The 144,179-nt window shown below is 39.0% G+C and overlaps 1 protein-coding gene across 1 annotated transcript; it reads left to right on the top strand.

Moving 5' to 3' along the window:
• The first annotated feature begins 32,776 nt into the window (after nt 1-32,776).
• Nucleotides 32,777-133,259, top strand: LOC122790676 (zinc finger protein 23-like). Its single transcript, XM_044058199.1, has 6 exons — nt 32,777-33,148; nt 57,993-58,088; nt 82,426-82,767; nt 95,206-95,332; nt 101,619-101,756; nt 130,699-133,259. Exons 1-6 carry the CDS (start codon nt 32,942-32,944, stop codon nt 132,936-132,938), a joined length of 3,150 nt encoding a protein of 1,049 aa, XP_043914134.1. The 5' UTR covers nt 32,777-32,941; the 3' UTR covers nt 132,939-133,259.
• The last annotated feature ends 10,920 nt before the right edge of the window (nt 133,260-144,179 follow it).

Here is a 144,179-nt window from a genome sequence, read left to right as displayed (position 1 = left end):
TTGTACTGAGCACTGTTTATCACATGAAGAATGTGGAGAAGTTCTAGGTCTGGAGGTGAAGTCGTTTCTTAGGAACACTGCATACCTGCACTTGGCCAAAGCCTTTCATACCATTCCACATTTCAAAATTATAGATAAGTTAATCAAATTAAATTTAAACTCTTATGTCATACATTTGGTATCCCAATGGCTCACCAACAGAACCCAATAGACAGAACCCAGTCTGTCGGTGTTGCAAGCAGCACAGTCTCATCTAAAAGACGGGTTATCAAGCAGTATCCCACAGAGATCGGTCCTGGGATAAATCCTCTTTGGTATATACTGATCTCTGATGTTAAAGTAGACAATGGTGGTCTGTGGCTATCAAAGTTTGTTGATGACTACTAACTCAAAGCAGTTATAACGATTACAGATGACCTATGTATTCTCCAGGTGGGGGTTAACTCATGTTAAAAAAAGTAGTATTTCAACCACAGCCTCAAAATAAATTCCAAAAAAATGCAACATTGTGTCTTTTAGCAAACTTGGGCACTCTTGTTCCTATCTCCAGGTGCAACTAACACTAGGTAAGACTGCAATCCAAATTGTAGCTTGCTACAGATCCCCCAGCATACCCCAAGATTCTCACTACACCTTTCTAAACATACTGGAGAATATTAAGATACAACCTAACACCCTAATACTCAACTACCCTGCCATTAACTGGGAAACCTACTCGGGTACCAACACCTTTTCCCAACTGTTCTTGGAATTCATAAATTCCAATGCTCTGGATCAGCTAATCCATTGCCCCACCAAGGGCTCCAATATCCTAGACCTGGTCATTACCAACATGGGAAATAGATGCTCCAAACCAGTGGTCACCTCCTCATTGGTCAGGTCTGACCATAAGCAAATCACCCGTGACATCCACATCCCACCCCCACCGCCCAGTAAGGAAACCTCAATAAAAAACGTCTCCAAAGCCAACTTCATGCTACTTAAGACAGAAGTGACAAACTTCATGACACCCATGCAGACGGGAGCTGAAAGTTTGACTGCTGAATCCTACACTAAGGCACTGTAAGAGCACATCCACTCATGCATGAATCATGCCATCCCAAATAGAACCAAGACGCTCACCTCCAAAAAAAGGAAGCCAATCTGGTGGTCCCCTGCCTTAAACAAACTATACAACAGAAGGAAGAAACTGTTGCAGAAAAGAGGAAAATCCCAGGATGCAAAAAACTCCCTTACCAGCTTCAGTAAGAAGCTGAGATCCCTCATAAAATACTCCAAATCTAGTTACAAAAATAAAATTGCCAAAGATTCCAAAGACAACCACAAGGCATTCTATAGTTATGTCAAGAATCTAAATGGCAATGCTCAAATCTGCTCTGAGCTACAACAGAATGGCATTAAATATACTGATCCCAAGGATATTGCCAATATCCTGGCAGATCAATTTAGTGCCAACTTCACCACCCCTCTCACCCCCTAAAGGGCCCATCTCAATACCAAAAGATTCCCAAATTCAGGTAACTGCGGCCACACAGGTAGAAACTGCACTCTGCAAAGCTAAGAATACAACATCCATAGGACCAGATGACATCCCGGACTGTGTACTACATGAACTGCAAAATGAACTGGCACCTCACCTAGCCTCACCTTAGGCTTCATGCCCACTGAGTGGCGCACAGCTACAGTTATCCCACTCCACAAGCGGGGATCCACCTTGGATCCCGGGAACTACTGTCCCATCAGTCTGACAAGCCTGATCTGCAAGGGCATGGAACGCATTATCATGGAACTTATAAACAAAGACATTGGCAACCTTCAAACACTGGACCCCAGCAAGTTGGGGTTCGTGAAGGCCCGATCTTGTCTCTTGAACCTGATTGACTTCTTTGAATCAGTCTCCAGAGCTGTGAACGAGGGTAAAGCGGTCCACACAGCCTATCTGGACCTTGCCAAGGCCTTCTACACCATCCCCTACTCTGGAATCATAGATAAACTTAATAAGCTGGGCATAAATCCCTATGTCACTCAATGGGTTGCCAACTGGCTTACTGACAGAACCCAGACTGTAAAAGTAGCCAACTCCAAATCCAGCTCCAGACAAGTGACAAGTGGAGTACCTCAGGGTTCAGTCCTGGGACTGGTCTTGTTTGGCAACTACTTCTTTGAAGTACAGGCCAACACTAAGGGACTCTGGCTAACAAAGTTCGCAGATGACTGCAAACTGGAATCCATTATTGAATCCCCAAATTATGTGGATATTCTACAAAAGGGCCTTACAGAAACAGATGGTTGGTGCCAGAGCCATGGGCTCAAGCTTAATGCCAAGAAATGTATAGTTATCCCCTTTGGGAAAAACCATGTACCCATGAATTACCACATAGGTGGCAGTACACTAAACACCAAAAGTGTGATGAGAGACTTAGGGACACAGGTGGACAGTGGTCTCACCTTTGATAACCACATCACCACAACAGTCAGGAAATCCCTCTATGTAGCACACCACATCACTAAAGGCTTTTTATCCAGAAAAAAGGAGGTCATTGTCTCACTGCACTCATTCCTCATTAGACCTATTATAGAGTACAACACCCCATTTGGTATGTACCTCACAAGACATCTGCAACAGCTGGAAAGGCCACAGAAATACCTCACTAAAAGAATCACAGGCCTAAAGCAGATGCCCTATGCTGACCGTCTAAAAAAACTCCAGCTATACTCTGTGGCATATCGTCTACTCAGAGGCAATCTCTGCTTAACATACAAGGCTATGTCAAACCCTGAGCTGTTGGATATGCTTCATTTAAAGAAATCCCAATCCCTCAGAGCCACACGCTCCAGGGATCTAAACCTTGTCATCACAATGAACAAAACATGCTGGAGGGATAGGTTCCTGACCCAGAGACTCCCCATACTGTGGAATAGACTGCCTATACATGTCAAGCAGAGCATCTCCTTGGCCCTCTTCAAAAGGAACCTTGACGATTGGATGGGAGATAGGAAATTCACCCCGGGGATCACATCAGTCGCCCTGCTAGACAGGTATCCAGGGAAGTAAATATTGTGGGAAGAAATATCCAGGGAATTGTTATGGCTAGGCTTGTATAGGTCTTTGGGCCAATAGCCTAGTACCAACCTATGAACATATGGAACACCCCTTAAAAATCAACTTGGTCATTAAGAACTCAGGCACTTTCCTTTATAATGAACTAGTCTTTGGCTCCCATGTGACCAGTTTTGTTAGAAAATAATTTTATGTAGTCAGATTAATCATAATTATGCAACGCAGGCAGACTTTGTCCTAGTAAGGAAAGGGTATTGGCATAACATCAGTGATTGCAATGGTTGACACAATCAGTTTCAAGCAGTGGTCAAAGAAGGCTGAAAGGTTAACAGTGACTGAGGCTGAAGACCTGGACGTTGACTGGAGGGAAAGCACAAGAGTTTAAGTATATACCCAGAATACCCAGAATACCCAGAATACCCAGGGCTCTAGCACCTCAGGAATAAGAGGAAATATGTGTAGTTGAAGAAGAGTGGTGATACTTCAAAACAGCATGTGTGATGACTATCGAACAGATATGTGGCTGATCCAGATATGCAAGTAAGGTACATAAGAAAAGCTATTAGGGGAATGCAGAAGTCCAAGAAGTCATCAAAAGAAAGAAGCGTGGAAAAAAGGGAGATAGAAAAGATGGTCCAGGCCAAGAAGGAATATCAGCTGGCTAGGAAAGAGGCTACAAGTGCAGTAGCAATAGCAAAGAACAAGTCATCAGTGTCACTGTACCAGCTTCTGGAAAGGGAGTCAGCAGATGGCACAAAGAGCCTCTATCAGGTTACAAGAAAAGACAGAAATATAAAAAAGGTAGCCATCACGCACCTTTCATAAGTGATGCCAGTGATAACCTACTCACCGATCTGGAGAACATCAAAGACAGATGGAAGGAGTACTTCCAGCAGCTTTTGAATTAATTAAAACCCTTTAGAAAATGTACTATCTGAGGCACAGCCAACAATAAAAGATGAAGAGGAGCCTACCCTAGATGAAGTAAGAATTGCACTAAGGAAACTGAAGTCAGGGAAAGCAGCAGGCTAAGATGAGGTCAATACAGATATGATCAAGATGTTGTGCAAATAAGGGGAGAATTGGCTCTTCAGGGTACTCAGTTTTATGGACAGAAAGACATATCCCAGATGACTGGAGAATAAGCATTCTGGTACCAGTATACTAAAATAAATGGAACATTCACAACTGTGGCCAGAATAGAGATCTCAAACTCCTGTCACACTGTATGCATGAAACTTCTGGAGTGGGTGACTGATCAGTGAATATGCAGAGTAGTAGAGAGTAAGACAGGAGATGAGCAGCTCGGATTCAGATCAGGACGCTGCACAACTATCTCAATGTTTGCAGGGAGACAGATAGTGAAGAAGAAGCTAGAGATGAGGAAATAGTCCACCTTGGCATTCCTAGACCTGGGAGAAAGCTTATAACAAGGTCCCAGACTTAATTTGGTCAGTCCTGTGATGGTTCACTGTCCCAGAAACATCGGTAGAATTAGTGCAGATTATGTACAAGGACTCAGTGACACAAGTAAAATAGTGTTCGAACACATGGAGGGGTTCCCAGTGGGAGATGGTATGTGCCATGTTTCAGCTCTGAACCCACTACTGTTGATGTCACATTTACAACCACATTAGAGGAGACAGATCAACAAAGCTGCAGTATGTAAGCAGTGTGCCATTACTGGCAGACTCTGAATAAGAACTTAAGCAAATGATAGGGAAATGCATTGCAAAGCTGAAAGCAAGCATGATGAAACTGAATACAGATAACACAGTTGTAGTGGCAACAAATGGGAAAAATCAGTAGAAGCTATGAAGTGAAGCAGAATTTAAGCACCCCGTAACAACACTGTTCAGTCTTAGCCTCCATACAGGCTTTGTACCAAGAAAATCGAGAACAGTTACAGTCAATTCCCTGCATAAGGGAGGACCTTCCACAGACCCAGCCAGTTACAGACTTCTAAGTCTGACCAGCCTCATATGCAAAGTCATGGAAAGACTTGTATAATGTTGTTGAGTGAAGGACCAAAAGGTTCCCAGATGAAGCAGAGTACATCTGAAGAGGTTATTTCACAGAAACATTTTTTTGGAACTTTTTGTAGATTATTCGTAGGAAACCAAGAGTAAAGAACACTCTCAGTCCAGAAGAAAATGATTTAAGGGAAGACCTGCTTGATTTAATACAGATAGATATATTAAGATAGATGGAAATAGTTTATAGAAAATAAATAAAGCCCAAAATGTTAGATTGGTAAAATAGATAAACACAGTTATCAGGACTATTAAATGAAATTCACATGATGTAGCATAAATAAAGGGAGTATATTAGAGCGCAGCCAAACGAATAACAGATAGCGTTACCGCAAAAATGTAGACTAACAAAGGAAAGGAAGGGAGCAAGTAAACTGCCGCCATGGAAGCGCTGAATGGGGAAAACTATAACGCAATTAACACACGAAGTATCATTGGGGAACAGATCGTCAAAAATACTTAGAAAGACAGACATGATAAAAGCAACACACAGTACTAGGCTTACTTGGTGAGCTGACTTATGGAGTGTTGTTGTTTGTCTTTCAGCTTTTCCCGGTAAGGGGTCGCCACAGCGGAACTCCAGTCCGCTAATGATTGGCAGTAGATTTTTTATGAAACGCTGAGGTGCCAGCTCGACGCCCAACCTTCAACGAAGGCACGCCCATTTACGCACGCATGTCTTTCGAACGCTAAAAACAGGAAATGTCATGTATACATAGAAACTGCTAACGTATATGAAAAACAATGGAAATTGCTTACGTTTCAGAAAAACACACACATGAGCACACTCACACAAGCACACACAGACTTTTGCTTGCTACCTAAATCTTCAATATGAGTTTTCAGTCCTGCTAGGATTTCAACTATAGGAAACAATAGTGAAATACTATGCAAACTTGCATGCAAACATCTTGGGTTATGCAGAAAGACAAGCTTTGGATAATTAACAAATGCAGCTACAGAAAATCCTATTACCACGGATCCACTTTGCAATACAGTTACAGAAACAGTGACATTTTCACATTTTCATTTGATCAAATTAAAAACACAAACACACACGCAAACAGATGCAGAGAAAGCCTTCTGCTTAGGCACTGCTAAAATCATAAGTATGAAAGAAAAATGTGCTCTTTTTTGGGATTCAGAGCCAAGGTCTCCGGCATTCTGTGCTAGCATTACTGATGTTGGGCCAACAAGGGCCTCTGGAGAGACAGGTGCTGAGTTTTCCCTTAAGAGCTTTTTCTGATGGACTAAGAAACACAGCATGGTAATTAAGGTCAAATTATAAACACATCCCCTTAATAGGTTCATAGGTAGGTACTAGGCTATTGTCCCTAGGGCCTATATAAGCCTAGCCAAAAAGGTACCCTGGCTTTCACCACCCAAGAAAATTATTTTCCTGTGCCCCTGTACAGCAGAACCACAGAAGTGATCCCCAGGGTGAATTTCCTATCTCCCATCCAATCATCAAGATTTTTCTTGAAGAGTGCTAATGAGGAGCTTTGTTTGATATAGATAGGTAGTTTGTTCCAGAGTATGGGAAGTCTCTGGGACAGGAATCTATCCCTCCAGCATGTTCTGTTTATTGTGGTGACAAGGTTTAGGTCCCTAGAGCATGTAACTCAGAGGGATTGAGATTTCTTTAAGTGGAGCATGTCCAATAGCTCTGGGTTTGACATAGCTTTGTATGTTAGGCAGAGATCGCCTCTGAGTAGGCGATATGCGACAGGTCTATATTAGAACATCGAAGTTTCAAAACTTCGAATATTCTAATATTGACCCCTATTCAGCGAAAGCTGAAAACATCGAACATACAGAACAGCAAATTTTTTTCCGTAGGAAACAATTTCCTGTTCCAAAACACATACATACAACACAAGCACACCAAACAAACAGCAATCCACACACATACACCTAAAATCTTACACCTAACCCTACACTAAACTATACACACACCACTAACTATCCACTTACCTTAACCCAAACCCTAACCCTAAGGTCTGTCACTATCACTCACTCACCTCACCCACGCCCTAACCCTAACTCACCTAACCCGCCCTAACCCTCATGTCTAGACAATCGCACACATACCTAACCTGCACCCTAACCCTAACTAACCTAACCCGCACTCAATCGCACACTTACCTGAACCCGACCCGTAACTTTCCACCACAGTGCTGAAAATACTGAAGCAACAGAAATGGACAACCAAATTCTTTCCCTAGGAAAAAATTCGGTTTTCTGATGTTTCGATATTTTCAGCTTTCACTGAATAGGGGTCGATATTAGAACATTCTAAGTTTTGAAACTTCGATGTTCTAATATAGACCCATATGCGATGAAGTAAAGCTGGAGTTTTTTGAGATGATCTGCATAGGGCATCTGTTTGAGGCCGGCAATCCTCTTTGTGAGGTATTTCTGTGGCCTTTCCAGTTGTTGTAGATGTCTTGTGAGGTACATACCAAAAGGGGGTTGTACTCTATAATGGGTCTAATGAGTGATGAGTAGAGAGGAACAATGACCTCTTTTTTCCTGGATAAGAAACCTTTTGTGATGAGGTGTGCCACATAGAAAAATTTTCTGACTACTGTGATGTGACTACTGTGGCGATGTGATTATCAAAGGAGAGACTACTGTCCACTTGTGTCAGTGTTAAGTAGACTACCGCCTATGTGGTAGCTCATGGATACAGAGTTTTTACCAAAGGGGATGACAATGCACTTTTTGGCATTAAGCCTGAGGCCATGGCTTTGACACCAGGCATCTGTCTCAGTGAGGCCCTTTTGTAGGATGTCCACATCTTTAAGAGTTTCAATTATGGTTCCTAGTCTGCAGTCATCTGCGAACTTTATTAGCCAAAGATCTTCTGTGTTAGCCTGTACATCAGAGAAGTAGATACCAAACAGGAGAGGACCCAGGACTGAACCCTGTGGTACTCCACTTGTCACTGGTCTGAAGTCAGACTTGGAGTCTGCTACTTTCACAGTGTGGGTTCTGTCAGTGAGCCAGTTGGCAACCCATCTTGTGACATAGGGATTTATACCTAGTTTAGTGAGTTAATCTATAATTCCAGAGTAGGGGATGGTGTTGAAAGCCTAGGGGAGAACTAGACAGGCTGTGTGAACCACCTTACCCCCATCTAAGGCTTTGGTGACTGCTTCAAAAAATCTATCAGGTTTAAGAGACATGATCTGCCTTTTACAAACCCGAACTGGGTGGGGTCCAGAGTTTGGAGATTTCCAATGTTTTTGTTTATGTTCCATCATGCAGACCAGGCTCATCAGGCTAATGGGGCGGTAGTTCTCTGGGCCTGTGGTAGCTCCCCCTTTGTGGAGTGGGATAACCATCACTGTGCACCATTCAGTGGGCACAAAGCCTGAGGTGAGGCTATGATTGAACATGGTAGTTAGGTGGGGTGCCAGTTCATTCTCTAGTTCATGTAGAATGCAGCCTGGGATGTGCTGTGTTCTTGGCTTTGGAGAGTGTGTTTTTTACCTGTGCAGCTGTGATTACAGGAACTTTGCATTTTTCCGATATAGAGATGGGCCCTTTAGGGGTGAGAGGGGGGTAAAGTTAGCACTGAACCTATCTGCCAGGATGTTGGAATTATCAGTTGGTTCTGTATATTTAGTGCCATTGTGCTGTAACTCAGAGCAGATCTGAGTGTTGGCATTGAGATTCCTGACATAGCTATAGAATGCTTTATGGCTGTCTTTACAATCAGTGGCGATTTTGTTTTCATAACTAGCTTTGGAGGATTTTATGAGGGATCTCAGCTTCTTACTGAGGCTGACCAGGGAGTTCCTCCAGTCATGGCATTTTACTCTTTCTTGCAACAGTTTCTTTCTTCTGTTGTAGAGTTTGTTTATGACAGGGGACCCCCAAATTGGCTTTCTTTTTTTGCAGGACAGCATCTTAGTTCTGTTATGGATAGCACAATCCATGCACTCGTGTAAGTGCTTATGAAGTGCATTTGTGTGGGATTCAGCAGTCATACCTCTTTTGTCCGTCTGCATGGGTGTCATGAAGTTTGCCACTTCTGTCTTAAGAAGTGTGAAGTTGGCTTTGGAGACATGTTTTACGGTGGTTTCCCTGATGGGGGGTGGGGGCGGGATGTGGATGTCTAGGGTGGTTAGCTTGTGGTTGGATTTGACCAACAAGGAGTGGACCTCTGGTGTGGAACACTGGTCACCCATGTTGGTAATGACCAGGTCTACGATATTGCTGCCCCTGTTGGGGGTGTGGATAAGTTGATCCAAGGCATTGGAATTTATGAATTCCAGAAAATGTTGAGAAAAAGAGTTGGTACATGAGTAGTTTTCCCAGTTAATGGTGGGGTAGTTGAAATCACCTATTATTAGGGTGTTGAGTTGTACCCTAATATTTTCCAGTGTATCAAGAAATGAGGAGTGGGAATTTTGGGGCATGGTGGGGGATCTGTAGCAAGCTACAGTTTGGAAAGCAGTCTTGCCCAGAGTTAGTTGCACTTGGATAATCCATAAAAGTAGTAAGGACAATTTAATTTCTGTGATGCCCCCAAAAATATGGCAGCACTTAGAAAGACATAAAACCCATCCACATATACAATCAACTGTTGAAAAGTTACTGTTTTAAAAGACAATGGAGTCAAGTGACAAAACAGTATTGTATTGATAATTATTCAGCATCAGGACAACCTTTGTTTCAGCTCCTAAGCCCATGTGTTATCACGAAATTGATGCCTCTTCTGTAGGGTGGGGCACAAGACTTTGGTCAAAGGTAAGTGGCTGTCTTGTAGCTTGCAGAATTTGGGATTTGGTAAACCATCTGGCATCTTTTGCACATCATCATGAGGTAGTTATGGTTTGTCGGATCCTTGCATTAGAGTAGCCAGTTGCACAAAATAATGAGGGAGTGAATGCTTGTTAGCATGATTAGCACATTGTTAGTGGAGTTTTCTATCTTTTTGTTGCTTGGTAGCTGTTCAGCATCAGCTGCGGACCTTGATTTTTGGGTGAGCAGGTAGGAATTATATAACTAGTAATTCTATCAAAGATGCTTACACACACATACATACACAACTACAGACATTTGTTAGAATCATTAATTCATCTGCTGCATGCCACTGGAATGTAGAAGAAACTGGAGTACCTGGTGAAAACCCATGCATAGGAAGATATGCAAGCTCACACAGAAGGCTCCATAGCTGAGACGCTAACTGGAAAATAAAACGGTGTAAGGCAACAATGCTAACTGTAGTGTCACAATAAAAACGTTTAAGGACAACAAGAGCAGCTGAGAAGTCTCCTGTCAAGCTCATGTCTTTTAGATCTATACATTGCAGCTTACATTGCTTGATTTAACTGTTCTGACAGGAGCTTATATTGCTTGATTTAACTGTTCTGACACAAACTCATACTGAGTAGGACTGATTTTTTCATAAAAATGTCAATAAATATAAAGCATGTTACCTATTAAGTGCTGAACATTTTCAGCAGTCAGCCACCAGATTGTTCTGCTGTTTTCATCTGTTTTTGCTCTTTGTATTTAAAAGCCTATGTCTCATACTTTGTAGGAAATATTACTGTCATAATTATCTATAAAACTTCATTGTACTGAAAACTCTTACTCAATGATAAAAGAGCACTTTTGTCTTGAATTTTAATGAAGAAATAAAGTTAATGCCTTTTTATTATGCCTCTACATATACAAAAAACAAAATCAATCACTTTTATACAAAAACACATACCATAGGATTCACCAAAATCCTCACCTACAACAGATATGTCAATTTATGGGATGGTGAGAAAATTTAGAGACAACTTTGACTACAATGAGAAAGATCTCATAATCAACTCATTGGCATATCATTGAACTGTACTCCTGAACTGACGGCAGTAGTGCTTTACCTGGCATTTCATTGACAAAGGCACCCGACACACACACACACACACACACACACACACACACACACACACACACACACACACACACACACACACACACACACACACACCATGACATCTTGACTCTTGACTCTATACTTAACCCCCAAGGCAGACTCACAAACATACACATTCATCAAGTTTCATACCCCTACATACACATACACACACTAACACACGCTCACCCTGACATCTTCAATGAACCGACCTGAACCACAACTGCTTCCATAGAAGTGAATGGATGACCACCATCTTGAGATGGCATTCACATTTTCCTCCTACTGTGGGGGTTTACACAACTGAGTGATTCAATTGCACAGCATAGTAAATTAGGAGTTGCTTGTATTTCTGAGGGAGGCACATAGCTGATTATCATAGCCACTTGTCCAGATTGCCACATTAGCATGCAGCTTGGCCAACAACTGATGGTCTTACTACTGGGAAACTTTAGGGGTAGGCAATATAGCAATCAGAAAGGCTTACTGCAAACAGCAAAATGGTTCTCTTAAGGCTTTCCATGTATGTACACCCTTTCTGAATCCCAGGGATATCTTTAAGTCTGAAATCACACCAGCATTACATATTTATGTTCCCAATAGCATTTGTTTATTTTACTCAGAAGAGAACTGAGGGCTACATATTTGTTTTCAGCTAAATGTTGTGGAGGTTGCACTCTGTTAATTTACAAAGGTCAGTCTGACATGATTTCCAGTCTAACTTCAAATTACAATATCTCTCCACTATATCAAGATATTCTTATGAAATTTTAAGGACAGGACATGTTGATAATTCTACTTTCATTTTATTTGAACAGCCTAACTGTTTCCAGGCAAAGTACAGAGTAGAATTTGAAAAACAGGCATGCCCCTCAGAGTATGCAAAATGTGCAAATTTTGCTATAACATAAACATAACAGAAAATATTACTTATAGGTTCATAGGTAGGTACTAGGCTATCTGCCCGAAGGCATTTATAAGCCTAGCCAGAATGTGTTGGCTTTTGCCACCCCCTAAAATTAGTTCCATGTGCCTCTGTCCAGCAGAGCCATTGAAGTGATCCCCGGGGTAAACTTTCTGTTTCCCATCCACTCGTCAAGGTTTCTCTTAAAGAGGGTTAGCGAGGAGATCTGCCTAATGAAGATTGGAATCTTGTTCCAGAGCATGGGAAGTCTCTGTGACAATGGTTTTCTTTAGGTGGTACATGTCTATTAATTCTGGTTTGGACATGGCTTTGTATGTCAGGCAGAGATCACCTCTGAGTAGGCGATATGCAACTGAGTACAGCTGGAGTTTCTTCAGTTGAGCTGCATAGGGCATCTGCTTGAGGAGAGTGATCCTCTTGGTGAGGTACTTCTGTGGTCTTTCCAGTTGTTGCAGGTGTCTTGTAAGTTACATACCAAATGGGGCATTGTACTCTATGATGGGTCTGATGAGTGATGCGTAGAAGGGTCCAATGACCTCTTTCGATCTGGATGTAAACCCTTTTGTGATTAAGTGGGCCACATAGAAGGATTTTCTAACCACTTTGGCAATGTGATTATCAAAGGAGAGGTTACTATCTACTTGGGTCCCCAGATCCCTTATTACATCTTCCATATTTAGGGGGCTACCACCTATGTGGTAGTTTGTGGGTACTTTGTTTTTTCCAAAGGGGATGACTATGCACTTTTTGGCATTTAGCTTGAGGCCATGATTTTGACACCAGGTATCTGTCTCAGTAAGACCCTTTTGGAGGATGTCTGTGTCAGCCGGAGAGTCAATTATAGCTCCTAGTTTGCAGTTGTCTGCAAACTTGGTCAGCCATAGTCCTCCTGTGCTTGCCTGTACCTCTGAGAAGTATATGCCAAACAGGAGGGGTCCTAGGACTGAGCCCTGGGGAATGCCACTTGTAACTGGTTTAGAGTCAGACCTAGCTCCTGCAACTCTTACCATGTGGGTTCTGTCCATGAGCCAGTTGGCAACCCATCTCATGATGTAGGGGTTTATGTTCAGGCTGGTGAGCTTGTCTATAATACCTGAGTGGGGAATGGTGTCAAAGGCCTTTGTAAGGTCTAGGTAGACTGTGGGGACCACCTTTCCCTTGTCTATAGCCTTGGTAACTGTCTCAAAGAAGTCCACCAGGTTTAGGAGGCATGATCTGCCCTTAACAAAACTGTACTGGGTAGGGTCCAGTGTTTGGAGATTCCCAATGTCTCTGTTAATGAGATCCATGATGATGTGCTCCATAGCTTTGCAGACCAAGCTAGTCAGGCTTATAAGGCAATAGTTCCCGGGGTCCGTTGTGGCTCCACCTTTGTGGAGCAGAATAACCATTTCTGGGCTCCACTCTGTGGGCACATAACCTGTGGGGAGGCTAAGTTTAAACATTGTGTTTAGGTGAGGGGTTAGTTTTTCTTTGAGCTCATGTAGGACGCAGCCTGGGACACCATCCGGTCCCATTGATGCTGTGTTTTTGGCTTTGGAGAGGGCTGGTTTAACCTGAGTGTCTGTGATTTCAGGGACACTACATTCTTCTGGTATAGTTATGGGCCCTTTTGGGGGTAAGAGGGGGGTGAAGTTTGCACTGAACCTGTCTGCCAGGATATTGGCTATATCAGTCGGTTCAGTGTATTTTGTTCCATTCTGCACTAATTCTGAGCAGATCTGAGAATTGCCGTGGTTATCTTTGGAGTCCATGGCAATTTTTCTTTCGAAGTTAGCCTTGGATGATTTTATGAGGGAATGTAGTTTCTTGCTGATACTGATCAGGGATGTCTTCCCATCTTGGGATTTTACTCTTTTCTGTACTAGTTTCCTCCTTCTATTGTATAGCTTGTTTATGGCAGGGGTCCACCAGACTGGTTTCCTTTTCTTGGAGGAGTGAGTCTTGGTTTTGTCTGGGATAACACAATCCATGCATTCTTGCAGGTGCCCATAGAGTGCATTAGTAAAGGATTTTGCAGCTTGGACAGTGTTATCCTTTAGCATGGGGGCTTTGAAACTTCCCACCTTGGTCTTAAGTAATGTGAAGTTTGCTTTTGAAAAGTTTTTCACAGTGGTTTCTTTGACCGGGGGTGGTGGCAGAATGTGGATATCCAGAGTGATTAGGTTATGGTCAGATCTAACCAGCGAGGGGTTGACCTCCAGTGTGGAACACCAGTCGCCCATGTTGGTGATGACCAGGTCCAGTATGTTGTCACCTCTGGTGGGGTTGTTGACCAGTTGATCCAGGGTGTTTGAGTTTATAAATTCTAGGAAATGTTGGGCAAGGGAGTTTGTACTTGAGTAGTTCTCCCAGTTAATATTTGGGTAATTGAAATCCCCCAATGTTAGGGTGTTTGGTAGGTCCTTTATGTTTCCCAGTGTTTCCAGGAATGTGGAGTGGGGGTCCTGGGACATGGTGGGTGATCTGTAGCAAGCTATAATTTGAATAGCAGTTTTGCCCATTGTTAGTTGCACGTGGATGATCTCTGAAGCATCGTGCTGTGCCACTAACCTGGAGATGTGGGTATCCTTGATTAATATGGATACTCCCCCGCCTTTTGTATTTCGGTCTGGGTTTTGTGGCCGAAATGTATGGTATGAGTTGTAGCCTGGTAGTGCTGGGGTGCTCTCTGGACCCTTAAACCAGGTTTCTGTTACTGCACATATATTGATTTTCTCCATACTGAGGAGTGCCTCAAGTGCATGCATTTTGAGGTTTAGACTTCTAACATTGAGTAGCATTACCCTCAGTTTTTTGTTACTTGTGCTATTTACGGTGGTGGGTTTGTCTTTTGAGCCTTGCCTAAAAAAGGCACTATGGGGATGGCAAAAGCCTTGGCCAGTATTCGAAAGCCTAAGGGTATCAGGTGCATGCTGTCTCTAGCGAAGCAGCTTGGCTTGTCGAACATGTCATCCCAGGTTAACAGACACTGGATCCCCTTTGAATGACACCAGAAACTTAGCCAATTGTTGAAATTGATAATTTTTTCTCTATACCGTGGTATCATTCTTGGTGAGGGCAGGATGCTACTCAGGGTCAGGGTCATACCGGCCTAGGCTATGTGATCAGAGAGCTCCTCCATGTCTTTTTTCATGTAGTCCAGGGAGGTACAGCTCAGGTCATTCACACCAACATGGACAATGACAGAGGTATTTGTACTTATTCTGGAGTGACCTGAGTGCTTGTGTTATGTGGTGGATCCTGGCACCTGACAAGCAGCTGACAGTAACCTTCTCCTTGTTCAGCCTAGTGAGTGGGACGTCAGTGTGCCTAACTATAGATTGGGTATGTTATTTTGCCTTAAGGGCTGTGATTGCGTGGCACACTGGTTTTGTGAAGTATGTGTTTCATGGTTTGTGTTGAGGGGTAGAGGTTGCTTGGATGTTTGCTTTGGAGGTCTCTGTTGCTTTTGCATATTTTTATTTAGAGCCTCCGGGTATGTTTTCATGTATTTATATGTGTTTTTTGCCGGTGCTGGTTTCATAGGTCTATGTGAGACTGGTGGTGTGATGCAAGTAATTCCCTTCTCCTCTTGACTGCCTGGTCCAGTCTTGGGTTGAGAGAGTTTGGCTATATAAGAGCCAGTTTGGCTATATAATTGCATCTCTCACATCTATTAGTGTTTGGTGGAAGGAGGAGAGGGTTGTCTATGTACATGAGGCAATTGTAACATTGCCTCAAAATGCCCAGATTCACCAGTTGGACCAGAGAGTACACCTGAAACTGCCCTTTGGAGATGCCTGGATAGGTACAGTGAACTATTTACTGATTGGCTGGTAAGGTCGAATAGACAGCCTTGTCCTTCTCTACTGTATAGGGGGAGGTCTAGTGCTAAGGTTTATTAGTGCTTGCTATGAGTTTTGAGCAAGTGCTGGGATGAGAAGTGAATGGTTTGAGTGCTTAAGTTGAAGGTGTGTCTAGTTCCAAAGGAAAATTTCAAGAGTAGACTTTGTGGAGCTGGGAATAGTTATACCCTAGCTAACCGGCTCTGCCCGGCCTGCAAAACCACGCAAATGTGGGTTTTATAGCAGGAAAATGAAAGAGATAGAAATTAGCCCAAAATAGCCAATAAACTATGTATATCTGGGCTGAAACCACTCCTCCAGGGACAGATAGGCTACTCAAAGCTCCCTCTCTCACAGTGAACAGAGAAATTTCCTTCTATCCAAGTAAGGTATGGGCAAACACAGAAACTTGTAACACAACCCTGAATTCAGCACTAACCTGAAAACTGGACTATACTAGCTTAGAAAGGCAGGAAAACACGTATATTGTTTTGTTTTTTTTTTGTTTTTTTCAGAAAATAAAGCAGATACAATAAAAAAACACTTTGAATGCACAGAAATGGCTATCACACTTCAGTGTGTAGCCTACGACAGTTAAACGGGTAATTTAAACACAAAAACGACTTTGTTAAAGGGCAGGCAGTAAAATAAGTACAATATGTAGCTGAAACAAGCTTTTTAAATCACAGAAACTCTAGAAAATTGTCATTTTAGGCGGAATTAGCTAAAGGCAGCAAGAAAATGCAGAAAAATGAATATTGTTTGGAAAACTGACATAGTGGGTGTATCAATTTTAGTTAATTTTGCTTGCCCTTTTTTTTCTAGGTAGGTACCTCTGTCTAACTGTCAACAGTGACACAGAAGTGATAGTAAAACCTATATCTCCCCATCCACTCATCAATCAACCTCTGAAGAGAGAGAGTCAATGAGACTGCCTAACCAACCTGGACTGATTTTATTCCATAGTGAAGGTTATGAATCTGTCCCTCCAGCATGTCCTATTTATTTCAGTGCTGAGGTTCAAGCATATGGCATGTTTGAGCCCTTGATCCTCTTGGTGAGGGGTGACTCTTTTGGGGTTTCCAGTTGCTGCAGGTGTTTTGGTAAGGTACATCCCAAAGGGGCATTGTACTGATTATGGGCCTGATGAGGGATGAGTAAAGAGGCCTATAAAAATTTTTTTTTTTCTAACCACTTTGTACGTGGTTGTGAGAGATTTGCTATCAACTTGGGTCCCCAGGTCCCTAATGACTTAATATACCAGTCAAGAGGTCTGAGGACTGAGCCTTCGCCACTTGTAACTGGTTTGGAGTCTGACATGGCTCCAGCAATTCTAACCATGTGGGTTCTAAAACAAGAGAGGTCCCAGGACCCTTGTGGGTGGGACGCCACTTGTAACTGGTTTTGGAGTCTGACATGGCTCAGCAATTCTAACCATGTGGGTTCTGTCATCCGGTGTCTCCCCAATATCCATATTTATGAGGTCCATGATGATCCTTTCCACCTTTCCATAGCTAGCTAGTCAGGCTTATGGGGCAATATAGGGGAATAGTTTCCAGAGCACCGTTGAGCTGGAGAGGGACCACTGTTGCTGCCTTGCAGTCCCGCCAGATATCCTGGTACATAGTAGGTAGTTGAACATTAGTTTTATGTTTTTATGTAGCTCTTAGCTCTCTTCTGGTAGTAGCTCTGGGCCTGTTCCGCCTGACCGCCTGGTCCCATTGTTGCTTTGATGCTGTGTTTTTGTGCTGCTGGCTTGAGTGTGGGCAGCACTCTGCTGGGATAGATATTTGCCCTTTTGGTGGTGGTTGGGATTTTTGTGGGAGGGGGGACCGCTGCTCCTGTCAGCTAGCTAGGTGGTTGGCAATGATGTCTGTGTTTTTTTTTTTTTTTTTTTTGGACTCTGAGCATATCATTGAATTCAATTCATACCTAAAAATAACCAAAAAAAGCCCTTATGTGATTTTCTTTTCTGTGCAATTCTTTTTTGAAGCTGGCCTTGGATGATTTATGAGTTGATGAGTTTTTTTTTTTTTGCTAATACGAGATGCCTTCCTTTCCTTTTTTTGGCTCTTTTATTATTTAGCTAGTAGCTCCTCTATTGTATAGTTTTGTTTATGGCTGGGTCCCACCAGACAGTCGTCTCCCTTTGGAGGATTGGGTCTTGGGATGGTCTGGGCCGTATTTTTCACAGGCCCGGGGGCTTTGAAGGATTCCACCTCGGTTTTGAGGAGTGTGAAGAAAGTACAAAATATACATTCTTCATGAAATGAATGCCAGAACCAAAGCATTTGAATGGCTATATAAGACTGCTGGTGGCATCCAGCAATTAAGGGCCATTTCTCTTTAACCAAATTAAGTATTATAGTATTTTTAAGAATAATATATCATGACTATCAGATTCAAAATGCACTTAGCTACTCATTCCAGACATATGTACAGCTTTATCTTCTTGTAACACAGTTTACTTCAGATGAGACTAATCTGGGAGAGTCACAAAAGCAGTTACAAAAAACTTCTGAATTCAGGAGAAATAAATATGATTTTTGCATTTGATTTATTGATGACTCAGTAAAGAGGTATTTTGGGTAATTATTCTGCTCAGCATACAGAACAGACGTTTGTCCCAGCACCAACATAACAATAGAGCATAATGCAAAATGTCAGAAAGTAGCGGAAATGCACATGAACTAAAACCACTGAAGTCTGCCTCTGAAATGCTATATCTCTGTCCAACTTTGAGAATTCATTATGAAACTTTCAGGTAGGAGAAATGGAGTAATGTGCTACAAAACAGACCTAAATCTGCAAATATAACCTCAAAGATTCTACTGCAACACATCTCTGAATTTGTCCCACAAGTTTAGCTGCGTAAAAGCACAAGAACGTAGCCACAGCATGTTATGACTTAAAAATATTTTTTTCATGAAACAAAATTATTATTATTATTATATAGTGACAACTCCGTAAGGAATTATTTTTGTTACTGCTGTACTATGTATACTGAACAGAGCACCACAGCATCCAAAATAAACAAAACAAGTATAATGTAAAATGTCAAAAAGTAGCAGTAAAGGCATACAGATTAAAGCAATGTATGAATTAAAGCCACTGTGCCCTATCTTTGAAAGCCTGTATCTATCTGCCCATTTAAGATTTCATTATAAAACACACGTGATAACAGAAGGAGTTCAGCTACATATTTTTTCTCTGCAACTTGAATCTTTTGAGTAATGTAGGCAGACTATTAAAATAGACTTTACCTAAATTCAGTCTTGTTAAAACAGATCTTATATAAGTATAGTTCTCACTTTGCATACGCTTGATAATGCAACCATTTTAAAGCAGGACTACATCTTCATTTTATAGTTTACATTTTGCATGCAGCTTTAGTAAAATGCAGTTTTAGTCTTCTCAGTCTCAGTCTCAGTCTCATTCTCAGTCTCAGTCTCAGTCTCAGTCTCAGTCTCATTCTCATTCTCAGTCTCATTCTCAGTCTCATTCTCATTCTCAGTCTCAGTCTCATTCTCAGTCTCAGTCTCATTCTCAGTCTCATTCTCATTCTCAGTCTCAGTCTCAGTCTCAGTCTCATTCTCATTTTCAGTCTCATTCTTCTTTTTCTTCTTCTTCTTTCGGCTGTTCCCGTTAGGGGTCGCCACAGTGGATCATCTGTTTCCATTTCTTCCTGTCCTCTGCATCTTGCTCTATTACACCAACCACCTGCATGTCCTCTCTCACCATATCCATAAACCTTATCTTAGGCCTTCCTCTTTTCCTGTTACCTGGTAGCTTCATCCTTAGCACCTTTTTCCCAGTATACTCTGCATCCCTCCTCAGCACATGTCCAAACCAATGCAATCTCGCCTCTCTGGCTTTGTCTCCAAACCTTCCAACCTGGGCTGACCCTCTAATATACTTATTCCTAATCTTGTCCATCCTCGTCACACCCAGTGCAAATCTTAACATCTTCAACTCTGCCATGTCAAGCTTGGACTCCTGCCTTTTTGTCAATGCCACTGTCTCCAACCCATATAACATAGCTGGTCTCACTACCCTCTTGTAGACCTTCCCTTTCACTCTTACTGGTACTCGTCCATCACAAATCACTCCTGACACTCTTCTCCACACACTCCACCCTGCCTGTACTCCCTTCTTCACCTCTCTTCCACACTCACCGTTACTCTGAACTGTTAATCTCAAGTATTTAAACTCATCCACCTTTGCCACCTCTACTCCCTGCATCCTCACCATTCCTCTATCCTCCCTCTCATTCACACACACATATTCTGCCTTAGTCCTGCTGACCTTCATTCCTCTTCTCTCTAGAGCATATCTCCACCTCTCCAGGGTCTCCTCCACCTGTTCCATACTCTCACTACAAATCACAATGTCATCTGCAAACATCATAGTCCACGGGGACTCCTGTCTGATCTCGTTTGTCAACCAGTCTATCACCATTGCAAATAAGAAAGGGCTCAGAGCTGATCCTTGATGTAATCCCACTTCCACCTTAAATGCATCCGTCGCTCCAACCGCAGACCTCACCGCTGTCACACTACCCTCGTACATATCCTGTACCACTCTTACATACTTCTGTGACACTTCCGACTTCCTCATACAGTACCACAACTCCTCTCTAGACACCCTGTTATATGCTTTCCCTAAGTCCACAAAGACACAATGCAACTCCTTCTGAACTTCTCTGTACTTCTCCATCAACACTCTCAAAACAAGCATTGCATCTGTAGTGCTCTTTCCCGGCATGAAACCATACTGCTGACCACTAATCATCACGTCCCTTCTTAACCTAGCTTCCACTACTCTTTTCCATAACTTCATGTTGTGACTGATTAATTTAATCCCTCTGTAGTTACTACAGCTCTGCAGATCACCCTTATTCTTAAAAATTGGTACCAAAACACTTTTTCTCCATTCCTCAGACACCCTCTCACTTTCCAAGATTTCATTAAACAATCTAGTTAAAAACTCCACTGCCATGTCACCTAAACACCTCCATGCTTCCACAGGTATGTCATCTGGACCAACAGCCTTTCCATTCTTCATCCTCTTCATAGCTATCCTTACTTCCTTCTTGCTAATCCACTGCACTTCATGATTCACTATCCGCACATCATCCAACCTTCTCTCCCTCTCATTCTCTTCATTCATCAGCCCTTCAAAGTACTCTTTCCATCTGCTCAACATACTCTCCTCACTTGTGAGTATGTTTCCCTCATTATCCTTTATCACCCTTACCTGCTGCACATCTTTCCTAGATCGGTCCCTCTGTCTAGCCAGTCGGTACAGGTCCTTTTCACCCTCCTTAGTGTCCAACCTCTCATACAATTCTTCATGCTTCTTATCCTAAGCCTTCACCACCTCTCTCTTTGCCATGCACCTCATCTCCTTATACTCTTGTCTACTTTCTTCATCTCTTTGACAATCCCACTTCTTCTTTGCCAACCTCTTTCTCTGTATACTCTCCTGTACTTCTTCATTCCACCACCAGGTCTCCTTGTCCTCCTTCCTCTTTCCAGATGTCACACCAAGCACCTTTCTAGCCATCTGTCTTACTAGCTCTGCTGTAGTTACCCAGCTATTCGGTAACTCTTCACTGCCACCCAGTGCCCGTCTTAACTCTTCCCTGAACTCCACCTCACAATTACCCTTTTTCAATTTCCACCATTTGATGCTTGGTGCTGCCCTCACACTCGTCCTCCTCTTCTTGATCACTAATGTCATCCTACAAACCACCATTCTATGCTGCCTAACTACACTTTCCCCTGCCACCACTTTATAGTCTCCAATCTCCTTCAGACTGGCCCTTCTACATAAGATATAATCCACCTGTGTGCATCTTCCTCCACTCTTGTATATCACCCTATGTTCCTCCCTCTTGTTAAAATATGTATTCACCACAGCCATGTCCATCCTTTTTGCAAAATCCACTACCATCTGACCTTCTGCATTCCTTTGTTTAACACCATACCTTCCCATCACTTCCTCATCCCCTCTGTTCCCTTCACCAACATGCCCATTGAAATCTGCTCCAATCACCAGTCTCTCACCCTTGGGTACAGTCATCACCACTTCATCCAACTCACTCCAGAATTTTTCTTTCTCATCCATTGCACACCCAACTTGTGGAGCATATGCACTAACAACATTCATCATTACACCATCAGTTTCCAGCTTCATAAACATCACTCTATCCGACACTCTTTTCACCTCCAAAACACTCTTAGTAAAGTGTACAAATAAGATATGTTCAATGAATAACCTTCAGGCCAAAACAGTAATAAGGATAGATATACAAAGCATTCAGTTTCGCAAAAAAACATTTTGTTGTGTGCCAAAATGACCTTACAGAAATAAAAGCAAACAACTACAAATCTGGCCATCTGAACATGTTTTGGTATTAAAATGTATTTTATTTTTCACAAAGTCTGAGGCTCAAGACTAAAACAGAATTCAAGTTAGAAAGACAACATCTAAAACGTGTAAACTTTCAAGTCAGAATACAACATGTACAGAATACAAAGTACATAGTTCAGTTTGGTTCAGTTAATCAGGTCAGTAAAACACTCTCAGTCGAGATAGCTCAGGTATATATATGACTTAATCTATGCTGCTGTCTATATTACATACTTTGTAATTAAAAAATATTTGCCAACATTCTTATTTTGCAGTTCATTGTATTCCTTGTATTAATAACATTCTACTAATCAGCTACAAAAAGTTCCTGAGTGACTTCTATGCTAAAAGCACATTATAATTTATGCAGTAAAATTTGAGACCTTTATAATCGACCAAATACATTTATCAATTGGCACCTGAAGAAGTCATCAAAATATTAAAACGCAGTTAAAGTAATTCCTAGATCCCCATAACAACCTTGTAGTAAATAAACAATCAAAAATAGTTCCCCTACACATGCTTGAGGTGAAATTACTCGAGCATCGGTAGCCTGCAGAAAAAAGACAAATGGAATAACACTGAGTGCTTTTTCCCATAAGAAATCATTGCTGGCATGTTTTCTAATTATGTTCCAGAAATTATTCACTTCTCCCTTTTTCGAGTTGGTGTGACCATGAAGTTGGTATAAACACACACGCGCGCACACACACACACACACACACACACACACACACACACACACACACACACACACACACACATAGTGGGTGGGGGGGAGGCTTGCCTCGCTGCAAAAAATATGTGAAAAGGAGATTTTTACCCGTTTGGATTTTGGGCATTTTTTTTTTTGTCCTTTTGTAAAGTCAGCTTTCAGGAACACAGTTTATTCATACAATGTCTCATACTGTTTGCACTGATAATTTCAATGTTTGTAACTTTCTTATATTTTTCTTTCTTGTATTTTGTAACTGAATAGCATGCATATTCTTGCTTATGTTTACACTCATTTCCAGACTGTGGCTGCAAAGGGTCAATAGGCCGGCCCACTATTTGATAAACAAATACTAAATAACTAGCTAGCTACAGTGGATATAAAAAGTTTACACACCCCTGTTAAAATGCCAGGTTTTTGTGATATAAAAAAATGAGACCACAATAAATAATTTCAAAACTTTTCCCACCTTTAATGTGACCTATAGCGTGTACAATTCAATTGAAAAACAAACAATGTTCATCAATTTTGGAGGGATGTCCAGTTCTTTGCAACGTCACTGTTGTCCCATATTTTCTCCACTTTTTGATGGCTGTCTTCACTGTGTTCCATGGTATATCCAATGCTGCAGAAATGTTTTTGTACCCTTCTCCTGTCTCATACCGTTCAACGATGAGATCCCTTTGGTTTGTAAGCTCTCTGCGAACCATGGCTTTTGCTGCAGCAGGCAACTGAGTAAATCTCAGGAAAATTCTACTAGGACAGCTGAACATTATTTGAGGCTAATCAGAGTCTCTTTAATTGATGGCAAGTGTGTACCCAAGAAGACTGAATGTTGTAATTAAATCAAAAGGTGCTTCAACAAAGTATTAGTTTAAAGGTGTGCACACAACAGAGTACTAGTTTAAGGGTGTGCACACTTATGCAACCAGCTTATTGTACATTTTTTATTTTTTATATTTTTTTCCCGTAACAGATTTGTTTGTTTTTCAATTGAATTGTACATGTATAGGTCACATTAAAGGTGGGAAAAGTTTTGAGATGATTTATTGTGGTCTCATTTTTTTATATCAGAAAAACTTGGCATTTTTAATAAGGGTATGTACATTTATTTTATTTATTTATTTATTTTATTTTACATTTGTTTACCGGGCTAGTCCAACTGGATACATGTCCATTTTCAGTGGAGGCCCGGGGAGAAAAGCTCCAGTTACACAGCATCATAGAGACATACAAAAACATTCAATAACATTTACATTTTACATTTATAGAATAGACATTTTAAAACAACATTTTGAACATTGAAAGGAAAAAGTTTGGCAATAACATTAATATGGCGTAATACCTCTGCGGTTACCAAAAATTAGAATAAGACAGAAAAAAATGGCTAATAGAGTTACAGATAAGAAGTAATACTCAGGGAGGAGAGTGCAAAGAATAAGGAGGAGGGTTAGTTATAAGGAATGGTTAGAAGTAGAGATTTATGGTAGAGAATAATATTTTGATTGGTGACAGGTAGTTAGAGAAAAAACAAATGGTTAGTCAGGCTTGTTACAAGAGCATAACCAGTGATTGGAGAGGAAAAGTTTTAGGTTAGTTTTAAATAGTGGGAGAGAGGTGAGGGTAGTGAGGTCATTTGGTAACTGATTCCATATTTTACAGACTGAGTTTGAGAATAACGAATCACCTGCTAACTTAGAGAAGGAAGTGTGTATCAACATTTTGTTGGCAGAGCGCAGATTCTTCAAATTATTATAAGGTCTTATAAGGGTAGAGAGAATTGGGGTGTTATTGGGTTGGTGTAGGGCTTTGTGGGCGATTATAAGTTGGTTAAATTGTAGTAGTAGTGGTAATTCAAGCCATCCTAGCTGTTTTAGATTCTGACAGTGGTGGGTCCTGTAAGGAGAGTTGGTAGCAAATCTAGCAATATTATTGTATGATCTAGTTAGATTGTTAAGATTATTTTTAGAAAGATTGGTATATATGGGGGAAGCATATAACAGGGTAGAGATTAAATGGGTTCTAGCTATTGTGGCTCTGGCTACTGGTGTCAGGAAAGGTTTAATGCGATAAAGGGATCCAAGTTTTTTGTTAGTAGATTTAATGGTAGAATTTATGTGAGTGTCAAACTTTAGTTGATTGTCAATAGTAATTCCAAGGAGTTTGGTGGTGGGGTCAGGTGAGATAACGGTGCCATCGTCAGATGTAAGTGTGAAATGGAGAGGGGGCGATAGATGAGATGGGTAAAGAGCAGTAGTTTGTTTTTTTTAGGGTTAAGGAGAAGACAGTGGTTAGAGAACCATTTTTCAATAGTAGAGAAGGCTTTCTGTGTGTGAGAATGAAGATCAGTTTGAGATGAGACAGAGCAAATGATAGTGGAGTCATCAGCATATTGGATACAGATAGACTGTGGAATGGAGAGATGAAGGTCATTTATAAAGATGGAAAACAATAGTGGACATAAAATAGAGCCTTGTGGGACACCTAGAGAGGTAGGAAGAAGGTCGGAAAGATGGTTTTGCCAGAGAACAGCTTGTTTTCAGTTATCCAGATAGGATGTGAACCAGTTCATGGCAGAATAGTTGAAGGAGAGGGACTCCAGTAGGTGGAGGAGAAGTTGATGATTAACCATGTCGAAGGCTTTAGATAGGTCTACAAAGAAAGCAGAGGATAAAGTATTATTGTTACGATTTTTGTTGATACAGTTAGTAAAGGATAGTAAGGCTGTGGTGGTACTATGAAATGGCCGAAAACCATGTTGACAGTTAGCTAGGAGCTGATGGTGGAGTAGGTGGGTTATAAGTTGTTTATGGATACATTTCTCCATGATTTTAGCAAGTGGGGAGAGTAGAGCAATGGGATGAAAGTTAGAGAAATCAGTAGAGTCGCCACCTTTATGAAGAGGAATAATATAGGAGATTTTCCGGATTGATGGGATTAAACCTTCTTTTAAGGTTCTGTTGATTAATATGGAGATTGGGTAGGCAATGGCTTTGGCTCCTATTTTGAGGTATTCGGCTGGTAGTTGGTCAGCTTAGGGGGTATTAGGTTTTAGTTTTTGAAGTAGAGAAGAGATATAGGAGGTGGGTATAGGTTCAAGGTGAAAAGGGGGAGGAGTATAGCTTGGACTGGGCAAGTTAGATATGTCTGGGTTTTGCTGATTTGCTAGTTTTAGTATAGTAGTAGTAAAGAAAGAATTGAAGGCATTAGCTGTTTGCATTGGACAGTCTGGGTTGGAGCCTAGTGGGTTAGGTGATTCCACTCTGCCTGGGGATAGTAGTGTGTTAATAGTAGACCAAAATGTATGTGGTTGATGAAGGGATGCTTGTTGTAGTTGTATATAAAAGTTCTTTTTGTCCTGTAGGATAGCTTTTTTTGTAATATTTCTTTGTTGTTTAAAGGTTTGGTGATCAGTTGTGTCCTTTGTGGACCGCCATTTAGCCCAAGATTTGTTTCTATTGAGGATTAGTTTCCTAGTGTGATTTGAGAGCCATGGAGCTGGTTTATTTTTCATTCTTATAGAACGGATTGAGGCATGTTGGTCTAGGATTGCTAGGAAGGTGATATTAAAGTAAATAACTGCTTCATCTATAGGGAGAGACTTAAGGGGAGACCAGTTACATTGTTTAAGTTCGATTAGAAACAGTTCATGGTCAAGGTGTTTTTTGCTGCGGATGGTTCTGACTGAAGAGGGGATATTTAAGCTTGTTTTATGTCTAATAATATATATGAGAGAGTGGTCACTAAGGTCATCTGAGAGGGTTCCTGTTGTATAGTTTTGTTGTGGACAATTTGTTAGAATCCAGTCTAAGATGTTTTTTTTTTATTGTTATGTTTGTTTGTTCTGGTTGGAGAGTTAATAGCTTGTGAAAAGCCGTGCAGGTTAATAAGGGAAGAAGGACTGGTGTTGTTACATAAATTCCAATCAATATTAAAGTCTCCTAGTAGAATTGTTTCTTGAGGGAGATTGGTAGAAAGCCAATTTAGGAGGTCCTCTAATATAGTTAGATTTTTACCTGGGGGTATACACACACACACACACACACACACACACACACACACACACACACACTCACACATATATGTGCAGACAAAAATAAATACATAAATAAATATATGCATACAATATTTAAAATCTGTCAGCAACTTTGGTCCATTCCTGATTTTTATGATAATAAGTTAATAATACAACATGGATTGTCCAGTCTTTAGTCAATGGCAGTAATAAAGATTGAAGTGCGAAAATTATGTGCCACAGTAGAACTTTTGATTGCAGTATCCCACCAACCACTCCTTGTCATGTTTTAAACCTAGTGTCTCTCTTGTTGCATTATGTTAATTTTACCATAAAATTCCTTCCCTCTCCACTTTCATTGGTTGTTGTCATTAATTATAAAAGTATCATTTTGTGAAGTCACTGTGTTTTAGCTATTTAAATACTTTTCCCTTCCCATTATCTTCCATAAGCAACTGGAACCATGGATCTGCACTTTCTAATTGCCTCTGTAGCCAGCTTGGTTGAAATGGCCATCCTGAGACAGTGTAGCAAGTGTCTCATATTTACTGGCTGGCATAGTGTGTGAGATATATAGTTATATAATCTTAAACCGGGAACTCAACACATATTTGGTTTTCCATTGCCAAAGTATAATATTGGCAAACACCGGTGCCACTGCTGCAGCCATTCCTACCTAATCCTGCATTAACGATATTAATCTCATTCAGTGATGCTGTACTGAAATAGGAACTATCATTCAAGTATTTCATCATTCTACTGGTGTAGTCATGGTGGCTTATACTTTTTCAGGAATATACATTCAGTGAAGATGAAGTGAGATATATGAAAATTACCAATCCTGTAATCCCTTCCTTTTTTGGAATCCTCAAAATTCATAAATCGTTGGGGGACCCACCAATGAGACCTATAGTGGTGGGAAGGGGGAATAAGACAGAATCCTTAGTGAAAATGTTAGACTTTCCCTTAAAGGGATTTTTCGAGGATAAAAATCACGTGTTAAAGGATTCCTGGCACCTATTAAAATGTATGGCGGAAAACGAGTTTAAAGAGAAAATAATTTTTTTGAGTATAAATGTCAAGGACCTATTTTTGAGTATACCACATGAGGAAGGAATGGAATACTTTCAAGAAGCTTTAAAGAAGTGAACTAGATTTTCACAAGATACAATCAATGTACTAGCTACCCTCATGGAACTAGTTTTGAAAATAATTTTGTATGGTTCCAGGGAGAATATTTCAAACAAATTCCAGGGGTAGCAATGGGTGCAGCAGTGGCAACGGTGTTTGCCAATATTATACTTTGGCAATGGGAAACCAAATATGTGTTGAGTCCCAGGTTTAGGAAAAGTATATATAGATACTATAGATTCCTGGACGACATTTTAATATTATGGGAAGGTGAGCTAGAAGAGACAGAAGAATTTTTAGAGTATATTAACGCTTCTACAGGATTTTTGAGCTTCACCAGTAAAATAGACAATGAAGCAGTCAACTATTTGGACATCCACCTGTATAAAAACAGAAGGGAAGGATGTTATGAATCCCGTATATACAGGAAGTCCACCTACTCAGATGGTTTCCTATACTTTAAAAGTGACCACCCCTTTTGGCAAAAAAGAAATGTGGTAAAGAGCCAAATGATTAGAATATCGAGATTAACTACAGATGATAACAGGTCCAGGGAACAACTGGAAGAATTAAAGGTCATGCTTAGAGTAAGGGGCTACCATATCAGTGTAACTGAAGGTCAAGAGAGCTATCTAGTAAGCAAAAGAAATGAGTGTTACCCTCCATTATTGAAAAACCCAGAGAGTTCGATAGCGGTGAACAAAACAGAATGTGAAACTACTTGTTGTGTGTTAACATTTGACCAGGATAGTGCAGAAGTACGCAAAATGGTGGGAAAGAATTGGAGCTTTATTTTTGGGGCATATGGATTAACAGAAAAATTGGGTAATAAACCAAAAATAGTGTTCAGAAGGGGATACAATATTAAGAATTTGTTGGAGAGGAAGGAGGATAAGGACAGGCTCCTATCGGAAGTATGAGGAAACGTAATGGATGTAGGGAGTGTAGGTGTTGGAGAGGAAGGAGGATAAGGACAGGATCCCTCTAGGAAGGATGAGGAAACGTAATGGATGTAGGGAGTGTAGGTGTTGGAGAGGAAGGAGGATAAGGACAGGATCACTATTGGAAGGATGAGGAAATGTAATGGATGTAGGGAGTGTAAGTGTTGGAGAGGAAGGAGGATAAGGACTGGATCCCTCTAGGAAGGATGAGGAAACATAATGGATGTAGGGAGTGTAGGTGTTGGAGAGGAAGGAGGATAAGGACAGGATCCCTATCAGAAGGATGAGGAAACGTAATGGATGTAGGGAGTGTAGGTGTTGGAGAGGAAGGAGGATAAGGACAGGATCCCTCTAGGAAGGATGAGGAAACGTAATGGATGTAGGGAGTGTAGGTGTTGGAGAGGAAGGAGGATAAGGACAGGATCACTATTGGAAGGATGAGGAAATGTAATGGATGTAGGGAGTGTAGGTGTTGGAGAGGAAGGAGGATAAGGACAGGATCCCTCTAGGAAGGATGAAGAAACATAATGGATGTAGGGAGTGTAGGTGTTGGAGAGGAAGGAGGATAAGGACAGGATCACTAACGGAAGGATGAGGAAATGTAATGGATGTAGGGAGTGTAGGTGTTGGAGAGGAAGGAGGATAAGGACAGGATCCCTCTAGGAAGGATGAGGAAATGTAATGGATGTAGGGAGTGTAGGTGTTGGAGAGGAAGGAGGATAAGGACAGGATCCCTCTAGGAAGGATGAGGAAACGTAATGGATGTAGGGAGTGTAGGTGTTGGAGAGGAAGGAGGATAAGGACAGGATCACTATCGGAAGGATGAGGAAATGTAATGGATGTAGGGAGTGTAGGTGTTGGAGAGGAAGGAGGATAAGGACAGGATTCCTATCAGAAGCATGAGGAAACGTAATGGATGTAGGGAGTGTAGGTACGTTTATGAAAGTAGGAACAAAGTTATAGAAGGCTACAAAAGAACAATCTCAGTAGTAGGAAATTACAATTGTAACATGAAAGGAGTAGTGTATGTAGCCCTGTGTCAGACATGCTGTGCATATTATGTAGCAAAAACGGAAAATAAATTAAATTAGAGACTATACCAGCAGGTATATGCAATAAAGAGACAGGATAAAACCAATGCCCTGTTCAGACACAGTGTAGGGTGTAAGGATTTCAAAAAGTTTCTCTTCTGTGTATTGGAAAAGGTGGGTAGGCAGGAGAGAGGGGGTAACTGGCCTTGTTTTTTGGAGTACAGGGAAACATATTGGCAGGTTCTTTTAAATACCACTGTATTCCCTGGAATTAATGACAGAATTTCTTTAAGTAGTTTGCTGCATTTAAAGGCAGAAGTGATTTGATAGAAATGAATTTATTCCTTTTTACAATTGAATGTATAAACAATACATACATATTTTTAAGGAATTATTTATGAAGTTATTAATTTTACAATAGACTGATTCCAACAAAATGTTTGTTTAAACTATGACTTGCAAAACAAGGAAGGTCTAGAAAAAATGGATTCTTAAATAATGAAGAAAGTATGTTTTTAAAAATGGGGGGAAGTGGGTAAGGTTATTGTAGCTGATGAAGTTCCATTTTTCTTGATTGTGAATAAAGGGAACGAAAGCGCTAATTACTTTACTCTGCCTGGTGTCTGGTTCTTTCAAGGAATAATAACCCTGTTTTATGTGGACTGTATATATATATATATATATATATATATATATATATATATATATATATATATACTGCGGTGGTGGTGCTGCAGTAGCGTTGTCACCTCACAGTAAGACTTTGTCCTGTTCGATTCTCAACTAGAGCGTCTTCTGTGTGGAGACATGCGTGAATGGGCGTACCTTCATTGAAGGTTGTGCTTCAGAGCTGGCAACTCAGCACGTAAAAATCTACTGCCAATCATTAGCAGACTGGAGTTCCGCTGTCGACCCTAACCGGAAAAAGCCGAAAGACACAACAACATATATATATATATATATATATATATATATATATATATATATATATATATATATATATATATATATATATATATATATATATATATATATATATATATATATTGATTACAAGATCACCCAAACACCAAGAAGAAGGAGAAAGTGAGAAAAATGTTACAGTCAGTTTGCTCTTTTGTTGAGTCTGGCCAGCATGAGAGGTCATCAGTGATCTTTTTAATTTGACATTCTGCGTCAATCAAGGCTGCAGTGACCAGAAGGCTAGATGATCTTTTTCAGACTTACAGATACTGGTCTTAGCTGTCTTACTCCATAACTCAGGTTTAGATGAAGTATCAGTAAGGCATTTATTTATTTATAACAGTACACTGGGATAGAAATGCACCATAAAACTTGGTAATTTAAGGCATGACGATATTTGTGTACGTGTAAGATAAGTGCAATCACAATGTTGTAAAGGTTCCACATGTGTTTTGTAGAAATGATACAGGAACACATCGTGCTGGAGGGATGAAGGTAGGATGACTTGGGTCACAGAAGGAAGAAAATATTTAAAATGTGCAATCAAAATGAATTAATATACAATACATTTCTATGGCTATAAAATTAAAAATCAAGCACACATGGATTTCTACAATAGCCACTGCGGACTACCACCGGTAACTTTCATCTGATTCCCATGTTCTTTGCAGTGACAATGTAGATAAGCAAAGTTACTAGACTATCCTCTCATCATATAACCTCCAGCTGACTATCTTATGCTTTTATGGTCCAGCTGTTCCGAACCTTAGTGTCCCTGGTACTATGCCCCCAAGGACTGGGAAAATGTCAGCACTACATAGGTTGAGAAGGTGTGGGGAAACATGGAGCAGAGCCTTAGTACTGTCATACATGTCGTTGTGCATATGAGGGATTGTTTGTAATTCTCTAACTGGATAGAAATGCTGACATCACATGCATCACCACACATATCGGTCAGCTCCAGCCCTACACCCTAATAGGAATGGCCATCCTTCCTGTGTTCACAGCATGGTCTGACAAGTCTTGGCACCTTACATAAGAGTCTGGGCTAGGATCATAGGATTTGGGTAATGAACAAAGCCCTGCTATTTAATCAGTTTGTATAATAGAGGATGTATATGCTATATAACAGTGAAAATGAAAAAGGCTTTCAGATATTAACACTTCATTGTCTCCCACAGAATCTGGTGAAAAAAGAAGACATGGTGAAAAAGAAATCTATCTATAATATATATTCAAGTTTCAGTGTGAAAACTTCAAGCATGTACTTTGATATGCAGCACTATTTATTTGAATGTCTCGTTAATGATATAAAGAAATGTGCTGGAGTGAAATATGTCTGCAAGATGCAGAATTATGGTACATTATAGCAGGTTTACAGTCATACAAAATGGCATTAAAGAAATAATATTTTATAATAGATTAAAATCACTTAACATTTACTTATCTGGGTACTATGGTTAGTTGTTCCGAATCATTTCAGCAGTACTATGATTAGGAATGTTTTGGGGTTAAACAGACTGCTTTCACATATTTCCCTAAAATATCAGCTGTAGTTAACTTTAGTGAAAATGTGTTACAAATTAATAGACTTTTTAAAGGTTGCATTCAGTGTTAGATAACACGTAAGCTCTGTTACAATGTTTGCTGTCCCTTTAAATGGAGGCGGTCACTTTCCCCACACAATGTACTTCCTGTGCTCTGACTGGCACTGAAAATATAATAGCTTACATTTCAAGTTGAGATTTGGATACAGCAGTTTATTTGTTAATTTTCTAAGTCTGCTTAAAATCCAGGTGATTGTGAACTGTGCATACCTGTTGTGCAAGATCTGTAATTAACAGAATCTGGTCCAAAACAACAAAATCTCCTGGCTTGAATGTGGAAAAATGAGCTTCTTGCCATAAAGTATACATATTACTGGCTGATAGATCTCAAAAATCCCAGAGAGTGAAATTGTATCACATGAGACAGGAAATAGGCTGCAGAGAAAAAGAAGAGATGCAGAATCTGTGTGTTACATATGGGAGAACAGAGCAGTGCTGTGGGGAGCACAGACGGACATTGGAGTTGTTCTGCCAGGAGGATGAGGCCTTTATCTGTGTCCTTTGTGTTCCTGGACATTCATGTCACAGTTTTATGTTTCTTAACAAAGCAATTGAGATGTATAAGGTAAGGACCAGTGCCTGATGACTAACATTATGTAAGGTATTCCCTGCATGGGATGTGATAGCATTTTTAAGTTTTAGCCAAAGAAGTGGATATTCCTTGATTAATTTTTGTTAATGGGTAGTATCTGCACATATGAAATTGACTGTTTTTGGGCCCGGATTGGGAGTGTAACAGCTGTGGCCCTTAACTTTTTTTAATACTACAAAGTCCAGTTTAATGGAGTAGGAATGCATATATTTACAGCACCAATATTGACATTTTAAGAATCATTTGCTCTCAAATGGGAGTTTTGATTTCCAGAGACAACCAAAACATTTCTTGCTAATGAGATATAGCCTATAAGCTGATTAATGTATAATTCATTTTTTTACTGATCTGATTTGTTACCAATATCACAAGCAAATGCATTACATGTTAACAATCAGAAAGACATCATGTATTGCAGGTTATGGATTACCACGCTATTCCACATATGGTAAGGAAAAATGCATTTGCTTCAGGAAAAAAAGATATGTTTCCATCACAGAAATGTGCTGGTACTTTTTAAGATAGTTTGAAAAGTTAAAGGGGTCATATTAGTGAAAGAAGCTTCATTTGGTAAAGATGTTCCAAGGCAGCATGAATTTCCAATAGGAAAGGAATTTCAGACAAATGTAATGTTGTTCACTGACAGCCTGAATGTGACTTTTGAACAAAAAAGGGTTCTGGATTTATGCTGCTTAGAACTACTAGCAGTACTAGGTGCAGACCTCTTTTCCAAGTAACAGATAGCTAAAGAAATTCTGCTCCAGAGCACAAAACAAACAGACTTGTGTAGTAGCACGTTCTCTGTGAATTGGAAGGTTCTATTTCTGTATACATTCTTTATCATTCCCTTGTCACAGAGCAGTATGAAAAATAAAGCTGAGTTTAAAAATAATTCTAATTACCTCCTTCCAGCACAGGCGGCATTGATTCTCCCTTGTGCTTCAAATGACAAAGGAGACACCTCTACTGTTGCCCCAGCATGTGAACACCTGACAGTACAGACGGTCCCTAGACAACTGCAGAGAAACCACTCTCAGACCAGCATCTTGGAAGGTGTGATGCTGTTACTCTTTGAGCACCTTTATTCTGATTATGTGTTAAAAATCATAAAGGAAGCTAAAAGATCAAGTACCCAGAAAATGTTGCTAAAATCTTTCCCCGATACCAAGAGTAGAACCAGCACACAGAGTAGTCAGTTGTGCCAGCGGTTCTCCAGTATCCGTTTGAGCTGTTCTCTTCTGTTTAGCTGCTGTAGTAACATCTCTGTCTCTTTCAGCCTGCATACACATAGATCTGCCAATGTCAGCCATATTTATTTAATTATTTGTCCTTGTTGACTGGAAAAAGTCCAACTGGGTAAAACCCGTTTTCAGCTGAGGCCTGGAGAGAAAATCTCCACATTTGAGTTACACGTGATGCACACTTATAATTAAAGGGTAAAACATCTTTACGTGAGCTTATTTGTATGATGTTTTAATATTTCTTATATGACTATAGCATTTTAGCACAAAAAACAAGAGAATTGAACATATATTGGCCAATTACTGAACAAAATAAAATACAATAATAGTTAATATATTTATAGGATTATGGCTGCAACTGGTGTGTTTTTGAGGTTAGTTATAATTTACAGACAAGTAGTAACGTAGCTTAAAGTTGATGAGGAGAGATATTAAAGAATTATGGAAATGAACAAGAGGATAAATGGACAGGAGGAATTGTAGTTAGTCGAAGGTGGAAAAGTAAGAGTTTAGGAAATTAGTGCAACATGAGGAGGAGCAATAAGGTAGAAAAGATTGGGAAGCAAAGTGGCTGTAAGATTTCGGGAAAAGTAATCTGAGTAAAGCTAGCCAGGTGAGCAGGAAGAACTGAGCTATCACTGGCTTGACTAAGGGCACATATAACAGAGAAGGAAAGGAGGTGCATTGCTGCAAACGTAATCCTTGCTTATCTGTTAGGTTGTGTTTAGCCCTGCACAGGGAGCTTTTGGTGAGTTTTCTTGATGGAATGAAGTTTGTGGTGATCAAATTTGAGGTTGTCATCTGTTATGACTGAGTAGTTTAGTTTGGCTTATGGTTTCTAGTTTTGTGTTATTACAACAACAACAACTTGAAATAATATGAAATGTGTGTTTGTTGTGAAGATGCTGTTTTGGAGTAAATAGCATACATGTATTTATTTATTTATTTTTTATTTTTTGCATTAAGCAGCAAGTTAGAATTTGTAGTCATATTTCACTATCAGTGAAATATTTTTGAGTGATTTCCTCTAATTGTGTTATGGATGTGAAGATAAAAGGTTGGATTGTCACTGTACTGTGGCTGTACTGTGTGCACTGTGTACTGAGTGGCAAGTGGTTGTAGTGGTATGAAGTTTATTTATGAAAATGTTAAATAGAAGGGGGACAAGTTCTGATCCTTTGGGAACACCAACAGAGATTGGTTGAAATGCTGAAAAATTTTGTTGCCATTTAATTGCCTGCTGATTGCATAAATAACTGCAAAACCAGGAGAGGGTGGAGTAAGTGAGACCTGGTGTTGCAAGTTCAGAAAGGAGCTTTTGGTGGGACACTGTGTATAAATGCTTTGGAATTGTCAAGGAAAAGTGAAGAAACAAGGTTGCCCTCATTTCTGTATTGGTTTACTGTGTTGATGAAGCTGAGGAGAGCAGTAGCAGAGCTGTGGTTGGGCCTGAAATCGTGCTGAGTGCTGGAGAGGAGGTTGTGTTTGGTTATATATTTCATACACTGAGTAACTACATTTCTTGAGGATTTTAGAGAGGGGTTATAGGACAGCAGTAGGTCTGTGGTTTAACTCTTGTTGAAGTACCTCCTTTGTAAAGGGTACAACAATGGATTTTTTTCCAGATGGAAGGGACTTGGTTTTCAGTTACTGACCGGTTGATACGAATGTACACAGGGACGGCTTGTGCTTTTGCAGCTATTTTGAAGAGCTCAGTGGGAAGGTTATCAGCAGCTGAGGTTGTTCTTTTAGTTTGGCTAGTAATTTTTTATGGTTGATGTTGGGACAAGCTTAAAACTAAAAGACAGTGTGTTGCTTTTGAGAATAGATGGAAGTTAGAGGGTGAAGTGAGGTGGTCATTCATTTGTGATAGAACTCACTGGATAAAATGAGTGTTGAACTGTGTGGAAATGGACTCTGTTGTTTGAAGTAAAAAGGCAGGATGTAGTGGTATGGCCAGAGTGTGACATTTTATTTATAGAAGACCAAAAATGCTTGGGGTTGTTTTGGTCTTTTGCTGGAGATTAATGTAATATGATTTCTTGTCATATTTAACAAGGATCTTGGTACTGTTTCTGAGATATCTAAAAACTTGGTAGTCCTGCTGTTATCTCTTTGCAGCATGAACTCTTTGGTCTCTTTTGTCAGCCATGGTGCTGCGTTAGTTTTTACCCTTCTTGTCCTAACTGGTGCTAAATCATTTAGTATTCTTAGGAAGGTGTAATTGGACTAACTGCTTCATCTAGGGGCATTACACTTAATACATTCCAGTTGTAGTGGGAAGGGGCTATAATAAATGTGTCCGTGAAATGTGGTTAAATTGAGTACTTGTTTATAGAGTATTTGCTTGGGTGAACAATGTTGTTGTCTTATTACACAGGTTGGGAGGTGGTCACTTATAGTATATGGTAAACAAGCTGAGGATTTTTATTATGCGGTTTGTTTGTCAATATCCAGTCCAGTGTGGACTACCATTAGTGCTTTTGTTGATTCTGGTGGTGGAGCATATTAGTTGGGTGAAGCCAAATATGTGACTAGAATCCTTGGGGTTGCTGCTGTTTATGGACTGCCACTCTGTGTTTTGGTCACCTAAGATGAAGGTTTCCTGGAAGATGCTGTCCGATGTCCAGTGTATGATATTTTCGGCTGTGGTAATGTTGTTGCTTGGTGGAATGTGTACTGCTGAGATACATATCGATATCTTTTGATTGATTTGAAGGTATGCAGTCAGAAGTCCAGCATTATTAAAGTCTGGGATATTTATATGGGCTGGAGATATTTCTAATTTGATTTTATAAATAATAATAGCAATACCACCAGCTCTTAAGTTTTCTGTCCATTCTGAGTATGTTGAAACCTGGGGGAATAATTTAATTGCCAGTTATTTCTTGTTTTATCCAGGTTTCAGTGGTGATTAGAATGTCTGGGCAGTACAAATCTAGACGTGCATGCATATCGTGAATTTTGTTGCAGGTACGTCTGCGTTTCATGTTGAAAAGTATGAGGTTAGATTCCTTACCAGATGAAAAACCTGTGTTGGGTAGTTGATGTTTGGGTCCGGGGTAAGAGTGAATATCTGTAGAACAGAGCATGTGTATGTACGTTTAAGAAGCATGTCCAGATGTAAGCACGTGCATATAAATAGTGAGCACGTGCAGGCAGAGAACAGCCAAAGTGTTAACATGTATAAGTGTGGTAGTCAGTCTGTTTATAGGTTTAAGTTTAAGTTACAAAGCCTCATTTCTGATGTGTTTGTGTGTAATAAAGCTACCTGAACTGAACCCATGAATGTTCTTTTGCTTTATCCTGACCAGACGAGCAACAATCTTCATTAAGTTTCAGGATGGGAGGTGGGTTGAGTAGCGGTATGGAACCATTTGTATGTGTGCCTGACTTTTAGTACTGCTGAATTACAGCAATTCCTACAGTGCACAAGGGGCCTCCCAGCAGAAAAGTGGCCCTGTGCTCGGAACTAAATTTTGCACTGAAAAACCTGACCATAGCACCACTTGAACTGCTGCAGCACTGCCTTTAACATTGTTGACATGGAAAAAATGTTTTGCACTCTTTATTGCACTACCTGTACCTCTCCTAGGAAGATCTCAAAACTCTGAGTCTTCGTGTGCAAAGAGCCATTTGTTTTGTTTGATTGCATTTGTTAACCATGGTAGTGTACTGATCAAAAATGACCCATTTCAATATCAGCTAGTCTCCCTTCATGTCATTTTAGAACTATTGGTGTTCTTTTTCAAGACAGAATACTTGAAGCAGCTATATTAATTTAACAGGGTTTTGTGGTCAAGCTGAAGTTTATAGCAACAATAAAAGTCTGTCAGCTGGGTCATAACAAAAGGCAGATTCAAATAAATGAGACCTAAAAGAGCACCTGATGCAGACCAAACTAATACCCTTCCTAAGCCACTGCAGTGGTAGAATCCAAAGATGCAGGGTCTGATGCTTAAATAACTGAATTATTTTAAGACTGACCGATGCAACTGCTAGCAACCCCAGAATAATTAATTCCTTCATGGAGAAGGGACCTATCAGGCTAGCCTTCTGTAAATGACCAACCTGCTGAGTTTTGCAACAGCTGCAACCATTCACTGTCAGTGGTGGGTAACCAAAGATAAAAATCATTAGAATAGTCAAAGCAAAAGTAGACCAAGGCATGCATGACAACACAAAGATCCTGAGGTGTTAAAAGGCGTGTACTTGTAGGGATGTTTCCCTAATGGCATAAAACTGTGTTTGGCACATGGTCCTGAAATGGCAGATTGTTGAAGATGGTTTCAAAAATTTTGTAGGTTTCCTGAAAAAAAAAAAAAAAAAAAAAAAATCGAGCTTATTGGTGCCATATGCATAACACTTTGAAGGTTGCATTCACAGTAGAGGCCATCTATCCATCTATCCATCCATCTATTTGATTTCATCTGATATGAACTACAACCTAGTGATTACAAATCAGCAAATTTAAATCATAAACCAAGTTATTAAAAAGTAATACAGTCGTCATAATACCTTCCTTAATAGATAATTAATTGTAAAATTAACCAGAAAAACAAAATTGGCCTAACTTCATAGACTGCATAGACAAATCCAGCTCCCAGGTCTTTCCTTTCTACTCGTACATTAATGTGCCTGAGAAAGATACCAACAACATCTGGTTGGGTACTACTACAATTTAGTAAAGTTGATTACTAGCCAGTAATTAACCGTCTTGGTAAATGTAGACGATGCTGACAGGTGGACTCTTGACAATTTGAGATTGTGTTTATTAGCATATGTAAAATAACCATTAGAATCCCTTGAGGACTGGAAAGATCTAAGAGATTCAAACCAAAGATTAAAATCCTAGGATACACTATAAAACTTTTTCTATATCTTTATACACATTAGTTATAGCATCTATTCATGAAAATACTATCTGATATAAAACATCCAGATCTTCATCAAAGACTGGGTGTTTTGTAATGAAGGGGATGTCCTTTGCCATAGCACCATCCAGTTTGTAAAATGGCTGTCTCTACATAAAAACTGAGACAGAATAGCACTGCACAATAGTAATGTCCTGCTTAGACGACTGCAGCGCTTTCCACTTTGGGCTAATAGTGACCTATTGCCCTTGCAGCATGTTCACAGCGCCGGTATGACCACTGTTTGTTTCATCATTTTGCTTCTTAGAGACTTACGTTGGCTGCCTGTAGCTGCACATTGCATCTTTTGTTGCTCGCTTTCCACGTCTTGCATGATGCAGGTCCTGTCGATTTTAAAAATAAAATTGTTGCATCCCTGTTCCCTGCTAGACAGCCTTGGTAATCTGGTGCAGGGCTCTTCACTAGTCCCAGAGGCATGGCTTGAATGATCAGACAGGGCTTCTTTGTCCTATCTTGCTACAATTCCAGGTCATGCTTGTGGAATAGAATCCATCTTTCATAAGTCCCTGAACTATTTCTCTTTAGGAGAACTAACTGTGAACCTGTCGGTGGAGTTTATACCAATTTTCACCTTCTTAATTTTTGAAGTTGAATGAGCCTTAGTGATTTGTATTTTATTCTGACCCAGAAAAGTATACTTTTTTAAGAATCGACCATTTCAGTGTAAATGTTTGGTGATTAGCATTCATCTTTAACCATGTAACATATTTGTGACATAGTGAAGGCTATGAAAGCTGGCCCTTTAAGAAAAGGGAGAAGAAGGCAAGGAAGGAGAGAGGAAACTGGGTGGTGCTAGTGGGAAGCAGTATACAAAATGGCGTCAGATTGCTGTAAAAGGTAGATAGTACTCTCCAGGGCTGGAAAGGAGCTGCAAGGTATTCCTTGCCCTGCTTTGGGAGACGTGTTACCAGTCCTATGGCTTTACAGAGGTGGATTCTGTGGACTTACTGTAAAAAATAAATTGTCTTGTATCCTGAGGTTTGGGAAATTGCTGTGTGATATGAAGGAATGGATTTTGCGACAACTTTTAAAAAAGTTAGAAGTCAGGGAGTATGGTAACCCTTGTAAACAAACCTGAGTTTTAAAAGACAACAAAGCTGGCCTTGTATTACGCACTGACACCAACGTTGCTAATATATACAAGCTGATCACTATTAATCAAATACACATTTACATGAACTACAGATAATTACTGCTCAAGTCTGTTTCATTGAAAGGAAGTATGCTGTATTTGAGAATTCAGTGGAAGGGGTGAATGTTGCTAGTATTTTTGTTAAATTGTAGGGTAGGGTTTTCAGGTTAAAGGAATTTTGAATTTTGGTTTGATTATTTAATTCAAATACAATTTATTCTTAATGTTAACATTCATTTGAAAATTATGACAAACACAATCACATTTATTATAATCAGCTGCTGTCAACTGCCCTGTAATCTACTCATAGGTGTAGCTAAATGATCACTGACCAGTGAAACGCAGTACAGCTAAATAAAGGGGTGGAAATGGGGTGGGGGTGGGGGTCCACTTCTCACTCCTCGTCAGATGTAATGTATTTCACTGGAGTCTGGTTGATTCTTTGTTAGTGCAACCACGTATAATATACTGTAGCTACAAGAGGCACAGATTTTCACTAAATACCCTTTAAACGTGTGAACTGATGGGGTCATCAGCACTTAGAAGTGTCACATCATAAATCTAATAAAGAAGGCATGCCACCATTTTCAAGTTACTATTAAAGATGCACGAGGATCTGTAACAGCAGTGAAAGGACAGGTCACTATTCACTGACTTACTGTATTCAAAATGTGTACCCAGAATTATCTCTATATGAAGTAAACACAGATATGCAGCAACAAAAATTATTTTGTATTGATACAACTGTAATAGCAGACTGCGGTGGTGGTGCTGTGGTAGCGTTGTCGCCTCACAGTAAGACGTCCTGTTCGATTCTCAGCTAGAGCGTCTTCTTTGTGGAGACATGCGTGAATGGGCGTACCTTCGTTGAAGGTTGTGCGTCAGAGCTGGCAACTCGGCACATAAAAAATCTACTGCCAATCATTAGCGGACCGGAGTTCCGCTGTGGCGACCCCTAAGCGGGAAAAAGCCGAAAGACACAACAACAACTGTAATAGCAGTGAAAGGGCAGTGCACTGTTAATTGACTAGCATAATTAAATGTATCCCTAGACTTACTGTAACTGAAACACATACCCAGAATTAGGTAAAAGTAAAAAAGCAGCAAACCAAAGACCAGGAAGGAACCGAACCACAAAACTTATAAGCTTTCGTTTGTTTAATAAAACACCACAAACTTCATCAGAATAAATACAAAAACTTGAAACCACCTTTTAAATACTTGTCATGTGCAAAGAATCATCCAATGATAAAATGCTTCAAATAAATTGTTTAAATAGCCATTATGATGTCATGAAAATTTAAAAATACACTACAAATTTTTTTAACATTGCATATGTATAAAAACATGAAAATGTGTGTGTGTGTGTGTGTGTGTGTATATATATATATGTATATATATATATATATATATATATATATATATATATATATATATATATATATATATACATATATATATATATATATATATAAAATAATAATCAATAATAACATACTACTACACAGTGTTTCATCAAATAAAGCCCATCTTGTGAACAGCTTGGCTCACTACATCAAAGCCTTTGTAATTGAAGAAAACATTTGATGTTAATAGTTTCATTTAGCCCTGGAGGGTAGTCTGCTCTTACAGCTATCTGCCATTTAATTTCCCTACATTCTAATAAGGCTCCAAAATTACCCACCTAAAGACCACAAAGTACTTTGTCTAAGACAAAATGTAAATTTCTTAAAATTGTTACATAATAAAACATGTTGTGCAAGTGCATTATTCCTGTCTTTGTTTCTCACTGCCAATGCATGTTCATAAATCCTTCTACTTAGTGACCCGATGGTCTTGCCAACATAAAAACTGATACAAAAATTACATATTGCGAGATAAATAATACCCACAGAATCACATGTAAACCTGTTCTTTGCCCAAATAACTTTCTTGAAATGTTTCAACTCAACAGAACCTGAATTGACTGTATATCTACATTGCCTGCAATCACCACAAGCAAAAGTCCCAACAGGGTCTTTGACCCCATTGTGTGATGTCTGAGAAGTACTTTCAAGTATACTTTTTATGTTACATACCTTTTTATAAGTAAATAAAGGTTCATTACCCAGGACTTTCACCAATTCAGAATGTCCAAGCAACACCTTCCAATTTTCCTTAATAACACACCTAATAATGTCCATTCCATCTGAAATGGGCAATGGGAAGGCCAGCTCAGACACCTTGTTGTTTTGATTCACCCTGCTTGATACACTGAAATTACCTCTCAAAATGGGGCTAGCTAAACTGTCTCTGAGAGTTATAACTTCAGCAACAATGTTATGTAACCAAAACAAATCATATCCCCTGGCTGTAAAAAATCCAGTTTGTTAACCTCACCATCAAAAACAGAATCTTTACTGGTCAAACAATTCAACCTTATAAGTTGTCCCTTGACAACCCCTCTTTTCATATGTTGGGGTGAAGACTGCCCTGTGCAGGTACTGATTGACAAAGGTAGATTTCCTGTGGATACTACTACTGAAACTAAAACTGTCACCAAATAGTTCAAAATGAATATCCAGAAAGTCTATTATTTTCCCAAACCCCACCAGGGTAAAGTTCAAAAAACTGGTTGAACAATTCAGATCTTGCAAGAATAACTGGAAACTGTCAAGGTTCCCTTGCCACAAAAAAAAATCATCAATGTAACACCTGTAAAATAAAATATCCTTAGCCAAAGGATGTGTCACAAGAAATTTCATCTCCCACATAGCCATAACTAGACTGGCAAAAGAAAGAGCCACTCTAGGACCCATGGCCACACCAGAGATTTGCTGAAAAATGCTAGTTCCAAACTTAAAAAAATTACTTTCCAAAATCATTTCCATCAAAACACACAAAGTGTTGATCTTGTCATTGTCAAAGTCAGTATGACCAGTCAAATATTCCCTGAATAAATCAATTCCAGCTTCTTAAGCTATACTTGTATAGAGGGAAGTGACATCAAGTGCTACAAAAAATATAGTTGACATATCAAAATTTTTCAAATTAAATTCACGTAACAACTCTAATAGATACCATGAATCTTTTAAATAAAATGGTGAACTTTGAACAATAGGGTTCAAAATTGTATCTAACTAAATAGAAATTGGTTCAGTCTTAGAGTATGCTGCTGACACTGTGGGTTTATGGGGGGGGGGGGCTTCTGCATTTGTGGACTTTAGGAATACCAAAGAGAACTGCTAACTTCGGATGTTCAACCTGTAAGAACATATATACTGAGTGTTCAGTATTACCTTGACAAAGCAAATCAAATATTAAAGTGTCAATAAGCTTGAAACGTAGTAAAACTTCATTTATATTGACCTGTTTGTAGTTTCTATGGTCACTCAAAAGTTGCAGCATAGCATTTTCATAGTCCACAGTACGCATAATGACTCGGGCCCCACCCTTATCTGCCTTCATTACTCTCGGATCCTTGTTAGTAGCCAAGTCAATTAATGTTTTCCTCTCTCCCTGAGTATGATTATCAGTACTATGAGACCATCTACTAATGTCCCTAAAATGCTGTTCACTTAGTCTACCAGAGGCTTGTAAGGAAGAGCATAAGGCAGGATTATAAGTACTTCTACATTTACATTGTTCTGTGGGTAAAACAGAAGTAGACAAACCATCAAAAATAAACTTCAAATGCAACTTTCTTAAGTATAACTTAAAATCCACAAATAAATTTACCTCATTCACTTTGTTGGAAGGAGTAAATGTAACGCCGTGTTGTAACACCTTATAGGTGTCGTCTGTTAAGTTAACATCAGACACATTTAAAATGTCTATACAAAAATGTAAGTTCTCTTTCTGTTGTTTCTGTTCCTGTTGTTCCCTTTCTTCCCTTGTTCCTTCTTGTGTGTGGCCTGAACTTCTTTCAAGCACCTCAGGGTACTCTGCCCCCTGATTTGTCCACTAAATAAAAGGTCCATTCATTGTGGACAAAGCAACACCAACATTGGGAGAATTATTAACAACATTCGTATTGCCAGCATCACACTGACTAGAAACAGAAATAGAAACAACTGCCTCTGTACGACCATTAGTACAATCAAATGCACCAGTTAGTTTCACAGTTTGTACTGATGTTAAACATTTAGGCAAAGGATAGGCAGCCTTGTCTTTATAGGCAGCCAAGTTCTCTTCAATTTTCTTTGTTTCCTGTTAATAATGGTAGCCCTCTGCCTATCTACTTTGATGGAAACACCTTCATATAAAGTAGAAAAGCACTGGAAACATTTGGACCCCCTAACTTTCATGTCCAAAGTTTCCATGTCAATTTTTAAGTTAGTAATATTACATTTATAATGGGCGACCAGCATTTTCATCAGGGTGACACCAGTACCATTAAAAAGTTCAGTCAATTGCTGGTACAAAGTGTCCCCTTGTTGAACACAGGAGATTTAAATAATCTTAAGTCATGAGGTACACAGCAGAGTCTTACACATTCTTCTAAATAAGCCACTTCTAATTGCAAAGAAATAATTTTTAAGGAAAGTTATTCTAAAGAAAATAAGTAATTTTTGCAAATGTCAAACTCATCTGAGCAGCTACTTTCAGTAGTGGCACTTACTTGTGTTTCATGACTGTCCAATTTGAAGGGGTTTACCAACTCACTAAAAACATGAGAAATCACATCTTTATGTGAAATTGTGCTAGCTAAAGTCCCAACAACACCATTAGGGTGAGAAACACCATTGCTGGATCCACTGAATGAAGAAACACCTGCATCTTTGTTTCCCGCAGCCAACTGACTGAGGGATTGTTGTACTGAAGTCAGCACGCTACTAGCAATACTGCTCTGTAGCTGAACTCCTCCTCCTTGGTTACCTTGACAACGAGAAAAGCCTTCACAGCTACCTGCAATAATGTTGTCCATAAAAGATTTGTTAGACACAAAGGATTTGTCTAACACTGAATGGGTGGTTAAGTTCAGTAAACAGTCCTGTGTAAGCCCACTTTATGCCATAGTGCTGCCCAACACCTCCAAAATCAACCAAAAATGGCTAAACAACTCCAAAGAACAAAGTAAAAGTAAAAAAGCAGTAAACCAAAGACCAGGAAGGAACCGGACCACAAAACTTATAAGCTTTTGTCCGTTTAATAAAACACCACGAACTTCATCAGAATAAATACAAAAACTTGAAACCACCCTTTAATACCCAGAATTGTCCCTATATGGGGAAAATACATATAATACCAAAATTGTTTTTATCGATTGATCTATAAGCTTCACCAAAAATACTAATTGAATTGAACCAGGTTCTGTAAAACAAGGTAAGGATGTTTCTGCTTTTCTCCAGTGTTTTGCAATCTAGATGCAGTATTCATAAACATTGTGCACCATGAAACAAGGCTTGTGATTTATAAACTGTTACACAAATGGAGTAAAACACAGTTTTACACCATTGTGTAGGCATTGTACTTCATGCATTGTTATATATGCAACTCCCCTTGTACAGCATTCTTAAAGGATAACCCATGAAAGTCCAACTGCATGCAACCCAATGGTAATGTGCCCGACAGTGCAGAGAGCTCCTCTCCTGTTGTTATTTTGGTCAGCAGACAGAAATTGCAACATTAGTTCTGTAAAAAGACTACCAGCAGTGGAATTTCCTGTCATGTGGGTGTCCTTGTTACTCCAACCCTTCATACCCCACACAATGATGTTGCAGCACTCCCAGCAGTGTACGTTAACAAGGCACCAGATCCCTCATTCCCATAATGTGGTTATAACCCAAGGTGTGCTCCATGCCATGCCTAATGAGTGCTTCACTTTTATGAATTGCTTTTAGGCATTATGGCAGACTACAGCACAACTGAGTAAATGTAGTTACCTTAGTAAAGTTTCTTATACCGTACTAAGCTGATGTTGTCAGTTGCTGTGTGTAGCTCAGTCATGCTACACATCATTTCCCCCAGTCTAGAGCATTGAAATGCATGGCCCACACTGATGCATCAGATGATCCGACATTGGCCCACACTAATGTATCAGGTGATCCTACATTGGCCCACACTGATGTATCAGGTGATCCTACATTGGCCCACACTGATGTATCAGGTGATCCTACATTGGCCCACACTGATGTATCAGGTGATCCTACATTGGCCCACACTGATGTATCAGGTGATCCTACATTGGCCCACACTGATGTATCAGGTGATCCTACATTGGCCCACACTGATGTATCAGGTGATCCTACATTGGCCTACACTGATGTATCAGGTGATCCTACATTGGCCTACACTGATGTATCAGGTGATCCTACATTGGCCCACACTGATGTATCAGGTGATCATACATGCTATTCAGAAATGCAGAGAAGTCTTGTTGAATGCCATAGTGGGTACCGTGATGAATGAATTGTGTTACACCACCAGGGGTAACATGATATGCAAGATGCAGGCATACATTTGTGTATTTTGTATGGGTATAGTTGGGCTTGAGTTAATATATTTTGAGCTGCGGGGACATTGGGAACACAACCCCTATGGCAGTGGCTGTAGGAGATTTGTCCCTTACAAAATTCCTTTCATTGTATTTTTTAAACACACCGTGTGCATGTTATTTCTTTCTGTTTTATCCTCTGAAATGTTCTTTTCACCGAATTGTTGTATACTCGGATATTTAAACCAGATTATGCACTGAAACAGTGAGCAACCTATTTTTTAAACATACTCTGGATTTTGTTTATGTATAACATTTTTTGTTTAAATCAGGTTTCTTGAAGTGGATGTAGTCATTCAACAAAGGCTCTGTATAGCTGTCTCATTACATTATATTACATTATTGTAATATTTTCAGTCATGATACATCTTTTGTCTTTTGCCAGTAATATAAATATTTGTCTTATAAATGGTAGAGCTATGTTGTGCTTCTGGTTGCTACACCTCCACTCATTCAGTATGCGTGCAGCATTACCTTAGTTAAACTTGCTTTCAGTATGTTTACTGCATTACATTAGTTAAACTTACATTATTGGGCATTTAACACTCATATCCAGGATCTATGAATTTGTTTAACCTCATCACTGATGGATTTTTGGCATTCAGTTACTGAAGTATATGAATGTATATGTCTTTCACACATTTGCAATACTTAAGTTTCAAAATAATAACCTCTTTCTTTTTCGATAATTATGCTTGGAAAGTTACGTAATAGGCACAAAGGATTTGCACTTACATTTTTCTCTTTGTCGTCATAGTATTGTTCATTTCTTCTAGAGCCGCTGGTTGGGATCATATTTTCTACAGATGGTTATTTTTTCTGAGTTTAGGAAGTTAATTGAAAACAATCTTAGGTGAATTGGAGTTAAGACTTCAATATCTCATTACACTGTATGTTTTCCAGGGTATTTCTTACCTGTATTTTATTCCACAACATCAGCACATATCGCCATAGGTTTTACTTTTGACAGGTAAAATGGCATTTACCCAGTGCTGGGAAAATTAAAAAAAAAAAATTCTCAAAATATGTAAACTAGTAGGTAACTAATTACCTTAGGAAGTTCTACTGTGTATTGTTTGACCTTTCAAGATTGATAAACTCGTAGATGATATGCTGAGTTAGAGTTCCTGCAGAAGTTTCATAACTTTGAGATACTCTCTGTGACTTGCTTAGAGTTGCGCAGTATGAGAATGGAGAACAAGGGAATCGAACTGAAGACTTAAGGATGAAGCTCTTCGGCAGCTCTTAAATGTAATCGTATGCTGTAAAAGAGACGTAGCATAAATGAAAATAATTAAATATATGCAATGCAATTAGCAGATATGTATTTACTCGCAATCACAGAGTACAACTGTTAAGAGAAAAAGTTTTAAAACATACTATTATTTGTCTCTTTCTCCCATCTAGCAAAATGAATATGCTATTTGCTGAAGTGTTGGTAAGAAAAGGTCATTGAACCGTGTTTATTAAAGATGGGCTTTACCTATGATAGATGTAGTTTGCTTATGAACTTGAATAACATCTGTTTTCTATACTTCTGAATAAGTTAATTTACTGAGGCAGGCTGTGGAAAATTCCAGCTACCACTGTTGAACTAAGTATGCTGTACCTTTTTGAACATTCTGTACTAACTGTGGTTTTGAGGTAAACATTCTACACTAGCTGTGGTTTTGAGGTAAAACATTCTTTTCTGAGGTAATTTGTGATCCTAGATGTTTTTCATAGCCAACTGTCAACTGTTAGAAATGTAACAAAAGCTATTTTGGCTGGTAACAGGAAAGTATAAAAGTTGATGTCAGTAAACAAGCTGATCAGATTGAGATCATGTTGGCCAACATGCTGCTGTAATCTGGTTAGCTGCAAATAAAGAAGTTTTTCATCACCTGAGGCAGATGTGACTCGCTTGAATTTTTTCTTCTGACATTTTGGTCCTTTGGACCGGAAACCTCTACGAAGATACGGATCAGAACGACAGAGAGACCGAAAAACCTGCGCAGGTGAGGGTTTCTTATCTTAAGATTCCCTCGACGGAAAGCCCTCCGACTGATTTGTCGTTGGAAAGAGGCCGGCCGCTCTCTGATCACTATCTGAGGGACGGTTTCCGAACCAAAAGGGAAAACGGAGTCTCATCTGGTTCAGGTAGGATGAAAACAATTTTCTTTTAATTTAATTTAACCTTGTCGACAGGGGTTTTATTTTTAGTTAAGGGTGGGTAGGAATAATTGTTAAGATTATTTTGTTAGGATTACCTGTTATTTTGTTAGGATCCCCGTTAAGATAGCCCCATTTTGTAATAAGCCCTGTAAAAATAATTTTGATGCAGTCCTAAAATATACAGTCCTAAAAGAAGAAATCTAGGAAAACATGGGTTCAAGTTGCTGCAAGTGTGAGAGTGATGCCTGTTTAAATGTTGATGCTAAGTATATGAAAAGTGTAAACAAAAATAATGTTACATTTTTGAAGAAGTGGAAGTTGAAATATGATTTTGATGGTACACTGAATAAGAATGCCTGTGCAAAATTGGTTAGAGATTTGAAAAGGGATGCAGGAACTAGAACTAAAAAGCAGAGACAATTGGGATTTCCCCAAGCACAAAAATGGTTAGAAGAAGCAAATAAACGAGCTATAAAAGAAAAACAGTGTCAGGAAAAAGAGAAAATAAATCAAAAGGGATCACTGGTGCCAAGTGGAAAAGTAGCTTTATTTTTAGATAAGGAGGATGAGCATACAGTTTGTGCGGTACAAAGGCAGGCAACCGGCCCACCATATGGTGAAATTGCTGCTGCCATACCGGGGGAACCTCCTCAATATCAGTCTGAAGATGTGGGATCTGTACAGCAGGGTGGGTTATTAGCTGCTCAAGGAAATGTTGTGACCCCTCCAATTTACCCACAAATTCCCGTAGTACCTAAAGTTGCTTTGCAACAGGTAGACCAACCTATGCAGTTAAGGTCAGGACCAGCAGGGCAAGGACGTTGGGCTATTAAACTTTCTTACCATTCAGAAGCTCTTCCCTTAATTTAAGTTGCAAACCCACAAGCAGGAGATGTTGGACAAGAACCAACTATTTTAGTTTATCGTCCCTGGGCTAGAGAGGATATAAAATGAGCTACAGATGGTATTCCTCATCCCAAGGTTAATTTTCAAAAGTTTTCTGAGGACATAGTTGGTATGCATTTAAGTTATCATCTAAATGGTTTAGAAGTAGTACAAGTAGTGCGACAAATCTTAGGTCCAGATTGGCACTTAGTTTGTGGTACTTGGACATGTAAGGCAGATGACGGCACTACATTAAAGCATAATTCTGGGGTGTTAGATACGCGAGTCACTGATCTGATAAAGAGAATTTCTGATAAGTGGCGACCAAGAGCAGATTGGACAGTAATAAATCAGTGCTTCCAAAATGATGATGAATCTGTAGATCATTATATTGTAAGACTGACAGAAGTGTTCAGTAACCATTGTGGAATGATGATTCCGCAGGATCAGACTAATGATAGTCCGTATGAACAGCAATTAAAAAATGCTTTCCTTAAAGGTTGTAAGGCTCCAATACATAGTTTTATAACTAAGCACATGGTAGATCACAGAACATGTAGACTGCAACCTTTGTTTGAATATGCACGGCATGCTGAGCGATATTTTAATCTGAAAAAGAAAAAAGAAAGTACAAGTGTTGGCAGTAGGGGATGATGGTGGTATATTCTTAGTACAGGACAAAGGGGACAAGGGCGCCGTGTTGGCCCGCAATGGGACACGTTAAATGAACCGGGTGGACATTCAGCCTATAGGGAAAGGTTAAAATGTGGAGAATGTTTTAAATGCGGTAGACGTGGGCACTTCACTGCCGACTGTGAAGAGTGGCAACATCCCCCACAGCTTACGAACAAGGGCTCCGCATGACTGTATGATAGTAAAGGAAGGCACCATCTTCATTATGGGGATAGTGAAGAGGCAGACACTCTCTACGATGAATGTCAGAACACTCTAATGGAAAGGCGGGATTGTGACTGTGAAGTCATAAACCTGGCAAATTTGGGTATTGCTATGCATCTAGATCAGAAACCCATGATAGAGTTTTTGGTTGAGGGACAAAAAGTGGAGTTTTTATGTGATTCAGGTGCATCACGTACACTTTTGGGTCCAGCAGTTCTGCCTCCGAACTGCGAAACAGATGAGTTTGTCCTTGTGAAAACGGCAAACGGGAAAATTTATAAGGGACCACTGTCTCATCCTCTGCTGTTCACAGATCCGCAAACAAACCAAACTGTTAGGTGTAGGGTAATTATATCAAAAGTTTGTCCAATTAATTTGCTGGGAAGAGATTTGATGCATGTGTTTGGAATAGCGGCAATTCCCACACCTAAAGGTATTGAGGCAAAAAGGTTAGCGGATGGCTTAGTAGTACAGGTAGTACAAGACTTGTTTTACTGGTATAGCCTAGACTTGATTTCAGACGGCCTGTGGAGGGTTGATACAGAGTTGATCAATCTAGCTCTAAGCAAATCTAGGAGCGGGTCACCGCAGGTTGCAGCGCACTTACATTGTACAATGTTCTATAAGGCCCTTGGTCCGGATAAAGAATTTGAAAAATAATTCTTTAAGCACAAGTGTGCAAGGATAATTTTGAATGATATGTTTTGGGATACGCAAGGTAATACAGTAGTAACCTGTACTTTGACTAAGGAAATTAGTTCTTTATATCGCTCAAGTTATAGACCGCATGTTTCAGTTACTAAAGCAGTGGGGACACATTGGGTAGAAGGTAAAAGATACACATACACCAGATTGCCACAGGGTTATTGTGAGAGTCCAACAATATTCGCACAAGAAATGGCTGCGAATTTAGCTCAGTTTGTTCCCCCAGAGGAAAGCCAGGTTCTGTTGTATGTAGATGATATTTAGCCAGGTTCTGTTGTATGTAGATGATATTTAGCCAGGTTCTGTTGTATGTAGATGATATTTTGTTGGCCTCACCCACGCAGGAAGGTTGTAAAAGGGATACCCTTGCCCTTCTTAGTTTTTTAGCTGAGCAAGGACATAAAGTAAATAAAGAGAAGTTACAGTTGTGGAAAGCACAAGTAAAGTACTTGGGTTATTTAATCTCGCAGGAAGGTAGACAATTGGAGAGCAAAAGAAAACAAGCAATTCTTGAAGCACCTATGCCTACGACTAAGCGGGAAATTATGTCGTTTTTAGGTGTGACTAATTTTTGTAGAAGTTGGATTCCTAATTATGCTGAAGAAGTAGGGCCATTGACTGCACTGATCTATGACACTCCCATGGCAGCTAAAAGTAATATACAGTGGACAGATAAGGCAATACAAGCATTTAATAGAATTAAGCAATTGATAGCAGGATCCTCTGTTTTGGGTTTTCCGAACTATTCTAAGCAGTTTGTACAAATGGTTGATTGTAAGGGAGGATATATGACTTCGGTTCTGGTACAAGTACATGGGGATAAACAGAGACCGATAGCTTTTTATTCCTCCAGATTAGATCTTGTTACAAGGGCATTGCCGCATTGTGTTCAAGCTGTAGTGGCAGCCACCATGGCAGTGCAAGCCTCAGCATCATTAGTTTTGTTTCACCCATTAAAATTACGAGTTCCACATTCAGTAGCTACTATACTTTTGCAAGATAAGATAACCTTTTTATCTCCTAGTTGACATTTGTTGTGTATGACAGTGCTGCTGACACAGCCACATATGACCATAGAAAGATGTACTACTCTTAACCCAGCGACACTTTTGCTGACTCCAGAAGAAGGTACTCCACACGTTTGTTTAGAGAGCATTCATGACAAAGTACTTCCCCGACCAGATTTAACGGATATTCCGTTGGTAGATTCTGATCTTGTTTTGTTTGTAGACGGATCAACAAAGAAGGACACTGTAGGAAGAACACTAGTAAGGTATGCTGTCACCACAGAAACTGAAGTTTTGGAAGCAAAAGGATTGTCAAACATTTATTCTGCACAAGCAGCTGAGTTAGTGGCTTTGACTCGAGCTTATACCTTAGGGGAGGGTAAAAAAGTGACAATTTATACAGATAGTCAATATGCTTTCTCCACTGTACATGTTTTCGCTCAACAATGGAAGAATAGAGGAATGGGTACTGCGACAGGCAAACCAATAAATCACAGAGATTTAATTTTACAGTTGTTAGATGCAGTGCAATTACCACTTCAGATAGCGATATGTAAATGTTCCGCACATACTAACAAAAAGGATCCTGTCTCCAGGGAAATGCTTTTGCTGATATGGCTGCAAAAAAGGCAGCTCAAGAAAATTATTTGCTTTTACATGACAATGATTTAGAGCCCGGACACCTCTTAGACTTAGAGACACTAAAAGTAATGCAAACATTGACAACACAGAAAGAAAAATGTCGTTGGGTGAAATATGGTATCACTCAACAGGTTGGGTTGTATAGGGCATCAGATGGCAAAATGGTATTACCCTCAAACCTTTTTAGGTATGCTGCATTGGTTAGCCATGGACCTGCCCATGTAGGAGTACAGACAATGGTTCAAATAGTGTCTAAGGTGTTTTGGTGTAAAGGATTTTCAACTTATGCAAAGCAATTCTGTTTATCTTGTTTATTATGTGCAAAGTATCATGCTCAGGGGGGAGTTAAAAAATCTCAGCAGGCATTCCCTACCCCTCCATATCCATTCCACACACTCTGTATGGACTTTATTGAGTTGACACCTTCAGAGGGAAAAAGGTTCTGTCTAGTTATAATTGATACTTTTTCTAAGGGGGTAGAAGCTTTTCCAGTAAAGCATCCTGATGCACACACAGTAGCAAAGCTTTTGACAACAGAAATAATTCCCCGATTTGGCCTTCCAAGGCGCATTTATAGTAATAATGGGTCTCATTTTGTAAACCAGATTGTGCACAAGTTGGGTCAAGTGTTTCAAATTGATCTCAAACACCATTGTGCTTACCATCCGCAGTCAGCTGGACTGGTGGAGAGACACAATGGTGTCCTGAAGAGTAAACACCGCAAACTGATTGCAGAAACACATAGATCCTGGACTGCGTGCCTTCCTTTGGCACTCCTGTACATGCAAATCTCACCCTCCTACAAAGGACTTACACCATTTGAACTTTTGTTTGGGAGACCATATTACGTCCCGCAGTGGCAAGGATTGTTGCCAGCGGAATGTGAGGGGGGTGAGGATCTGGCGGATTATATGAAGAAGCTGCTAAATGTCAAGTCTCTTGTAACCAATGACTCTTTTGCAGATTCCAGAAGTGAAACCTTGTTAAGCATGGCACCTGGGGACTGGGTGTGGATCCGAATTGTGAAGAGAAAGAACTGGTCATCCCCCAGGTGGGAAGGCCCATATCAAGTACTTATCTCAACACCTACGGCTGTAAAGATTGCAGAGAGGACTTCGTGGGTTCATATCACCCACTGTAAAAAACTTAGACTTTTCCTTCTACCATTGATGTTGGTCAGACTCCACCAGACCCCTGAACGCAAAGTCTGACTACAAAGGAAGGATGGCCATGTTCAACTGGTACTTGATGATGATTTTGGTGGCGAAAGTAAATATGTCTATACGAGACGGAACAGTTGTGAGAGAAAAAGGAATGGTGGTGCTGCAAGCGCAAACAGGTGTTACTACTATGTTCAAGGTAAAACTTTGTGAAGGAATTTTGGACTGTGCTAAATGGAACAATAATGATTTCTTGACTCGTGCAAAATATTTGTGCAATAGAGACTGTGCGTCCTGGTCAAATGTTTGGTGGTCAACAGATGTGAATGGATGGGAAACAAGTGGTGCAGTGATACCAGAGAAAGATAAAAGCAGGCAACAAAGAATAAAAATTGCGCATTTCCAAGGTACCAAAGTAATTACTATAACCATTGTGTCACCACAAGAAAGTGATTCAGGAGTATATGGAATCGGAGTGTCTCTTCCAGTTGGAATTGATCCTTTGGGGACTTTCCAACTTAAAGTACAAAGCCTTAAAAATGCTACAAGTAAAGCAGATTTTGCCTTCACAGAAGAAGAACAATTGTTACTCGAGACGGGATTCGTACACCATAATGAATGGTTATCTTGGGTTAGATATAGTACCCGAGAGGCACATCGTGAGAACTGTGTTTCTTGTGCTGAAGGTAAACAGCAATTAGCGACAGTCCCATTGATGCAAGATGAAGGTAACCTAACGTGTCTGTTAAAATTATTCCTCAGCAAAACTGAAGATAAATGCAAAAATGAAACTCAGCGTTTTCCAGTCATAAGCAAAGTTGAGAAACCGCCTACAGCGATTTCCTATCCAGGTTAGTATATGTGCATTTCCAGAGATGGCACAGGAAAGAATTATGGCAATATGGGACAGAACTATTGCAATGTTACTGTGAATGGCAATGATAATCCATTTCTGGAGAACCAAACTCACAGTTTGGCAGACGTTTGGTGGTTATGTGGAGACAACAAACTCAGATCAAGGCTTACGGTTCCCTGGAAAGGAACTTGTGCACTCGTAAAGTTAATTCTGCCGTTCTACATTTCCCCAGTTCCAGCAAGCAATTTCATAAGAGAACCTGAAATAAAGCCGAGGTGGTTGAATAAGAGAAAAAGAGAGGCACCGAAGCAATCCTTCGATAGCAGTGTCTACATTGATAGCATTGGCGTACCAAGAGGCGTGCCTGATGAATACAAAGCAATAAACCAAATAGCGGCTGGTTTTGCATCCATCTTTGTCTGGATTCAACCCAATAAGAATGTGGACTGGATCAACTACATTTACTATAACCAGCAGCGTTTTGTGAACTATACCAAAGATGCGTTAAAAGGTATTGCTGAACAACTGGAGGCCACTTCGCAGGTGGCATGGCAGAATCGAATTGCGTTGGATATGCTCCTGGCCAAAGAAGGAGGAGTTTGCAGGATGTTTGGGACTTTCTGTTGTACGTATATTCCGAATAACACTGCCCCTGATGGGAGCATCACTCGAGCTTTGAAAGGTTTGGAGATGTTATCCGAAGAATTGGCAGAGAACTCTGGGGTAAATAATCCCTTCACAGACTTTCTACAAGCGTGGTTTGGAAAATGGAGTCATCTCATCAGTAGTTTCCTGGTGTCCGTCGGAGTTGCTTTGGCTATCGTGGTGGTATGTGGTTGCTATTGTATACCCTGTATCAGAGGTCTTCTACAAAGACTGGTTGATACTGCTGTTACGAAAATGATGTACCAGCAGTTGCAACAGATTGGTGAAAGTGAATGCATTGAAATGTGACTTTTGCAAATGTTTTGAAGTTTAAAAGTTTGTCTTGCAAATGAAGTAATGTATGCAAAGAAAAAACTTAGTTTTAACCATATATTGCTGAAATAAAAAGACAAATAAAAGTGTTTTGAGGGGGGAAATGTTAAGAGAAAATTTTTTAAAACATACTGTTATTTGTCTCTTTCTCCCATCTAGCAAGATGAATATGCTATTTGCTGAAGTGTTGTTAAGAAAAGGTCATTGAACCATATTTATTAAAGATGGGCTTTATCTATGATAGATGTAGTTTACTTATGAACTTGAATAACATCTGTTTTCTATATTTGTGAATAAAGAAAGCTAACTGCGGTTAAATGAAAGCTTGGTAAAAGGACGCACAGCTGAGTAAGAGTTAATTTACTGAGGCAAGCTGCGTGTCCTGGAAAATTCCAGCTACCACTGTTGAACTCTGTACCTTTTTGAACATTCTGTACTAACTGTGGTTTTGAGGTAAACATTCTACACTAGCTGTGGTTTTCAGGTAAAACATTCTTTTCTGAGGTAATTTGTGATCCTAGATGTTTTTCATAGCCAACCGTCAACTGTTAGAAATGTAACAAAAGCTATTTTGGCTGGTAACAGGAAAGTATAAAAGTTGATGTCAGTAAACAAGCTGATCAGATTGAGATCATATTGGCCAACATGCTGCTGTAATCTGGTTAGCTGCAAATAAAGAAGTTTTTCATCACCTGAGGCAGATGTGACTCGCTTGAATTTTTTCTTCTGACAACAACATAGCTTGCTTTCAAACTCTCTGCACTGCATGTACGGAAGCACACAAAGGACATAGTACTAACACCCACATGCAAGTTATCAAATTGGTTATATAGCAAAATACAATGTTCATCCCACGTATAAAGCTAACACCTCTAGTAGAAATTGACTAGATATAAGTTTCTAAGTAGTACTGGAAAGTAAGTTCAAGCTATGAAGGCAGACATGCAATAATCTGTGTTGTGCAACTAAATACTAATTTATGAACTTTAATCATTTTAATGATTTTGTGGTCTAAAATCTGGATCTAATTGGAAAGTGTTTTGGTGTGATATTATACTGCATTGCGGTATTTAGTAAGTTAAATACCATAATGCATTTGGCACAAGTGGTTCTGTATTTATTTGGGTCACTTTTTTTATAAAAGCTTCACAAACATTTTGATGTAATATAAGGAATGTATTTTGCAAAAGGTAGTCTGATATATCCAAACAGCTCTTTTGTGGCAGCCATAGTGTGAAAAGCTGCTAGAATTCCAAATGTAGTAGAGCAATATAAGGTAATATTGTATGGTACTGGAGAAAGCAGGATGCTTTTATGATTCACGGTCTCTAAAATTGTAAAGTGGGCCTCCATGTGGGTATGAAGTCCTCATGCACTGCCTAATCTTTTTTCTTATTAGGAGTGTATTCCACTTGGGGAATTAATTGTTCAATTTTGCTTCATACTCGTTTTGTCCCTTTTTGTTGTGAATGCATGATAAAAAGCAACTCAGATTGTCATGCTTGGTCTTTCAAATGTACAGTGAACAACCTTAGTTATAGCTCATAAAATACAGAACTATTTTGGTATATCTCCCTGTGTACTAATGTGTATTAAAGTAGGCCACTGTGTCTGTCTGTCATTCTGAGTGCTTCCAGACCACGACTGTAGCTTTTACAGCTATCTTGGTATTTGCACTCCATTTGTATGTAAAATCATCATATAACCTTTGCAGCATGCAGGTTTTTTATGATTATTTTAACTATCCATAGGACAAGCTGAAAGCAGCCTTATCAACTCTGGAATTAAAAATTGAGGATCTTAAAGCACTGCAAAACAAGAATGAGAAGGAACTTTTGGACACACAAGTAAGTAAAATGTGGTTTGTTCAAGATTTGTGCCAGATGCAAGCAGTCACTGGCAACAGTACAAGAAATCTAGTATGTCTTGTAAACCTGTCTATTACTGTAAAAATCGTTTATGGCATGTGTGTTGTATTGGGTGTCACAAGTCTGTAATTGTGTAACATCTGTTGACTACTCCATAATGTATGGTAATGATTTATTTATTATTATTTATTTATTTGTACTTTATTTACTGGGAAAGTCCATTGGGCCATTAAGAGACCATTTTCAGTAGAGGCCCTGGGAGAAAAGCTAGAAATTAACGTACATACACTGGTGAATATCATTTAATGATACTTGAGTAATGATGAAGTAACATGGAATGATTTTCGAATCCTAAGGCTTTATGTAGTTATCCTGTTGGTAAGTCTGACATCTTAGATTCACTACTTAATTTTGAATTCCCCCTCCTTTTTTACACTTGCTCCATTTGTGTGACTTTAATTTTAATTTTGTCATATTGGCCATTCAAGCGCACTGAGTAATGCCACCTGTAGTTTAGAAACAAATGAACCTAAACCCATTGCATTACCTGAAATTGATTATAGTGAAGTCAATGAAGTCTGATACATTGCTTGTTTTTGAACTCTTGGTGGCAGCTAAAGCCACGGTCTGTAGAAAGTACAGCAACATGTCCACCAGTAAATAAATCAGCGCAATAGACACCAGCTTATGTACCACCTATAGGGGATTTAGTGTCTTTATTACACACGTGGTAGCTTCTTCAATCCTCTGCCGCTATAGTTAGCATAGCCATATTATGTTTCCAGCATAGGTACCACCAGTGGGCTGGTGGGATGGTGCTTGTCCTCGTCAGACATATGATATCTTCATGAAGGGTCAGTAGTTCATGACGTACTTCCAGATTTTATACCACCACAGGAGAAGGGTGGGGGGAGGATAACTGTCCTTGTTAAAGCTTCCTCAAAAATTGCTTATGTAGTAATTAACAGACTTCAGTATAAAATTCTTAGGATTTTAGGCAGGATAGAGTCATTTCAATACAAATCTATATATGTACAATCGCTTTTCCAACATCTAATCACTTAAAGTGAATTACTTTAATGTTGGAGAAGTAACTGTGATCAGTTATAAAATGAAAAGGACTTTTTAACTTCACTGACCTAAAAAAAATTCCTGAGTGGATCCTGGTTCACGCTATGTAGTATTCAGTGTATTACAGAGAAGTGGAATAACCGTGAGCAAGTATTCAGGGACTTGGTATGCAGTGCAGCCAGAGTGTACAACTGTCAATGAATTTGCTTCATATTTTGTTCTGTCCATCATTTTTTTATTTTGTGGTACTTTCCTGAGGATTGCAGTCAGTCAGTCAGTCAGTAGTGCCAAACATTAGAGCCTCATTCTCCTTGTTCTTTACAAGACACACACTGATGCAAAACCTGTTCTGTTAAATACATGCTTTTACTCTTATGCCATCATTTTTTTGAAGAATTACAAGGTTCCAGATAAATGCATACCTCTCAATTCTCCATATTTTCTCAGAATGTGTAGATTTTTGCCTCATATTTTTGAAATTTGCAGTTTTCTTGTAAATCACTGAGGATCGAAGTCACAAAATAATGACAAACGTTTGAGTTTCAGACTTCATATCCTTCAGAAAATGCATGCTAACACAAATCCTGTTGTTGTAGCAACTTCATAAGTTTCTAAGAGTAATACGCAAAATCTGTCCTCATTTATGGACCTCTGTCCTCCTGTTATTTTAGGTTTTGTCCAAATTCTTATGCTAAGAGGTTGAAAAGTATGGATGAACATATTTTGCAAATCCCTGATAACCAGCAAAATTCCTTGGAATTCAGAGCCTGTTATACACATCCTTAGACCACATTCTATACTTGATTGTTGTGTCCTGTTGTAGTATAAATTTGAACCCATTACTGCAGCACAGCAGATGTGTAACTGTTCCTACAGGCACCGTAGGCTGTACTGATAGCAGTACCAGTTAGTATAGGACAGTAACAGGGCAGGTACAGGCACTGTAGGCTGTACTGATTGCAGTACTAGTTGGTGCAGGGCAGGTACAGGCACCGTAGCCTGCACTGATAGCAGTACTAGTTGGTGCAGGGCAGGTACAGGCACCGTAGGCTGCACTGATAGCAGTACTAGTTGGTGCAGGGCAGGTACAGGCACCGTAGGCTGCACTGATAGCAGTACTAGTTGGTGCAGGACAGGTACAGGCACCGTAGGCTGCACTGATAGCAGTACCAGTTAGTATAGGACAGTAACAGGGCAGGTACAGGCACCGTAGGCTGTACTGATAGCAGTACTAGTTGGTGCAGGGCAGGTACAGGCACCGTAGGCTGCACTGATAGCAGTACTAGTTGGTGCAGGGCAGGTACAGGCACCGTAGGCTGCACTGATAGCAGTACTAGTTAGTACAGGGCAGGTACAGGCACCGTAGGCTGTACTTGATAGCAGTACTAATTAGTATAGGGCAGGTACAGGCACTGTAGGCTGTACTGATAGCAGGTACAGGCACCGTAGGCTGTACTGATAGCAGTACTAGTTAGTACAGGACAGTAACAAGGCAGGTACAGGCACCGTAGGCTGTACTGATAGCAGTACTAGTTAGTACAGGACAGTAACAAGGCAGGTACAGGCACTGTAGGCTGTACTGATAGCAGTACTAGTTACTACAGAACAGTAACAAGACAGGTACAGGCACCGTAGGCTGCACTGATAGCAGTACTAGTTAGCACATGACAGTAACAAGGCAGGTACAGGCACCATAGGCTGCACTGATAGCAGTACTAGTTAGTACAGGACAGTAACAAGGCAGGTACAGACACTGTAGGCTGTACTGATAGCAGTTCTAGTTAGTACAGGACACTAACAAGGCAGGTACAGGCACCATAGGCTGTACTGACAGCAGTACTAGTTAGTACAGGACAGTAACAAGGCAGGTACAGGCACCGTAGGCTGTACTGATAGCAGTACTAGTTAGTATAAGACAGTAACAGGGAAGACTCTTTACCTTTATGGTATCAGTCACATTGTATTAAGTCCACATGAAATGCAAATGACCAGTAGTATGCAGGAATGGAAAAAGTGCACAACACTTTCTGTGTCATTCTTAGCTGCAAGGCTGATGGGAGCAGTGCATAACATCTGATAACATCTGCGTGAATTCCAGACCTCAGACATTTCATCCAACCTTCTCTTTACTCTGAGCCAGATCATGGTCAAATAGGGCATTAGGCAGGATAATGAAATTTCACCCCCACCCCCCACTGAGCCATACCAGTATCACATTGCTTGGCTGCCTCCCTTTAGATTAATGAAATGCTGTTCAAAACTGTCACTCACATTTAGTGAACATGCATCTGCAAGAAATGCATTGGGATTTATAGTAAAATGCATACAGTGAAGCACTAATTAAGTGTTGTGTGAGGTCCAGACGAATTCAAAAGACAAATGTGCAGCATGTTTGCTAAAAGTTTGGAACAGGCCAATGGATGCAAGTGTCCCTTTCCAGGGACAGTGTAGAACCACTGTCTGGTGAGAAGACTTGGTCAGAGTAACACAGCAGGCAACCAAAGGCTGTGGAAATCAAGCTCTGCACAACAGCAGCAGCCCTTAGCCTTACTCTTCTGCACTAAGTTCCAGAAAGACTGTTGTAGTCCAACACAGTGAAGTTTGCACCCGTGTGACTGCCAAAAAACAAAGATAACATTTTAACAGTGAGGAAGATGAGTTTGGCATAACTGTTAAGGTCTTCACCTCACAGACATAAGGTACAGGGTTTGATTTTAGCCAATATTCATTTTCCCCTGGAGAGCACTCTGCTTTGGCTTGTAAGCAGCCCCCCACCACCACACACACACACACACACACACACACACACAACACACACACACACATCTTCCACTTTCTCTTATTCCCTTCTGTTAGCAAATAGTATCCATAACTGACCAATACTGTTTGTTTGTTAATTTAAACTATGACCACAGTAGCCTAGTGATACAAGGTTATCCTGTTTTTCCACCTGAGAAATTAAGAAATGACTTGCAGTTTCAGAGCAGTCCTTGGTCAATTGTAATTGTTTCTTAACACATACTTGTCTTTGCTTTGTGATTGTTTCCCCCTATTTCCTCCCGCCCCCAGTGGTCCCACCTTTATTGCACTCAAACCCTTCCCATCTTTCCAATAGCCAACCACAGCACTAACCCAACACTACCTCCTCCATCTTCCCTCTACTATCACACCTCCTCAACTAACATGTACAAGCATACCTTTCCTATGCTCACTGCATGCACTCTCCTTACATATCTTACATCCTACCAAAGCTCCATCATTCCCCCACTCAACCACTACCACTGTACTACTACTCACACCACCACTCATGTCTCACCCACACTCAGCTCCCCTCCCACCAGCTCAAGAACCATCCCTATGCACCCCCACATATTCTACCAACTATATTACTCAAACATAAAGCACCCCTACAACTTAACATAGTAACCCTCCCACCATACCTATTACCCACAGAGCAGAATCATAAAGTTTCCCTTATAAACAAACACATTCAAAAACTGAGAAAACTAATAATCTCATGCATATCAAAACTAGCCCTAAGTGGAGACATCCACCCCAACCCTGGCCCTACCATCTCCAACCCCAGTCCTCATAATCAGACTAGAAACCACAACTTCTCCCATATTACAGTCAATAGAAAGCCAAGTGACTTCCTTCTACTAAGCCTAAATATTAGAAGTATATCCAACAAAGTCCATGAACTCCATGCCACCATAGACTTGTACTTCCCAGATATAATCATCCTGACAGAAACCTGGCTAAAACCTCACATTACCAGTGAGCAAATACTCCCAACAGGTTACGGCATACTAAGAGTAGACCGGCTAAACAAAAAAGGAGGTGGTGTAGCTATAATATTTAAACAGCATCTAAACATCCAGATTTTAAAATAATCAGCTCCACAAATAGGCAATGAAGAAATAATATATACCAACTTCAGAATTAACCAAAACAAAACCATCAACATAATTGGATGCTACTTCCCACCTGGCCAAAACATCCCTCCACTAGAAAACCTCCTCAGCTGGTCTACCCACCATCTCCCCCAAGAAACTATCATCTTAGGTGATTTCAATATTGACTGGCAATCCTTTTCTGGCAACAATCCAACCCATCATGTACACCTTCATGGCTTCACCAAACTAGTCCAGTCACCAACCAGGATAAATAAAAACTCCAGCAAGCACACTGCCCTGGATTGGATACTAGTCAGTAAGAGCCCCCAAGCATATATAACAGGCTGCTTATCAGATAGCCTCTGTGATCACTCCCCAACATTCCTACTCAAAAAACACCTATACCAAGCTAAACCTGTCATCTACCGTCAAATACGTAAAAAACTAAACTTTAACCCACTCACATTCATCTCATCCCACAAAGAATGTAACTGGCATCCTCTAAAGTACCCCAGTCTAGATGACGCAGTTGAATTTTTTAATACTACCTTCTTGAACATCCTTAATTACCATGCCCCCATAAGATTTTCCAGAACCAAAGCACTACCCTCCCCATGGCTACAGAAAACCACTAAGTCAGAAATGAAAAACAGGGATAAAGCCTGGGAGCACTGGCACAAAACCAAAAACCCCTCAGCTAGACAGAAATTCCTAGAACTACGCAATAGAGTCAAAAAGCTAATAAAACAGGACAAATTCCAATACTACCAGTCTGCCCTGGACTCCTCATAACACAGCCCCAAACAATTCTGGTCCTCCATAAACTCCATCCTCCACCCAGGTAAAGTCAGTACCCCTCCTCCTAACATCCCTCACTCCTCAGAAAATATTGCTACCTCATTCAACACACACTTCACCCAAACCATACTATCACTAGCTAAACAACACAACCCCCCTCCCCTCCAACCCACACCTTCAACTAGTAATCTCCCCACTGCCTTCTCTTTTTCTCTTGTACCTATCTCCAACAAAAAAAAACCTCTTAACTAAACTTAAACCCACCAAATTATCAGCAGACAACCTCCCAAGTGAATACCTATAAATTGCAGCTGATGCTCTGGCCTACCCAGTATCCATCTTGATTAACCGATCTCTGTCAGAAAGTTACGTTCCCACACTGTGGAAAGTATCACATATAATTCCCCTCCACAAAGGCGGACCCTCCGCAGAACTAACCAATTACCCCCCATAGCTATTCTCTCTCCACTCTCCAAAATACTAGAGAGATGCATACACTCTCAGGTCTCAGACTACCTCCTTACTAACAACCTCGTTTCCAGTACTCAGCATGGTTTCCGACCAAACCATAGCACCACCACTGCCTTACTCACATTTACTAACACTGTCCTTCAGCATAAAAACAATGGCTATCTCTCCTCTGCTACTTTCCTAAACCTATCTAAAGCATTTGATATGGTCCCACACAAACAACTTATCTCTGTCCTTAGTAACCTGTCCTTCTCACAATCAGTCACCAACTGGTTTCAGAGTTACCTGTCTGACCGCCAACAATCTGTTGTATGGCAGAATGACATATCTCTCCAACTACCTGTCTCCATAGGGGTTCCCCAAGGATCCATCCTTGGACCCCTACTCTTCTCTGTTTACACCAATAATCTAGCCTCTGCCACCAAACATGGCACACTCATACAATACGCAGATGACTCGACCATCATCTGCTCAGCCCAGTCCCTACCCAAACTGCAAAAAGTCACACAGGAAGCCCTTTCCTCTGTTGAAACATGGTTATCCAATGCCCAATTAATACTCAACCCAAACAAAACTAAACTACTCATCTTCCAACCCACCAAACATACTCAAAACAACTTTCACTTTAACATCACAGCAAAAGACAACACCACTATATACCCAACTGAACACACCAAATTGCTAGGAGTGGAAATAGACAATAAACTAAAATTTGACATTCACATATCCATGACCATAAAAGTCCACAAAAACTAGGAGCGTTATACAGAAATAAGCAATTTCTCACCAAAGCAGCAAAGATTTCAATAGCAAATTCCCACCTTATCTCCACCCTACTTTATGCCTCTCCAATATAAACCTAAGGCAATGTGATCTAAACAAGCTAGAGACCTGCTACAACAAAATCGCCAAATTCGCCACAGGGGCATCCTACCGTAGTCACCACTGTCTCTCACTTGCTGAACTGGGCTGGCTTGAACTCCCTTACCTCCTTCAGTGGTATCAACTCTCACTCGCCCACAAACTAGTAAACCAGCCACTAAATGTCCCATCCCTCCAGAATCTACTCCAACCCTATCGCACCACCAGACCACTAAGATCCAGCAACAAAAATCACTTGCAGATCACTAAAGCCAATAACTCTGCTGGTGAAGCACTATTCTCTTGTGCCATAGCCAAATTATGGAACTCACTCCCACCCACAATTACCTCCGTACCATCATGCACCCACTTTAAAACTTTACTAAAAGCACACCTAAAAACATGCTGGCTATGCCCTTGCAACTCCCACTCTAATATCATCCACCCCATCCAACCACTACCTTTCTTTCCACTCCACCTTGATTATAGCAAGCTCAGATGCTCATAAGCCTTGTACTTATTATACAGCAGGAACTTCTCATTGTAACATTTGTTAATGTCTGTTATGTACTTCACAGATAAAGATTCTAGTTGTCTACTGATGTACTATGTTCTTCATCTGTAAATATGTTGCAAGTAATTGCTATGTTAAATTGTTAATCGCTATGTAATCCAATGTAACTACTGTCTGTTTATTTTACTGTGGAGCTTTTCTCCCTGGGCCTCCGCTGAAAATGGACCTACGTCCAGTCGGACACTCCCGGTCAACAAATTTAAATAAATAAATTTTAACCTTGGGTCATTGGTTAAACTTAAAATGACCCTTAGAGGCAAATAGCATATTAGTCACTTAAATTCCTAAGTGAATACATTTTTAATTAATATTAAACTCCTAGGCTGCATGCTATCCAGATTATTCACAACCAAATAACCACAATGTCAGCAGTCTACAAAACAAGGAACCCAGAGATCATGACTCATAAGATGATGATGATGATTTTGTCTAGTGCAATTATTTCCTTCCTTTACACCATAACTGCAGTAGTATGTATGCACATCCATGCAATTACACCCAATTGCATGACTGTTCCATAAGTGAGGATCCATTACTGATCCAGGAAACTGTAGACCGATAAGTCTGACCTGCTTTATGTGCAAAGCAATGGAAGGAATAGGCAATCTACAAACCCTGGACAAAAGCCAGTGTGGGTATATTAAAGGCAGATTCTACCTACTGAACCTCATGGCCTTCTTTGCACATTTCAGTGATACATTAGCCCTGGGTACTTGACTTTATACTGCCTTCCTGGACCTGGCATTTGATCTTTGATACTGTTTCACTGTCTGGCATTAGCGGCAAGCTATTGTAAACCCCTACACTAACCAGTGATGTCTCCCAGGGATCAGTCCTAGGACCTCTTCTGTTTAGTATTTACCCCTCTGATGTCAAGGCTGATCTCAAGAGCCTGTGGTTGAACAAGTTTGGAAATTACTAGAAACTTGGAGCTGTCATTAGTTCCACATCTGACTTCTAAATTCTTCAGGAGGGATTAACATACACTAATAAGTGGTTCCTGCACCACAGCTTAAAACAAAATGCTAAGAAATGCAGCAGTGTGCCTTTAAGCAAAACTGGATTCACATGCACCTACCATATAGGTGACACCCCCTTGAAAGTTGATCCTGACTTTAGGGACTTGGACACTTTCCTTGACCGTGAACTACCATTGGATCACTATGCATCCACTGTTTCAAGGAGCTCCTTTTACTTTGCATGACTAAGCACCAGGGGTGTTTCTTCTGGATCTAATGAAGTTGTCATCCCTCTCTGCCCCTCCTTCATCTGGCCCATAATAGAGTGTAATAGTCTGTTTTGGTACGTACCTGCCTAAGCATATAACTCAGCTTGAGAGACCACAGTATTTCCTTAATAAGACAATAAAGGGCATGTCTTTCATGACCTACCCAGACCAGCTTAAAGCACTGTTTCTGTCTTATCTCTCTCTGCTTTATACAGACTCTTGAGAAGTTATTCTGTCTAGCCTACAGAGTCCCGAAGAATCCAGTCTTACGTGACCTCCTCCACATCAGCAAAACTAGTAACACCCTCTGCACTCACTAGAGATTTTAACTTCTACCAAAACGTAAACAGAACCTGCTGGCAAGATAGATAAATGTACAAGAGAATCCCTCTTTTTATGAAATATTCTTCTCTTGGATGTAAAGCAAACTAGCCCTTTGAACTTCTTTAAGTGTAACTTGGATGAATGGATGGGCAATCATAAATACAGTCTGGATCTGGCACCTCAAGTCCTCATTGTAAGGGTACAAAACTAGATATAAGCCAGTCATGTTAGTAGAGTCCTACAATTTTGGGGGATTTGGGGTAAGCTACTAATGGACCTCTGGATTAACAACCTATTATTACCCTGTGAACCAATGTACACCTCAGATATATGCTCAAGAACAAGTGAATGAATGCCTTCATAAATAATGGGCCAGAAATGTGTCTCGGCTTGATGCTGTCAAAACCATGCAGTGGAACCCATTACAACCCCCTTCTGTCCTTTCAACATCTAAGCTCAGTTCAGAGACAAAAACCTGAAAGTCAGGAAGAGATTTTAATTATTTCTCTTGTATACATAAAGATATGTTGGAGTAAAACAAATGCATTAGCAAGCTTTTTCTGAAGTCTGAAACTCATGTTTGCCATTGTTTAATGACTATGGTCCTCAAACATTTCCCAGAATGCCACACTTTTTTACAAGGAATAGACAAAAATCTCACCTTTGCAAGCCAAAAATAATGAGAGGACAAAGGCCCAGTTTTTAAGTATTATTTTTTGTTTGTCTGTCTGCTAACCAGGTAAGGTCACTATCCAAAGTGCCCCTTTTAAGGAATAACTCAGAAGCACTGAATGAGTGACTTACTCAGAGGTACATAGTACACAAATGGAGGCAGAAGGATTCAAACACTGTACCTTTGACTACATGAAACAGTTTAGAACCTTAAGTGCATGACAACTCTTTAAAATGGAATGTGTTTTCTGAACAGCAGTTATGACACGCTAATGACTAGCATTATTTACTGATTGTTATCCTCTGTGATTTATCAAAACATGAAAAAGATAAGAAAGGTCTAGCAGTTATTGCAGAGGATTAAGGCTCTTAATTCTTAATGAGCTGCTTCCTGTAGTCAAAGGTACAAGGTTTGATTCTTTTTTTAGCTCCATTTGCCTACTGTGTGACTGAACAGGTTACTTAACCAGACAGTGGTCTTGGCAAATGAGATGTGTATTATCTGAGCGAGGATGCTCCAATGACTGGTATTACTGACCAAGTGCAAATCCACAGTGACACTCTTACCTCGATTTTCTGTCTGTAATAAATGCAGCCATCATCGTAGGCTGTCATCCTTGGAGGCAGAATGGGTAGAAAGTAATGGAGTAATCATCCTGCTGAGTCTGTCATCCATATAAGTGGCATCCCACAAGGCTCAGTCCTGGGACCTCTCTTGTTCGGTATATATTTCTCGGAGGTACAGGCCAACATGGAAGGACTGTGGCTGACCAAGTTCGCAGCTGACTGCAAACTGGGAGCCATAATCGACTCTCCAGCCGACACAAGCATCCTCCAAAAGGGCCTCATAGAAACAGACAACTGGTGCCAGAGCCATGGCCTCAAGCTAAACACCAAACAGTGTATAGTCATCCCCTATGGCAAAAACAAAGTGCCCACAAATTACCACATAAGTGGTAATCCATTAAGTACGGAAGAAGTTATTAGGGACCTAGGGACCCAAGTTGATAGCAATCTCTCATTTGACAACCACGTGGCCAAAGTGGTTAGAAAAACATTTTATATAGCCCACCTAATCATGAAGGGATTCACATCTAGATCAGGGGAGGTCATCGTGCCTCTTTACTCATCCCTCATCAGGCCCATAATTGAGTATAATGCCCCTTTTGGGATGTACCTTACCAGACACCTGCAGCAACTGGAAAGACCCCAAAAGTACCTCACCAAGGGGATCAAAGGGCTCAAACAGATGCCATATGCTGCCCGGTTAAAGAAACTCCAGCTCTACTCAGTGGCATACCGCCTGCTCAGAGGCGATCTGTGCCTGACATATAAAGCCATGTCCAACCCGGAATTAATGGACATGCTGCACCTCAGAAAATCCAAATCCCATCGAGCTATGTGCTCGAGAGACTTGAACCTCAGCACTGAAATAAATAGGACATGCTGGAGGGACAGATTCATAACCCAGAGGCTCCCTTCACTCTGGAATAAAATCCCAGTCCAGGTTAGGCAGAGTCCCTCATTGACTCTCTTCAAGAGGAATCTTGATGAGTGGATGGGGGATCGTAGGTTTACCCCGGGTATCACTTCTGTGTCACTGTTAGACAGAGGCACAGTATACTAACCTCGAAAAAGGGCATAGCAAAATTAATTTAAAATGGGTGGCGAAAGCCAAACACACTCTGGCTAGGCTTATAAATGCCCTAGGGCAGATAGCCTAGTATGAACCTATGAACCTATATTGGAGGGGAGTGAAGGCATGCATGCATGCACACACACACACACACACACACACACACACACACACACACACACACACACACACACACACACACACACACACACACACACACACACACACACTCACACTTGCATATATACATATACACATACATAAACACATACACACATACACATATATACATATATATTCATAGGTTGGTACTAGGCTATCGGCCCTAATGCCTATACAGGCCTAGCCATAAGAATTCCCTGGATATTTCTTCCCACAGTATTTACTTCCCTGGACCCCTTTCTAGCAGGGCGACTGATGTGATCCTCGGGGTGAATTTTCTATCTCCCATCTAATCATCAAGGTTCCTTTTGAAGAGGGGCAAGGAGGTGCTCTGCTTGACATGTATGGGCAGTCTATTCCAGAGTATGGGGAGTATCTGGGTCAGGAACCTATCCCTCCAGCATGTTTTGTTCATTGTGATGACAAGGTTTAGATCCCTGAAGCATGTGGCTCTGAGGGATTGGGATTTCTTTAAGTGGAGCATGTCCAACAGCTCAGGGTTTGACATGGTCTTATATGTTAAGCAGAGATCGCCTCTAAGTAGACGATATGCCACAGAGTATAGCTGGAGTTTTTTTAGATGGTCAGCATAGGGCATCTGCTTTAGGCCTGTGATTCTTTTAGTGAGGTATTTCTGTGGCCTTTCCAGCTGTTGCAGATGTCTTGTGAGGTACATACCAAACAGGGCTTTGTACTCTATAATGGGTCTAATGAGGGATGAGTACAGTGGGACAATGACCTCCTTTTTTTCTGGATAAAAAGCTCTTAGGGATGAGGTGTGCCACACAGAAGGATTTCCTGACTGTTGTGCCAATGTGGTTATCGAAGGTGAGACCACTGTCGACCTGTGTCCCTTAGTCTCTCATCACACTTTCAGTGTTTAGTGTACTGCCACGTATGTGGTAATTCATGGGTACATGTTTTTTCCCAAAGGGGATAACTATACATTTCTTGGCATCAAGCTTGAGCCCATGGATCTGACACCAAGCATCTGTTTCTGTAAGGCCCTTTTGTAGAATATCCACATCATTTGGGGATTCAGTAATGGTTCCCAGTTTGCAGTCATCTGCGAACTTTGTTAGCCAAAGTCCCTTAGTGTTGGCCTGTACTTCAGAGAAGTAGATGCCAAACAAGAGAAGTCCCAGGACTGAACCCTGAGGTACTCATCACTTGTCTGGAGCTGGATTTGGAGTCGTACATACACACACACACACACACATATATATATATATATATATATATATATATATATATATATATATATATATATGCATACACACATATGCATACACTCACATATATGCATACACACACACACACACACACACACACACATATACACATGCACACACACACACACACGCACACATACACAGACACACATACACACACAGACTGCTCTGCATCTCCTGCAAATCGGCTAAATCTTGGGCTTGAAGGTCCAGTCTTGTCTGCTGCTAAACTACAACTCACAGTAGACCACATCTTCTCAGTAAAAAAAAAATTGTGTGGGGCTAAAGAAATCTTAAAATCTCCCATGCTGCAGATGTGATTTCTGGAGCTGAAACTGAAGCTGACTTGCTGATGTTGATGTAGATGAATGCTTTCTCGTCACATACGATGCCTACTCCTGTGCAGTTTTCTCATGACATGCAGACCCGAATCTGGGCTGAATGCCTAAAGGTAGATGCTGTAGTAGTGTTTCAGCAGGTGTGATTTCTGGGGGTGAAACTGAAGAGGATGTGCTAAGGTTGAAGAAGAGGAGTGCTCTCTCTTCACATACAATGTCTCCTCCAGTGTAGTCTTTCATGACATGCAGACATGCAGACATGATTTTGGGCTGAATGCCCAAAGGTAAATGCTGTAGCAGTGTTTCCTGGCTGGAAGGTAGTGGAACATTTTTAAGGCCAAGTGGGCTCCCCAGACAGCATAAGGCCCTAGGCAGCTGCTATTTCACCTTGTGTCAGATCTGGCCCTGTTTTTACTGATGACTGTCACTACAAGGAAGACTTGTTCTTTCCCAGCATGCACTGATTGTAAAATTTAAAAAGGGTTACATTGGAATGTGTAGGGCAAATTGCCCACACAAACTGTTTTGCTTCCCCATGAGTAATTTCATTAATTTGGTTTTGTATCAAAAACATTCAAATAAATATATACCTCATAATCAAGTCTCTGATAAAATGTCGTTATCATCCAAGTTGATTATGGTCAAACTGTAGACAGTTTAGTTATCCAGTTGACAGACTGGACTGAATGTTCTTGTGAGGAAACGTGGACTGTCCTTTTAGAGTGGGCTCACATCATCTATAGGTAAGTTTGTCCCTTTAAGCATAAACAGGTCTTCCTTTAGGAATATGCCCCATTGGTAGACCTCTGAAATAGCAAAGAAAATGAGTATGAATGATGGAATAATAAAAATCCGTTATTGATACAGTGTACAACTTTCCATTCTGTGCCCTTGAATCGATACCAAGCAGAGTAGCTAAATAATTGCTTGAATCTATTTGAAAATGTGAAAGTAGCTTGGAACTATTTTGGTAGTCAGTATTATGTAATTTAACGGCCTTTTATGCCTATGTGAGTAATTGCTAGCATGCCTTACAAGTTCTTTTCAGCTTAATTACACCACCATGATATTTATGGATGGTACAAACATCTCAAGTATTTTCACTGAAGCATTTAATAAATGATGCATGGGCCCACATAAACCACATGTGATGCAGAGGTCTAGACCACAGCCAAATGATCCACTTAAGCCACTCTGCCTTAAAGATATATTCTTCCAGTGACTCTGCTGAACTGTTCTGCCTCACAGTTTTCTTTATCAAACCCCAAAAGTCTTACAATGTTCTTATTTACCGACTCCTATACCATAAGCATGTGAACCCACCCAAGCTAGTGTGTTTAAGAGTTGCATATTCCCCATCCTTTTGTCTGAGCTCTTGAATATCACAACTATGTTATCCTGACGCACAGACTCATATAAGCTATTATACATTAATACTTTCCAAACCCAGAGGCCTGCACAGTCTCCTCATTGTTAATTGTGTGTACTCAAAACTCTTACACCTGGCAGTCATTCTATTTTATGGGTTATGTTAACTTAACCTCTTAGACACAGATGAGATGTCTTCCTTCACATATTTATTTTTCAACCACAAATGACTGCCTGAAGTATTCTTCTTTGTGAATGTGTACCCACTGACCTACAACAGCCATTCTAAGCCACAGATGTACTGTTAACACAAAACACCAGACAAAGCTGTTTGTGCATTAGGGTTCTCTGTAATCTTCCCTTTATGTCACATAAGCTGTCCTACAGCACACATCTGCTCTTCTCTCATCAGTGATATTACCAGTGTTATTCTGTATCACAGCTTTTCTCCCCATGCCACTGACTTCACTGGAACAAATATGCATCTCAGATGTATGCATCTCAGCATCTTAGATCTAGATCAGCTGTGTTGCCAGGATATTTCTCTGCTGCATAAACCCACTAGTCAGTCTGTTTTTCTTATCAGTTCTCCAGTATAACAGACTCATATGAGTTATTCTTTATTAAAGATCTAGTCTCCATCTCCAAAAGGATCACATAAGCTATTCTGTATCTGTGGAGTGTTCCCTGGTTCCATACAATGATGTGTACCATCTTGTATCTCAGATTTGTTCTCTAGCAGTATTAACCCATGTAAGGCATTCTGTAACACAGATCTGCTTTACAGCTCCTAGATACCAGTGAGCCATTATTTATCCAAGATCTTTCTCCAAGACTGCAGGACAGCATAAGCCATTGTGTGTTAGAGATCTGTTCTCTTTTTCCAATAGGCTCACACATCCTGTTCTTTATCAATCGGTTTGTCACACATCCCCATTGAATCACATGCACTGCTCTTTGTCCTAGATCTGTTCTCCAGCACATAGCTCCAAATGAGCCATCCTATATTGAAAAACTATTCCCCAACACCAAAAGGTCGCATAAGCCTTTTAACATTACCGCCATGTTCCTTGAGTACATAGGATACCATTTACCATTATGTATCTCAGATCTGTTTCACAACATCATTGACGCAGGTCAGACATTTCATACCAGAGGACTGCTCTCTTAACATCATAGACCTTGGTGAGCTATTATTAAGCTGAGATCTGTTACTCAGTTCCCAGAGTCACAAAATCCATTCTGTATTGGAGGCCTGTTCTCAAACACTAACATATTCTGTGGTCATCTACGCTGGGTCACAGAGGCCATTCCTTATCGACGATATATTAACCCAGCTCCACAGGGTCACATGTACCCTAATGTATCATAGATGTGTTGTGCATCACCCCAGACTGTCATGAGACATTCTGTATCTGTTCTCTCTAATTCCATAGGCCATTGTGACCCATTTTGCCTCCTAGATATGTTTCTTTTTTTTTTTTTAAAACAGGTTTATTATTTTCTAATATACAAATAAATATCATAACAATCTTATACAAGCAATTGAAATATAAATGATTATGACATTTGACAAAACAACCAAAGTATTTACAAAGACATCCACTACAAATTGATTAATTAAATTTTAACATCTTTCTAATAAAATTAAGATTTTTTCAACAGATTTTGTAAAGTATCCTATATATTATAGTGAGAAGTTTTTCTAATGGTTCTTGACTTTATTGTCATTAATTCCATATGACACACTTCAGTCATAACATTTTTAAATTCATTGAATGAAGGAGGAGTATCTGAAATCCAGTTTCTGGTAATTATTTTTCTGGCCACTGCTAGAATAGACCATAATAAGGGAAGTTTAACTTTTTTAACACTTATCGGAACAGGGGTGTTAAATAGTACAAGTGATTTAGAGATTATGAAATTATCTGTGAAAAGAGCCTGCAAAAAGTTATTGATTAACATCCAATACTCCTTCAATTTTATACAGTCATAAAACATATGTGCCCAGTCAGCATTTATTTCTGTCCTACATCTTTTACATATATTGTCTTTATTGTTTATTTTATTCATCATTAAAGGTGTATAAAAAGATGTATGTAAAAATTTCCAGGTAAAAAGTCTCCAATTAATGGAAGAAGTAGTTTTATAAGCAGATTCCAATATATATTGTTTGTCTTGTTGTTTTGGAGATTCACCATTAATGGAAATGAAATAATTCCAGTATGTATCTGAACTGTAATAAGTTTCATCTCTAATAATTTTATGTATATGTGAGAGCTTACCTTTGTCAGAAACCATATGTTGTAAATTTAATATCAAGTAGTTAATCAGAGTAGGGACAGACTCTTTTACTGTTAAAGACATTAAATCAAGTTTATTAATAAGATGTTGTCTAAAAGTCTGAATCTCTAACCAACATGTTTCTCTCAAATCAAATTCTTGCTTTAAGAAGTCTAAATTTTTTGCTTTATTATCAGATAGCAACTGATACCAATATTTTAAGTCATTCTCTGTGACCTGAAGAGTTCTTTCAGAAGTGGAAGATAAAAGAATACCCTGTGTGTACATTATAGGGAATAAAATAAAATTCCATTCCTTATATTTAGGATGCATAAGTATAAAATTATGATATCTAATAATAATATTTAATGGGTAACTAGTTATATATTTTGGTGTAATAGATGAGGTACAAAACTCTTTTAGTAACCATAACATGGGATTATTTACAATGGTATTTTTATGTGTTAATGATATTTTCGTGAATTGAATGCTAATTAATTCCCAATATTCCTTCCATTTTGCAACAAATGACTGATCTATTAGCAAAGTAATAACTTTTATTATAGAAGAGATGGCATATAAATTAAAGTCTGGAAATGAAATACCTCCTTGAAACCAACTATTAGTATGTTTCTTTAATGCAATCCTAGGTCTATTAGGTGCCCATAAGAAATTTAACATTTGTGAATTCAATTTCTTAATAACTGTTTTTGGAGGTGGGAGTATTATTGATTGTATTATGTATAATATCTTTGGGAATATTATCATTTTAATAATTGTAAGTCTCTCTTCCATGGTAAAAAACATATTATTCCAATTATTTAATAGATTTTGTATATTATGAAGACAGTCACTATAATTATTATGTATAGTGGATTTAATATCTTTAGTTAATATTATGCCTAAATAAGTTATCTGACCTGAATTGGGTATATATTTGTGAAAATCATTAATGAGAACATTTTTCCGTGTGTATATTGGTAATATTTTAGTTTTTTCTTCATTAAATATCAAACCAGAAATATTCTTGAAAGCTGTCATCTTATCAAATAATGACCTCATAGAAGAATTTGTTCCTGTTGAAGTAATTAGAACATCATCTGCAAAAAGTTGAATTTTAGATATTGTATTTTCATCTATATCAAATCCTTCTATATCAGTACTATTTCTAATCAAATTAGCCCAGGGCTCCATTATTAAAGTAAATAATAATGGTGAAAGTGGACACCCTTGTTTTGTACCTTTTAATATGGGTATTTTTTGTGAGACATATGTTCCTATCTTAATGTATGCCAATGCTCCTTTATATAAATGTTCTATTAAATTCACAAATGCATCAGAGAAAGTTATACATTTCAGTAAGATAAACAAGTAATCCCAACTAACTGAGTCAAATGCTGAACTTATATCAAGACTAATAAGTGTTAAGTTCTTCTTTTTTCTGTTTGCATAATCAATTAGCGTTAAAGTTCTCCTTATATTATCAAATGTATTTCTATTTATAATAAAACCAGTCTGATCTATATCTATTATACCTGGAATGATTGTCTTTAATCTGTCAGCAAAAATATTCATAAACATTTTATAATCAACATTGAGTAGTGAAATAGGTCTGTATGATGAACACCTGGTCGGGTCTTTATTGGGTTTTAAAATTGGTGAAATAAATGTGTATTGCCAGGAAGGGGGAATTAATAATTCATTTTGAGCTGAAATAAAAACTTTATGTATTAATGAGTAAGCAGTCTTGGGAAGAATTTTATAAATCTCTGGAATGATACCATCATTACCTGGTGCTTTGTTTGATTTAAGTTTATTTATTTGTGTGATAACCTCTGTGTATGAAATATTTTTATCTATTAATTTAGTCTGAAATTTATTAAGCTTTTTATTCATGTTTGTAGTTATAAAGTTCTTTATTTTATCTTTGAAATCCATATTAATGTTATTGTGGTTAATTTTATGAAAGTGATTTCTAAATTCATCTAATATTTCTGGTAAACTAGAGACATTCTTCTTTTTCCCTGAAGAAAAAATTTCTTTGATGTGATTTTGTTTATTCAGCCTTTTTGTTTTGTTTTTAAGTCTATGTAAATACTTGGGACTAATTGAGTAAGACAAAAATGTATATTTCTCTAATGTTATTTTAACTTTATGACTTAAAATTTCTTTGTACTCATTTAATTTATTTATTTCCTCAATGACCTTTTTGTCCATAATATTTTCTTTATTATTATGTTTATATGAGTCTAATTTGTTTTGGATGTCTATTAGTTCCTTGTCCCAGGATTTCCTTTTATTATTATACCATCTGATACTTTGTCCATATAAATATGCTTTTAGAGCATCCCAAATGTGAATAATAGAAACATCTGGTGTAGTGTTTAAATCTAAGAAATGTTGCACCTCAGTAAGTATATAATCTTTATAGTCTTTTAGTTGAGTTAAGTAAGCTGGTATTCTTTTGATCTGAACATAATAACTACTATTTACCTTAAATTCAAAGACAATTGAGTTATGATCTGATATAGGACATGAAATAATCTTGGAACCAGTTAAGTCTGTTATCAGTTGGTTTGAAATAAAGACTCTATCTATTCTTGAATAAGTTTTATATCTATTAGAAAAAAAGGTGTAAGGTAATGATTTGGAGTCTATTTGATTATTAATATCATTTAAATGATATAAATTAATGAAATCTTTTAAATGTTTTGCATTAGATGTGATTTTCCTTTTTCCTATAGCAGTAGAGTCCTTTTCATGCAGTATACAATTAAAATCACCTGCTAAAATAATATCTCCTATAGAAAATGAAATAATCTTATTGAGATGTTGTTTCACCGTATTGGTGCCAATTCCTGGTATCCAATATACATTAATTAATGTATATATTTTCCCATTAATCTGTATTGTAACCATACAAAACATCCCTTTATCATCTCCATAAGATTTAATAGTTTTAGGTATGGGCATATTTTTATTCCACAAGATAGCCACTCCCCTTTTTCTCTGTGTGTGTTCCGAACCAACCAAGACTGTATATTTATTAGTGGCTAATTTATCTATATCCTTATTCAGTAGGTGTGTTTCTTGAAGGAATATTAAATTGGCTTTATGTAGATTAATATATCTCATTAAACTTGCCCTTTTACATGGATTATTCAAACCATTAATGTGTAAAGAAATGCCTTTTAAAGTTGCCATTTAACTTTTATAGATATATATAAAACATATGATCAGTATAACATTTACTAATGTAAGTAACATTATGTCTCCTCTTTTAGGTGTTCTATAAGTTATAACTGTATTTAATGAAAATTTTATGGGAATTTGTGTAATCCTAACTTTTATATGTAGTGACAATAAGTTTATAAAATATAATGTGGATGTCAAAACTATATACATATAACAATATTCAGATGAAAATATTGTTTGGATAGAACAATGCATCCAGCCTGGAGTTAATAACTCCCACTTCGAGTAGCAAATACCACTCAAGTTAACCCCCTCTCATAAGCAGCAGTACTCCAGCTGCCACCATATTAATTCAATACTAACTATTATTAACTAAAGTTAACCTCATTTAATCTGTATCTGTTATAACAAGACTAAACAGTTTGCATAACAGCTTCATATAAACATATAAAACATTTAAAAACAACTAACATATCTATGTATATCTATTCTATATAATAAACTCATAATAGCCTTCTAACAAACTTGAAAGTGAGAGCAGATAAGAGAGAGAGAGAGAGAGAAAAAAAAAAAGGAGAGAATCCATAAGGTAATTTAATAAAAGTTTATAAGAATAAGTTCTAATTAAATGTTTATGCTCAGTTGAGTTCAATAACATTTGTTATCTCAGGCTAGTATATCTCAAACATTACTTATATTAAGGAATTCTCATTTTCTGCCTTAACAGTAAAGTTAGTAGCTTTAAACCTTTAGATTACTTGCTTTAATAGCTTCCTTTTGTTATTTATAGTTATCTGTTAAATAAAATGATTATTCTCATGTATAAATTAAAAGACCATACTGCATATCAATATTGATCTCTAGTTATGCATAAATCAATGTGATGAAAGCATTCTGTATCTTGTATATTTGAGCTGCAGCTTCAAAATGTGTCACATGACATTTTGTTCTGTAATATAATCATACTAATGCAGATACTTGTCTGTTAGTCATAACAAATAATTTATAACATTACATATCTTTAAATCTTAAGCATCTAAGTGCATTAGAGTGCAGCAATCATAAAAACTTTCAAAAACATGTGTGCAAGAGTTTTACCTTCTATGCCTTCTAAAATAACTCATTTGTTTACTGTGGCATCTTAAGTCACTTAAAATCATTATAACTTTTATATTATATAAGTTACAACTTAAATAAGTAAGTAATTATAAAACAGAACTCACATTTAGTAGTCATAAAGTTCGTTTTTCATCACAATATCGCATTGACAGCAGTTCCACTTCCTGAAACAGTTTACTTCATGCATCTGCGATGTGTCAGTGTGAAATCAGGGGTCAAAGTTCAAAGTGACTGCTTTCAGCTTCACTGCGTGTTTTCTGGATGTTGAAGCTTTCAAAACAACTCGAGGACACTATTCACGAGGATACCCACATCCCAAATTGTCTCCCATAACATTCTGGCGGGAATTTTGTTAAAAGTATGTGACTAACATTCATTTTACAATACAAATGGATCTAAGCAGTGAAAAACCTTCTCGAAGCATTTTACAAGTCATTGCAGTCTCTGTGACAGTAAAACTAAGCCTTCAATTGATTAGCATAAACACAGCTTATTTTTAAATACCTCATTTCATTTTCTCATTTAGAGCTTAATATACACCTATATCAATATTATTAGAAGCATATTACTTAATAAATAAGAGAGAGAGAGAGAAAAAAAAGGGAGAAAGTATCTACAGAGATATTTTACTTGCTGTTTGTTTTAATAAAGTAAAATCTGAAACAAAATACTTCCAGCTGCTTTAGATCTAGCTAATTGCATTTATATCATGACATATTATTTAATGTCATGTATTTAAGCACTTTAGTCATGGTATAACATATAGCAGCAGTATTTAAACAGTATAAAGAGTTTTAAAGATATAATAAATAATTTTTCCCCTTAATTCCTTCTTTACATCCCACTTCCCTCCCTACACTCCCCCACCCTACTTTAAATGTTTAGTTAAAGAGAATGCCATTATTTAAAACAAGAAAAAAAGGAAATGTATCAAATTACTAACCTTAGGTCTCTTTTTCATAAAAGAGAAACAAGTTGGTTCATATCAGGTTATTAGTTCCTCAGGAAGTTTGATTATTTACAAAACAAAATTCAGCTCTAGTATATAAAAATAACTTAGAGCAAATCCTTAAGATATTTGTGGTTTTCTAATAAAAGTAGCAACTGTAATCAAAGAGCACAAAAGATATACAACAAGTCATTTGTTTTTTAGTCTTTTTTGTTTCTCTAATGTCTTCCAAGAAGTTCCTGTTGCCATTCTCTTTAGCGAAGGACTTGCCCATTCCATATCTTCTATTTTATCTAATATTTTATTTTTTTTAATATGCAGCAAAGCAGAGTCCAAGTCTTCAAATATTCTAGGGCCATCAGGTAAAAAGATTTTTAGTTTGGAAGGAAATAAAAGATGAGTTTTGATCTGTGCTTTCTTAAGTTCTCTTATTAATGGTAAAAAAACTTTCCTTTTTGATATTACCAAGGAAGAATAGTCATTGTCAAAGCGCACAGTTTCTTCATTAATTTTTATAGGTGCTTTAGCCCAAGCAGATTTTAATACCATCTCCTTGTCATAAGATGATAAAAACCTTACAATAACAGATCTAGGAAACTTTTTATTAACATTAGAGTTAAAGATCTATGGGCTCTTTCAATACCAAAAGAAAATGCTTCTGACAAGTCTAAAGTTTTGGGGAGCCAAGTATTTAAAAAGGATGTAATGTTGTTACCTTCTATATTTTCTGGCAGTCCAAAAATCCTAATATTATTGCGTCTGGATCTGTTTTCCAAGTCATCTAGTTTGGATTGTAGGTGTGTGTTCTGCTTCAATAAGAATTCAATGTTCATTTCTTCTTCCTTTATTCTGTTGTCCATATCACTAAGTGTCTCTTCTATACCTGATATCAAAGCTTTCTGATGTTGTAGGTCCTGGTGTAGCAAATCCATTTGTTTTGTGGTTTTCTCTATAAAGTTATCAATTTTAACATCCAGTCTGTCCATTTTGGTTGTTAGTTGCTGAATAGTAGAAAGTAAAGACTGAAGCTCTTTCTTAATGCTGGAATCCTGACTGTTAGCCTTGCTGGAACTCATTCTGAACAGAAGTGATGAAAGAGATATTTCCACAAAGATTTCTGACAGGAAAGTTAGTTAAATTTTCTTTCTTTTTTAGATATTATTCAAGATACTAGTATTCCAAATGTTTTTAGAAAGAAAATTATTACATTAGTTGAATTTTGAAGTAATAATTTCCTGTCAATGTAGTTATGTTGGTGGAGCTGAAGAAATCTGCTGCTATCCTGTGTTCATCCTTGGCCACGCCCCCACTAGATATGTTTCTTGACATGACAGATTCATGAGTCATTGTACATCACATGTATACTTTAGAATTCTAGACATGTGTAACACTGGCCCAGTGCCAAATACTTTATTACAGTTACATTGCAAATTCATACAGCATGCAGTGACTGGGTCATAGCAAATTCTGGCAGTTGCATGTACTGATATTCAGACTGTAGAAATAAGCCTTAAACTTTGCATTAACAGTCCCACAGACTTCCTTATTTTAAAACAAGAGTCATTACAGCAGTACATCTTAATTAATGTGGCCTTCCTTCTCCTATGACTTCAAGGCCCAGGCAGCGAGTTTTCTCCTAGGATCTTCTTCTGTTCGTTTACTGGTGTTCCTTGGGGGTTGAGCCCAATTTACCCTTTAGAGCTGAAGACTTCTGTGAGGATTATGGCTTCTTGCTCTTCAGATGTTTCCTGGGACACTGTGTAATATGGACTGTATAACTGAGGGTGGGCTGGCACAACTCAAATACCTCATAGTGTAAGGGCCTAATTTTTCCATTTTCCTCCTTTCCCAGAGTCACACATTTGAATGTACAGTCATTATATATTATATTAGAGGTGTTTTTTTTTTTTTTTTTTTTTTTACTGAGCATCCCTTTTCCATACTGTCTATGAGGGAGCAGCCTATCTGTGGGTTCAGTTCTTATCTTAGGTCACTAATGTTGCAGAAATAAACCCTGTCTCTGTCCTGGTGGGCTAGCCTTCACTCATTCTGTTATGGAAGAAAAGATTCAAAGACTTAACTGATGTTGTGATGTACAGACTTTTCAGCTTGATTGGTTCTGTATTTATTATTTCCCAGGAAAATGCTTTTAGTTTGGAAGAATACATTACACAAGAGTTTGCAAAACTGCACCAGTTTCTACGTGACAGGGAAGAAAAACTACTCCAACAACTTAATAAAGGAGGAGGAGCAGAAAATCTGAAGAAAGAGATGGAAGATAATGCTGATTGCGGAAGTGATGTTCTCACCACCCATTTGACAGTTTCTGATGCTTTCTTAAAGCTTAAGAAAGAAGTAGCAGAGACCTTGGAAAGGATGGAAGATAATGCTGATCAACTTAAAAATGATCTTACGGACACTTGTGAGGCTGCATTAAATAGCGCAGAGCCTAGAAAATGGGAAACTATTGACTGCCTGACAGTAAGTGTACTTTTCATTTTTGTTTTTGCATGTGATTTATTCTCAAAGTAGAATGTTGTGTTTGCAACTCATATGCAGAAACACTCATGTTTTACATAATTCATACATCTGGCAAATTATTACCTTAATTTTGAGTTAGCCTTTTAAATTTCATCTGCGGACAAATTAAAAGCTTTGCTTACAAATGATGCTGTCTCTGATTTTATACACACACATATCATGGCAGTTGTTTGGAGAGAGCACACACCAACCAAAGATTAGTTCAAATGTTATAAAATGAAAACAAAGTAAACAAAAAAAAGAATATTCTCAAAGAAGTACTTGACAAAATGTATTGATTTAGCACTTTCATTCTTAGTAGAAGAACTTTATCAGAATAAAATATGTCCCTGTAAAACAGACTTAAATATTCTGGAAAGGTAGGTGTGACAAGAAATGTTAATGCTTCAACCTATCAGACCTTCTCTTTAAAACTGGAACAAGAGAAATATATTCATTCGAGCCTGGGAAATCATCAGAAATTAAAAGGATTTGCCATGACTATTCCCTACAAAGTAAGGTAGTTTGCCAGTCACCCCACCCCCACCCGCTATCCTGGAAGATCTTTTTCAACACAAAAATTTACTTTTTAACGTCTGCAAATTTAAATAAAGCATTACTTTTCATCACCATTTTAATGAATTGTAAATCTTCTCTGCCTTTACAAGTCATAACCCAACTATCTTGCAGACTCATAATGCCAATTGTTAATCTGTCAACACTTTTTTTAGCATTACTATTTGTGTGTCATTTTAGCCTTCAGTCTGTTGATTACACATACTTTGCCTCTTTCTCATCTGTGTCAGGCGCCCACTACTGGCAAATAAGAAGTTACAATCTACAGATTGACAACAGCAATAATCGCACTTATGCTACTAGGAAACAGTTTCTATTGCAATATGTACTCCTACAGAGGTCACCAATCTCATCCCAAAAAATTAAGGATAGTCTCTCAAAACTCCACTGTCTCCTACTCTTACTTACACATTCAGGAGATATTAACTCTGGACCATCTTAATTCAGCCCTCAATTACAGAATCCAATCTCTGTTCGTATCAGGAATAAATGCCCTAAAATTGCTTGCATTAATCCATGCAGGCTTAATAATACATGCACCAGTCTTGAAGTATGGCTCGTAACAGAAAATACCCATATTCTTGGTATATCAGAAATCTGTCTGAAGATAATTTCTTCTTCTCTACTTTTATACAGAGCAACCACTACATACATAATGACAGCAGACAAGGCCCTAGATCTGGTGGTGCATCAATCCTAATCAAAAGGAGTACCTCAGCTGCAGCTGTGGATTGCACTAATTCTCATACCGTAATGTTCACTCTCTCCTCTGTCTTCATCATATTAGGTGGGCATACTTTTATGTGGATTGCTGTAGTTTACATTCCCTCACCATCCTCTCTTTCTTTTACATAAAGCTCTACAACATATGTTCCCTAAACATCCAGCACAGTTATTCTTGGTGATTTCAATATCAATGTTATTTGGAAAGACTTTGCCTCTGAATAAATGTTGGAGCAATTTAGCTTGGCCCAAATAATACAAGGTCCTATTCAAACCAATATAAGAACTGGCTCTAACTCCACACTTGACCTAATAATAACCATCATACAAAATAGGTGCCATCAAATTGAAATACTCCCCAATGTTCTGAGTGACCATTCTCTCATTAAAATCCATTTGATCATTCAGAACAACAAAAATCTCTTCAAATAATTGAAGGAAGATCTTTCCCTAATAATTAGCTTCTAAATATCAACATCCTACTCAGTGCTATAAATTGGACTTCCCTGTATGATATGTCTGAACCCTCCTCTACTTTAGAATTTTTCAACACAAAACTGACCACAATTCAGGCTACACTGTCCCCTCTTACAAAAAGAAAGCTTAGATCGCAGTGAAGCACATGACTTTCAGTGGATATTAAAACAAAAGTAAAGCCTGAAATTCAGCTTGCAAGAACTGGAAAAGGATCCCCAGTGATGCAGAGCTATACCAAGCTTTTCTGAGATTAAGGAAAGAAATAAGACTAGCAACAAATACTGCAAATGTCCTGTACCTTTATACAGAAACAGGAAGCAAACTGGTTGAGACCCAAGCAGTTTTGGAAAGAAGTAAAACATGTAACAAGGACATTAAATATCTGTTCAGCTACCAAGAATGAACCCTTAACATCGAATCATTCCTCCTTTGCTTATGATTATGTTCACTTTTTGCAGTTACCATAACCAACATAACTAAAGGCTTTCCCAGTTTATTTCCGGAAGCGTTAAAGAACAAGAACCTCATCCCCTGATCTATACCTTCTAGCCTCTTATACAGCGACCTTTCACTTCTCTGAAATTTCAGTAGAACAAAGTCCCTACTTCTCAAACTTAACAATTCAGCAGTCTTCAGCCCACCTTTCTAAGGCTTACAACTGAAAAAATTGCTAAACCCCTTACTTGTATCCTTAACCTCTCTCAACTCAGACATTGTCCAACCAGCATTCAAGCAAGCAGCTGTAATCCCTTTTACCTAAACTTACGTATCCTAATGGGTTGAAAGATTATAGACCTATTTCTGCTCTGTGCCCTGTTTACCAAATATTTGAAAAACTTTGTACAAGCAACTACTTATGTACATTAACAGCTATGGCCTCTTATGCAGTGCACAACATAGCTTTCACAATCTCTTCAGTACCTTTACTGCCTTGGTAATGGCCACTGATACCATTTATTGTAACCAGAGTGATGGACTTATTACTGAAGGTCTTTTTTATATGACAAGGGCTTTTCAAATGATCAGCCATACCATACTTCTCAACAAACTCAAAAGACCCAACTTTGGAGATAACACAATTTGTTGTTTTTGCAGCTGTTACAAAGACAGAACCTTCCAAGCCTATAGCAATGTCTCACCTTGTACTGCTGGTAAATGTAATGCAGGTGCACTGCAAGGGTCTGTGCCACAACCTCTCTGGTCTTCTTTTCTTTGTTAATAATCTCCCTGTAGAATTACCAAATGTTAAATTAGTAATGCATGCAAACGATTTGCCACTCCTTCAGTCCAGTACTGACCACTCTGACCTGCAAACCAAGTTACAGGACAATTTCACTCAGTTGTTTACCTGGTCCACTACTAACAGACTACTAATTAACCCCAAGAAAACCAATGTCATGGTCTTTGCCTCCACCAAGAAATTATACACAATTCCTCCTATTCTCTTAGCAGATCTTAATGGGAACAGAATACCTAATGCCACTGAACAGAGGTACCTAGGCCTAATACTCAACCCTACCTTTTCCTTTACCACACACACACATTTTGTAACTAAAAAGGCATTGTTCAATTAAAACTATGTTACAAGAATAGTACCTTCCTTTCACTTTCTGCATGCAGGGCCACTGCTAAAAATATTTTAATACCCAAACGTTTATATGGCCTTCCATTTCCCATTACTCATTCAACTCACTATACTCACAGACCACAGACTGCTGAGAATAAAATTTGTAGATTCATTCTATTGCCAGACCACTACCCCCCAATATACCATTGCAATTTGCTAAAAGAATTATAGATGGCTTTCAGTACCTCACAGTTTTCTTCTAAGTACTTTAATTTACAAAGCTCATGTACTTAGAAGTACAGACACATTTAAAACTGCTGTAGGTGAGACAGCCCTCTCTGGACTGAGTACTGCTACATGGAACTACCTGCCTACTGACATCAAAAATCTAGAAACAATTAAAAGCTTCAAACATCTACTTAAAGAGCATCTCTTTACTGAATCTACCTGCAACTGTTACCATGACAGTGGTAAGTAACTTACTATCCCATATCATGAATACTAAAATACATTTAATAAACTTTTCTCAGCCTCTTAATGTGGCATATTATACACAAATGTTTCACGTGTATATATGTATTAAATGTATGATTGCACTATATTTTTTACACGTCTTAAGTTGCATTTTGTACATAGCTTTTGCACTCCAACTGGACCTTTTAATGTTACCCTGTAGGCATTCACTCTTACTATGTTCTGAATTTTGATATGTACTCATTTTGTATATAATATAATATTGTTGATTGAAACACTGTGATGTACTTTCTGCTCTTTGAGCTTGGGTTGTGGCTGGAAAGGGTCAGTAGACCAGTCCACTTACCCAGTGAACAATGGTAAGTTAATAAACAAATAACTTATTTTATTTAATCTTTTCTCAGTTTTTCCAATATAAAAACCCAGGATATGCAAAACAATGAAATTGTCATCCAAGAATCAACGATATAACCAAATAAAAGGCCAAACCTCACTGCTCCTTCAAAACAAGTGCTCCCAGTGGCATAAAACCAGACTGATAAAGGTTAGAGCACAGGCCACCCCCACTGCTGCTCCAGAGAATTACTTAAAATGTTAATTTTCAAATGTGAAAAAGTTGTTTCTTAAAACCAAATCCATCTTAGTGCAGGTAGTGTTGATGTCCATTGAAAACACTGATGTGTTACTTGAGACAATGCCACAGAACCATTCAAGGCCAGTAGATTGTGGAATAACAGTGAACAAGTCATTGACATCCAATGTGACCAAAATGTCATTAGGCCCATATTGTAACTCCTTCATTTTACTAAGGAAATACCAAGAGTCCTTCGGGATGATGGAGATTTCAGTTTTTGGTCGACAAATAACTAGTGATTCTGTCTTAGAACCACTCACTGATATAATAGGTCTTATTGTGGGGTTAACTCTGTCCTTATGAATCTTGGATATTTCAGAAATTATAGAATCGCTTCCAGTTTTAAAGAGCAGGTCTGACAGGTTGAAGCATTAACACTTCCTGTCACACCTATCTTTTTATCACATTTAAATTTGTTTTACATGGACATCTTTTACTCTGATGAAGTTCTTGTAATAGGAACAAACATGCTATATCAATAAATTCTGTTCCTTTTTTTGTTTGTTTAGTTGTTTGGAGACAGTGTATCATAGCAGGGTTAACACATATGTTCTTGTTTATTGCAGAACTAAGTACTATGGATTTACTGAGTAGTGCTGCATACAAGTTACACAGTGCATACCTCATCAAAGCAGTTATTTTAATTTTTTAGTTGGCAGGGATATTCCAACTGGGCATAGTCCACATACTGTGAAGTAAAGCTCCAATAAGCAATTCAAGGTTAAAGAGTTTAACAGGTGTAGTCACTGTAATATCCACAGTTACACAGTAGTAACACCCACAAGTATCAACGTACTGCAGGCAAACTATCAATTACTTCAAACAACATCTAACAGGTTACTGCATTTATATTACGCTGTCGAAAACTCAAACTGTCGACAGCGTAATAATCTACACAAAAATGTCGAAACCCCTGAACATCGAACACACACACAAAAAAAAAAAAACACCCAAACACAACACAAATTGCTCTATGCAGCCCCCTGCACCCCCACACGCCCTGCTACTTAAATATACCAACTCCGAGATCGCACTACATTGCAGTAAATGGAAATCTCCCCTTACGGAGATTTCCGTTTACATGCGCGATGACATTCACTTTCGACATTTTGGTGCCGACAATATCAGCTTCGATATTGTCGGTCTTTGACAGGGTGAAGTAGACCCCAGGTTACTTTATGTTTGGTTAAGTTGTCCAGATGAGTAACATGTTAGTCATCTTCCTAACCATTCGATGTGTGATTTCTAAGTATTTCTTATAAATTTGTAACAAAAGTCATTGCTTCCAACTGCTTAATGCATTTTTGCGGTTCTGCTTTTTCATCAGTGAGAGTTTGTGCTTTGAGAAGGTCTGGCTTTCCCTTGATGTTTTTGATAAGATCACTGTTGCCCGCTTCTCCATAAATGGGGCTTATCTGCTATAATACTTCTACAACTAGCCAGTCTAAAAAGCTCAAACTCCTTCCTCGCTTACCATACGTCCATCTGTAGCATGAGCGTATGTGCTGATATAAAGAAGAAATAAAGATGCAGCGAACCCAGAGATGACCTGATTCTTGCAGTCCTTTTCGGATTTACTATTTCGGCCGGGGTTCATAAAAGATGCAGCGAACCCAGAGATGACCTGATTCTTGCAGTCCTTTTCGGATTTACTATTTCGGCCGGGGTTCATAGAACCGATGTGTGTAGATCAGTGAGAAAAAGGCTTTTATGCAAGACTTTGTTTGACCAGTTCTAGATCTCTCTAGACTAAACAGCTCTATAGAGGTTCCAAGATTCAAACCTTATCCTCTCTCTATTAAGTTTGCCCTGGATTTCATCAGTAGTGTAACTAGAACAGTTCAGTACTGTGATTAGCTTTGAAACTGTGTGTTTCTTTAATAAGTGCGAGCTAACAAAATGGTGAAGGAGGTGATGGTGAAACTATGTTCCAGTAGTTTAGAACAACAAAAGGAGTACAGCTGGCTGGTAGTTGGAAGTTTACTGGGGAACCACCATTATGTATGATTACAGTGACGGCCTGTTTAGAAATGTCAGCACCATACTCCCCCTTGATAGAGTGCTTGATTGGGATGGAGAACAGGCTGTATACATTGCTACTACCCTTAGGACCTCCTCTCTACTATAAATTATTAGCTTCTAATGTTCACAACCCCAAGTTATGATGGAACTCAAAATAAATTTAAAACCCAAGCAAAACATAATGCCAAACATACTACCCCAAGAAAATGGCTTCAGCATTGCCTCCACTTTAAATACTTGCTTTAGCCAAGTTGCTACATCACTGCTACAATTAAAATATATGTCATCAGCATTGTCCAACACTAAAGAACTCTTTGATAACCCTACCCAACAACACAACGTACAATAGAACTGTTTCATATAACTAATCAGTCAGCTTACTCTGCATCCTGTCCCTGTCATTCAAATTATGGAACAATTACAGCCTTGGCCCTCCATTAACATTCCAGGAGAGTACCTCATAATTGCAGCTAACTCTTTTTATTAAAACTACTGAGGCATTTAGGAAAAACTGTTCCCATCAACATGGAAGACGACCTACATAATCCCCATCCAACCATTCAGCTGCTAACTTCATACCAGTTATTTATGATCCTCCAGGCTATTTTACAGATACTGCTCTTCTGACTTCCCTAAACATTCTGTAAAGTCAACCATCAGCCTTGGTATATCTATCAAAAGCATTTAATGCAGAGTCACTTAGTATGCTACCCAAAAGAGTAACACAAACAGGCATAACCACAAGCACACTTGCTTGGTTACAAAGTTATGTGGAAGGTAGATACTAAATTGTCAAGTAGAAAGAACCCCCTTTTCAACCCAGAAAGGAGTCCCACAAGAATCCATTTGTGGACATTTACTGTTTGGTATATTCACAAATGATATGTATAAAGTAATTACACATGGGATCTTGATCCCATACACAGCTGACTTTACCTTGGTATATACTATAAAAACAGTTGCCCAGCTTCACAATAAAACACAACCAGAGTTCACATAGCTAGAAAATTTGATAAACTTATTGCAACTAATACTAAATAAAAAAAAACACTTATGATCTTTACCAGTACCAAAGATGCAACAAATACCTCACAAGTTGACATCAACACAACTAATAATGCTATTGTTGAACAGGTAAACACCAACCTACTCTGAGTAATCATTAATAGCAAGCTGAAATTTGACTGTATCTACATTACTGCAAAAACTAATCAAAATTAGGTGCATTATACAAAATAAAACCTTGCTAGCCACATCCACTATGTGTGCAGTCAGCACAGACTTGACTCATCCCAACCTTATTGTATGCCTCCTCATCCTTACTAACTTGGAAACATGCTTCTGAACTAACTAGAAAAAGTTTCTATAAGACAGCTAACCAGTAAAATACACCAGTGTCTAGCTCTCCAGCATTTACAGAGTTTAGACCCTCAACAATCCCTAACATTAAACCAGTGGCTAGACCTTCAACAACCCTTAACATTACACCACCTTAAAACTACTCATGACATCCTGCATAAGCCAATCTTCCAGTAGTTTACAAATGTTATTACAGTGTTTGAACCTCCTACAAATCTCACTGTCAGAGTGACTGTTTCAAGTCAAATGACCAACAAGGAGACTCACTTCACTCAGCCTGTGTAACTAAAACCTGGAACTCAGTCCTCATAGCTGCAAGAAGGAAGACAACTTACTAATCACAAGTAACTGCTCATGCAAAACCTAACAAATGTGTAGGGTTTTTACACACACTCACTACCTAATACCTTCCCTTCTCCTAACCTAATGTCCTCTATACCTACATTCCACTTCTGTTACTCTCTTCCTCCTTAGTACTACCAAACCTGTAATATTTCACTGCAGACATTTTGAAAGATGTTCACGATAGCTCAGTCTATCTATCAATGTATTTGTATGTCTGTCTGGTTGTTTGTCTGTCTCTCTAGCCATTTCTTTATTTTGTTTCCTGGGGTAGAGCACTGAACAAAACATGTCCATTTGCAGTATCAGCTGTGTTACAAAGGTAATAAATGCATTTAGTTACATTAAAGTTAATACTATGACACAGCAAACAGTCAAACATTTTATAATCGATAAGAGTCAATAGCTAAAACCACTGTAAGCTATGGATGACTTGTATAGTGCTTTATCAGATGTTTGGAAAGTGTGTCGGTGTCGATTAATGTATTGAAATAGTTATTTACATATTGTATAACATATGCTGTATGTATGTTTACAGTTACCACAGAACGTATAAAAAAACGCTTACACTAACATGGTTATATGTGTACACAAACTGTATTACAAAGTAAGAAGTTCAGATGTTAATTGTGTTGCCTGTGGATTTTTTTTTCACCAGGACTCTGTTGAAAAGGGGCCTTGGCACAGATGGACTATGTAACAAATGGAAATACATAAAATAACTCTAGAGTAGGATTTTCAAAATGAATTCCATTTCAGCCATGCCATTTTTAATTATATCAGACATAACTAGTGTATAAATTTCACATCTAGTCTCTTGGCCATAAATGGGTCTTGACCATATTGTAGTCGTATTGTAACAAAATATGAGAACCATTGACAAACCACGTATTGACTTGCTTATCTGAGATGAGTTTGCTTGCTAGAGAATGTACTTTCCCCAACATCCACCGTCCTCTTTGATTCAAGTTTTTCCCAGCTAGTACTTTCACAAATGATTATATACTCGGATCAAAACTGTTTTGTTTAGTGAAGTTCACAGTTAAAAGTTTCTGAACCTGGCCAAGCCTCCTTGTAGTTTTTGTGTATACTTAACTTTGAGCTTAGTTTTCTGTAAGGATGCTGAGATAGTTTCATATTGCTAAAGCATGTGTGGACAGTGTTCTTCTCTTTCATGGGGAGTCCATATCTGTAAATTTCCAAGTAGTGCCCAACCCCCTTCACAGCGCATTTACTGTGATTATTTGGGGAAGGCACACACCGGTTAAGTGAATAAAACCAGTGAAAATGTTTGCTTAGCTGTGGGATACAGAACTAGAACTGGGTTACAGGATGATTAAACTGTTTTATAAGTAATTAGCAGCACTACTGATGCCTCTCCTAGTGTGAGAGCAGGAGACTGTTAGGATTACCATACCAAGATTAGGAGAATGTATGTGCTTTCCAGTCCAGTGCCTTGGATAACCAAAGGCTACTCACAGATTTCTGAGACAATGAGTAGGTGGCATGCTGGTCTTTTTTTTTGGATAGTACTTCAGGATCTAGCATTGCACTGGTATACCTACATGAAAGAAGTGTGGCCCCTGTGTGCAGTGGGAGAGAAAAAGAGGTCACGTTTAATCATACAATCTGATAACCCACACTTTCCAGCTACCTGGTTATTGCACAAAGCTAAGACTAAATACCTTCTTTCCCTCCAGTAAAAAATGCACCGCATTTCTTATTTATTTATTTATTTGTTTATTTATTTTTACATTTGTTTATTAGGAAAGTCAGACTGGATACATGTCCTTTTTCAGTGGACGCCGGGGCAGAAAAGCTCCACTAAATAGAATTAAATAATAAAGTAAAATACAGATAAATGCATATTATAAACTTTAAAAAGTTAATATTGAAGACACCAGGTACATTCAGTTTAAGATAGGTTCATAGGTTGGTACTAGGCTATCAGCCCTAGGGCCTATAGAAGCCTAGCCATAACAATTCCCTGGCTATTTCTTCCCACCTTAATCCAGGTCACTCAATTTCCCCTCTCAGACTAGTAACTAGTAACAGATATATAAAGATGATACACATTTACACTCAGTTTAAGGTAACACTGTATATATATATATATATATATATATATATATATATATATATATATATATTATATATATATATATATATATATATTTATATATATATATATATATATATATATATATATATACAGACAGGTAACTCAGCAGAATACATTTCTTAGGAGTGTTACTTGGCTGCTGATGGTGGCACTTTTATTTGCCAAGTAATGGCTTTGATATTTCTGACTTGTTAACAACTGTGCGTCCATTTGCCCTTGTATATATGTTCTCATATGTTCTCTGTCATTCTAAACAGCAGTAATGCAGCGAAGGCACAAACTGTGTTTAAACACTTTGAAACCCACTCTTTTTTTCTTCCTAGCTGAGGAACACTTATACAAGCGCTGTTGTGATAGAGAACCAACATCAGGAATGCACACTAGCGCTTCTTTCTACTGTTGCTGCTGGTGCTCCATCTTTACAAATATTTTTGCTGGAACTTTATTTTTTAGAAGCCATTTCTTGAAACATTGTGCACAAGGGTTATCTTGCCTGTTATGTTTTTATGTGTTTGTGTGTATTACTTAGCAGAATAAATCTTGCCGTGTAAATACCAGAAAAAAAACAGTTCTTTTCACTGTCAAAAACAGTACATACCTGAGAAGCAGATATAAATGAAACGGCTACAGCTTTGAAACAGGCAAATTGTTAGACTCAGAATTAATTTTTTCACCATGTTTTCTTGTATGTTCTATTCACTTATAATTGTTAATGCCACCTGCACACACACATACCACATTGCAGCAGTTAATCACAAATGTATCTAACATTTGGCATTAACAAATGCTTGTTTTTTGGATTACTTCTCGCACAATAAATACTCTTTTACTATAAAACCAGCTCCCCTTGTACCCCTGTTTCTTTTCACCTTCATCTACTATTTTCTCTGTTACTGACCATTAATTCCTTTGCTTTATTATTCCACAGCTCTTCCTTAATCCAGGTCACTCAATTTCCCCTCTCAGACTAGTAACTGTCCCCTTCTAAAACTTGAATGTTGTCTTCTGCTATTTTTATAGGTTTCCTATCTAATTCTCCAAGGATTCCTGTCTTCTGTGTATACTCCTCAGCTGCCTTCTAGAAACTTCTTCAACCATACTTTTACCTTGCACATCTTATTCCTATTCTCGGGCTTTCACCCCCACTCCATTGTGGCACCACTACTCTCTTCTATCCTCCTAGGTTCTGCTCCTGCTTCCTGTTTTGCTGCCCCCCTCAGTCAGGTCATATAGACCTACCATCTTTTCTTAGCATGAACCTTTTACTGGAGCTTCAGCCCTCTTCACTTTCAAAATTTAAAGTGTGGAAGAGGGGTATTGGGAGAGAACTACTTTTCAACCCGGAACTTTCAGACATCCTTACCTTTACAGCTGGTTAATGCTCTTTCTCTTCCTTCTTTTATACTGCAGTTATCAGAATCACCACATGTACCCACCCCTTATGGGTTAACTCTCTAACCTCAGGCCACCCACTCCTGTCCCATTGCCAGTTCATCTGTTGAACTGACTCACATGTCCTTACTCTTGGGCCTCATCTCATCGCTCGTGTCCCACTACCATTGAGTGACATGGGCCTAGCCAATGTGCAGTTTAGCCACCTGTCCTTGGACTCTCTTTGTTCTTCCATCACTTCCTGTACCAGAATGCAGAGCAATCCACAGGTAAAACAAAATAAAACATTTGCAATAACATACTCAAGTATTCTGCACTCTGTCTCATTTAGATACCCAACTCTTCTGTGTTTATCCACCTTTAACTGGTAACAGTTTACTGTTTTGTAAACTGATATATTAAACTAAACCACCCAGATGACTTCATACTACTGCAGTGCCGACCTTCTGTTTCTTTTGAACGTGCGCTATGAGTACTCAAGAGTTTTTTGCGTTAGCATCTCCCTCAGAGCTGCTGAAATGATGCATTAGATTTTACTTATTAAAATAAAAGGTGTGGGCATTCACTGTTCTTGTGTGATGAATGGTCTCTTCCAACACAGAAACTACACTTCTAAGTAAAAATGCCAATGTTCCGTCCATCCTGAAAACTGTAGATTTTTAGTTGCATGCAGTAAAAGAACTGATGAAGCACACTGTGTATGTTTTACAGGTACCAGAGACCTTTGAGGAAGTTGCTGTCATTTTCTCAGAAGAAGAGTGGAAGATGTTAAGCAAACAAGACAAGGAGCTTCACAGGGAAGTGATGGTACAGAACTATGAAACCTTGGTTTCAGTCGGTAAGTGTAGTTCTGTCTCAGGAAGTAAGGTCTTTTGTTAATAGTTATGAATGCTGCATTAGAATGCTGTGTTAAGATGTCTTATTTGTTATCCAGATAAGTGAAATGGTGCATTGTAGCCATGACGAGGGCCACAAGGACAAATGTGTATGTATACAAATGGCATTTTATAGAAATCATATAAACAGCATATTTTTGGAGGTGGAAAGAAAAATCTGAGTACTTGAATAAAGCCCATGGGGACATTGGATAAACATACAAGCTCCACACAGGCCATAAACAAGAGCCAAGTTTGCATCCTGGACTCCAGAACTATTAGGTGAAAAACATAGAAATTATTTAGAAGCATATCAGTTGTACTGGGGGGAACCTTCTGGACCTTTCTCATTTTCAGATTGTCCTAACAAGGCTACTATCATTCTGTACTGCAGTTATGCATCCATGAGTGATAATCATTTATTTATTTATTTATTTAACATTTGTTGACCGGGCTAGTCTATCTGGATATAAGTCCATTTTCAGTACAGGCCCGGGGAGAAAAGCTCCAAAAAATGACAAACGATTTAATACAAATCAAAGTTAGAGGGCACTTGTGATCATGAAGAAAATCCAAAATTGTTTGGTTATGTTAACAATAACAGATAAAATAATTAGAATACAACAACAGTTAAATTCACAATAAAAAATCTCATCCCATTAAATCCACAACAATAAGTTTTTTTTTTTTTTTTTGTTAATACAAGGAGTAGAGAGGGGATTAGTGATGGTACAATGAGACAGAAAGAAAAAAGGTGGGGGAGGAAATACAGAGAGGTTTGCTAAGAATAATGTAGGAAGGAGAGGTAATGAAGCTGGGAGAAGTAGTTCAAATTTGCAGGTTATGTGGCTTATAGAATCAGAATAGCACAATGTGAACTAATTTAGGAAGAGTAATCTAGTAATATGCAGGAAGGGAGATTTTTAGTCAGGGTTGCTGCATGGACAGAGCCAGTGGTTTGTGAGATAAAGTTTTAAAATCTTTTTTTTAAGTTAATTTAAGTTTTATCATCTTTTCTTTTTATGAGAATTTCTCAAATGTTTGATATTTTCTTTTAAAATATCTGGCAGTTGGCACAGAGGGTTAAGGCTGTGAGCTGTAGTTCCTAAGGTACAGGGTTTGATTCTGTCAGTCCTCATTTGCCTGCTGTGTGACCTTAAACAAGTCATTTAACCAGACATTGCTCCCGGGTCACTCCTGTAAAAGGGAGTGTGCCTTCAGTGGACCTACCGGGTTAACAAATGGGTATTATTTTTAGTAGTTTGCTATGAGCACTACCACATTTTTAAAATAAATCCTGTTTTACTTCACTTTTCAATTCTTCTTCTCCCATGTATTATACTAGCTTTGGCCATTTATACTTTTTTAACAGAAATCCGCAACCCATTTTGTACTCCCCCTTGTAATACCAAACATTCTCTTTCCTCCTCCTGTCTCGCTTCCTAATATTGCGATACAGCAGTTTCTGATAATCTTTTATTTATCCAGTGTAATGCCTGTTGTGTATGTTTGCTCCCCTTTACAGAGGATGATAATGGGGCTCAGGCTTTATGCGGGTACTTGCCCAGAATCACAAATTATGAAGCTGAATATTTTTAGAATCTAACCCAGCTCTGCAGTATGCAGCACATTTTACCGATTTTTAACTAAAATACTAAACATACTAAACAGAGATGTCGTAGGCTGCATTTTTTAATCTCATATTTTTTTAATCTCATTTTAGCACCCAGGACTATCGCGCACATCAGTGTCCTGGAGAACAGCTAGTTGCACAGTGGGCAGCATCGCAGACTAGGTCAGCTGAACTTGCAGCAAGCAGGTACCCCCCACCTTGGTCCATTTATATACACCCACCACTCATATCCCTTGTAAATCTATTGGGTCTGGCATACATGGGTGGGTTCTGTTTCTAGCTTGGTAGATATAGGCATCCTGAAGCAAAGGAGCAGTTGCTTCATGCTGACAGCCACTTCATTCTTAAACAGACAAATACAGTATGTGAGAGATGTAGTTAAACATTGTCACTGGAGGCCAGACTCTCACATACATACACTAAATGCAGCAAACAGGTTGTCAGCGATACACACATGCACGCACACACATGCACGCACACACACGTGCACACACACACATACATGCACACACACAAACACACACTCATGCGCACACACACACACGCACACACATGCACGCACACGCATGCACGCATGCACACACACGCACACACACACGCACACATGCACACATGCACACCACTCACCCCACCTACTAAGGACTATACTTATTAATTAATTAATTTATTTATTTATTTTACATTTGTTGACCGGGCTACTCTAGCTGGATATATGTCCATTTTGAGTAGAGACCCGGGGAGAAAAGCTCCACATAGAAAACTAACAGATACAGTACATTAAAACATTAATTACAAGAATATTATGAGATGATTACATGTGTTCCAAGGTAACAAAACATATAAAAAAAACTTTTTTTTTTTTTTTTTTTTGCTATGAGAAGAGGGAGAAGGATTTAGAAGAAAGTGGAAGACATACAAAGCAAAGTGATGAGCAGGAATAAAAGAGAACAAAGTAGTTAAAAATGGGATTGGATGAATTAGGTGTAGGGTAATAAGTTGTTGATGAGACAGTAAGATGGCCAATTCAGTTGTTCCTGGTTACAGTAAGTCAGCCTAAATGGTAGTGGATTTAAAGTAACAGAAAAAGAGAGATGCAAAAAAAAAAAGAAGACGTACAGATGCAGCGGTGCTTACATGTAACCTACCCAAGCCTGAAAAACCTCACAGGAGCAGTTCTCAGGAACCTCGCCTTTGCACAAACAAGACACATAACAGCACAACACATAAAGCAGCATCTCACAGTGTCTCAACTACCAAGCCCATAAGGCAAAACAGTTCACAACCCAACATTATGGTCGTAGGTGACTCTGCTGTAAAACACACACATGATGTCCCCCTTACAAGGCTGGATAAAGAGAGTGTTATGGTTAGTTATCTGTTAGGGGCTATGATCTGGCAGATCACACAAGCACTCGGGTCACTCACCCCTAAGTACCAGTATGACACTGTCATGGTCCCTGTGGTAGTGAATGACCCAAGACATACCTCCCTGGACTAAATGAAGGGAGACATGATTTAACTCACAGAATATGTGTCACAGGCAGGTATGAGCCTAGGATTGAGCAGCATTGTGCCATCTTCAAGGATGATGCCTTAATACAGACAGAAAATGATTGGTTTTAACAATTGGCTTAGCTACGGGTGTCATTCCATAGAGATCCAATATTTGTCAGCCTGAGAGGACACGATTGACAACACTGCAATTCTCTTGCAGGGATGGCCAGCCCCTGTCTCCTCTAGACTTTTGAATATTGGCTAAAACATTATCTGCCCCTCTTCTGCCTTTTTTAGACTTTGTCAAAAAGACAAACATTCCTGCTTAACAAACAGCACTCAAGACAAGCTAAAGTTGTTGCTGCTCAATGCTAGGAGTCTCAGTATAAAACTTAATTCCTTCAGTAGGGTCTAAACCAGACAAATGACTGGTGTCAGAACCACGGCCTGAAACTAAACACAAATAAATGCATTATCTTACCCTTTGGGAAAAGAAATACCCTTGCTAATTACAACATTGATTACATACCCCTAAGAGTAGACTCAGAAGTAAGAGATCTGGACACTCATTCATAGATAGTAGCCTAAACTTCCACTGCCATGAAACCACAGTCTTAAGGAGGACATTCTATGTGGCACTACTTATAAGTAAAGGTATGGTTTCCCAATCCAGGGATATTATAGTCCCACTGTACACAGCCCTCATTAGACTAATAATTGAGTACTACGAGCCATTTGGAATGTACTTGACCAGATCATTTCAATAGCTGGATCAACCTTAAAGGTTCCTCACAAAGAAAATGTATGTTTTTCCCATAATTATAACTAAAGATACATTTTGCAAATGTACCTTATCAAGAACACAACTATATTAACCTCATTGTTATGCAGGACTATATATGAACTGATTACCTGCTGTCAGGAATATACATGTTCTCCCTGTGTTCGCATGGGTTTTATGCAGGTGCTTCGGTTTCCTAACACATACCAAAGACTTGCAGTAGGTGGACTGAACATGCTAAATTGGTCATAGGTATGAGTGTGCATGTGAATGTGTGGTATGTAGGAACAGCCGTGGCAGGGCAAGCCACCCGATGGTGTGACCCATGGCTTTAGATGATTGCCACTGTTGAAGTGACACCCTGACCCCATGTGCAAAAATGGGAAAAAGGGGTTGTGGATGGATGGATTTATGAGCTATTTTAAATGTGCTTCCATTCTGAAAACAAAATGAGTGGTATCACCAGTGGTCTAATAGTTTTACTTGGTAATGCTGCACAATAAATAATTATATAATATAAAAAGTAGTTATCTAAAAGGTACACATTTTAATGTTAAGCTAGGTAAAAACATTAAAAAAAAAAAAAATTCTCCTCATAAATGCTTCCTACTATTTTAAAATGGACTGTGTTCTTCTTCCTTAAAGCATGTCAGATATGAAGTGAACCAGGATGACCACATACTGTCCTATTTACAGACATAACAGCATGTCTGTCCTTCTCAGAGAAAGCCGTATATATTCATGTTACAGGAGCTGTTTATTTCTTAATTTTTGTTTTTTCCTTCGTCAACGAGGTATGTGGGCTGGTCAAACTAATTCTGTTCACCAGTGTCCTTGGCCACAAAGTGACAGTGTCAAAGTATTTACAGCAGCTGCATGGGGCTTTAGAAGCAGTATTGTCATATGGCTGATATGAAAATAAGAAAAAATGCAAAAGCTGGGCTTGATAGATGAACCATAGGGAAGGGAGCATGACAGAGATTATCCCGAGAGTGATGGACAAGAGGAGGAGGATGAAGAGGGGAGGCCTGAGTTAGATAGAGATGAGGGGAGATGTCACTGGAGGCGTTCGTCTTTTAGGATATAAACTTGAGGGAATAAAGTAGTAATGAGAGCTGAAATTTGGTGGGTCTGGAAGAAGCAGGTGCATTTATTGTAAGACTATAGGAGTTCATAAACTGATTTTTTTGAATGTGGGCAATGACAGTGCAGTATGATTATCTGAGGGATGAAACTCCACCTTGCAGCCCTCATCTTTAAAAACGCATGTTCTGCTACATTAAATGAAACTGCTGTCTGGCCAGATTTCATGCTCTTTGGTTGTGGTTTCAGTAGTTGGCGTGAAAATTCAGTTGTTGTGAGTTGACTTGGTAATGATGAAATCCATCACATTGTTAATGATGATGTAAAATACTCTGTTGTAAATGGGGACATAGCTGTTTCTGTAATATATATGGTATTTGCAGTGGTCAGTAGTTGGCCCAAGAGATGTAAAATGGACTTTTTGGAGTAATTTGGTGGTAGGATTTTTTCAAAGTATGAATAAGGGGTAAGACATATTCTAGTTTTGGTGAAAACATATATTTTACTATGTTTCTTGCATAACTGGTAAGGTGGCTAGCAAATCTATATGCAAAAATTAGGTTATGGCGGACTTTGTGGTAGCTGTTTCTGTGTAATGTGTGGCTAGCTAAGTATATGCACCTGCCCATGGGTTATTTTTTGTTGTTGTTTCATGGTACTTTACAATGTTGTGGTTTACTGCATTAAAGTCTACTACATATTTCTTTAGGGTTAACCAAGTCTCTGGCCATGAAATCATTATGAAGATGAATAAATTTAATCTGTTGAAGCTTTTAAAAGTCATTGCTGTTAATCACTACAAAGAGTAAAAGGTCATCTGTGTAGGTTATTATCGTAAGCTGTAGAAGGTCAGTCAGAAGCGAGTTTCTAAAGAAAGAGAACAGGATGGGTCCTAAAACTAGTGCCCTTTGAAACTCCTATAAGAAAGACTGCGGCTTTAGACCATATACTATTAAATCATACTTTAGGCTGCTTTCTTGCTCTGAGACTGTTACAGCTTCACTTTCAGACAGTTTCACATTTAGTTAACATTAAGTCACAGTCCTGTAGGTCAAAGGCTCTAGGTTGACCTTTGAACATTGCACTTGTTAGGTTAACTTTGCAAGATTAATGAAGTTAAAGACTGTGACTGATACAGTGCTGATGATATACTAAATGTTGAACTGAAGTTAAACTGGGTATTTGTTAGGATTTTGGATGTGTATAAACATTTGGTTGCAGAGGAATCATTTAATTTTATTTGTGTTTTTATGTGCAGGATACAAAATCCCCCCAGAGAAATTATTACTGCTTCTTACAGCAGATTATGAAGACCTCTCAAAGGTTGTTGTAGAGGAGAAAACTGCCACAGAACAGGACTATAAGATTGAAAACAAGCTCATCTGTAAGAGAACAGGTCAGTAATGATGCACATTTTTTGTGTTTTTTTGTTTATTGCTGGTACTGTTACATTTTGAGGAAAATGAAAGAAAATTTGAAGAGTAGAATATTGAAGGTAAGTCAGTATAAAAAAAAGTAATGTTTACATATAAGCATTTAGCCCAACTTCAGCTTTGTTTTTAATGTAAAAAATAGTCTATCACAACAGCAATGGTATTGAAATTGGAGCTTGTGGATATGATGGAAAACATAGGGACATCTATCATCTTGTCAAACAGTTTAGAGTTTGAACTGTGCAAATAGCTGTAACACAATGACTGTCTTAGAATATGGTACAGTAGACCAGATTACTTACTCAAAGAACTTGCAGTTATTAAAGTTACACTTCAGAGTGTATCACTTTAGAGGAGCTATGGTAATGGTACTTTTTGGCACTGTTATTGATAGGGATATGAGGGAGGGCATCAGAGGGCAAATGCATCTGTAAACTATATTAATAATATATTGATTCAAGCATGTGTGTGAAGCCATGAAAGAGAGTTGATTTAAATAGTCTCTAGATGTGAAGAGTTGAGTAGGATATTAACTCCTTTAATGAAACATTTAATTGTGGGGCTCCTGATCTTATCCCTGTAATGTTTGAAGCATTTTGGGATGCTATAAATAAACAACGATGTCCTTCCTTATCGGTGTTGCAGTATTCTTTACAATAGGGATCCCCTGCCAAGGCTAGCTCAACTTCTGGCCAGTATGCCAAAGCATTTAAGTTGTAATGGGTATTCCGTATGTCACAAGTATGCACTCCACACACATCATAGAGCATAAAGGTGATGTCCAGACATACCATCCTCAGAACTTCTTTGCCGAGTCTGAACACCATCATCAATCATCGGTCTTCGGTCTGAATGCCCGTTCATCTGCTGTTTATCGAGTCGCTTTCAGATAAGTGCCCAGTTAGGGTTTTTTGATTTTCTTATCTTATTTTGCCTTGTTCTGGTTGTTAGTATCATGTCATCTAAAAAGGGAAATGCCAGTGTGGGAGACAGATTCCCCATAAAGACTGACAAGAGCAGTCTTTGCTCTGTTTAGGCACTTCTCACGACTTGTGGAAATTGTCAAGCTGTCGTCCCAAAGACGTTGCATAGTCTGCTTTTTTCCCTTGTGTTTTATTTAGAAAACCAATGGCTTAAAACTGTTAGCTAAAGACTGTAAGGAAGGATCTTCCCGGCCTGAGGGTCAGATGTCTGTGAAGAAAAAGACCAAGAAAGCGCTGTTGGATTCTTCTGCTGTACCGCCTCCACTGGCCATCTCTCTTGTGGCTGCTGAAAGCACAGAGGACCATCTGGTTTCCTTTTTGGATTACTCTGCCATGACCACTTCGGAGGCCAGCATGGATCTGCCTCCATGCACATCCATGGAGGCCTTGCAGACGTCTGCTTTAGATGTACTGGGGGAACCGTGGCTGATGATTTCTGAGGAGCCTAGGGATGTTCCTCGGATATTAGTAAGGGAAGTGGTCCCGACTATGATTGAGTGTTCAGGGATCCGAGCCTTCTAAATTGTTTAAGACTGACGTTCAGCATAAAAAAAAGCAAAATACTGTAAACAAATTTCATCTGCTCAGAAAAATTCCTCAGAATGACTGCTAAAACTTCACTTAAGGCCTGTTCAATGCTCTTATGGCTTTAAAGCCTCCACAAGAGGTTCCTGCTGTCCCCTTGGTCTTCTACTCCTCTTAAGAGGCCTAGGGAGCAGGATTCCTTTGATGCTGAGGGTGATTCTGATGAGGTGTCTTATCTATTCCTCTCAGATTCCTTTTCTCGTAGACTGTGGTTCTGAGGAAAATGAGTCTGTCAGTCTTGATTCTCCTTTCGAGGAGATTTCCGTTGGTGACACTATTTCCAGAAGGATGGAACTTTTCAAATGGGACTGTACTCAGGTGTCTGCTTAGAAGAGGTACTATGAGCTTCTGCAGATGGAGTCTCCTAGACCCTCTGCTGTTCCTCCTGTTCTTGCTGCCCTGCTGGATGCTTTTTCCACTACTTCTCAGGCTCCTGATTCCCTACCTCCTGCCCCCAAGAAACCTGATAGGTTTTATAAAGTGCCTGATGACTGCAAGTTTCTTTATACGTGTCCCTATGCTGACCCTTCCGTGGTGTCCATGGCTTTTGATGAGTCCTCCAAATTTGCTGCCTTCCACTAAATTGTTTCCCTTTGATAAGGACAGCAGAACCATGTAGAGGTTGGGTAAGAAGGTGTATACTTCTGATACCCTGGCCTTTAGAGCTGTGAACAATCAGACGTATATGACCCGATATGTTTTGGCTCAACTTTCCCAGGCCTGTCAAGCCATTTCAGATTTGCCTGATTCTGAAAGGAATGCCTTTGCTTTTGTCTTGTTAGGGACATCCTCCCAAGTTGCTCTCCATTCGATAAAATGCAGCTGTGATGCAGCTGATGTTTCATCTAGGGCTGCTGCTTTTGGATCTGTTTTGAGGAGGTATACCTGTTTCAGACCTCAGCCTTTGCCTGATGATAGCAAAGCCAAGCTCATGGATGCCCCTCTGAATAATAAGCATTTGTTTGGTGCTGCTGCTGTAGAGTTGTTCAAGTCCCTACAAGAAAAGTGTAAGACTCTACAGGAGGTGAAGCATGTTTTTGTTTTGCCTGTTCCCAAGTTTCAGATAAACTAACCTAACAAGCCTGCCTTTGTCCATAGACAGGCTTGCCCTCTCCCAAAGGTAAAAAGGGTGGTAGAAGGGCTCCCCGTGCTAAGGCTACCCAAACCCTTTCAGCTCAGAAGTGTCATTTTCCTGACAAACCAGGTGCTGTCTGACTATTCCGGCATCCTCTTTCAGTTCATCTTTCTCTGTCCTTTCCTTTTGGGTTATGGATCACTCAAGACTCCAGGGTCCTTTCTATAATTTGGCAGGGGTATTTCATGGTCTGGAGGTCTCTTCCCCTCTTGGGCATTCCTCAGCCTCCTCAGGAGCAAATGCCCTTTTTTCCAAAGGTACTTCAAGGCCTGTTGGCTCGGGGAACTAAGCAGGAGGTTCCATCTCCCCAGAGGGGGAAAGAGTTTTACTCCAGAATGTTTTTGGTCACCAGGAAAGAAGGCACCTGGAGACCATTCTGGATCTTTCTCAGCTGAGCACCTTTCTAAAGGTTCCTTCCTTTCAGATTGCGTCCCTTCAAGCCCTGTTACCTCTTCTTCCTCAGTCTTTGCTTGTTTTTCTAGATCTCACGGATGCTTATCTACACATCCCTATCCATCCCCTTTTCAGGAAGTTTTTACATTTCTCTGTTGCTTCCTAGCATTTTCAGATCTCTGTTGTGTCCTTTGGCCTCTCTACTGCCCATGTCTACTAAATGCCTCGCTCCTGTGATTGCTTTTTGCAGACTGAGAGGAATACAGATTTTTCCTTACCTGGACAACCTGCTTAGTCAGGCCAATTCTCCAGGGATTTTGCTTCAGCATCTTAACTTTGCAGTTTGTCTTCTGCAAAGCATGGGGTTTACTGTGAATTTTCAAAAGTCATTCCTGACTCCTTCTCAGGATCATGTTTTCCTAGGGTGCATGCTCCAGGCAATTCCAATGCTGGCATCCCTGCATCCTCCCAAAAATCCTTAACACTGATTTGCCTTATTTCATTCCCTTCTTCCTCTGGCTTTGCTTACAGCTGGAGAGTTTCTAAGGGCTCTGGGTTTCATGACTTCTAACATTCCTATGCTTCCTCTGGCCAAGCCCCACATCAGAAAGCTCCAGTGGTTTCTAAAGTCAGTTTGGCTTCAACATTCTCATCCTTTAGAGTTTCTATCCCCTCTTCTTCCATGCCTCAAGCTGTAACTTCAGTGGTGAATTCATCAGTTATCCCTCAATCCAGGGCTTCCTTTTCACCCTCCAGTCCCATTTCAGGAACCCTTCACTGATGCTTTGGACATGGTATGGGGGGAGGCCTGCTTCAGTCCTCTGAAAGTGCAGGGCATTTAGTCTCTTCAACAAAAGAAAGACCACATCGGTGTCAAAGAGATGCAAGCCCTTCTGACCTTTCAGGCTTTTCCTTCTCTTTTTCTTCCAGGGCCCATCGAGATTCTCACAGACAATACCACAATAATGTGTTCTATCAACAAGCATGGGGGGACAAAGTCTTATCTCCTGTGTAGACTAGCTCTTCAGGTCTGGCAACTAGCTATCCAGTAACAGGTGACCCTTTAGTTTAGTTTATATTTCCTCAGCTCAAAACATAGAGACAGATTCTCTGAGCAGATCCGTAATATAATCCCATGAGTGGGTGCTTCACAGGGATGTGTTTCTGGACACTGTCCACCAGTGGGGTACTCCTCAAGTAGCTGTCTTTGCCTCCCCTCTGAACAAATAAATTTCTCTATTTTTGCATCAGTTCCATGGGGTTGGAAGGTGGACGCCCGATCTTTTTCCTGGAAGGGGATCTTTCTTTATGCCTTCCCTCCCCTTCATCTCATTCCAAAGGTCCTGCTCAAGATAGAACAGGATCACAAAGTCTTGTTGGCAACTCCCTTTTGGCGGAGACAGCATTAGCTCTCTCTTCTTCTGCATTTAGCCAATGGTAGTCATCACAAGTTACCTCACAGGGTGGATCTACTCACACAAGACAAGGAATCTTTCATCCATCTCCACATGTCCACTTTTCAACCGACACTGTGGGTTATACCACAACTCAGATATCAAACAGGTTGTCTGCACACACACTTCACCTCTTGCACATAAAAAGCTCACAACACTCAAACCCACATACATGGAGTTACTCGCTAGAAGCCTACCTAAAGAGCAGAGACCTCCCAAGCAAAAACCTGCACACACTGCAGACCCAACAGAATCTACTACACATAGTAATACACACAAGAGTGTCTCGGCCAATACGTCCATAAGGCAAAACACCTCAAAAACAAATGCCTTGGCCATAGGTGACTCCATACTGAGACACACAAATGTCCCCCTCACCAGACTGGACAAGAAGGTCACTGTCAGCTGCCTGTCAGGTGCCACGATCCATCAGATCATGCACACAGTCAGGTCTCTCAACAACAAGTGCCGTTATGACTCTGTCATAGTCTGTGTTGGGGTGAATGATTTGAGACGTACCTCACTGGACTATATGGAGAGAGACATGACTGAGCTCTGATTATGTGTCCCAGGCAGGTGTGTCCCTATCCCTAAGCCATATTCTACCTTCACCCAGGATGATATCTCAATGTAAACAAAAAATGATCAACTTCAACAACTGGCTTAGCTTCTGATGTCATCCAGGGTGATCCAGTATCTGTCAGCCTGGGAAGATATGGTCAACAGACCACTCTACTTTGCCAGAGATAGTCTTCACCTGTTGCCTCTTGGCTTTCAGTTACTGGCAAAGGTACTTGCTTTCCCCATACTGCCTTTTTTAGGCAATGTTCATAACAAAATTCCAGATGTAAAAAGATCCACTGGAGACAAACTCAGGGTTATGTTGCTTAATGCTAGGAGTCTAAATCAGAAACTGCACTCACTGGAAGCACTCCTTACCTTTGAAGATGACAATGTCTGTGCAATCACCTAGATGTGGCTCATGGCTGCAGAGAGCACCCCTGCCATGCAAGGCTACAGTGCCTTCCACAACTTCAGACCTTAAAACAAGCATGAAAGAAGCAAAGGTGGAGGTGTATCCATCTTCATTAAAGACAAACACACCTCAAGACTGATCAAACAGTATGATTCCCTACAGCTACTCCAAGTCCAACTAACTGTAGGTAAAATGCTGTTCCATATCATGGTTAGCTATAGGTCCCCCACCATAAACCACAAGAACCACTCTGCCTACCTGGACCTACTTGAGTCATTCACTGTACAGCCAAATACCTTGGTCATGGGTGATTTCAACTATCCTTCCATCGATTGGGAGTCATATATGAGCACAAACACACTTTTCCTAAGGTTCCTGCAGTTTGTTAATACAAATGCTCTGGAACAGATAGTCTGCACCCCCACAAGGGGCTCAAATGCCCTAGACTTAGTACTCACCAACACAGGGGGTCTCTGCACTAACCCCTTTGTGTTACCCTCCCTGGTAACATCTGATCATAAATCAGTGTCTTTTGAAGTAGCAATCATATGTGACCCCCCCCCCCCCAACAGCAAAAATATTGAACAATTTCTCCAAAGCAAACTATAGCCTCCTAAGTGATGGCATAAATAGTTTCAAAATATCAATATTTAATATTATGTACTAAAAGCACATAGTAATACAGGAGAAAAAAACAGACCGGTTTTGGTTTGGTAAATTGGGTGTATATCATGATCGAAACACAATAACAGTGAACACCATAACATCGAACTTCAAAGCCCAAAAGTTTAAAACTGAAAGCTGAGAACAGTGATTTTTTTTTTTCCCCTGGGAAAAAAAATCGCTGTTCCAGCACAAAACACAAAACACACAAACACTACAAACCATTTCTAATGTGGGGGTCTTTGCCCCCCACACCCTCCACACACCCCCTACTTAAATGTACCAACTCCAAGATCGCACCATAGAGGAGGAAATAGCAAAGCCGTGGAAACGGCCCACCGAATTCTTTCCCTGGGAAAGAATTCGATGTTCAGCGGCTTCGGTATTTTCAGTCTTCGGACTTCCGAGTTCTAGGTTGTGGCGTTCCAGATTCTCAGCTTTCGATCTTCCGATATACACCCGGTAAATCACATAGCCTTTATCAGTGTATAGAACATGAATATATTAACTCCTTATATAGTCCATAGTAAAAGACCACTTAGTCATGTGACTGATTAAAGGTGCAAACAAACCCCCCAGCTTAATAGTCCATTTTCTCTCTTTTTGATTCAGCAGCTCATGCCAGCCTGTCTTGTTCGATCTAATGCCCAAAATTTGATCAATAATTATAAAATTAAAGAAAGCATTTTTGTGTACTGTAGTGTGTTTATAAAGGGCATTAGTAATTTTTTTTGTGTTTTATATCACAAAAGTGCTCAGAGATACTAAATTTAAATGGCCGCTATGTTTGCCCAATAGTATATCACCCAATCTGTTTGGCAATTGGCAAAAAAAAAATGTTATAAATCTGGCTTGTGTTTTTACTGCTGAAGTACTTAGTCTTCATGACCCTAGGACAGTTAAGTGCAATGACCACAAGGAAAACACCCAACGACAGGATCCCCCAAGAGTGTAGTTTGAAGAGATTCTTTTTTGTGACTAGGCCCATGTTTGTAATGATTAAAGTAAGAAGCCAAATTCCTACCCTCAAATTCTTGACCCAACCCAATTTGGCTTTGTTAAGGGTAGATCATGCTTATTAAACCTGGTGGACTTCTTTGAGAATGTTACCAAAGCCCTGTATGAAGACAAAACAGTACATACAGCCTATCTTGACTTAGCTAAGGCATTTGACACGATCTCCCACTCAGGCATCATTGAGAAACTCACCCAGCTGGGAATTAACCCATATATCAATAGATGGGTAGCCAGATTGCTCACCAACAGATGCATACAGTCAAAGCTGGGGATTCCACCTCTACCAGCACACCAGTTACCAGTGGTGTACCACATAGATATGTGCTGGGTCCCCTACTGTTTGTAATCTATTTCTCCAAAGTCCAGGTCCAAACAGATGTCCTGTGGCTTATCAAGTTCATTGATGACTGCAAACTGGGTACAATTACTTGGTCCCCCACCAATGTTGACATCCCCGGCTGTGTACTACTTGAACTACAAAATGAACTGGCACCTCACCTAAGTGTCATGTTTAATCACAGCCTCACCTCAGGCTTCTGCCCACTGAGTGGCCCACAGCTACAGTTATCCCACTCCACAAGGGGGATCCACCTTGGATCCCGGGAACTACCGCCCCTTCAGTCTGATGAGCCTGATCTGCAGGGCCATGGAAAGTATTATCGTGGAACTTATAAACAAAGACATTGGCAACCTTCAAACACTGGACTCCACGCAGTTTGGGTTTGTGAAGGGCCAGTCTTGACTCCTGAACCTGATTGACTTCTTCAAATCAGTCTCCAGAGCTGTGGACAAGGGTAAGGTGGTCCACACAGCCTATCTGGACCTCGCCAAGGCCTTCGACACCATCCCCCTCTCTGGAATCATAGATAAACTTACTAAGCTGGGCATTAATCCTTATGTCACTCAATGGGTTGTCAACTGGCTTACTGAAGGAACCCATACTGTAAAAGTAGCAGACTCCAAATCCAGCTCCAGATAAGTGACAAGTGGAGTACCTCAGAGTTCAGTCCTAGGACCGCCCTTTTTTGGTGTCTACTTCTCTGAAGTACAGGCCAACACTAAGGGACTCTGGCTAACAAAGTTTGCAGTTGACTGCAAACTGGGTGCCCCCAGATCTCCTCGTGGCTGCTGTGTATCCCTGGCTTGTTATCCCACACTCCTTACTCCAGCCTCCTCTACCTATTTTTGTTTTGCTCATCGGCCCTGCCTTCCTGGACATTCCAAGACCAGTCAAAAGACACCAATCTCACCTTGTTTTGCCACATTTCCTAACAGAAAAAGGTCACAACTTCTCTCAGAAGAGACCTCAAAGGAATTAAAGAAACACTCCAGCCTCCTCTACCTATTTTTGTTTTGCTCACCGGCCCTGCCTTCCTGGACATTCCAAGACCAGTCAAAAGACACCAATCTCACCTTGTTTTGCCACATTTCCTAACAGAAAAATGTCACAACTTCTCTCAGAAGAGACCTCAAAGGAATTAAAGAAACACTCCAGCCTCCTGTACCTATTTTTGTTTTGCTCACCGGCCCTGCCTTCCTGGACATTCCAAGACGAGTCAAAAGACACCAATCTCACCTTGTTTTGCCACATTTCCTAACAGAAAAAGGTCACAACTTCTCTCAGAAGAGATCTCAAAGGAATTAAAGAAAGTATGTTTTATGATACACCTTAAATTTTATAAGTGATACTGCTTTACTTCTTTACTAGGAGCTAGTGTAGGATCCTGACGAGAATAGCCAGCAACCATACCCTTCTTACTGAAAACCCCCTCCATACCTGCCTTATCACTGCCGCCTATTTCCCTATTTTTGAGCCTTTTTTTTTCTGCCCTACACCCTTCTACCTCCCTTAATCGCTCCACTCTCTACTGTTACAGGATTTGACCACTAGATGGCAGTCTTCAAATACCATTAATCTCCTTTCCCTCCCTCCTTCTCACTCACTTAAATAATACCTATTCCTACTGTTATTCCTTAACTGTTTGTTAACAAGTCTACCTACCTCTATCACTCAAATCCCTTCCCTAATAACATCCCCCTAAGTATCCCTCTAACCACCCTGCTTACCTTCCTCCATACTTACCTTCACTATACTGATTGTTTTTTTCACTGCCTTGCTGCCTTCTTTCCTTGGGTCTACCCACTCCATTCACTCTGTGAGCTCCCTCTGCTCCCCTACCCTACCCACAAATCTCACCCACCCCCACTACCTCTAGATTTATACCCACATAACCACTCCTACTTCCTTTCCAACTACTAAACTCCACCCCTTCCTCTTCCTATCCCATCCTCCATCACACCATCCATTCACCACATATCTCCCTTCCTCCTTACTCAGCACCATATATTGCTTATCAAAACCTCAACATGCTTTCAAAATGTTTGTCCTTCTCAATTCAACTATTATGTCTTCTGAACCTAACCTACATCTACTACCTTACCCAGCCTAACCCCATAACTTACATCCCACTCTTACACACAACCTGCTCACTCCATACATCACACTCCTACTCATGCATCTCAATGTCTCCTGCACTATATCCCATCAACCACAATCTATGTTTTCATTACAAACTAATCTCTCCTTATAAAACCTCATCACCCACTCTACCCTCCATATCCCTCTCAAATCTTTCAACACACATCACTCAAACAAAACAATCCAAACACCTCTACTACATAATCCAACTTCTAACATCCATACTCTTATCTGGAGATATACACCTTAACCCAGGCCATAACACCTCCACCTCAACATCTAAATCCATCCTACTGGCATCTCTCAATGCACAAAGCTTAGCTAATAAAATTCCAAACCTACATGCCTGGCTACTTCACAACAAACCAGACATCTTAGCCATATCTTAAACCTGGTTAAAACCTCATATAAAAGATGCAGAAATAGTACCACCTAATTACTCCATCATCAGAACTGACAGAGCCAAAAAAAAAGGGTGGTGGAGTAGCTCTACTCTACTCATCCTCCCTATGCATTACTCCCTATAATAAAGCCATTCCCCAGTTCGCCAACACAGAATTAATACTAGCTCAATTTCAGTTAAACAAACACAAACATATATGCATAGCCTCCCTTTACATTCCCCCTGGAGACAATATCTCAGTACTTGAAGATATCCTCTCCTGGCTTTCTACCAATATCTCTAATGAAACTATTATCATGGAGGACACCAGCATTAATTGGTCCTTCATTCAGTCCCCTGCACACTCCCTAAACATCAACCTGTATAACTACTCTCAACTCATCTACTCCATGACTATGCCCTCTAAAGACTTCACTAGTGGCAGCATCCTAGCCTGGATCTTAGTCTCTCACCCCCACTACTACCCTGACAGCGGAACTCTTCCTGACTCCCTCAGCGACCACCTTCCCATCTTCGCTAGGCGTCTTCCTTCTCCCTTACTAGTTACTCATAATTATATCAGTACCTGATGCCTAAGAAACGTCAACCCAAAAGCCTTCTCTGACTCCCTAAAATCACTTAACTGGTACCCCCTATAAACACTACCCCTGGAAAATGCAATTGCACACTTTAATGCTACTTTCCTAAATCCCTTAAAAATCAAAAGAATAAAAAACAAAACCACTCCCTGGCTAACAAAAAACACACTAACTACCATGCGACTTGGAGATAAAGCCTGGGCACGTTAACAAATGAACAAATCTATCTGTACCCTCAATGAGTACAAAACTCTTCGTAACTCAGTTAAAAAGCTTATCACAGCAGACCGTCAAAACTACTTCTCCTTACTTCAAAGCAACCATAAAACCAACCCACAAAAGTTCTGGAAAGGTATAACTACCCTCTTTAAACCTGGTACAACTGAAAACCCAATCCCTTGCCCAAATGTACAAGACATTAATCTTGCCACCCATTTCAACTCTTTTTTCATAAACTCTATTTCCAAACTAACCTCTTCCTTCTCTAATAACAATCCACCTCCTACTTCCACTTCTCCTCTCCCATCACCCCCTCCATCTTAATTCTCTCATCCCCCATCCTCTCAACCCCCTCCATTCTCCATTAAACCTATCCCTACTTCTACCATAAAAAAACTCCTGCAGAAGCTAAAACCATGCACCAATGCCCCTGATAACATTCCCTCATACTTTCTCAGCATAGCTGCCAAAGCCATTGCCCTCCCAATCAGTATCCTAATCAGCCACTCTATCCAAGAAGGTCTTGTTCCACAACTCTGGAAAAAGGCTTTCATCATTCCCCTGCATAAAGGAGGCAACAATACTAATATTACCAACTTCCGGCCCATCGCCATCCTCTCTCCCATTTCAAAAATCCTAGAAAAATGTATCCATCTTCAACTTCTTCCCAATCTCTTAACAACAACCGATTATCTCCTACCCAACACGGATTCAGACCCAGTCATAGCACTATGACTGCCCTCCTATCCTTCCTTGAAACTGTGAATAAAGCTAGAGATTCTGGCTTCACTGTATCTACCATCCTACTTGATCTCTCTAAGGCCTTTGACACTATCTCTAATAACCTACTCCTTACTAAACTATCTAACCTAAATCTATCACCTTCATCTCTCAATTGGTTCACCAGCTATCTCTCCAACAGGCAACAAGCTGTCAAGTGGAAAAAAGCCACCTCCTCCTTCCACAACACCCCCACAGGTGTCCCACAGGGTTCTATATTGGGCCCCCTCCTCTTCAATATATTCATCGATGATTTTTTCCGCTCAATCCCTTATGCTAACATTATTCAATATGCAGATGATTCTACAATCATCTGTGCTTCCTCATCCATCCTGACTGTCTTAAAGCTGACTCAAGATGCCTTCTCTACCACAGAACTGTGGATGAAAGACAACCGTCAAGCACTCAATGCTCAAAGCTCAAACAAAACTTATGATATTTACCCCCTCTAAAACCGATACCTTTGATAGAAAACTATTCTCCATCACCAGACAAAATAATACACCTCTTGAACTGGTATCTGAAACCAAACTATTAGGAGTCCAAATCGATGACGAGCTTAAATTTGATTCCCATCTATTACTAAACATAAAAAAAAAACACCAAAAACTTGGCATGCTCTGCCGACACAATCAATACCTCACTTCAGCTACTAAGCTCACTCTCTCTACTACATTTCTCTTACCCTCCCTTCTTTATGGTGCCCCTCTTTTAACAAACCTACAATCATCTCTCAAAACAAAACTGTCCTCTTGTTATAATAAAATTGCCAGATTTGCCACTAGCAACAAATTAACCCATCACTGTGCACCTCTCCACAAACTAAACTGGCTAGAGCTGCCCAACTCCCTCTCCTACACTCAGCTCACCTCTGCACACAAACTCATTTTCCAGCCACCCTCTGTCCTTCCCTGTCCACTATCTTTAAAATGCACCACAAAAAGACTACTCAGATCTACCAATCAAAACCTAATAGAAGTTTACAGACTCCTTCGCCCCCTAGGACAAAACCTCCTGTCCTTTTTCCTAGCACGCCTATGGAACTCCCTCCCTCCCTCCATTCGTACCATCACTAGCCTCCCATCCTTTAAAAAATCACTCCACTCACATCTAAAATCCACATGTGAATGCTCCTGCTCCCACCCCTCATAACCTATTCCCCACTTCCTGCAGTCTTCCATCTCTTAAATTCTAGATAGCAAATTCATATTTGCATCTAGTAAACAACTTCTTATTTGCATCTAGCAAACTATAAGCCTACTGCATCTAACTACTTATTTTTAATCCTACTAGAGCAATGTTCTCCTTTTTTTATTTTTGATTGTAACCTCAGTATTTTCTGTTCTATCTTATAACCAGAAATTGTTAAAATGTAAATCACTGTAATCTTTGTGTAATCTGTGTTTGGAGCTTTTCTCCCCAGGACTCCATTGAAAACGGGTTCTTTTGGCCCAATGAACTATCCTGGTTAACCAACTGCAAATAAATAAATAACATAAATTACTGACTCCCCAAATGATGTGGATATTCTACAAAAGCGCCTTACAGAAACAGATGCTTGGTGCCAGAACCATGGGCTCAAGCTCAGTGCCAAGAAATGTATAGTTATCCCCTTTGGGAAAAAGCATGTACCCATGAATTGCCACATAGGTGGCAGTACACTAAACACTGAAAGTGTGATAAGGGACTTAGGGACACAGGTGGACAGTGGTCTCACCTTCAATAACCACATCGCCACAACAGTCAGCAAATCCTTCTATGTGGCACAACTCATCACTAAGGGCTTTTCATCCAGAAAAAAGGAGGTTATTGTCCCACTGTACTCATCCCTCATTAGACCCATTATAGAATACAACGCCCCATTTGGTATGTACCTCTCAAGACATCTGCAACAACTGGAAAGGCCACAGAAGTACCTCACTAAAAGAATCACAGGCCTAAAGCAGATGCCCTATGCTGACCATCTAAAAAAAACCCACCTATACTCATCTCATATCGTCTACTCAGAGGCGATCTCTGCTTAACATACAAGGCCATGTCAAACCCAGAGCTGTTGGACATGCTACACTTAAAGAAATCCCAATCCCTCAGAGACACACGCTGCAGGGATCTAAACCTTGACATCACAATGAACAAAACATGCTGGAGGGATAGGTTCCTGACCCAGAGACTCCCCAGACTCTGGAATAGACTGCCCATACATGTCAAGCAGAGAACCTCTTTGGCCCTCTTCAAAAGGAACCTTGATTGGATGGGAGATAGGAAATTCATCCTGGGGATCACGTCAGTTGCCCTGCTAGACAAGGGTCCAGGGAAGTAAATACTGTGGAAAGAAATAGCCAGGGAATTGTTATGGCTATGCTTGTATAGGCCCTAGGGCCGATAGCCTAGCACCAACTTATGAACCTATAATAAAGGACTTACACAGACATGTGATTGGTGCCAAAGCAATGGACTTAAACTAAATGCAAAAAAAATGCATTGTCATCCCTTTCAGCAAAGGGGAAGTCCGTGCAAATTACAATATTAACAGTACCCCCTTTGCTCAAACCCTGTGGTGAGGGATTTGGGAACACAGGTTGATAGCAACCTTAACTTCAATCACCATGTGTCCACAGTGGTAAGGAAGGCCTTCTGTGTTGCACATCTCATAAATAAAGCATCGCATCCAGAGCTAAGGAGGTTATAACTCCCCTGTACTCATCCCTCATTAGACCACTAATAGAGTACAATGCTCCCTTCTGTATATACCTCACCAGACAACTGCAGCAGCTAGAGAGACCTCGGAAAGTTCTCACCAAGAAAATTCAGGGCCTTCAACACATGATCTACATGGACAGACTGATGACCCAGTCACTGTACTCTGTATCTTATAGGCTGCTGAGAGGCGACTTTTGTCTGGTCTACAGAACAGTCTCGGACCCTGCCCTAATGGAAATGCTGCACATCCACAAGTCAAATGGGACAAGATGTACTCACTCTAGAGATCTTAACCTAGCCTGTGACATTAACAGGACATGCTGGAGAGACAGATATGTCTGCCAGAGGTTGCCACTACTCTGTAGTAAACTACCAATTCGTGTAAAACAGTGCTCCTCAATGACCCTATTTAAGCACAACTTAAACAACTGTATGAGAGACCATAAATTTACCCTGGAAGTGTCACCTATGTCCCTCTTGGATAAGGGCAGTCGGTGCTGATCATAAACTCGTGCTACAAATATAGACCACACAAGGCCAGTAGCCTAGTAACCTGATATGAACCTGTGAACCTTTAGGATTTTAATCCCCTTCAGATACCTTTTTTCTGAGTATGTGCTCAGGGTCATGTAGGAGGCCAGGAAACCCACTACTAGAAAATCGTATTTGTCCAAATGGAAAAGGCATTCTAAGTGGTGTCCTTCCTGTAACCTTGATCCACTTACTGTGGATGTTCCTAAGGTTCTGTCTTATCTGTGTGAATTGCTCAATGCTGGGGTGGCATATTCTTCTGTTAAAGCCCACCTATCAGCTATTTCTGCCTCTCTGCTTTTGACTTCCTCTTTGGCTTCTAGATTTGAGGACAAAACAGTTTTTGAAAGGTGTCCTTCACATTAGGCCTCATAGGAAGCCTGTTCATACTTCCTGAGACCTTAATTTTGTTGTGGAAAAATTGACCTAGGCTCCTTTTGAGCCTGCTGCTTCAGCTTTCTTACAGCATTGTTCTTGGGAGACTGTTCTTTTAGTTCTTACTTCTGCCAGACGGGTGTCTGAGCTACAAGCCCTTATCACTGCTCTTCCATAGGGACAGGGTGTCTCTCCTTACTAATCCTTCCATGGGGACAGGGTGTCTCTCCTTACTAATCCTTCCATGGGGACAGGGTGTCTCTCCTTACTAATCCTTCCATGGGGACAGGGTATCTCTCCTTACTAATCCTTCCATGGGGACAGGGTGTCTCTCCTTACTAATCCTTCCATAGGGACAGGGTGTCCCTCCTTACTAATCCTTCCATGGGGACAGGGTGTCTCTCCTTACTAATCCTTCCATGGGGACAGGGTGTCTCTCCTTACTAATCCTTCCATAGGGACAGGGTGTCTCTCCTTACTAATCCTTCCATGGGGACAGGGTGTCTCTCCTTACTAATCCTTCCATGGGGACAGGGTGTCTCTCCTTACTAATCCTTCCATGGGGACAGGGTGTCTCTCCTTACTAATCCTTCCATAGGGACAGGGTGTCTCTCCTTACTAATCCTTCCATGGGGACAGGGTGTCTCTCCTTACTAATCCTTCCATGGGGACAGGGTGTCTCTCCTTACTAATCCTTCCATGGGGACAGGGTGTCTCTCCTTACTAATCCTTCCATGGGGACAGGGTGTCTCTCCTTACTAATCCTTCTTTTAGGCCCAAGGTGGTTAATGAGTTATCTCTTAATCAGTCTGTTCATTTGCCCCCTTTTTTTTCCTTCTCCACAGTCTGCCAGTGAGAAGGTTCTTCACACCTTGGATTTGCACAGACTACTCGGATATTATTTGGATAAAACTGAAGCCGTCTCTAAATCTAAACAGCTTTTCGTTCCTTTTCATCCTGGGTCATTAGGTTTGGCTGTTTCCAAGCAAACCATTTCTTCTTGGATTCTTAAAGCCAATTCTTTTTGTTATTCTTTTCATGGGAACAGCCTTCCTTCTTCTGTTAAGGCTCTTACAGTAGGAGTCCTGTCTCTAAGCCAGCTAACTCTGCACCTAACCACATTCAGGTCAATTTGGAGTTAATTCAATTTATTGTATTTGCATATAACATTGTATTGAATGTCTTGGCAAGGTCAAGGTCCACTCTGTGAGTAGTTTATCCACAGTCAACAGCCTAAGTAATCCTCTTGAAGGCATTTAGACAGGACGTGCCCTTGACAAATCCAAACTGCTTTGGTTCGGGTTTAATAAGAATTTTGATATTGTAGTTAATTAGGTTCATGGGTCTATATCACATAGTCGGTTCGAAAACTGAATACTCAGAACTCTCAGAACAGTGATTTTTTTTTTCCCAGGGAAAAAAATCGCTGTTCCGGTACAAAACTCAGAAATACACGAGCACTAAATACTGTTTCACACCCCCCACCTACTTAAATATACCAACTCTGAGATTGCACCACAGTGCAGGAAATAGCAAAGCCGTGGAACTGGCCCACCAAATTCTTTCCCTGGGAAAGAATTTGATGATCCGTGGCTTCGTTATTTTCAGACTTCAAACTTCCCAGTTCGAAGTTACGGCGTTCAGACTTATGAGCGTTCGGACTTCCGATATTGACCCAGGTTCATTATGATATGTTCCATAGCTTTGCATATGACTTGTTACACTGATGGGTATATAATTCCTGGGGTGTGAGACAAAGCCAGTTGAAAGGCTAATGTTAAAGAGTTTGAGGAGTGAGTCCACCAATGCTTGCTTAGTGCTATTAGTCAAGCTGCTATGTTGTCAGGCCCCATGGACAAGGCAGTCTTCATTTTAGAGAACAACGTCATTATGTGATCTCTAATGATAATTGGTGACATGATTCTGTCAGGGACAGGTGGGTTTAGAATAGGTGTCTCAGGGGTGAAGTTGGCACAAAATTTATCAGCCTGTATGTTGGCAATATCCACTGATACCACTGAGAATAAGTTTGGAGCGATGTTGGGTAAGATTTCTTGGTTTTCCTGACATAATTTAAGAGGAGTTTATGGCTGTCTTTGGTTACATGATTAGCCCAAAGTCACTGGATGCTTTCATTTCTCCTACATATATTTTTGGCCTCTTACGAGCTGTTTGATGATTTCCTACATTTTGGGTAATTTGTTCGGATGGGTAGTTTTAGGAGTTACTTCCTTTTACTGCATGATTTATTGATGATAGAGGACCACTGTGCAGGTTTTCTTTTGGACTTCATTTGGTGAGAACTACCAATCGATACATATGTCCTGTATGAGTAGAACTTTGCTACATCATTCTTAGCATTATTGATATTTTGGAAAAGACCATTCAACATCGATTAGAGAATTTGTCATAGAATTTTAATGTGTTTCTCTAAGTTTAAATTATTGAATTCTGTGAATTTGTTTACATCAGTTTGGAAGTTGTGATAGGGAAGGTTACAAATTTATAATCTTATTTGAACAATGAGGGGGGATACCTTGAAGATGGTAAATACAGAAGCTAAGTTTGTTATGAGCAGCTCAAGTGTGTCCTCTTCTCTAGCAGGTTCATTTACAGTCTGGTCCAGAGAGGTCTTACTTATAGTAGAGTCTAAGAATTTTTGTGCATAGGGTACATTGCTATTGCAGGTTCCCCCATTAATCACAGGACAGTTAAAATCACCTAGGATAACAGCATTCCTGCTTATGGGCAGTTCATGAAGAATGTTTAGACTGTTGTCGTCTGAGTATCTGGAGACATGGAGTTCTGTAACCTGCAGTGATCTGATAGTTAATCCTGTTTAGTATGATTTGCATCTCTATAAGCTCCCCTTAAGAGTCACTAGATATTTGTTTAGAGGTAATGTGGTTCTTACAGATATAGAGACCAGCATGACCATAGTTTCCATCTTTTCTAAGTAAGTGATAAGCACAAAATCCAGTTATTGAGTTCGTAACCAAATATCTGTGACATCACAAACATGGATGTGCTCCAAATGCCAGAGGGCTTCAGGTTTGTTATTTAGACATTTAGCATTAAGTAGTGCATTACATTGATATGGCCCAGTGGTAGATTTGTTTTAGAGGTTAGCTGGTGAAGTCCATTATGTGGACCTTGCCTAAAAAGACACACTGGGGATGCAGTGAAAGATTTCACAAATAGGCGGAAACTTTGGAATAAGAAGTGCAAACCATCATTGGTGAAGCAGGTATAGCTGTCAAACATGTCATTCCATGCTGACACCTACTGGATTCCCCTAGAATGATACCAGGTATTTATCCAGTTCTTAAAGTCAATCATCTTTTATTTAAACTTCTACATTATTTTTGTTGATGGAACAATTCCACTCAAAACTACACTGTCACCCTCATTTGTGACATGCATGGAGAGCTCCATCATGTTTCTCTCTGTATCCTTCAGGGTTCTGCATGCCAGACAATTTACCCCAAAATGGGCTACCATGCTGTAATCCTATTGTCTGGTTTAAGGACCCTAAAGACCTTTGTAAAGTCAGCAATCGTGGCCCCTGAGAGACCACTCACTGTCACCATACTTATGTCCAGCCTCATCCGTATAGAATCCATTTGTCTAATTATGGATTCACCAATCACTAGTGTATTTATTTTTATTTATTTATTTGTCATTTGTTAACCGGGTTAGTCCAACTGAGCCAGTGGCCTGTTTTCAGTGGAGACCACAGGAGAAAAGCTCCAAACATAAATACAAGATAATGAAGTCTGTGAAAATATTACCAAAGAAAATAATATACATTACATGAAATACAAATTTTACATAGACTAGAAAGAATGTAAATTGCAATCTAACAAAAAGTGTTGTGTAGTAATTACAGGCAGAATTAAAAATGTTTAAATACAAATCCGGTAAGACATTAGAAATAGCTTGGAATTAGCTAAGAAGATGTTAAGTAGGTGAGAGACAAATTATGGTTGATATTGCTTGTGCCTTCAGAGAGCAGGAAATTATTAGAAGAAGTGTGTAGAGAGTCATAACTTACTAAAAGAGTCAAAGAAAACAGCTTTAGTAGTAGTGTGAAAGGTAGTACAGTGGTGTAAGGGGGGGAGCAGGGGGCGAATTAAGTGGAATCTTGGTAGTGGCAAGTGCTGGTATTTAAGAGGAAATTTCTGAGTTTGGATTTAAAGAGACTTGTGCTAGTAATGGCTCAGATGTTAAGGGGGAGTTTATTCCAATCCTGGGATGTACTGCTTTTGTAGAGGTTAGCCAATGTTTTTGTTTGGTTTGTAGGGGTCGGGAAGGAGCTGGTCTGAGCTGTGTTAGATGAATGTTGTAATGGGTTGCGGCTCCAGGTGGCTCTAAGCAGTGATAACTAATCTGTATTGCAGTGCTTAGTATACACTATGCTTGCTCCTGTTGTAAATCACAGGTCAGGCAAGCATTTTTTCATGCCTTTAGTGCAGGATCTTTTAATGTGAGTACATGCAGAGTGTGGTCTAGGTGAAGGATGCCTATGGAATGTGTTTGTTTTTTTTTGTGTGTGGCCTCAAATCTGGCTAAAGTAATTGTATCCACACAAGTAGACAGTGACAGTGATGAGTTCAGTAAAAGATCATTATCTGTGAGCAGCTGGCAATTCTTACCCTGCATGATTATTCAGGCAATTATTTCACTGCCTGATTATAACAACTGCTATGAGGCTAGCAGTAGAGGGTGGGCTACTTGGCATACTTTCCATTTTGAGTAAGTGTGTGGGGTGCATCAGGACAGCATATAAAATTATAGACATACTTTGGTTTCTGGGTTAAAGTATTTGATTAAGTAAATTGGAAAAAAATAGACATGCATGGTATTTGATTTAATAAATAAAAACAGTAGCTAGTTTAATTAGTTGGTCTAAACTGGTTATCGGTTTGGTTTCATATGTGCAACTGTGTTACTCTGCAGTTAGTACAGCTAAATGTGGAAGGTGGAACTGACTGATTTCTAAGAGGTAATTTGAAAGTGAAAGTGTCTGCATTTGTCAAAAATAGCGAAGGGCGGTGCTAAGCAGTGCGCCACCCACTGAGGAGGTAAAGTGAAAGATCCAATGAGAAAACAGATTAAACTCCAGCCAGTAATGTCTACTCCTCAGAAACAGCAGTACATTATTTTTTTTCCCATTCAGAACCTTGGTGCACATCAGTGTAGTGGTATTTGCTTGCTTCATGTAGAGCCTTGTACATCAGTAGAGAGGTATTCACACGTTTTGTACAGCTTGTATGGAGCACTGCGCCACCTCGCACTGACAGAAATAGATTAACTTGAACAGTCTCCTGATTCAACACTTGAAACTGTAGTGTAACCCCTGTCAGAGAAGCCGTTACTATAAACAGTGTTAACCTTTGTTGGTGAAGGGGCCAAGTACTGTTAAGTGAATTTGGGCATCCTCCCAGCTTCACATTTAAAGCTTTGCTGCAGTCATTGTCATGGAGGTTATAACCATCAACCAGTACTCACTTCCTGTTTCTGTCTGAAAAATTCAAGCAAACCTGGGCATCCTCCCATTTTGACAGTTAAAAGTTAACTAACTCACTACTTTCTACAAGACCACATTTGGCAGGAAATTAGGCTTGTAGTGTAGCCTGGAGGAGCTTCTTAACAGTGTAGTTCCCTTGATTCCTGTGAAGTGTATGTTCGCCTACCACTTTACAGAAAGTTTTCTCTGCAAATAATCCACCTACAGATTACAAACTAAGCTATATTTGTAGCTTAGTATGCGATGTGCAAGTATACAGTCAAAAAACATTTTCCATTTGAAATTTAACAAAAATAAAATACTGTTAGGTACCTGTCCTTCCAAGCTATTCTTCTGTGCTTTTGCATTAACAAGTAGCAATCGTCCACAATGAGCCATTTGAAAACCATTTAATCCCTACCTCTGGTTTCCATCCATCCATGCATCCATCATTTCTTTGTCTCTTTTCAAGTGTTATTTTAAATTTAAGGAGGTTTCTGCTAGTTTGATGTTTTTTCCTGACTCAGACTAAATGCTTCACTTTCCTACAGCCAATCACACCTTTACTTCTCAATGGAATAAGCAAATAGTGATGTAGAGTTATAGTAGAGGGTTTATTTTAGTGTTCCAATAATATTCTTTCACCTGTGTATAGTCAGATTAAGTTAAAGAACTACCCATCACCTAACCGAAATGCATAACCTCTCATTTTACAAATCTCAGCTTTTATAATCTGTCATATGGCTTCCAATTTGTGAACGTTTACGTACTCAGAAAAATGTCTTCCTGATTGCTCCACAATGTGCTTGTGAAAGCTGTATTTGCATATGTCTGTTTAGGAATACTGTATCTGCATATCTCATAATGTACATTTAGAAATTATACCCTCATATTTCATAATGTATGACCTCCTGACTTTTCTTGTACATAGTAACAATGTGTAATATTGTGTGGCCTATATCTGCTTATTAATATTAGAGTATTGATGTGTAAAACTACTGATATTTAACAAAAATGATGTTCAGTAAAACAAGGCATTCTGGGTAGCAAGGGGAACATTTGTTTGTTAAATTTAACAGCTAGTAAATAAGTACTTGTGTGAAAGTGCTTATCTGTAGTCTCACTCATAGTTGTTAAATTATGTAATAAAGAAACCTTCACCTTAGTGCTTGGCACATTTTCTTTTACTGAGGACTTTTTATTTGGACACAACAGGCTTTGCTTTGTTAAGTTTATGTGTATTCGAATGCTGATCACTTACCGCACAAAGTAGATCATTTACTGAGGCTGCCAACATGATGACAGTATGGCAAAACTGTGTCAATTAACTGATTGATTGATTTGATAATGTATCCCTGTTTCTGCAGAAGCCTGGGGAGAAAAGCTCAGTAAAAAAAGTAGAGGTATTTATATTACATTCAAATACATTGGTCACATATGTAACATGCATACATAATAATGATAACTATGTACAGTAGTAGAATGTAGCTGTAGATTGGTAAAGTGTCCCTGATAACTTTCTGTACATAATGGAGAAGGATTAAAGCACATAATATTCTAATGCCACATATTAAAGTGTGCTTGTGCAGAGTATTAGCCAGATGATGCACTTTTGCATAGCCAGTTTGTGATTTGGTGCTCCCTATGATGAGATTTGAAGACTTGCTGATTTTCTAGTAGTTTAAGGGTAGATGGTAGAGCGATCCAGATGTTCAATACACAGTAGGAGTACACAGAGTCTCCTGCTGTGTTGTGAGATTTTTATAACAGAAAGCATTAGTTTATCTTTTGAGAAGAGAGTTCTAGTAGTACAGTATCATTGGAGCATGTCTTTGAGGGAAGGATACTTGTTTGGGTTGTAGATCATTGCATGTGCTAAGAGGAGTTCATTTTACTGGAGACGGTGAGCTCTAAGCTTTTTTAAGGCCAAACAGTGATGTGTTTTATAGCAAGTGTTCGATACACATCTTGCCATTTTTATTATAACATTCTAACTTGTTCTGAATGCTGACCTGTAAATTAGTTAATAGTAGGGATGCATAAAATAGGGTGGGTAGGAGGTAGCACGTGACTATGTCTTCTATTGTTCTGTTCGTTAGAAATGGTTTAAATTTAAATTTAAGGAGGTTTCTGCTAGTTTGATGTTTTTTCCTGACTCAGACTAAATGCTTCACTTTCCTACAGCCAATCACACCTTTACTTCTCAATGTAGTATGCCAAGCTTTTGGTTTGTTTTTTGATAGCAGTTTGGAAGTGGATGTCAATCTTCATGTTCTTGTCAATTGTAACTCCTGAGCATTTAGTGTATGGGACCTGTTTGATTATAGTACTATGTAATGAGGAGAGATTGATAGAACTGTTGCTCTGGGAAAGCTTTTTTTGGGCTGAATAGTAGAAGTTTGTCTTTTGGAGTTTAGTAGAAGCTGAATATTCTGTAGCCATGATTCAGTAGCAGAGAAGGATTCTGGAATTACTTCTTGTGGATTTTGGAAGCGGAGGGCAGCAATAAGTGGTGAATCATCTGCATACCGAAATAATGTGTCATGTGCAGACTGTTTATAAATATATTAAAGAGAAATGGTCCTAGTACAGATCCGTGAGGTACACCTACTGTGATGGGTAGGAAAGGTTGCTATTTCACTGCTTAATACCTTTTGGATAGGTAGGCATTAACACATGAGCGAGAAGGATGAGATGCCCAGGCTGGACAGTTTTTGAAGTAATTTGTGATGAGAGACAGTGTCAAATGTTTTCAACAAGTCTAGGAATAGGGAAGTGACCAGATTACCTGTGGTTTTGTTTTTATTGATTGCATTTGTGAATTGAAGGGGGATAGTGATGGTGCTGTGATTAGGTTGGAAGCCATGTTGGGTAATGGACACAAACTCATTAGTGGTCAGATACTGAAGTAGTTGGAAATGAATACACTTTTCCATTGTTTTGGATATTGGTGACAAGATTGTGATTGGTCTGTAGTTAGCATAGTTTGATGAGGAACCTCCTTTGTGCAGAGGGATTATATATGCCTTTTTCCAGATGGAAGGGATGTTGGATTATTAGATTTATCTCCTTATTTATATTTAAATAGGGTAAGCTATGACTTTAGCTGCTGTTTCGAGGTACTCAGGGGGGTCCGTCTGCAGCTAGACTGGTGCTTTTGAGCGTGGACAAAAGTTTTTTTTAATATTAAAAGTGGGGGCATGTTTAGATGTGAACACTTGAGTTTGGAGTGGACTGCTTGGGGGGGGGGTCTGTGGATTGTGGGAAGGATGGACTTTGATTAGTGAGTTTACTGCTTGTAAAAAAAATGGTCGTTAATATTTAAAGTAAAACTGCTGGTTGAGAATGATGATTGAGATTGAGTAGTTTCTGCACTAATGTCAAGAGTAATCTAGGATTGTTTTGGTTTTCATAGTCTATGCTTTTCTCTAGATTTTCAATGTATTCCAGTTGGTCTGATATACAAAAACTGGGATTTCTGCATGCCATAATCTTTACTGCATTCCTATGTCTCCAGTCATTTCCAATAACATAATTTCTAGGGAATAGCGGACGGATAATAACCTGGATGGAAGTTTAGTAATTTTAAAACTAACCACCCAGCCACCTCCTGTCTTATCTCAAGCAGTGGTACTTTGTGTAACCAAGGAGATTGTTGTGATGTCATCATGTTCATTCTTATTGTCAAAACCAGAGAATAAGATCTGGAAATTATCCCCCACAGCACATCTATCTTTTCAATGTTTTATTCCTGCTTGGATTTACAGGGCTTTCTTCACTGCTACCACTTCTATTTTTTGACCTTTTTCAGTACACCATCCTAAATCCTAGCTACTGCTCATTTCCATGTTATCTAATAAAAGAGGATCTGTCAGTGTTTGCATGTACAGTTGTGGGTATAATAAACTTTCCTAACATTGTAAAGCTTTATTAAAACTTTGCATTTGTGCACAATCTGTTAGGATACTGATTTATTTTGAACATGCTCAACACAACACATCTCTCCTAGTACACTTTACAAATCTCACATTAATGTATCCCTGTATTTGGTTCTCAATTAAACAATTAATCTGCTCATAAAACTATGTTGGTTCTCTCAGCATCAATCTCCTTCTTATAGCTTCAATTTTAGATTCTAAGTCTGCTAGGGAGTGCCATTTAATACAGAAAGTTGCTGTCATCATTCACAAAGTCCCAATTATCTGTCTGCCTTCCTCACACACAAAGACTAAAAAAAAAAAATAAAAAAATTGTGTCTAGCTACATGCCAGGAATAAAGAAAAAATAAATATTTGGTTCTGGATGTTGTATGTCAGCCTCAAAATACTTAATGAAAAATTTTAACCTAAAGGATGTGTTCGCAGAAATAGGTGTGAGGGTACATGCATGGTGAGGATGAACACCACAGCAGGGCTAGCCACCCAGTTGTGTAAACCTTGGCTCTACATGATTGTCACTGTTGAAGTGATACCCCAACCCCATGTGTAAAAATGGGAAAAAGGGGTTATGGATGGATGGATGGATGGATGGATGGATGGAATGGTGAAGAACTAATGAGCTTGAGACAGCCTTCTTTGTAGCACTTAATCACTTGGGTCTTCATGTGTGTGTGAATCCATCCAGGAATTGCTGGATGGAAAACATTAAATTGCAGATTATACCCCAATTTTTATCTGCCATGTATCTGATTTCTGCAAAACTGTCCTGGAAATAAGATGTTGTTGTCTAGGAGTTAGGTACAGACACTTATGAGTATGTGCTAGTAGATTATACAGCAATTCTGGATTTGATTAGCACAGCCTCCTTTTGTGTGATTCTTACTGACTCACTTAACCTGACATCGCTCCTGGGTAACCCCCTGAAAAGTGACCATATCCAGTGGGATTACCCTGGTTAACAAATGCCATTTTTTTCCCTGTCTGTCACTCAGTTTAGTCTTGTGAGATCCTCTGTACAACAGGGAAATGAGAGTTGGTGTAATGGTTATGGTCTTTACCTTAAAGACACAAGGTACAGGGTTTGATTCTCACCTTTGAGGAACATTAGCTAGGCTTAAAATGGTCCTTAAGAGCAGCTAGCCTAGTACTTACTGTAAACCTATTAGATAGTTGTGATGTCCAGATAATATCCCACTGAACTGCCACCAAATAATGTGACATCCCTTACTATCCTGGTTCAATAACTAAGGAGCTTCAATCCTCACTACTGGCTCCAATGTGAGACTGTCACTTAAACAGGAGTAATATTTCACAATTTTCTCCAAAAAGTACAACTGGAACATGCCCTGTAGCCTGGGACTGGACTATATGCTTCTGTCCACCCCTAATGTAACTCCTTATTATACACGTCAGATCAGTGTGTCCCAGTTTAAGATCCTTGATACACTCACACTTAAAAAAATTAAATCTCACACATCCAAACACTTCTGGGAAAGCCTGACACAGATTTCCAGCTGTGTCCCTTCCCCAAAATAGCATGGTAATGCTGCCACCAATCACAGTGTCTTCATGGTATTCTAAAGGGGTGTCCAATTGTGAAAATTAAATATTAAAACAAAATAGCAGCAGGTGACCTAAGCAGCCAGGCTTTCAGAGTGGCCCTGGGAATTATCAAAGCAAGTGTAAGCACTCTCAAATCACTAAAGAAAAAGACTGATTGACCAGCCACAAAGTAAGTTGATAAAAATATTTAATATTGAGCAAAAGTATTACACATATAAAACAATAATTTCCAATAAACAAACAGTCCAATAAACTCAATCACCAGGCAAAAGAAATCAATACTGAAGGATACAAGTCCAGCATTTAGAAAAAAAAATCTAACTGATCCAACTGATTACTTGTAATTTTTCCTATTTGACTAAAGAACACTGTCCCTGATCTAAACTAAAATATTACAATAGTGCAAAAGCAGGCTTACAGTTCTTGGTGAGTCCTTTTAAGTATCCACTGCACAGTACATCTGTCACTGGCTGCTAACTGACAACAACTGACTACTGACTGTTATCTGTCTCCTACAGGCTCTTTTATAGACTAGCCTAAGTGTCATAAGTATTCCTGTTCTAATTTTCACTTCATATTTTGAAAATCAACCAACAGCTGCTTTCTAAAAAGTTCCTTCCTGTCTTTCAGTTTCTGACAGAAACACATAGCAAATGTCAATGTTCCACTGACATAATCTGCAGATCAGCTGAATCTGAGATATTTTGCCTTTAGAATCTTTCTTCACAAACATGCACAGTTAGAAATGTAAAAGGACTTTTTGAAAAAAAGAAATGTAAAAGGACACTGTTCAAGTCTTTAAAACACTCTGTCCAAACAGATTATAAATCAACATGTAAGAACTTATTTACAATGTCATAGCTAGTCATGCTGGCATACAGTACACAGGTTAAACTGAAATTATGTACAAACACTCAGTCAGACATGCCAGCACAAATAACGGTGTCTAATTTCTTCACAATGGTAATTTTTCTCACAAATGGCATTGAAATTTAGAAGCATATATTTGTACTAGTTAGTGATACTCTAATCTGCATGCATTAAATATATTTTTGCACTTGTTTTGAATGTGTTTTTTTACTTCTGTTCTCATGTGATTATGCTTGGCATATTTTGTCAACTTTTATATTTATTGAAATTTGATAAAGCACTATAATAAGTTGATGCAAAACTATCTATTTTAGTCACTGCACAGGAAGTACAGAATGTTATATTCAAACGTTATACCTGTAAATAGTTGTAGTTACATCAAAAAATAAAAGGTGTTAGAAGAAGATGAATTTGTTCATGTATGCAGTAAGACTTGCAAAGCAGCTTAATGAAGTAAAATTGAGAAGTTCATCTTTGTTTTTTGTTTTTTTAATTGACCAAGTTGTTTGATTATTGTGAAAGTTCTGTACACCTCTCATCTCTGTTCACAAAGAAGCAATTTCTAGTAAATGAAGAGTTAGAATTTTATTTATTTATTTATTTATTTGACATTTGTTAACCGGGTTAGTCGGGTCTATATTAGAACACCAAACATTTGAAATGTCGGGTGTTCTAATATCGATCCGCTGAAAATATCAAAGTAACAGGAAACCAAATTCTTTCCTAGGGAAAGAATTTGGTTGTCCGTTTCTGTTGCTTCAGTATTTTCAGCGCTCTGGTGGAAAGTTACAGGTCGGGTTCAGGTAGGTGTGCAATTGTGTAGACGTGTGGGTTAGGGCGGGTTAGGTGAGTTAGGGCTAAGGCATGGGTGAGGTGACTATGCGATAGTGACGGACCTTAGGGTTAGGGTTTATGTTAAAGTAAGTGGATAGTTGCTGGTGTTTGTATAGTTTAGTGTAGGGTTAGGTGTTAGAGTTTAGGTGTATGTGTGTGGATTGCTGTTTGTTTGGTGTGCTTGTGTTGTGTGTATGCGTTTTGGAACAGCAAATTTTTTCCCTAGGAAAAAATTTGCTGTTCCGATCGTTCAATGTTTTTTTCGATTGCTAGGGTTCAATATTAGAACACTCAATATTTTGAATGTTCTGTGTTCTAATATAGACCCAGGTTAGTCCAACTGAGCCAGGGGCCCATTTTCAGTGGAGACCCGAGGAGAAAAGCTCCAGGTTATTTACAAGCTTTTAAGTAATGCAACAATGAACAAGTGATAAAAATAAAACATGTTGACAGCTATAAAATAATAGATTACATCATTACATAGAAGAAAAGGGAAAACAAAAAAGGATTTAACTAAATAAAAATTAAGAAAGTGAAAAAGACAAAGTGTTACAATGTGTGAGCTATGTACACGTTATTTAAGGCAAGTAAGTCTTTGGGTTGATAACAGTTCTGTTTTTAAATACGAGATGTACGAGGTAAGAATACATGATGGCAAGGAAACCAGGAAAAGGAGGTGATAGATAGGAATGGAGTAAGTGAAGTATAGCTGGGGATAGTTATAATGTGGGGGGTTGACATGGGCAGATATAGTTCGTTTATTTATTTCAATAATTTTACTAATAAAATAACTTGACAAATAGAACATAGATTTATAATATTAAAAATGGCTAAAGAAATGTGAATTTGCTGTTATAGCTGAAATGTATGAGCATCTTTCTTAGTGTGATAAAGTACTAATAATGAACCGTTTTTTGTAGATATCAGAAGCACAGAGTATGATGTGAGCTTCAGTCAACAGTCCTCATTTGGGGTGCCCCATTTGCATCACTCTACAGAGAAACTGCAACAATGGGGTGAGCCTTTGAAGGGATACAAGATGTTTCATCCTACTCCTGTTTTACAGCACCATTCAGGACATAAGTTTAACAAGATCCCTGAATGTGACAGTGAAATGCCCCAATTACATCAACCATCAGAGAACCTGCAGCAGTCTGTGAAGACTGACAATATACTTCGTTTCACTCCAGTCTTACAGCACCACTCAGGACATAACTGTAACAAGAACCATGATTGTGACAGTAAAACGCCACAAGTACATCAACCATCAGAGAACCTGCAGCAGTCTGTGAAGACTGACAATATAATTCATTTCAGTCCTGTATTACACCACCACTCAGGACATAACTGTAACAAGAACTCTGAATGTGACAGTAAAACGCCAGAATTACATCAACCATCAGAGAACCTGCAGCAGTCTGTGAAGAATGACAATATAATTCATTTCAGTCCTGTATTACACCACCACTCAGGACATAACTATAACAAGAACTATGAATGTGACAGTAAAACGCCAGAATTACATCAACCATCAGAGAACCTGCAGCAGTCTGTGAAGACTGACAATATAATTCATTTTAGTCCTGTATTACACCACCAATCAGGACCTAACTGTAACAAGAACTTTAAATGTGACAGCGAAACTGCGGAGTTAAATCGCCCATCAGAGAACCTTCAGCAGTGTGCTGAGCCTGTGAATGGTTACAAGTTACTTCATCTTGCTCCAGTTTCACAGCACCACTCAGTACATAACTGTAATAAGAACACTAAATCTGACAGTGCTACACCGCCATTACATTACCCGTCACAGAACCTGCAACAGTCAGTGAAGGCTTACAACGTACTTCAGCTCACTCCTGTATTACAGCACCACTCAGGACATAACTGTTACAAGAACTCTGAATCAGACAGTGAAACACCCCCAGTATATTCCCCATCGGAGAACCTGCAGCAGTGTGTACAGCCTGTGAGGGACTACAACAAACCTCATCTGACTTCTGTCCCACAGCATCACTCAAGCCATAACTACACCAAGACCTCTGAATGTGAGCCAAGTTTTGTACAAAAAAGTCCAGCAAAACATCAGATGTATCACATAGGGGAAAAACCATACACGTGTACTGAATGCGGCAAGTCTTTTTCACTCAACAGTAGTTTGATTCGTCATCAAGCCATTCACTCAAGGGAGAAGCCATTTAAATGTGACGAATGCAGTAAGTCTTTCTCATGTAGAGGTAATTTGATGTACCACCAAGCCATTCACAAAGGAGATAAACCATATAAATGTACTGAATGCTGTAAATGTTTCACACGTAAATGTTACCTCAGAATTCATCAACAAATTCACACGGTGGATAAACCATATAGATGTGCTGAATGCAGTAAGTGTTTTTCCTGTCGACGCTATCTGGTACAGCATCAAGCGATTCACAGAAGGGAGAAAACATACAAATGTGCTGAATGCAGTAAGTGTTTTTCACAGAGAAGTCAAATGATACAGCATAAAGCCGTTCACAAAGAGGATAAACTGCATAAATGTTCAAAATGCAGTAAGTGTTTTTCACAGAAGAGTCAAATGATTCAACATAAAGCTATTCACAAAGTGGACAAAGTGTTTAAATGCACTGAATGTAGTAAGTATTTTTCAAAACGTAATAGTTTGGTGCTCCACATGGCAATTCACAAAGGAGAGAAACCATATAGATGTCCTGAATGCAGTAAGTGTTTTTCCCAGAGAATTGGCATGATACGCCACCAGGCCATTCACACAGGTGAGAAACCATATAAATGCACTGAATGCAGTAAGTGTTTTACTCACAAGTATAACCTAAAAACTCACCTGCTAGTTCACACAGGGGAGAAACCGTACACATGTGCAGAGTGCAGTAAGTGTTTTTCACGAAGAAGTGATATGATACGCCACCAAAGTACACACACAGGGGAGAAACCATATAGATGTACAGACTGTAGTAAGTGTTTCACCTATAAAGATACCCTAAAATCACATCAACGAGTTCACACAGGGGAGAAGCCATATAAATGTGCTAAATGCAGTAAGAATTTTTCACGCAAACAAAATCTCAGAGCTCATCAACGTACGCATACAGGAGAAATCGGACACAAAAGCAAGAAAAATGCTAGATGTTTGTCAGATATATAAAAATAAGTGTATACCAAGATTATATATTCCTCACTCTGAAGGAGGTAAGGGCCTCTTCAAAATTGATTGTGTATAGATCTGCAGTCGTGGGACTGCACAAATATCTGCTGATCTCATCGAATCCAAACAGTGTAGAATTCTCAAGACACAGAAACATTTCTACGATGGATGTAGGCCAGGCTCAGGTGGAGGATGGCCCCCTGTTGTAGAAGGAAGTAGTAGTCCACAAAAATTGATGGGCCAAAAAAGAGTCTTAAAGATGATAGAGTGGACTATTGAGGATAAGAAAGAAATTATGTATAGTTACTATTATGCAGGAAGCCCAGAATTTCTGAATAGAAGATATACAAAAAGATTAAGAGATAAATTAGATGAAAGAAAAAAATACTTGCACAAGAAAAACTGTCAAAATATTCAAATGCAAAGCCGTGTTCAATAAAACAGATTCATGAAAAACATTATATAGACCAAGAAACCTTTGGCCTTTTAGAAAAAGAAGTGGCTGAGGACATGCAGAAATATAAAGAACAAATCTAGAGATTTTTGAAAGGTATTAAAAAAAAAACAGGGACGGGGAAAGAAAGAGAGCTCTGATATAGTGCAATATTTATGCAAAGGAGAAAGCCAAATTAATCAAAACAAAAAAGCAGCACCAAAGATATTTGAAGAGAAATGTGGCAAAGGCACCCAGATATGGAAAATTTCACAGTGCAAAAATAAGATCACAAAAGGGGGACATAGAACAGTAGATTAGTAAAGCAGAATAAAAAAAAACAGAAAATGCAGTTATGGAATGCCTGCAAAGTGAAGGACTTGGTGTATAATGTCTAACACAAGTTGTTTCAAAGCATGATTGAACAATGAGTCCTCACAGTAAGGAGAAACAGGAGCAGTGGGAGACATCTGAAGAAGAAATGTGGACATGGGAAAGAAAGAGATTTAATACAGTGCAGTATTTATGCAAAAGAGAAAGCAAAATGAGTCAATTCATAAAAAGCAGTACCCAGGATATTTAAAGATAAATACAGGCAAAGGCATCTGGGTATGGAAAATTTTGCAGTACAAAAATAAGAAAACAAAGGGTAAAGTGAAAAAAAGGATTAGTGATAGAGAATTTAAATAGAAACTGAAGTTATGGCCTACCTTAGAAGTAAAGTATTTAGTGTAGAAAATCTAACTCTGGTAACATCACAGCATGGTAAAACAAAGAGTCCCCAACTTGAGGAGAAACCATTGGAATTGGAAGTATTTGGTTGGTTGCCATGTGAAGATACCTGGGGGCCTTCAGTAAGAAACCAGTACAAAAGTTCAGCTGGAGTTGCACAGCAAGGGAAGGAACAGGAAACTATGGAAACTCTGACACAGCCAATGCTGTGGAGTGATAGTCAGTGAGTTCTCATATGAAAGAGCAACAAATGACATAGGATGAAGTGAATATATCACAGAAAGATGTTCTGAAAGTTTCTGTATAATGCCCGCAAGATACAGAGAACAAAGAATGTACCCTTCGTTTAGAAGAAAATGATCTAAGAGAAGAGTTGCTTGTTTTAATAGAAAGGGATAGACATTTAAGATCAATGAAAGAAATATATTACAGAAGGTCAATAAGACCCAGAATGTTAGAAGTTTGATAACACAAATAAACACAGTAATCAAGACTGTTCACAGAAATTCATACGATACAATAGAAGTAAATAGGATATACTGTGCAGCTAATGTACTACCAGACAAAGTCTTGCCACAAAAGCACAGGGCATTAGGGAAAGGAAGGGGAGAATTCAAATGCCTCATGGAAGTATTGAATAGTGAAAACTATTAAGCAGTAAGACAAGAAATGTTACTGTTAGAAGACTACAGAAGAGGAAACAGATCAACAAAAATACTCAGAAAGAGAGACATGATAAAAACAACTCAGTATTAGAACAGACCAGGATCCATTGTACACTATTGCAAATAATAAACCAAAGATATCAGCACAGGCAGAAAAACTTAGAAGGTAATGCAGGTGAATATAAAGAAAAAGTATAAAATAAGCAATTCATTGATGACCCACTAAAATTTTATGGAGAACTGGGAAACAAGGCAAAAGGAATAGAAACACCACCAAAAAAAGAGGAAATAGACAATTTTGGGGAAAAAATGTCTGTGAAGAGCCTGTGGAACATAACAAAGATGCTGAATGGACAGAAGTAAAAGAAACAGCAAGAAGTTCAAATGTCGAGAGTATGAAATGGGATGAAGTAACAGCCTGAGAAATTGACACAAAATTAAGAAAATTTCCTAATTGGAAAATTCCAGGACAAGATACAATACCTAACTTATGGCTAAAAGTATTAATATCTTTACATGAAGATTTAGCCCTGAGTAAGAACTGTTTATATGCTCACCCTGAAGAGACACCAACCTGGTTAATAACAGGAAAAAATGATGCTCCTCCTTAAGAGTGACCATGCAAGCTATCCTAAAAACTATAGACCAATAACTTTCCTTCCGATGATGTATAAACTATACACTGGAATTGATACCTAGTGAGTTTATGGTAATTTAAAAGAAAACTCAATCACGGCAATAGAACAAAAAGATAGCAAAAGGAAGTTGTGGAATAAAGGATCATCTGTTGTTAAATAAAGTTGTAATGGAGAATTGTAAAAAGGGGAAGAATCTAAGTATGGCATGGATAGAGTACAAAAAAAGCATTTGACAGCATCCCATATTCATGGATAAAACAGTGCTTACAAATGTATAAGATACACCCTACACTGACTGATTACATTACGGTGACCATGAAACAAGGGCATACCACTTTGCAGCTAAGCCATGATAAAGGACAAATTAGTATCTCAGGGATAAAAATTCAAAGGGGATATTTCAGGGTGACTCTTTGTCACCGCTGCTCTTTTGTCTTGCCCTTAACCCATTAAGCTGTCTACTTAATGGATTAGGTCATGGCTACAATTTGGCTCCGAGAAATCAACAAAGTGTAAAGACTTCTCATCTTCTTTTTGTGGATCATTTAAAACTGTATAGTTCATCAGATGAGGAACTGAAAGCACAACTGCAAGTGGTCAAAACTTTTCCAGATGATATAAGAATGTCATTTGGTCTTGATAAATGTGCAAAAACAACCTTTAAAGCAGGAAAACTGCAGCACCAGGAAAACATCAGTTTGGGACAAGAATGTGATATAAAAGAACTTGAGCAAGAAGGAGTGTGTAAATATCTGGGAATTGATGAAGGATCAACAACAAAACATGAACGAATGCATTTAAAACTTAGTAAGGAGTGTTTTAGAAGACTAAAATTAGTACTAAAAACAGCCCTGACATCTAGGAACAAAGTCCAAGCTATAAACTAATTTGCTCTTCCTGTTATAACTTACAGTTGATTGACTGGCCCCAAAAGGTATTGGATCATCTGTACAGGAAAACAAGAAAAATGCATCATGCTTATCAGATGATTTATAAAAATTACTGCATACCAAGACTATGTTTCCCATTTTGAAGGAGGTATGGGCCTCCTCAATATTGATTACATGTAAAGATCTGCAATCATAATACTGCATGCATATCTGCTAACCTCACAAGATCCAAACATAGTGAATGTTTTAAAACATGAAGAGAATAACTCTAAGATGACTTCCCTGCCTAATTTAATAGAAGCATATCGCTGTCAAGCAGAAATGGAAATTAAAGCAGAAGTAGATAAAAGCCAGGCACCAACTAAATGTACCAAAAAAACAAAAGAAAGAATATAAGGTAAAGGATCAGATGAGAAGCCAAGAAATTTAGAAAATGCATAAATATAGTTGCAAGTACAGAACCCTCCTGGAATAATCTTATATTGATCAGGATCTAATGCAGGAATGGTTAAGGAGAGGTGAATTTAAACCAAAAGACAAAAAGTTATTAATGGCAGCCCCAGATAGTGGACTATGTACATGTTGGTTTACAAAGTCCATTGAACATGTCAGAGAAGCAGACAAATGCAGGTTTTGTAAAACAGAATTGGAAACAGCCATACATCTTACTGCTAGGTGTGATACACTAATGTTAGAAGGCCTGTATACTGAAAGTCATAATAGTGTGGCAAGACTATTGCATTGAGGATTGTGTAAACATTATAATATTGAAGCAGCTTAGAAGAATTGGAAATGTGAGCCACAAAGAATTATAGAAAATGCTAAAGTTTATATCACATGGACTCACCCATTACCAGCACTTCAAAAATAGATATGAGAAGACTAGACATAGTAGTCCATGAAAAGAAGAAAAAAGTTGCATTGATCATTGAAATTGCTATTCCCAGTGATTATAGTGTCTTAAGTACAGAGAGACACAAAGTCATAAAATATCAGGATTTGCAGGCAGTATGGAAGAAGGATACCCAGACAGTTCCAATATTAGTAGGTGCAACGGGTTTTATAAAAAAGAATTTACAGTTGTACTTGATGTGTTACTGATACATGTAACTACATATGGACTGCAGAATGAGTCAATACTGAGCACATTGCAGGTGCTGCAAAGTGCACTTCTGGCTAACATCAAAGATTGAAACAATACTAATTTCATAAACTTGAATAACACTTTGACTTAGGAATGGGGTCCATTCTCGTCATGGTATTAGAAACCCAAAAAATGTGGAGAAATTAAACTGGGAAAAATTGGACACAAAAACAAGAAAAGTGCTTTGTGCTTATCAGTCGATATATAAAATCACTGTATACCAAGAGTATGTATTCCTCACACTGAAGGAAATATAGGTCTCCTCAAAATTGTTTGCAGGTATAGATCTACAATCATGGGACTGCATACATCTCTGTTGACCTCATCAGATCCAAAAAGAGTCAAAGTTTTAGAACATGAGGAGAAGTTTAATATTACATCTTTGGAATTCAAAAAGCAACTAGCTCCCAAAAACCAGTGTAAAAACCAAACCGTAACCAAAAAACAGAGGAGAGCCATCAACCAAAATGTATTTTTTTTTTTTAGCACAGTTACACCTTTATTGTTCACTATTTGTCACAAAGACTTCATCATAAGTGTTTTTTGGTTACAATATTACATCTTTGCTTAGTTTAACAGAAGCATTTCCTTATCAAGTAGGAAATGGAAATCAAACTAGAAGAAGAAGAAAAATAAAAACAGATCGCAACTAAATGTGCCAAAATAATGACAGGAAAAGGATCAGATAAAAGGAAAGAAAATTGGAAAACCATAGCTGTTGTGTCAAGTTGAGCGATCTGGAACAACGTCATGTCGACTAAGATTCGATGTAGGAATGGTTATGGACAGGTGAATTAAACCAAAAGATGTAAGGCTAATCGTGGTGGACCAGGATAGTGCGCTACATGCACATTGGTTTACAACATCTATTGAAAGGGTTGGAGAAACAGTCAAATGCAGGTTCTGTAAAACACAACTGGAAACAGTTTCTTATTTTGTTGCTGGGTGTGATATGCTCATGGCAGAGGTCCATATACTGAAAGGCACAATAATGTGGTAAGACTGTTGCAGTGGGGATTGTTCAAACACTACAATCTAGAAGTGGCTGAGAAGCATTTGAAACATGAACCACAAAGCTTTATAGAGAATGATGAAGTTTGTCACATAGGATCACCCATAACCAACAGTTCAAAAAATAGATTTGAGAAAACCAGGTATAGTAGTCTATGAAAAAAGATATAGCAATTTCAGTGATTAATGCTACTTTCAAGTGATTACAGTGTGTTATGTACAAAGAGAGATAAAGTCATAAAATAGCAGGCTTTGCAGGCAGAAATAAGCAATTTGGAAGAAATATGCCCAGACTGTTCCAGTAGCAGTAGAAACAATGGGTCTAATAAAAAATAATTTACAGTCATACTAAGATATGTTACTAATATATGTAACCCCGTATGAATTGCAGAATTCTTGGTACATTTTGGATGCTGAGAAGTCCACTCTTTGCCAATATCAAAGACTGAAACAATAACAATTTTGTGAACTCTGGGACAAGAATTTCATATAAAGGAGCTTGAACAGGAGGGAGTGTTTGAATATTTGGGAACAGATGGATTAGCAATAAAACATGAACAAATGAGAATAAAGCTTAGTAAGGTCCATTCTCATCATGGTATTAAAAACCCAAAAGAGTTGGAGAAATTAAACCAGGAGGAACCATATAAATGTTAAGAAAGCAGTGAAAATGTTTACCTTGCAGTTCTTCACCAAGTTCACACAGGGAATAGGTAAGAACGGAGAGATGAAATGGGCAAGAAAAGGAGGGTTGTACTGCTCGGGCTAAATTCATCCTCAAGTCTTGGTCAGTGCCTTCACGTGGTGGACATGTCCTACAAAATCTTGCCAAGATGACAGTGTATTTTATATGACTATATTTCATATATAATGGAGAAGGGTAGTTTAAAAAATAAAAAAAGTACCTGGGCAAACAGTTCCTGAGATAAAAATTCCCAGTGCTGGTGTGGGCAGTGGTGACAGAACTGGAAAAAAGTCAGTACAGAATCCTCACGACACTTACTCATTGCTATAACAGTGTTAGGCCAGGTTCAGGGGGAAGATAACCCTCCCCTCTCCCATTGTAGAAGGTAGTACTACACAAAAAGCCACAAAAACTTGACAGGCCAAAAAAGAGCCATAAAGATGACAAAGTGGACTATTGAGGATAAGGAATAAGTTCTATATTGTTATATTAAGTGCAGAATTTCCAAATATAAGATATTTATAAAGATGAGCAGAAATTAGAGTAAAGAAAAATCATTGCAAACAAAAAATGGTCAAAAGCTTCAAATAAAAATTGCTATTTGTTAATACAACAAATTTGTGAAAAACAGTGCATAGATGAAAGAATGGAAAATAAGCATCAGAAGAAGTGCAGTATTATAAAGAACAAAGCCCAAAGAGTTTTAAAGTTATAAAAAAAGCATGGATACAGGAAAGAAATGAGAAGATCAAATTAAGCAACACAGAGAAGCAGCTCCAAGGATGTTTGAAGAGGAAATACAGGAAAAGGCACCTAGGTAATGGAAATTTCACAAAACAAAAAATAAGAAAACAAAGGGGAGATGTATAAAAGATGATCAGTAAGGTAGAAGCTAAACAGATTATGTGCAAACTGAAGGATTTCATGTGGAGAATCTAACACTGCAAATGTAGCAGGATGGTGGAAGTATGGGTCCCTAAATTTAGGAGCAACAGGTGGAGCAGGAGACATCTAATGAATATTTGCAACATAATGGTACAATGTAGCCTTCTGTAGGAGTCCAGTACAAAAGTCCAGTGGAAGTTTCACAGCAAGAGAAGGAGCAGGAAACAGTGGTAGCTCTGCCATAGGTAATGCTGCAGAATGATTGACCAGTGGGTTCCCAAATGAAGAAGCAGGGTCCATCTTAAGAAGAATTATCACAGAAAGATTCTATGGAATTTCTGTAGATTACTCATAGGAAACAGAGAGCAAAGAAGATGCCTGGTTTAATAGAGATGGCTAGACATAAGATAGATGAAAGAAATAGATTACAGAATGTAAATAAGACCCAAAATGTGAGAAGAGTGGTAAAACAATCAGTAATTAGCACTATTAAAAGAAATCCATGTGCTATAACAGAAGTTACTAGAAGATATTACTGTGCAACTAAACTAACTGATAATGTGTTGCCACAAAAATGTAGAGTAACAAAATATAGAGTAACAAAGCAAAGGAAGGAAACAAGTAAAAGTCCACCATTGAAACATGAAATTGCAAAAACTAAAAAGCAATAAAGATAAGGACTATCACTGACAGAAGAATATAGAAAAGGGAACACATCATCAAAAATCTTTAGAAAGGTAGACACAGTAAAAGCAACACACAGCATCAGAACAAAGATGCATCATGTACTGTTGGCTATAATAAACTTAAAATACCAGCACAGGCAGAACAACTTGAAAGTTATGCAGGTAAATGTAAAGAAAAAATACAACATAAGCAATTGGTTGATGACCCAAAAAGATTTTATAGAAAACTGGGGAAAAAGGAAAAAGGAATAGAAGCACCACCAAAAAAAGAAGAAATGGACACGTCTTGGAGAAGCATTTATGAAGACCCTGTTAAGCACAACAAAGATTCTGAATGAAAAGAAGTAAAAGAAAGCATAAGTCGCTGTAATGTAAAGTAAAAGAAAGCATAAGTCGTTGTAATGTAAAGTAAAAGAAAGCATAAGTCGTAATGTAAAGTAAAAGAAAGCATAAGTCGCTGTAATGTAAAGTAAAAGAAAGCATAAGTCGCTGTAATGTAAAGTAAAAGAAAGCATAAGTCGTAATGTAATGTAAAAGAAAGCATAAGTCACTGTAATGTAAAGTAAAAGAAAGCATAAGTCGTTGTAATGTAAAGTAAAAGAAAGCATAAGTCGCTGTAATGTAAAGTAAAAGAAAGCATAAGTCGTTGTAATGTAAAGTAAAAGAAAGCATAAGTCACTGTAATGTAAAGTAAAAGAAAGCATAAGTCGCTGTAATGTAAAGTAAAAGAAAGCATAAGTCGCTGTAATGCAAAGTAAAAGAAAGCATAAGTCGCTGTAATGTAAAGTAAAAGAAAGCATGTTGTTGTAATGTAAAGTAAAAGAAAGCATAAGTCGTAATGTAATGTAAAAGAAAGCATAAGTCGCTGTAATGTAAAGTAAAAGAAAGCATAAGTCGTTGTAATGTAAAGTAAAAGAAAGCATAAGTCGTTGTAATGTAAAGTAAAAGAAAGCATAAGTCGCTGTAATGTAAAGTAAAAGAAAGCATAAGTCGCTGTAATGTAAAGTAAAAGAAAGCATAAGTCGCTGTAATGTAAAGTAAAAGAAAGCATAAGTCGCTGTAATGTAAAGTAAAAGAAAGCATAAGTCGCTGTAATGTAAAGTAAAAGAAAGCATAAGTCGCTGTAATGTAAAGTAAAAGAAAGCATAAGTCGCTGTAATGCAAAGTAAAAGAAAGCATAAGTCGCTGTAATGTAAAGTAAAAGAAAGCATGCTGTTGTAATGTAAAGTAAAAGAAAGCATAAGTCGTTGTAATGTAAAGTAAAAGAAAGCATAAGTCGCTGTAATGTAAAGTTAAAGAAAGCATAAGTCGTTGTAATGTAAAGTAAAAGAAAGCATAAGTCGTTGTAATGTAGAGGATATGAAGTGGGATAAAATAACAGCCAGAGAAATGAGACAACATTTAAAAAAAGCTCCTAACTGGAAACCCCAGGACCAGACATAGTACCTAACTTTTGGCTTAAAGCACTAGCATCTTTACAGAAAGATTTAGCCAAGAATAAGAATTACTTGAATGCACATCCTTACGGACACTAATTTGGTTTGTTTTCATTTATATAAATTTATGATTGCCTATGCCATAAGTGATAATTCAATAAAGATGTTTCTTGTTAAAAAAATAAATCTTTGCACAGAGGTTTAACACTGAGTAAGAACTGCTTACACTTGCATCTCAGACACCAGTCTAGTTAACAACAGGAAAAATTATACTCCTCCTTAACAGTAAGCCTGCAAGGAATCCTAAGGACTATAGATCAATACCTGGCCTTCTTACAATGTTCAGACTTTATAGTGGAATTAATGCAGAGTTTATAGTCATTTATTTAAAAAAAAATTAATTATGGCAGTAAAATAAAAGTATAACAAAAGAAAGTCATATGGAACAAAGTATCAGTTGTTGCTAAATAAAGCCATAATAGAAACTTGTAAAAAGAGAAGAATTTAAGTGTGGCATGCATATATTATAAAAAAGCGTTTGACAGCATCCCACATTCATGAATAAAAGGAATGCTTACAGATGTACAAGTTACATTCTACATATATCAATTACATTACAATGACCATGAAAGAGTGGCAAATCACTTTCTTCGGTTGATCCCTGAGAAAGGGCAAATTATTGTCCCAGGGATAAAAATTCAAAGGGAGATATTCCAGGATGAATTTTGTCAGTGCTGTTGTTTTGTCTTGCCCTTAATTCATAAGCAAGAGGAGATGCCTTCAAAAATAAAAAAAAATTTGATATGGCTTACTATTGTGGCAGAAAAGAAAGTTTTACTAACTGGTACAACCACTACAGCTTTGGGGATATTTGAAGGTATATACAGCAAAGACATCTGGGCATGATAAACTTTCCAAAGAAAATAACACAAAAGTGGAACACATTGAGACGCCTTTTTTATGTGCATTTTCAAGACTTTGAAACTGAAGTGATGGACAAACTGAGAAGTGAAATGTTTGGTGTGGAAACTCTGATACAGCCAATATCCCAACATAAGTTAATAAATCCCCGTGAAATTTTGTAACAGCCAGAGCGGGACACTTTTAGCGAAGACAAGCAAAATGAAATTTCAGAACCTTCATCAGGAAACTTGGATGAAAGTCCAGTTAAGGCACACCAGCAGGAGAAAATGCATGCAAAAGAGGATGCCCAGCCAAGCTGAGAATGAGCTTAGGGGAGATTGGCTTTATGTATTAGAAATGGACAGACATATTAAGACAGACAGAAAATAAACACCTCCCACAATTAGAAGAGTGATAAAACTGGTGAATATAGTAACTGGGCCCATTAACAGAGCTGAAAATTGTGTAACAAAAATGAATAGAATATACAACAGTCCAGCTAAATTAATAACTGATAAAGTGGTATCAAAAAACAGAGAAGCAAAGGAAAAAGGGGAAACAAAGAATGCTACAATGGAAGAATTAATAACTGATAAAGTGGTATCAAAAAACAGAGAAGCAAAGGAAAAAGGGGAAACAAAGAATGCTACAATGGAAGCATCAGTTAGTGAGAACTATAAATCAACTACGGCAAGAAGTATCAGTACTAAAGAATAAATAAATAAGTGAGAACACCATTAATGATCCTAAGAATGATATAAAAGTAATAAACAGCAAAACAGGTCAGGATTTACCTTAAAGGATCTCCTACAATAAACCGAAGATATCGTCACAAGCTAAAAAACTCAGAAGGCAAGAAAGCAAGCAATTTATTGATGATCCAAAATGTTTTGTAGAGAACTGGTCAAGAATACTAGGGAACATAAAAAATAGTTCATTTCAGAGAATTATTTACAAAGCTCCTGATGACAATAAAGATTCTGAATGGATTGAAGAGGTAAAAGAAGTAGCAATAAATGTTAACTTAGAGGACATGAAATATATGAACTAACAGCCAAATACATTAAGACCAATTTCTAAAAAGCTTACTGGAAAACCCCTGATCCAGATGTTCTTTTTCCAGTTTCTGGCTA

The sequence above is a fragment of the Protopterus annectens genome, chromosome 16.part0, assembly GCF_019279795.1.
Source record: "Protopterus annectens isolate FY-2018-M chromosome 16.part0, PAN1.0, whole genome shotgun sequence".
Classification (NCBI taxonomy): domain Eukaryota; kingdom Metazoa; phylum Chordata; order Ceratodontiformes; family Protopteridae; genus Protopterus; species Protopterus annectens.
This window is presented reverse-complemented; position numbering and strand designations above follow the sequence as displayed.

Coding starts and splice junctions, on each gene's coding strand:
- LOC122790676 (XM_044058199.1), top strand. CDS start 32,942: ATGAGACAGGAAATAGGCTGCAGAGAAAAAGAAGAGATGCAGAATCTG. Junction 33,149..57,992: donor AAGCAATTGAGATGTATAAG/GTAAGGACCAGT, acceptor AACTATCCATAG/GACAAGCTGAAAGCAGCCTT. Junction 101,757..130,698: donor GCTCATCTGTAAGAGAACAG/GTCAGTAATGAT, acceptor CGTTTTTTGTAG/ATATCAGAAGCACAGAGTAT.